The sequence below is a fragment of the Conger conger genome, chromosome 2 (assembly GCF_963514075.1).
Source record: "Conger conger chromosome 2, fConCon1.1, whole genome shotgun sequence".
Lineage (NCBI taxonomy): Eukaryota > Metazoa > Chordata > Actinopteri > Anguilliformes > Congridae > Conger > Conger conger.
In genome coordinates this window covers 53,283,282-53,397,572 of record NC_083761.1, presented here as the reverse complement: position 1 = coordinate 53,397,572, position 114,291 = coordinate 53,283,282, and the positions used below count along the sequence as shown (strand labels likewise).

The following is a 114,291-nucleotide window of genomic DNA, read 5'->3' as shown; positions in this document are numbered from 1 at the left end:
TTTGGTTGCAATTATTTCTGCAAAAGGTGATGCAACCCAGTTAAGTTTAAGGGGGCAATTTATTTTCCACAAGGGTTACATGGGTGTTCGAAAACTTTAAATCATTTCAACTTTGCTTCAAATAATTGAAATTATTTTGAAAATGTGTTTTGTTTTTAATCAGGTTCACTTTGTCTGATATTACAGTTTGTCTAAAGATCTGAAACCATTCAGTGTAACACATATGCAATAACAGAGGAAATCAGGAGGGGGCAAATACTTGTTATGGCACTGTATGTTGTATTGTGATTCCACCAGTGTGCCATAATACAAAGTATTGAGAAAATGGTCAAAACAAAAGAAAATGCCAACCCTCTGTATTGAATCAGCACTTCAGTTGATGGATAGTTTAAATTTGAAGGGTTACCATTAAAATTATCTCTGTAAAGTCATGTTGTATTTTCCTCAGTCTTCTTTGACTTTGTATCATTTTGTTTGTAAATGGTTGGCATTTATATAGTGCCTTTATCCAAAGCGCTGTACAATTGATGCTTTTCATTCACCCATTCATACACACACTCACACACACTCACACACCAACGGCAATTGGCTGCCATGCAAGGTACCGACCAGCTCGTCAGGAGCATTTGGGGGTTAGATGTCTTGCTCAGGGACACTTCGACACAGCCCAGGGGGGGGATTGAACCGGCAACCCTCCAACTGCCAGACGATTGCTCTTACTGCCTGAGCCATGTCCCTCACATGTCGTTTGTGAGAGATACAACATTCATGAGATGTTAAGTGTTGCTTATGCTACCAGTACATATTTCTGCTTATGTAATGCAAACTATAGGGCAGTGATCTCGGAGGTCATGGAGGGCCATGTGTATGCAGGTTTTAATTCCAACCAATTGATTCCAATTGGTCAATCAGACTGCATTTCACTGCATTAAAGCACAGAATATAAGATTGAAAAATATAATCTTATATAATCAAGATCTGAGGCTAGAATAAAAATCAGCATAAACATGGCCCTCCATGGCACTGAGTTTGAGACCACTGCTGTAGGGTTTAGTGTTGTGGACAATGCACTAATGACAATATATATTATTTTGTCATAGTTCTGTGGGTTGGGTTACATATAACAGTAAAAAGACAGCACATCATTAATATACTGAGCAAGCAAATAGAACTAGCACATTACACATGAAACCATCCTTAAAATGTAAAACAGTTTCATTCAAGATTCACGTCAACCTTTCCGAAAGCCACCGAGTTCAAATTCAACTGTTTCGGTAATTTCCGTAACTCCTCCCTGCAAATCTTTGTGGAGGTTGTCGGGGTAACCAGAAGCGACGCCGCTTCACAAGACTTGAAAGGAAAACATTGGTGGAGTTTTGTCCATCTCAGGCCACCTTTATGTTCTTTCTACTATCAACAGTTTAAAGACAGCACAGATAACAAATCTGTTTTCAGGTAAACGTGTTAAAAGTAGCCAGCTATTTAATTGTAAGTTGGTTTGGGACTGATCAGCGCGCAAAGCTAGCTAGCATGTTGGTCATTTACATTGATGCTGCTATATAACTGGAGCAGGCCTTGTTACAGCCCCGTAGGTTAACGTTAGCGATGCAGAAGGTTACAATTAGCTATATTGGCTAGCATTACGTATAATGTTAGCTTGATGCATGCTTGATTTATTTAAAACGATATGAAAACACGTAGTTAGCCATTTCTGACAGTGATTTAGAAAGCAGGAAAGTTAGTGAGAAATGTTTGAAAATTGTCTGAGATAACTTACTTTCTGGCAGTTATAGCTAGCTAACGTCACTTATCACAGGTGGCGAACGGTAGTAGCAGCAGGCTAACGCCAACTGTAAAAGCCAGATGGTTAACTTAGCTAGCTACTTTCCTTCCTAGCTAATCTCTCCTGTTTACTCATAATTATTGCTAGCTAACTAATTAAGTTACCAAAGTAACGTCGTAAACTCATTTTAGGTAGCTAGCCAGCTGGCCTATTTAACTTGGCTCGCTACTGGTTTGCTGGTTATCTTAACGTTACATTGGCTTATGATTTCTTTCTAGCTAACATTGTTTGCCTTTAGGCTGTAAATACGGTCGTCATTTGAAAGTAACATCGCGTTAACGGTACTATACATTTAGCCAGCTGTTGTCTTGGACACCTAGCTAGATAACTTAGGCTAATCAAGGCAAAATCACAGCTTCTTTCAAACTACGCGTGTGCTTTACACGAACAGTGAGCTGTTTTTCGGCTTCCAGAATTGTCGATTTTTAGTAGACATTTAAGTAATGAATCAATTTAGTCAGTTGTTCTGCTTTTGTAGATCGCCCCGCTGATCACTGGTCCAGCACGCAAGCTACATAGCCAAGTTAAAGTTGCGTGCTTGGTCAAGTTTAGCACACGAAAAAAACGTAATATTGTTGAATTATGTAAACACTGGATTATTATGAAAGCAATCAAAATGTAGATGCGAGATAATAGTATGAATAATTAACTCTGACGGGAAATTATATAGTTTATGAGATTTCATGCAGTAACACAATGAAAACGTAAACACTTAATTATTTTCCAAAGGCAATGTAATATTTTCTATTTAACCATGTAATGCTTAACATTTCAACCTGTCGGTCTTCACCAGAATAAGTTTCCCTGTTCAAATCCTGCACCGAAGTGATCCCTCATACACACTTGAAAGGGGCAGTGTCTGTGAAGACAAAAATAAACGTATATTTCATTTATTCAATATCAACAACCATATCATCATAACCTTCAATCTGAAAAAAAAAACAACAACAAACAAAAAACTAGATGTGTCATAATCTAGTCTCCTGTAAATTACATTTGAAATGTTCTAATTATGTAAACTAATTCTAATTTTCTAAATGACAAAATGTGAAATATCAAAATCATAGCTGAACTGTCTAGATGTATGAGAATTGAAGCAAGAATGAGGTCGTGAAATAAACGACAAATTAGGAGTGTGTGTTCGGTAAGATTATTATTAACCGCGGACTGTCTTCTTTTCAGCAGCGGGGACATGGCAGTGTACTTTGATCATAGAATCGAGGCTCCGGAGCCGAACGGTCCTCCGTGTCAAATTGCATGGCACTCCACACATCCTGTGTTAGCAGTGGCCTCAGCCAGTCCCACAGCTGGTGGCTGCGTTGATCTTTACCTCCAACAGGTGACTCACACTTAAAAAAAAAAAAACCTTTCAACTACGGATGGGAGCAGTGCGGGACATCATGAATTCCGTAGGGGGTGGAGCTATGACACACAGTATTCATCAGAATACTATGACTGCTTCAGTCCATAATTTGATGTAACATATCATATGATGGCTCAATCTGTACTGGGGTTCAGTAGGACTCACTCTCCCATCACTCCTTTTAGCTATCTTTCATATTCACTTATTTTGTCAAGTATTTTTACAGTAGTAGTTTTATTTGTGTTTATCTTTGTCTCCATTAGCAACCAAAGTGAGTGTCCCTTGAATAATAGATTACAGTAGCATGATGAATAATAAATAAAATGAAAGGAGTGATTGATTTCTCTCCCGCCGTAATGTTTTTGTTACTGTGCGCTCTCGCCCAGGGAGAGCATGTGGCCAGCTGTCACGTGGAGCGCTCCTTCCAGCCGACGGTGCTGCGCTGGCACCCCAGCCGGTCGATGCTGGCCGTCGGCTGGGAGACGGGGGAGGTGCTGCTGCTGACTCACCCCAGCGGAGAGCAGAGCGCTCTCCCGGCCACTCACAGTGAGCCCGTCACCCTGCTGGACTGGAGCAGCACCGGGAGCCGCCTCGTCACAGGAGACCAGGTGCGCTCTTCCACAGGCCCTACCACACTCTGCCTCAGGGCCCCAAGGGCTTCTGTTCCACAGGCCCTACCACACTCTGCCTCTTGCCCCAAGGGCTTCTGTTCCACAGGCCCTACCACACTCTGCCTCAGTGCCCCAAGGGCTTCTGTTCCACAGGCCCTACCACACTCTGCCTCCATGCCCCAAGGGCTTCTGTTCCACAGGCCCTACCACACTCTGCCTCCATGCCCCAAGGGCTTCTGTTCCACAGGCCCCTACCACACTCTGCCTCAGTGCCCCAAGGGCTTCTGTTCCACAGGCCCCTACCACACTCTGCCTCCGTGCTCCAAGGGCTTCTGTTCCACAGGCCCCTACCACACTCTGCCTCTTGCCCCAAGGGCTTCTGTTCCACAGGCCCTACCACACTCTGCCTCAGTGCCCCAAGAGCTTCTGTTCCACAGGCCCCTACCACACTCTGCCTCTTGCCCCAAGGGCTTCTGTTCCACAGGCCCTACCACACTCTGCCTCAGTGCCCCAAGGGCTTCTGTTCCACAGGCCCCTACCACACTCTGCCTCCGCACCCCAAGGGCTTTTTTATATACCTGTATATACATTTTTTAATTAAAAAAAAATGACATTGGTGCGGAGGTTATGAATTTAGGGTATCGATGAATGGATTCCAGATTATGTCAAAGTCAGTGGTTTGTTTTTTTAATTGAGGCAGGTAGTTTCCATTGATATCTATTTGATAAGTAGATTTTTCCAATATTGATTGTGTTCCTTGATTTCCAATTCATGAGGGTAGTTTTCTTGGTGATGATTAGGCCTATGGACAGTATTCTGCTGGATGTGTTGTTTAAGTTTATGTTGGATATGTCTCCAAGTAAGCAGAGAGGATGGGAGTTGGATGTGGCAGCCCAAAAGAAGGGAGAGGTTGTCTGTGATGTCCCGCCAGAATTGTTTAATTGGTGTGCAATCTCATGTGGCATGCATATAGCTGTCCGTGGTGTTTTGCGTGCAGTCTGGACAAATCTCAGAGCCTATAAAACCCATTTTAAACATCCTTTCCCCCGTGTAGTGTACTCTATGAATAATCTTATATTGAATGAGTTGCGTGTTTGTGTTGGTGGATATAGAGAAGATGTTTTTGCAGATTTGAGAAGTCAGCACCAGGAGTAATTTGTAGGTCTGGATATTGTTAAATCAGACATGGAAATTATCTTGTAGATTTGGGATAGTAGTTTTTTTCTAGATGTGATCTTGATCAGGTCTGATGTTAGTAGGAAAGTAAAAAAGAAAAGAAAAAGGGTCCCTCAGCAAGACACCTAACCCCCAAATGCATGGCAGCCAATTGCCGTTGGTGTGTGAATGTGTGCATGAATGGGTGAATGAGAAGCAGAAATTGTACAGCACAAATGCTTGTCCCTGGGGCCCTATACAGTAGGTACATAAAATTTTGCCCCGAGCCAGAAATCAAATTAATTTGACCTTTTTTGCTTGGAAAATGTACTCATGTGTACCCAAATAGATAATTACTGTACTTTGAGGGTACATTTGCGAAAATGTATTTCTGAGAGTGTCTTTGCTTGTTCATTTGTGCTGCTTCTGTGCGTTCATGAGGCCTGTGTTTGTAGATGGGTGTTCTGGCGCTGTGGAAACTGGATCCCCGCGGGAGGGTACAGGGCTCCTGCATCGTCAAACACGAGTACGGCAAAGCCTTAACCTACTCTGTGTTTCGACCCTTGCCCCCGGGAGAGTGAGTATCCCCCAGCGCTGCAGCCACGGGCAGCCATGTTTCTCCATGAATCATGCGCTTCAGTTCAGTCGGCCTTTCACACAGGAAGCACATGTGTGGCTTTGCACTTCCCACGGCTTTCCATGAGTTCAAAGAATGTTGCCGCTCAGTAGCGGGTTGGCGGTCTTTCATGTTTATTATTACGCAGAAAGGACCTCTAACAGAACGCTTCATAGCAAACCACTATTTTGCAATTAATTTTATGAAGACCTGCTTGGCATTGGTGATATCAGGATTCATCAAATATCAGTATTATGTTTTTAATGACAGGTAATGGTATTATTACAAGAATCTATGTAGCCTCCTGAATTTTTCTACTGGTAGACTACAGTATTTACCATCTCAGTTTCTGAGGGGTTAGTTAAAATATGGTACTTAGCGGTGTTGTACTTACACTCTACTCTACCTTTACTACGGTTCCGTTCTCCCCAATGAATACAAAGATAGGTAACAGTTCATAACTGTGCACTTGCCTTTTTTGTGTGAGAGGCATTGGATTAGATTACTTTACATTACATTTTATTTAGCAGATGCTTTATCCAAAGTCATGTACATATCAAGATCATTAGAACAAACTACAGAACAGGTGGCTAAAATAAGCTACAATTCACAAAGAATCAGTTGTACAGCCATGAACATTATTTCCACTACACATGGCAAATAGGCCAAGTCAGTAAGGAGTTAAGTAGCTAAAGTAGGTATAGTTACTACAGTGGTGTAGTTACTACAGTAGGTATAGTTACTACAGGTGTAGTTATTACAGTAGGTGTAGTTACTACAGGTGTAGTTATTACAGTAGGTGTAGTTACTACAGGTGTAGTTATTACAGTAGGTGTAGCTACTACAGTGGCATAGGTACTATAGTAGGCGTAGTTACTACAGTGGTGTAGTTACTACAGTAGGTGTAGTTACTACAGTGGCGTAGCTACTACAGTAGGCATAGTTACTACAGAGGTGTAACTGTTGTGTGTACAGGGACATGATCCAGCTGGCGCGGGCGGCGGTGAGCGGAGACGAGAGCGCTCTGGACATGTTCAACTGGAGGAAGACGGGGAAGGGGGCCTCGCTGAAGCTGGGCTCCCTGGAAGCACTGACTTTCTTTGTCAGCACTGCTGATGGTGAGACCACCTGTTCCCTTCTGTCCTGTTTTTAAATATCTGCAACAGAGCTGTTCATTAAGGTCACAAAAAGGCTAAATGTTTCTGGTCCTCTCTGGTGTGTTATGATGAGCTGTGTGGATGATTGGGTCTGTACAGGCTGGGTAAGATGTGTAAGTGAGATGTATGTGAGTGTACACTTGTTTTCCCTCTGTACAGACTGGGTAAGCTATGTATGTGAGTGTACACTTGTGTTCTCTCTGTACAGCCTGGGTAAACTCTGTGAGTGAGTGTATACTTGTGTTCTCTCTGTACAGACTGCGTAAGCTGTTTATGTGAGTGTACACTTGTGTTCTCTCTGTACAGACTGCGTAAGCTGTGTACTTGAGTGTACACTTGTGTTCTCTCTGTACAGACGTGGTAAGCTGTGTATGTGAGTGTACACTTGTGTTCTCTCTGTACAGACTGCGTAAGCTGTGTACTTGAGTGTACACTTGTGTTCTCTCTGTACAGACGTGGTAAGCTGTGTATGTGAGTGTACACTTGTGTTCCCTCTACAGACTGGGTAAATTCTGTGAGTGAGTGTACACTTGTGTTCCCTCAGTACAGCCTGGGTAAACTCTGTGAGTGAGTATATGCTTGTGTTCCCTCTGTACAGGATATGTACACTGTGTGGATGAGAAGGGCAAGAGCAGCCCTCTCCTGACTGTGGACGGCTCCGTGCAGAAGCTGCTGTTCCTGGAGAAACGTGATGTGCTGGCTGTGATCACAGAAACCCTGATGCTGTCGCAGTACCGCCTGGGGCCTGAGGGGGGAGCCCAGGAGCTCATAAAGGTACCGCTGTCATCATGACCCAGTCAGGGGTTTCTGTAATCACCACAGGACCTATTGACTAGGACCCGCAAGGTTATTCAACCCCAGTGTAGCCACGATAACATCCGCACAGCTGTTGGGCTCAGCTAAATAACATGTAATGTAAAAGACACGAGTTACTTCTGCAGGCTGAAAAGTGTCTCTGTTTTACATTACATTACATTACATTAATGACATTTGGCAGACGCTCTTATCCAGAGTGATGTACAGTTGATTAGACTAAGCAGGAGACAATCCTCCCCTGGAGCAATGCAGGGTTACGGGCCTTTGCTCAAGGCTACACCGGGGATCGAACCGCCGACCTTGCGGGTCCCAGTCATGCACCTTAACCACTACGCTACAGGCCACCTTTTTTGATAGGTGATTTTACTTCTGCTGTAAAACCTCCAGTGTTATCCGTGTGTGTGCAGTGGCGTGTGTGTTCTGTGTGTTACTGACAGGTGAAGCTGAGTGGGAAGAGCGGGCAGATGGCGAACATCGCCTGGGCAGATCACGGCCTGCTCATCACTGCCACAGGGGAACAGGTCATCAGGTAGGGAAGGGGAACATGGCAGCTCTAATGTTGGCAGGTTTTACGTAATTTGAAGTTACCCCTTAGTCATTTGAAGTTACCCCGTAGTCAAGCAGTGTTATTTTGCACTGTAACTGTCAGATATTGTTACAGAAACTGACTATTGTGTATGTGTTATTGTAGACTTTGAAAATGCAGTTAACCTCTCAAAATGTTAGTAATGTATGTCTTGTATATGAAATAATTTGGTAATTCGGTCTTTAAAAATCCAGTTAACCTCTCAAAATTTTACTAATGTGATTATACATGTATTTAAAAGACTGAATTGTGTAATTACTTATATGTAATTCACGTGACCGATGAAGAGGGGTTAGCTGATGTAATGTCACATAGCCTGATACAAGTGCTTTGTTTTGTAGACTATGGGACCTCGAGAGGGATGAAAACTACGCGCTGTCCCTGGATGAGGGCCTGGGCTTTGAAAAGGCAGAGACGCTCAACTGCGTGTCATACTGTGCAGCTAAAGGTAAACTACAGACAGTTTGCAGTCCGACCATTACAAAACTGACTAATTGTTTTGTTATGGTTGGACAGCACTTGAATTAAAGTAGATTTTTTGGTTTCTGATATATTTTTGGAGATTGAGAACTCTCCGGAATGTGTATTTTCCCATTGCCCTTTCCTCAGACATCATTGCAGCAGGAACAGGGAGGGGTCGCATTGCCATGTGGCAGAGGGTGTCTTCAGTGAGCCATGGAGAAGAGGTCCATGGCCAGTGGAAGCTACAAACACCGACTGAGTTTGAAGGGAACATCACCCAGCTGCAGGTATGGGCACATCTCACTGTGAGGCGTGTGTTGATGGGGGAATGGGAACCTTTTAATGCAGAGCTGTGCTAGTCACCCGGTTATCTGGGGCACTGTGCAGTACAGGGACCATCAACTCTGACCCTCGAATCCCAATATAGCCCTGGTTTTCTTTTCTCCCGGGTAATTGGTGCTTCTGTTTGGCCAGACTATTTTTACACCCGACTCCCAGGTGAAGGGAGGATGGAAAACCGGCAGTTCTCGGTCCTCTAGGACTGTGTCTCTGAGTTGCTATGTAATGGGGAGGGAACCGACCTGATAACCCAAAGGCTGCAGGTATCATTCCCAGCTTGGACACTATTGTTGTACCCTTGACAAAGGCCCATCCAAGATCTATAAGTATAACTATAATGATAATGATGTGAGCATCCACACTGATGAACAATAACGTTCTGTAAATAGTCTCTCGGCTATGTCATCTGCCATTTTGCACGTGACGGCCTGTTACTTTGGTAGGATTTGTCAGTGTTTTATCATTCATGCAGCTCATCACTCCAAAAGTCATCACAACAATATAGTTTGTCACTGTCGTTGTCAGAGTTGTGGTGTGGGCTCTGTCTTCCACTGGAGTTAAAACAAAATAAAATATTTATAAGTTATCGTTATTGCTATCTTTCTTGGTCTGGTTGATCCTTGAGTCCTGTAAATATAAGCAGCTCTGGAAAAGTCCGGTGATGTAATGTAACCTGGTTCTTCTTTCATTCTCTGCGAATGTTAAAACAGACTTCTCTTCACCTTTCCTTTTTTTAAAATGATGTCCACGGAAACCGGCCCATCTTCAGTGGGGCTCCAGCCTGAACCTGCTGGCGGCCAACGGGGTGAGCACCGTGCTGATCCTCTGCGAGCACGTTATGTCCGCCCACTTCAGCCAGCAGGTGGCGGCGGTGCAGCTTGCTCCCAGCCAGCTCAGTCTGTACAGCTTCAGCTCCGGGAGCCAGCTCAGCCTGCGCTCCGACACGCACGTCAAGGGCGTCTGCGTCGCCAAGGTACGGCCGCCAGACCCCGCTCGGCAATGGCTGTTAAAAAAACGCCAGCAACATTTTGGTCAGGCTTTGACCCGTCTCTCCTCCTTCTGTAGGACACAGTGGCCGTGTGGAACGGGAAACAGGTGACCGTTTACGAAATGTCGGGGACGACCCTGCACAGCACGGGTACGGCACAGCGGAGGGAGGGCCGTCGGTCATGGTCCGCCTGTAACGGACACGCAGATGAGAGGGCTTAGCTTTGCTCTGATCTTATTCTAATGTTACGCCTCTACACCTTCTGTATCGCACCGATCCTGACTGTCCTTTAGCCCGTTTCTCAACTCCAGTCCTCAGGGCCCACTTGTAAGAGGGTTTTTGTTGTAAGCAGGAACTCACCTGATTTAACTAATCAAGGGCATTTTTTTGGTTTGATTGGTTCAGTCATTAAATCAGGTGTGTGAGTTACTGGTTACAACAAAAACCGTCTGGCGAGTGGGTCCCGAAGACTGGAGTGGAGAAACTCTGCTGTAAGCAGTTACTGTGGAATTCCTTTTTTTGTTGTGTGTAATTCCCCATCTCTCTCCTGATTTGATTTGAATTCTCTCCTGATTGGAATGCAGGCTCTTTCCCCTGTGAATCCCAAGCCCTCGCCATGTACGAGGAGAATATCTACACTGTAGAGCCCAACAGGGTGCAGGTCCGCACCCTGCAGGTGAGTCTCCTCCCCCCTGTCCCTCTTTCCCACTGCTCTTCCTTACAAAACCTGCAACACAACATAACCTGTGAAAGATCATCAGGTTTCAAACATATCCTGCTAATAAAATGGTGAAATGGGTCTGTTATAGAGTTGGTCAACTGGCACACGAGATACACAACTTAAGAAATTCACTCTGTGTGTGTGTTTGAGAAGGTGTGTGTTTCAATGTGTTTGAAAAGGTGTGTGTGTGTTTGAATCTGTGTTTGAGAGAGTTTACTTAGGGGTAGGAATAGGCGAGCACTGCTGGGCTGAATGGCCTGTTCCCCATCACATTATGTTATGTTATGAATGTGTTTGTGAGGGTGTGTCTGGGTTTGAATGTGTGTTTGAGAGTGTGTGTCTGTGTGGGTGTGTACTTTTGACCCCTGTGCTTCTGTTGTCTCCTCCAGGGCACAGTTAAACAGCTCCTGGTGTTCTCTGAAGTGGAGGGGAACCCGGTTCTGTTGAATGTATGCGGCACCTTCCTGGCAGTGGGCACCGACACCGCACACTTCAAACTCTTTGACTTATCCCGCAGGTCCGTACCGGGAGCGTGCCCTTTGCTTTCATACTCTTTCCTGTATAGGCAGCAGCCAGTGTGTCCATCCCCAGATCCCACATCCCTTCATTCTGCTCCTTCTCTGTGCAGAGAGGCCAAGCCGCACTGCAGTGCTAAAAACCTGAGTGAGATAACCTCAAATGTGGGAGCTCTACTGTCAGTCAAGTGTAATGCCAACGGCAGTCACGTCAGCGTTCTCCTTGCTCAGGTGAATAAGGAACCCAGACACAGTAAAGCCTCCTCAGATGCCTCCCCTGAATCTGCTCTTAATTCTCCCCCTGGCTCCGTTTCCAGGTCAGTGGAAGGCCTGACCACAAGGTCTACTTCTATGATGTGGAGATGGACACAGTATCGCACTTTGACTTCTTCACCGGTCGACCGCCCAGTGGAGTATCGCAAACAGAAGACCCGGAGAGGTTAATTATTCATTGTTATTGTTCTGCACTCAGGTGACATAAACATACTTAAATTAAATCTACTCTCAGTACTTCCATTACACTACAACCTTTTGGAACTGAACCAGTATATATCAACTTTTTGATTAGGTATATTTTTTAATGCAAAACCTACACCTTTGTCTCTTATGAAAGCACATGGTTTTACCAGCAGCAGGCTGTGAGAAACGATAGTGAGAGTGTATCTTCTCTGCCGGGTGTCTGTTGCAGTGGCCAGTCCCAGAATGCCGAGCTGCGTGGCCGCTGCCCCGTCTCCCAGTTCTGGGACGAGAGCGAGCCGCGGCTGTTCGCCTGCGAGACGGTGCGGACGGCGGACCCGCGGTGCTCGTCCCTGCCTGACGGCCTGGGAGAGGTAGGAACGGCTCCTCCCTGTCTCACGCCTGCGCTTCACCCTTTACCCTCACGTACACTACCAGCCCCGTTAACTAAGACCTTTTAGCACACACACGGCTAATGAAAAAACCAATAACTGTAATGCTGGAAAGTTTGAAATGTTCATTCTCGTCAACCCATGTTCCGGAAGGTGTACATGGCTAAAGTAAGTATATATGAGATGGAAACTTTCACCATCATATTTTTCTGATTTAGAAGGAAGTGGTGCATTATCTCTTTAAGATATGAACGTTTTGACTAACTTGGTTCCTGAAAGCTAGAAAGTTTGAAATGTTCATTCAGGTCACATCTCAAGTTCCAAAAAGTGTACAAGGCTAAATGACTTGGACCCGGAAGGTTGGCGGTTCAAGCCCCGGTGTAGCCACGATAAGATCCGCTCAGCTAAATAACTATAATGTAATCTATAATTGAAGACAAATACCATGACCAGATCGTTGGTCATGTTAATGGTTTTACGTGTTCTCAAATGCCCTAAGTGCCTTTGGAGGGTCCGGAAAAGATTTGAGAAGTCATTGTGTCTACTCTGTGCTTTTATTATTCATAATTATTAGTTACACATTATTTAAAACCAATTTCATCCCATTTTTGTGCTATTTCTCCTGATTTGGAATGGCAAAATTGTATTTATATACTCCACCCGTCACTACAATGCCCTTTGTAAATTCAGGGTCTATGCATCCTCCTCTGCTTTTCACTGCAGTCCATTAGCTGATCTGCACAGTCATTGCAGTGGACGTCTGTGCCTGAGTCAGAGTCAGGGGAAGCAGCTGAGTGGCTTTGGTAATGAGGAGCCTGGCTGGATGATGTGAAGTCCCTGCAGACAGAAACCTTTCCTTGGTGGTTCTATAGCCCGTTATGTGCAACCTGCAGGGCTGCTGGAAGCAGTCAGTAGACTCTGCACTAGCAGACTTTCGTATGATAAGGTTCTAACTGACATTTTAGACCAAAAGTTAGTGTAATAAATGTTGTTTATAGGGCAGTAATATACAGTATGTGTGAAGTTTTACAAAATACAGTTTATCTGCTTGGAACCCATTCACTTTGGTATATTTGATGCTCAATATCTCGAAACCACTCAAAACGCAGATAGAATAATAATATCATTATAATTTGAAGGTCACGAGATTCAGTACCGTGCTAGGGCCACATCTCTGCCTTTGAAGATAATGGTGTGACCAGCCCAGCTTGTTTAACCAGAAGCTACTGCTACTCTAGCTACTGCTAGAGATAATTGAGGCACTTCCTCGATAATATAGGGGCTGGTTTGGTATTGGATGAAAATAGCTTGAAATGATCAGAATGGTATTGGCCTGATTGTCAAGATTATGGCCGATATGGTGATGTAACATCCATGCGCCTGACAGGTGAAGTGAAAATATTGTACTCAAAAAATAGTCTTTTATTTTTCATTTTATAATTGTATTTTTAATTAATTCTCAAAATGTTATACAAATGATTCTGTTATACAAATGTTATACAGAGCAGCTTTCTCGACGCATGCCAATGACTGCTTAATAATGAAGTCAGCATATTGAAATATTTTGTTATACAACTAAAATTAGTAGAATTTTTCCGTCAGAAACATTCAAAATCATTGATATCGGCCCCAGAGTTTCTACATTGCCCACCCCTACCAGAGATACTCTGTGGTGCTCCAATGCAGTGCGTGAAGGGAAGCCTGATTGGCCGAGCTGTGAGCCCTGCTGTGATGCGTGCCTGTGGCTCCTCCCCCTGCAGATGGAAGTGCTGGTGGTGTCCTTCTTCTGCACCCAGGAGCACGGGCTGCTGCTGCAGGACTCCTACCTGAAACCAGCTGGGGTGCAGGCCCTGCTGGCGCTCGACGTGCCTTTTTATTACTTCTCCTGTAAGGTAGGGTGAAGGGTGGCCATCTTCAGCCTTCTCTCTCCTGCACTGACCCCCTCCCTGGTCACAGGTCCCTGTGTCCTCTCCCGTACCACACTCATTAACACTGCCTCTGCCTGCCTGTTATTTTTTGGGTTTTGACAACTCCGAGGTGCTGTTTCCATTTCACTGCTTGTGTTGTCTTCACTATTTCACTGCTTGTGTTATTTTCTCCATTTCACCCCTCTGTCCTGGGCCTGTCTTTTGGGGTTCTGTGTTCTTGGGCGTTCCTCTCGCCAGCTGCGGTTTCGGAGGGGCTCTGTCTTCCGCCCGGTTGTGAGTATTTCCCTCCGCAGCCGGCACTGCTGCCCCTGCCCGCCCCTCCCTCTCAGCCCAAACCCCACACCACTGCTGCCCCTCTCAGCCCAAACCCCACACCACTGCTGCCCCTCTCAGCCCAAACCCCTCACCACTGCTGCCCCTCTCAGCCCAAACCCCACACCACTGCTGCCCCTCTCAGCCCAAACCCCACACCACTGCTGCCCCTCTCAGCCCAAACCCCACACCACTGCTGCCCCTCTCAGCCCAAACCCCACATCACTGCTGCTCTCTAGCGCTGCCTTCTCATCGCACACATTCTAGTACATGTGGAGTGTCAACTGAGGTTTACTACATTAGCATTTTCATTATGTTCCCAAAATATAAGCATATCTCACATTCCATCATGTTGCAGTTTGCCTAGGCTTCTATAGTTTGTAGTTTGTGAGAAATCTTCAAAGATACTGGAACATGGATAACAAAGAAGGAGAGAAGACTAAACTGATACTGCTCTGCCTCACACTGGGAAATGAGCAAAGCTGGTGACCGTATGACAGAAACCCCACACCAATCTGTTAGCTGTAGAATTATTGGTACTCTTGATAAAAATGAAGAAAAAAGGCTGCATAATATAAAGTAATACACAACACAGATAATAATCTACAGTATACAGTATGTTATGTTCAAACATAAAGGAAACCCACATACTTCATACCATATACTACGTATACTACCATATTCAATTAATTTACTTTAATGTTTCAATGTTTTTTATATTCAGTAATCTCATTTCTGAGATCCATGGGTGTCAACATTATTGGCACCCCAAACAATTAGTGGAAATAAAATTAAACAATTTAGTTAATCTCAGTCTACAGGACCTAAATTGTGGCATTCCATCACTTCCTGTTTCACTAGATTAAGTTCAAGCACAACAACGTAAAACGCACGCAGAATCCCTTCACCTGTCCCTGTCATCCATCACCATGGGAAAAGCCAAAGAACTGTCGGTTCAAAAGAGACAGATGGTAATTGACCATCACAAGTCTGGTAATGGGTACAAATGCGTCAACAGTTAAACATACCACTTAGCATTGTAAGGGCGATCATAAAAAAATGTAAGACATATGGAATGGTTGTAAACATGCCAGGAAGTGGACGTGAGTTCACATTGTCCCTCCGTATGGTGAGGAAGATGGTGAGGGAGGCCATATAAACTGCAAAGAGAATTGCAGAAATTGGTTGCATCTTGGGGTCACAAAGTCTCAGAAAGAACCACAAAATGGCACCTCCATACCAACACACCCTTTGGATGGGTGGCATGAAAAAGCCTTTACTGATAATAATAAACAAAACCAAGCATCTGGAGTTTGCCAAACGTCATCGGCCATATGCGTGGAAGAGAGTGCTATGGTTAGATGAGACCAAAACTGAACACACCATTAACATGTTTGGCACCTCATATGTTCGGTCAGATATGGAAAGAAGTGTTGGCGGTCTGTAGCATAGTGGCTAAGGTACTTGACATTATGCTGGTTCTAATCCCGGTGTAGCCACAATAGGATCCACACAGCCTTTGGGCCCTTGAGCAAGGCCCTTAACCCTACGTAGGGTTGCTCCAGGGGAGGATTGTCTCCTGCTTAGTCTAAAATCAATCTGGATAAGAGCATCTGCCAAATGCCATTAATGTAATGTAATGTAATGTAATGTTTTGCTGCCAGTGATCTAGGGGCACTATTTAAGATCAATGGCATAATTCAACGAAGTACCAGGAAGTTTTTGCAGAAAATCTGGTTCTCTCTGCTAGGAAGCTGAGACTTGGTTGTAAAGTGTATTTTACAACAGGACAATGATTCCAAACATACATCAAAATCCACACAGAAATGGTTAAGTGAAAACAACATCCATGTTCTGCAATGGCCATCTCAGTCTCCAGACTTAAATCCTATCAAAAACCTGTGGTCTGAACTGAAGAGGGCAGTCCGGAAGAAAGGTCCCTCCAAATGTGTTCTCTAACCTTATGACAAATGATAGGAAATTACTCTCAGCTGTCATTTTTGTCAGGGGTATTAAACCAGGGTGCCAATAATTGTGAAACATTAATTGGGGAAATAATGTTTTTATTTGAAAAGTGTAAGACTTTGGTGTGCTTTATTGGTTGTCATTAATAAAGCACACTACTTTATTCATGTTGGAAAATAAAGTTTATTTCAATAACGGTATTTGTTAGTTCAATAACGGTATTTGTGCATATTAATCAAGGGTGCGGATAATTCAGCCCACTGTATACTGGATGTGAACACCTGGCTATATCAGAAACCCCAGGCTAAACTCACATACAGTATGCTTGAATCCACAGCATAACTCAGCTCTGTATCTTTCCCACAATTATTCCTCTGTGGCATTGAAAACCATTTTGATGTGGTTTTGTTTAGTTTGAAATCCTTTTTTCTTTGGAAGCTTGTTTAGAGTAAGTATCCGACCGCAGGCCTCCAAACAATATGTTATCTGAGTGTTTTATCTTTTATTTTTCCTCTTCTCCCAGATCACTCATGTCTGAGAAGTTCTGTTAGAAACCAATCACAGAGAAATGTGAGAAATTCAAATACCAAGCCTTTCTCCCAAAGTCAGATCACCTTCCATGCAGTATATCATATTTTTATTCTTGAAGTACAGCAGATCATTGTATGAAAATGTGCTGTGCAAATGTGCATTATTATTTTCATTATTATTGTTATTAATAATAAGAATAATAACACAAATTATTATAGGACAATAAAACTACAATGTAGTATTGTTATAATAAGCATATAAAAGTGTAGTCAGTCAGACTGTTATCCTAATAGATTGGGTTGTGCTTGGATGATACATTTTAAGAAATGTGTTGTATTATTTGTCCCCTCTTTCCTGTGTCTGCTAGCCTGGAGAAGGAGAAGCGGAGGCGGAGGAGCCCCCTGGGTCAGCCCCGACCCCGGCCCCAGTCCCACAGTCCTCTGCTCCTCCCATGGTGTCTCGCCGGGCGTTCCGAGACTTCGTGGGCCTGGAGGAGTGTGACAAGCCCACTCGTGACGCCATGCTCAACTTCAGCTTCTACCTGACCATCGGCGACATGGACGAGGCCTTCAAGTCCATCAAGCTCATAAAGAGGTAATCACGGAAGCTCGGGCGGACAGGAAACAGCCGGTCGTATTTACTCTGTCAACGTAAGTGAGTTAATATCAGAACCAGCGGCTGAGAAGTAACCAAGTGTTGAGGTGCTTTTGATTGATTGTGGCCGGACCTGGGTCAAATACGTAATCGTTTTGGATTCAATTGCTTTTCTGTTCTCGATTGATCTTGCCTGGTGCAATTCAGCAAGCCAAGAGGACCAGAAGGCGGGGTTTTCACTTTTTGAAAGTATTTCATAGGTTCCAATAAACCAGACCATCTGAAGCATGTAAAGCATAGAGAAATATTTCAATCCAAAACAGTGACGTACGGTATTTGACACAGGGTCTGATTGTGGGAGAGTTAGACTGGATTCGGTGATACGGGGTGTTGGCTCAGTAACTCTGGGCTGAGCGGGTACAGATGGGACGTGGTTGGGACGTGTTGGGGGGGACGTGCCAGGCAGCACGCGTGCGGGGCATTGTTTGGCTGCGCTGTGCCTCGCTCGGAGCCGATTTCCAGGACAATCTGGGGAAGCGTTAAGTCCCTTCAATTGCAGTGTACACTTCAAAGTGGGAGCCGCATTTTTCCACAGAGTATTCATAGTGTGGCCTTGACACTCCGCGCACAGTCTCTGTGGGCTTTCTTTGTCAATGTGGCTACAGCACGTCTGTACACAGACGTACTTTGCTGTCGTTTCTTTTGATCATCTCTCATTTATGACTGTCAAACCAAAAATAGATGGAAGCAAAAATGTCCTAGATTCTAAAAAAAGGCCTCTTTGGACTCTCAAGATGTTGAAAATTATATTTAAACACATGCACGCACGTGGATACATGCACGCACACACACATGCTCACATGAAGACACACAGGCACATTAGAAGTATACTAGCTAATACCTTGGATATAAAATATATTTAACTGCATTGTTTCCCTAATTCACATACATGCTTAAATGCAGCACTGGCCTTTCTGAAGCATAACAGTAAGCATTTATTAAGACATGATTCATTGTTTTCAACTGGGGTCATAATCTTCAGCCGGTTTGTGACTTTTATAAAGAAGGCAGTCAGACAAAGGGCCTGCATAATTGCATAAATGTCATTATGTCTGCATATTTGAACAGAAGGACTAATCTTTACCATGTGTCATTAATGCCTTGGGGCTAAAGCATTGTCTTGTACTTGAGGAAAACACAGTTTTATTAAGTAAGATACGTAATACATCTCTGTATTGTAGCTGAAAGAAAATGGATGTTAGTCTCCATTTCATTCAGCACAGCAGGTCAGTGGGGGTCTGTTTGCCAGGACAAGAGCGAGTGTTGTCTCAAGCACAGTATTTTTTTCATTCGGACATTTGGGTGTTGAAAGCCAGTCAGAGAGTCCAAGTACAATACAGCTGTTAAAATACAGAAAGGAAGATGTAATTGTAGCATATGCAATAAGGAAGCTGCGACGCTTTCGTAATTATAAAGGCGGCTGTAATAAAGTTCCTCGCTGACAGCTATTTTTACCAGGGCAGACATCGGGAGGCATTGTACTGGGTTCCCGAAAGACCCTGCCTGCTGTCTGACACGGTCTCTTTGTGTGGCTCTGTTCCCAGGGAAACAGCCAGCAGACAACAAAAAGACAGATATGTTTAAGAGTTATCAGCCTGAGCCTGCAGCTGTGAGCTATGGAGCTGTGAGTCAGACGGTCTCTGCTATCTCATCACTACACTAGGAATGCAGTTCTGCGGCCAAAACATTGATTGACGGGGAAGTGGTAATTAGATTGACATAATAATTCTAACCGTACTGATGGTTTATTCCTCTACGTTGCTTGGCTGATCGTGAGTCAGTCAGAGTCAGAAGGAGAGGGATACCACCGTATAGAACCCTATACGCGTTACCTACACTAACAGTACGGTTCCACTGCAGCCATCAAATGTCAGCCATCGCCATTATCTGACAGCCTACTGGGTTTTGCTAGCTCACTTTACAGTGGATGTCAGCAGCTATGATGTTTTCATTCATTAGAGTAAGCCACGATGCTCTGGTTCAGTTGTAACCAGCTAATTTAGCTAGCAAGCCTGAGCGATATGACCACACCGGGGCTAACTAGCTAGCTAGCTGAATTACAGACTGCGATGACGTAGCCGACTTGAATAGCCGCCCACTTTATAATTTGTATGGCGTTAAATAAGAAAAAAGAAGCAGAACAACTACATTTATCATTAAAATGAATTCACTATATGGGAATGAACGTCAACTATCAACAAATGAACCTCTGCGATTCTCTAACTTTGACGCTGCCTATCGAACGCGATAGCTACAGTAGAGCTGCTGTCATTAATTGATGGTTTCGTTCCCTCAGCGTCTGATGGCTGACATTGATGGCTGCAGTGGAGCCGTGCCGCAACACAGCTGTGAAGTGCGCTGCTTCAGAGCTCTGTTGAAGAGTTCATTCACTCTGGCTGCAGTGGAGCCGTGCTGTAACACTGTAAACTCTGTGTGGAACCAGTTCATTCACTCTGGCTGCAGTGGAGCCGTGCTGTAACACTGTAAACTCTGTGTGGAAGAGTTCATTCACTCTGGCTGCAGTGGAGCCGTGCTGTAACACTGTAAACTCTGTGTGGAAGAGTTCATTCACTCTGGCTGCAGTGGAGCCGTGCTGTAACACTGTAAACTCTGTGTGGAAGAGTTCATTCACTCTGGCTGCAGTGGAGCCGTGCTGTAACACTGTAAACTCTGTGTGGAAGAGTTCATTCACTCTGGCTGCAGTGGAGCCGTGCTGTAACACTGTAAACTCTGTGTGGAAGAGTTCATTCACTCTGGCTGCAGTAGGGCCGTGCTGTAACACTGCAAACTCTGTGTGGAATGAGTTCATTCACTCTGGCCTCCGGTGGCATTTCCTTTCATTGATGCCGTCCTTGACTTGCGGAGGAGCCGGAGCTGAAGGTAACGAGGGGTTATCAGAAGTCTGAAATACAAACGACTTCGCTTATTACTTTTCCTCTACAATTGTTCCCAGGTCACATAATTATAGGCTGTTTCCTTATGCAAACAAACCCAAGCAGTATGTATTCCCTAGAAACTTAGAGGTAAATTGATAAATCCAAACAATATGTATTCCCTAGATGCGCGGACGTAAAATGACAAACCCAAACAATATGTATTCCTGAGAAACATAGAGGTAAAAGGACAAACCAAAACACAATGTACTCTCCAGAAACACAATAATGTTTACTGTGGCCAAAGCGGTTACCAGTAATTGGGTTCATGACTTCAGTAAGTTGTGTCCATGGTCAAGCAGACCCAATTACTAGTGGGGTGAACCTATACAAGGTCAGGTTGAGTTTGCTCTTAAATAAATGAAGGCAACTGAGGAAATGGCTCTGTTGAGTTACAGTTGAACAAACCTCAGTAAATGCTTAATTTCACCTGAGTTCCTGGTGTATCCTTGATTATTTCATTACATTGAATTGGATTTGTATGATATGTGATATAATTTATAGAGTTAATTCCATTATGGTGAGTAGAAACTAGTGGTATTACAGTAAGTTCTAGAGATGATCGTATCCCATATATAGCTGAATGTTCTTAACAGTACATCGACAGAGCACAGCTAATGCTAATTTCCCACATTTGGCCATGGCCAAATTTTCAGATGTTGAGACAGGTGTGCTGCTCAAAAATCACAAGAAACTGCACAAATGTGTTCATACAATCTATATTATCATTTTAATTTATTTTCTTTTGTCTGGCCGGAATGGGACTGTTCACAGCGAAGATTCGGCACCACCAGTAGTAATATGATATAATAGCAATTAATACAACCATACTGAATTAAATTAAGTACATGTACCACAAGCGAGCAGGTTATCTAAAGGAGTACATCCATACTAAAGTGAGTTCACCATCTTATTGTTGCTTTAGACCTTCCTCCTCTGCCTTTTCTTCCGTGAAGATCTCAGTCAATGTGACGATACACCTTGAGATATTCAGATACTGAGATATACACCTATAGTGGGCTTCTCAGAAAATTATACTTTTATCAGGTTTTAATTATAAATTGCCCACTTTTAAATATTGTGCAATAAAACATTGCAGGGAATTACCCCAATCTTTCATTAATGATAATTCTGGGATCTTAAATCTCAATTCTTTTCAATATAAAAAATAATATTAACACTGCAAGAAATATGTTAAAATAAGTGCACATAGAACAAAACATGTCAAGATCCAGCTTGATCTTTTTTTTCAGTAGAGCATTTAGGGGTGTTGGAAACGTTTGGCCTGGATAGTTCACACTTGACAAAGCTGTCAGACATGCCTGCAGTAAACCAACATAAACATTTTCTTTTAGATTTTACTTCGGCTGCATTTCAGAATTTTAAGAGTGAACTGATCGAAGTGAAGACAGATGGGCGCCAGTCCTCACTTCTCTAAACGTGAGCATAGACAGGCTTTGCTTTTCCGGTCTTTTGTACTTCCAGAGGAGATTTGAGTGACTGTCCATAATTGGGTTACTCTGGGTTTGGATGGTCCATTACCGCAACAGAATGTCCATTCCTCTGAGTTGTATGCGGCCATGAAACTGATCCCCCAAACCACACACACACACACACACAGATATTTAGGGAAGCACAGCAGCAATATGAGTTGGTTAAAGGAGAGAAAATGGCCCCTAATGTCTTCTACCCTCCCCCAGTATAGTGTCGTAGTGCTCTGTCAGACCCAGGGGAGGAAATGGCGGAGCTCAACAGGGCGACTCCACATAGTCGTTGTCGAGGCGCGGGTGAAACGGCGTCGTGAGTGAGCTGCTGATGACGATGACACGCGGGGCGAGGCAGTCATCGCGCCTGTGCAGAATGTTCCAGATCAGCATGGCAGCTGCCAGCGTGGCTAGCAAGCAGGCTGCAATGTTCACGTAGCAGGAGTAGGCCAGGTGCGTGTACGGTCCAATCCGGGAGAACGTCACCAGACCAATCACCAGCACGAAGCCTGCAAGGGAAATAAAGAGTGCTGAGTGGATGGCCAAGAGAGTGACTACAGGAGCTACAGTACGCTCATACTGAGGCCAACACAACTGTCACATTATTTAAATCATTTACCACAAATTTTATTCTCAAAGTTGTTCTGTGAGGAATTAATACACCCTAAATCCTGATGCTGTCATTTTTTATATATACACGCCGCCTACTTTCATTAATTGGTTATTTTACACAAGAAATCTATTTTTTGAATGAAAGCATTCAGTTAACATGGTCAGTTTGTATTATCTTCCCCAGTTATCTTATAATCTTCCCCAGTTTCCCTGACTCGTTTCCCTGCTCAATGGGATATTGTTCAGTGAAGAGGAACCGGCTCTTGATTTTCTTTTTTACCATTTACAATGAGAATCAGCAAGTGGAGAATGGGGTTTTCAGAAAATTGTCTGTTTTTAACTTTGCTTAATAACCAATTAACATTAAGAGGGCAATGGTGTGAATTAATTAGCAAGTCTGTGTTTTGTAATTCCAGAGGTAATAATGTGCTGCCAAGCCGGGCATTCATCTGTAAGTGGCTCTTGCTGTTAGGACACTATGCTACCTTTGAAGAGATTTTAAGTTCCCTTGCAGTCAAGTTGTGCTAAAAATGAGTCTGAGTGAAATAAATGCAGATTGTGGGAACAAGGCTGTCTTTGGCTTCAGCCATAACTTGCACTAAATCGGTCCTGTTTGTTTTATTTGAACATTTTATCCCGCTCTGTGGGGTGTTTCTACCCCCAAGGCTTCTGAGATAAGACAGAGTTTGGCATTGTGTTGGAGGGAACCTCCCAAGGAGAGCGCAGGTATATTTGTGGAGGGCCTGATGCTGAAAATTTGTCTTCAGAGACAGGAGGATCACTCACTGGCCCGACAGCAGGAAATGGGAGCACAGCTTCCTCCAGGGCCCGAAATAAACTCCCATTTATTTAACCAAATAGTTTCCCTTCACAGGCCCTTGGCCTGAACCTTCAGAGGGGAAGGTGCAGTGCATGTTATAAGCCTGAAAAAAACGCCTGCCTTTGCTGAGTAGAGGTGGACCAGCCGTCTGCCCACTGAATTAAAGGTGGAATTAGACTCATTTGAACTGATGTGTTTTATGCTTTGTTTCCCTATGTAGGTTTTTTAATCTTTTTTTGCCTCTTGGAATTGTATAATAATTTATGCCTACATTTTTTCCTACTTGTCATCGTCATGGTCTTGTTCCATCATTTCTATTTATATTTCTACCTTCCTTTTCTTAACTGTAATTAGTTCCTGCCAATAAAATAGCTTTACTGGGAACTGAGCATGTAACATTCCCCAGGTTCATATTTGAAGTTTAAACAATGGAATAAACAACGGAACCAGAAAAAGAGGACGTGAGTGGATGAGGATATGAATCAATTTGTTTCCTGAAATAGGGCAGAGTCGTTGGTGGGTGGGTTGTATCTAGGTAAGAGCCCGCTTGTCCGTGTCTGCCTCCTTTTCTAAGAAAGATAAAAAGCCCAGTCTGAACTGTTGGCTGCGCACAGACAATGAGCTATGTGGAAGACTTTATTTTGGCACGGTGGAATCTCCCTGGCTTGATTCGCTCTCTTTAAGTCTTTCCATCTTTCCTTCCTTCCTGTCCATACGCCCTTCTTTAAGGTGATGATCAGCCAGTGGAAGCTGCCAATCAGGCACTCCGGCCAAAGTCCTTTGCAGACAGTCTGAAACGATGTCCTCATTCTGTGTTTGCGCCCATAGCCCTTAGCCTAATGGGATTGGCACGATTCCTTGAATTCCTCTATTAATTACTCGAGCCCGAACTGTCGTAAACAGCTCGATGTTTTCTCTTTCTTCTCTCGCCGAGAAGCGGACGTTTTTTCGTGCGTATTGTTAATCTGGAGAATGCCCTTTCCCTGTTGAGATTTGAGGCACAATAGTCAAGGCCAGAGCCAGGACGGCTGCCAGCAGTGCCAGCCGAGTTTCCTCTCCGATGCGAGGCGGAATGTGCGCCGCGGCCGCTGGCAGTGTGCGAAAACATCCAGCAGGATCCCTGACCCCGGACCCCGTCGCTGATCCGTCCTGCCCCGCGAACAAGCGCCTTCCGCGAAATTTTGCCGGAGATGAAAGAATTTGAATTTGGCGACATGAGCATTTCGACTCGTTTTTCAAGTTTCCTCTCCCTTTCTTTCCTCAGGAGGAGCAGCTTTGCTGTGGGAAAAATTCTCTTACGTCAGTGATTCAGCTTTTGCCCAGGCGCTTGGAACGGCTGCACACAATTGACATTGTTTTCCCAGCAGCAATATGCGATTGCTGTGATTTTAGCACTTCAAAACAAAATGTGTATGACACCCAACCTGGATAAAAATAACTCCTTTCATTGCTGTGATCCATTCACGTTTCCACTGCTTGATTGAGGGCCATTGAATCCTTTTGCAGTATTGTAGTGTTCTTGGATGTTCCATGTAGATCATGGGCTTTCAAACCTTTCTGATCCAGGGAACCACCACCCAGGTTCAACAGCATCCAGGGGACAACCATCAAAAGTTCCAAGGGTTAAGTTAAGGCTTAAGTTAAAAAGGGTTAGAAATATTTATTTTATTTTTATAAAAACTGATTTATCTTTTTGAAATATTTTCCCAAATCTGTATATATTCATGACATCCAGTCTGACCAGTGACCTTCCACAGTACTTTCAGGGACCCCCTATTGAAAATCCATGATACAGTAGGTCTTTGCTGATAGAATGCTGGCATTAACAATCCAACAAGCTATCTGTGATAAAACGGATAGGCTAGCTATGCTTTACATCTTATGTATTATATATTTCTATCACATAGCTATGGCGAGGTTAGACTGTTATTGTGTTGCAGCTCTATAAGTTTTTGTGTTTATATGAGCATTAAGTAAATGGTGCCATTTAGATGGTGTGTGTTCAGGTAGCTAATTATTTCATAGTGGCAGTTTATATAGTAGCATCTATATTAGCGTATAATTATTGATCAGTATCGCTGTCTTTTTCTGTGGCATTTTATGAAATCAATAAACATGAAATTGCACTATCCAGTCAATGTAGATGGTATCGTTAGTTATGATGCTATGTTGCTATAGGTTATATTAATATTAAATATGCCTTTGTCTCATACAACAGATGTGGAAGGTAGGGCAGATCAGTGGTCCATGGAATGCTAATGCAAAATCTGCCTTTTACACCAAGTCACTTGCGTTCTGGTAAAATGACTGAAATATGTCATTCATAGTTTCATTATGACCGTCTTGTAACTGATGAAATAGGCTACCATTAATGTTTTGGTGTTCTGATCAAAACAAGTTTTTGCCACACAGGCTAATAATAAAACAAACCAAAGAGTGATTTGGCTTTTAATTTGCTCCTGTTGAGCAAGCTGAATAGAACATGATATCTTGTTTTCAACTTCTCATTCAAATTAAGTGCTTTCTTTTTGTTGTGGTTCAAGTCTGGGTCATTGCCCATTGTAGTCTTAAAAAAAGAAAAGAAAGAAAGACTTCCTAATATCTCTGTTTATAGAACGCTGTGTATTTTTTCCTGTGTTTTGGCTCCTGTGTAAAAAAGGCTGAATACTGCTTTAACACAACCACTGGCAGATGGTAGCTACATATGTTACATATGGTAGAGAATGACATGCTCTCTCAGTAGAACATTTATAAAATATATAGTAGCAGCATAGTTAAGTAGGTAATTGTCAAGAGATTAGGCATCTTAGGTTAAAAAGGTGGCATTGCTTGACAAGGTAGAACGTGTTTTGATGGTAGTATGGTAGGAATTTTGTTTAGGGTAAGTCTAGAGAAAGAGATATATCATGCATATTGACACATTAACAGAGTTCAGTTGAATTTATACATCTCTCGTCCACTTACAGTATAATGGGAGCACTATGGAATGCAGCAGGGTGGTTGTGGCATGCATGCACATATCAGAAGTTGTGAATGAAGGGTCGAAGGGAAATTGCATGCTGAAATATAAACTCAGGAAAGCGGTGAGCTGTAAATTTTTGATAAAATTTCAGTTTGCTTGGCGTTTCCCAGATGAGTTTCCCATCGAAGAGATTCTCAGTCATATTTAACAATAGTTTGGCTCGACTGAGACTATTTAATCGCTGAATTGGGTGTATCCCGTTTCAGGATTCCTGATAACTCCACGCCCGAGCAGTGCGTGCAGAGAGAACTCGCGTTTTATCTAATGTCGCGAAGGGACACTTTTTTTTTTCTCCTCCTGATGTGTTCTTGGACGATTTGTAAACAGGAGTATAAAAGACAAGCCTGCTTATCTGGGCAGCAGCAGTTCCCACCCCACAGTGATCTGTGAGCGGAGGTCTTTTCTAACACCCAGCGACACCCCCCCCCCAGTCCTTTCTCTCTGTCTCTCTCCTAGCCTCCCCACTCTTGGTTTGCATAACAGGTAGTAACAGACATTTCCTCGTCCTGAGCAGGGATATCCTGGCGCCCGGCAGTCGGCCCCCGCGCTCGGAGCAGCTCCGGCCCACCAGCCTGCACGCGGGCTAAAATTAGCCGGCCACTGCGCAGTGCCACAATGGCGCGGGCCCGGTCCCAAACAACAAGCCGAAACAAGGCCGCACGTCACGCTTCCTCGCCAGGGGCACTGGGACAGGCGCTGCCTCGGACGGACCCGCAACGCCGGCGGGGGCCACGTGGAGGAGGGCGGGTTATTGTGTTTCCCCCCGCAGGTCTGTTCCTGGTCCTCCTCTGCTTTTAGAACTCTCCAAGAAAAACTGGGTCCTTATCTCATCAGGGTCAGACAGGCTTGCTTTTAAAGTTATTTATTTATTTTTTTTTGCTTTTGCTTTCACCGCTTTCTTTTTATTGATTTTGTTCAAGGTAATTTGTCAGTGTTCTTCTCTCAGTGAAATCCTCAAAGGTCCATTTGGAGACTTAGTGGAGACTGAGGCTCCAAGAGCAGGATGCTGTGGTGCTGTATATTGATCGTTATTTACAGTAAAGTAGGCCGTTTTTTTTTACTTCCAGGCATAGTTGCAGTACAGTAGCCATGCAGTGAACATCTCTTTTCAAAGTATAGTTATGTATTTTTGTGGGACACCCAGGTATGGAGCATGCCTTGTCAAGGCTGAATTTGGCAAATGGCAATTACTATACTGGCAAAAAGTTATATTTGATTTATATAAAATTATCCTCCTCATTATGGCAGCATATTCCCAGAGCATTGCTACATAATTTCCTACAATCACTGTAGTTTCTATTTTTTTTTTAAATTTCTGCTAGGTTGTTGTCTTCTGTCCTGGCCAATATTGATGATAATTGTTTATTGATGATAAATGATAGCTGTTAGCTATCATTACCATTGTAGTAATTCAGCTTTCCATCTATTTGTATGGACCAGTTACTTGCCCTGAGTGTGTTTAAAAGTTTATAGCATTGAAAGGTTGTTTAATATTTATAACATCTGAGGAATGTTCAAAGCTCAGATTATATTAAGTAAGACTCTTTCATCATAAATGCTCTTCATGTTAACGTGGATACACATTTGAACCCAATGAAACGTGAAAAATGAACCCATTTCAGCATTAATCAATCAATGAACTTTAAATCCCTAGAGTACTCAAGCGTAACTACCATAACATCCCTAAAATCAACCTTATACCTTTTCAACTAATCAAAATGACTGCTATACTATAATTGTTTCATGTCCCTATTGAAACCCTACAAAATTTTTTGGTAAGATACTCTATGATAAGTATTCCCTTACAACCTGCACTGCATGTATCACGTGACTGAGATGCCTACGGCATGGCTGCAGTCTGAAGCTTTTTGGTGGGCACTTTAAACAGCCCTGGAGTGCACGGCTGCAGACCGGAGCGTTTTGGTGGGCACTTTAAACAGCCCTGGAGTGCACGGCTGCAGACCGGAGCGTTTTGGTGGGCACTTTAAACAGCCCTGGAGTGCACGGCTGCAGGCCGGAGCGGGGTCAGCCGTGTCAGATGAGGGGCGGAGACGGAGGCGCAGTCGCGCTCACTCACTGGCCAGCTGGAAGAGTGCGGCGATGGCCTCCTCCCACCACTGGGAATCCTGGGTAATGAAGGGCAGCTCCACCAGCCCCAGGAGGAAGATGAGCTGGCCAGCGGTCAGCGCCACTGTGGCCATCAGGTTACAGGCCCGCATCATGTCAAACTGCACTGGGGGCGGGAAAGAGCCGTCAGAGCAGAACCGTCACAGCAGCATTACGTTACATTACCATTACCCAGACCCATTCATTAGACTAAGGGACAGTCCCCACCTGGAGCAATGTGGGGCTGAGGAGCAACTTCAACCACCAACCGTCTGGATGCCAGTCATGCACCTTTGCCATTAGGCTACATGCTACTCACCCATGTCACTTGCATTTATAGTGCTTATGGTTGCACAGCTTTGAATTCAACTTTTTCATTTTTCATTGATCATCTCATTTGCGAATTAAGAGATTCCATTCCATTCCCCCATCCCTGGTAAATATTCTTTTTTTGATACTTGATATTGACTGTGCGAATAAAATGGCAACTGGCATCTGTACTGGGTTGAGGCATAAGGCATTACTTGGCTTTTTATAGATATGTATTTTTTAAATGGATCATGCATAATCTGTATCATGTATTTTCAAATATTCTCACTTGCCACAGATTCATGCGTGCAGTTGCGCTTGCATGTTTGCTAAGAAACTTCCACGAAACCATTCTCACTACGCAATCTTTGACTCATATTCTTAGTCTGGGTTTCTTCATAAACAGTGCATATGCTGAGCTACAGTATATGTTGCCCACTTCAGTAAAAGACAGAATGGGTCATCTTGGTCACCTGGAATGCTTTGCAGTCAATAACCAAAATCTTAAGAGCAGGAAGGGGACATTTCTTCTGTGAATTGGAAGAGTCAGCACCACTACAGCAGAGGTCTACAACCCTGGTCCTGGAGAGCCACAGGCTCTGCTGGTTTTCATTGTTCCTCAGCACTTAGCACTCAATTAGAGCTATTTATTACTCAGTCAACTCACTTCAACTGGTTATGTGAGTCTGGTTACGTTTGGTGCTGAATTGAGAGCAGTTTTCAGCTCTTCAGGACCAGGGCACTGCACTACAGTACCATGACAAGTCACAAACTCGCTTAACAAGTCTCAGTTAATATTTGCCTGAACTGTCTGAATACAAGAAGGTCTAATTAAAACAGACTTTTCGCCTCGTATATACTCGTCATTAGCCATAATATAAAAATATACCCTCAGCTGTACAAGTTAGTTGAGATGAAATATGGAGTATAAAAAGGTACGAAAGGATAAAAGGAAGGGGAGGAACAGTCGCCTCCTCTCCTGTCACTCACGCCTGACGGTGCTGCGGGACTCCTGGTACCCGGCGACCTCGGAGCCCCAGCTCAGAGCCTCGCAGTGCGGCCGCGTGGCCTGCCCGTGCTTGCCCGCCCCTCCTCCTCCTCCCTCCTCGCACATCCTCCAGAGCCCCACGCCGCGCCGCCGCCCGTCCTCCAGCGCCTGCAGCACCCAGCTGGGCGTGAAGGCCGCCACGTTGTTGAGCGCCAGGGACAGCAGGGCCACCGCCACGGCCGCCGTCACCAGGCGCTGCGCTGCCATGCGCCCCAGCGGCCCCCCGCCCCGAACCACGCCGCTCCTCGCCCCTACCCCCTCCTCCCCCTCCCCCCGCTCCTCCTCCTCCACCGCTGCCCGCGCTCGGCTGGAAGAACTGAAGCTCGCGTCTCGGCTCTCAGCTAGAGGACATCTCCGCTCATTCTCCGCCGGGGTCTCTGTATGGTGCCTTTTACCCTTCCTCTTCGGACTGGGGCGGGTTTATCCAGCAGGCAGACAGGTCCATTCCCGTGGCTCCGGATCCCTCTCCCTCTCCCTCTCCCTCCCTCTCGTCTCTCTGCTGGGCTGCTTTAAAGACAGACAGCAGGAGCCAGCGCTCTTCCTTCTTGTGTCTCTGTTCTTCTCACGCTCTGCTTGGGGGGGTTGGAGCTGGCTGTGCTTGCCAGAGGAGCTTCTGCACTGCGTTCCAAGTGCTCCGTCAGTACTTGGTCAGTACTCTGTCCATATGCTGTCAGTCTTTCCTCAGTACTCGATCAGTGCTCCCTCCATATGCTGTCAGTACTCGGTCAGTACTTGGTCAGTACTCCCCCATATGCTGTCAGTCTTTCCTCAGTACTCGATCAGTGCTCCCTCCATATGCTGTCAGTACTCGGTCAGTACTCCCCCATATGCTGTCAGTCTTCCCTCAGTATTCGGTCAGTACTCCCTCCAGATGCTGTCTGTCCTCCTCAGCCGATACTCCTTCAGTACTCTTGGTGCAGCTGAGTTCCAGGCTCTCTGTGAACGCAGAACAGTTGGGTGAAGGAATCCCTTTCTCTGCGTGCGTGTGGTTTGTGTGTGTTTGTGTGTGTGGAAGCTCTTAGGAGGAAAACGTTGAGGATGGCAAGTGTTTGGGAGAGTGTAAGGGCGTGCTCTCTCTCTCTCTCTCTCTCTCAACCTCTCTCTCTCTGTGACAAACACTCTGCTCCCGCTGTCAGCCAGCAACAGGATGCATTTCCTGAGAGGAAAAGTACCAGTGGGGTGGGGGGGGTGACAGATTTCGGATACCCCCCCCCCATGTCCCTCTCTGGGTGTGCAGTCCTTTAGTCCCTGTCCTATGCGGTACACGTATAAACGTACACAAGAACAGAGTAGAATTGGAGTCTGACTGCACTGCCTTCTGTGTGAGCTGCGGGTGCGTTGTCAGAGCCATGTTCCCCAGAACGTGACGATGGAGACGGGCCAGGGCTGCCCCACTCTGTGGCCTTTCTGCCCTTTCCCGCCAGTTACAGGGCCCCCGAAGATTTGGGGAATTTCCTGTTGCCTGACTTTCATAAACAGCCCACATTTATATCTGGTAGAGACGAGTGAGGGGGAGGGGGTGAATCAGATGAAGTGTAGATTGGATTGGAGACTGTGACGGTAGAGTTAGGGTGTGGGAGAACTCAGGCCTGCTCCCATGCCACCATCTCCTCCTTCCGCAGCTCTCTCTCCCCTGCTCCAGGTTCTCTGGCTCTTCCTAGCTCAGCCATTTGCCTCGACTTGACCACCCCCACAGATCCACCTTCCATTTCATCAAATCAAAATGTTGCACATTTCATTCAATACACAAAGTTCATTGTGCTGTACAATTACAAATAAAGTGAAATAAAATGGAGAGATATATTTAAAAAGTTCATTTTCAGGGTGGGTATGGTAAGTCCTGGAATGTCTCATGTGACATGTGCGCCCCTCCCTGGTCTCCTCCCCCTTGCAGCGAGGCGGTGTGGGAGAACATGGCACGGATGTGCGTGAAGAACCGGAGGCTGGACGTGGCGCGGGTCTGCCTGGGGAACATGGGCCACGCCCGGGGGGCCCGGGCCTTGCGGGAGGCTGAGGCAGAGCCTGAGCTGGAGGCCAGGGTGGCAGTGCTGGCCACACAGCTGGGCATGCTGGTGAGGCTCTCGCTCTGCACATGCTCACTGGAGCTTCAGGCCTGCTCACTTTCCCTCATATGTCCACTTTTACAGCGGCTGACTCGAAAGTCATTTCAGATGCCTTCAGAGTATTTTAATTGAGTGAATAATTTCATCAAATACGTAGATGTAAACATTTTATTCAAAAATAATACAGAAAAATAATGGAATTCCAGTCTATTTGTGTTGAGGATTTCTCGAAAACATATTAAATGCATGTTAAATGTAAGACAGGGTGAACAATTGTGGAGTACAAAGGCAAATAAATAAATGACGGGTTTTTTTTGGAGGGCACCGTATGTGCATTTAGCAGTTACATATGTGAACTCTCATTACCAGTATGCCTCTGAACATGTCCTCTTTTGCATTGACACCTTGCAGGAGGATGCAGAGAGACTGTACAAGAGCTGCCAGCGCTACGACCTCCTCAACAAGTTGTACCAGGCTGCCGGCCAGTGGCAGCGCGCCGTGGAGACCGCAGAGACCCATGACCGGGTCCACCTACGCACCACCTACTACAGCTACGCCAAGCACCTGGAGGCCATGGGCGACCGCAACATGGCCCTTGTGTAGTACGCACCCGACACCTTTCCCCCGCCGCTCTCTCCTCTGTCCACTTCTGCGCTCTTCAGGTGTTCACTCTCTCTCTCTCTCTCTCTCTCTCTCTCTCTCGCTTTGCCACGCAGCTACGAGAAGTCCGACACCTACAGGTTTGAGGTTCCCAGGATGCTCTTGGAGGACGTGCTGTCTCTGGAAATCTACGTCAACAAAATGAAGGACAAGTAGGTTCAGAGATGCGGAGATGAGAATCGCTGATTGGGTGTGGTGTAATCAGGTTTTGGAACAAGAGGAGCTTACTATATTTAAGCCAGACACCACAAGACCATGCTGTATTATGAATCCAGTCGCAACTTCAGGGGAGTTGTTTAAAAAAGGAAGCATGTTATAAAACGGTTACAACATATAGAAACAATTAACAGTATTTAATTAAATTTGTAATATTTTGTAAGTAATGGTTTGTGCATGGAGTGATAGTGTTCACACTGTAGAATGCAGTCTCAGCCAATCAGCAATTAGGTCTTATAAACTTACATGCTGAATTGATTTGTGTCTTCATTTTGACGAACAAAAGCTGCTCCCTCCGCATTGTTATTTTAATGGAAACCTACAACAATGGTTAAACCCTGAGTCATCCTACACTGAGAAGCTGGTAACATGCTATAGGCTGTAGTAGTGAGTGGACATCAGTTTAATAGTGTGATTAACTCCAGTGTAGTTTGGTGCCTCCTAGTTTTGTTACTTTTCAGTGTGCCCTGTGATAAAGTGCCCTTGTGTGATGCAGGAGCCTGTTTAAGTGGTGGGCTCAGTACCTGGAGAGCCAGTCAGACATGGAGTCGGCGCTGCGCTACTACGAGTACGCACAGGACTTCCTGTCCCTGGTGCGGGTGCACTGCTACCTGGGAAACATACAGAAGGTAATGTGTCCTTACAGCGTGTTATGGCCCCCTGCTGTCTGTGCTGCTCATTCTGGTATTACTTCACAGTGGGCGGAGCATAGGGCCGTTGGCCTGTGTCCAGTACTCCCAGAGACATTGCAATGTGCCTGTCTCCAGTCTGAGGGTGAACGCTCCTTGCCCACAGATACCTTTTGGCTTTTTGGTTTGTATTATACAACATTGCTTCACCATACTTTTCACACTGCCACTCATACTACTGAGACTTTCATGCCCCGCATTAACTTTAGGTTAACTAATAAATTTGTGTTATTAAATGCGTCAGTGTGCCTCCCTTTTTGTCACGGCCATTGAGCCGGGTTGTGACTAATCCTCTGGTGACGATGTGCTGAATATGAGAGTGAGGCGCGTTAACCGTGAACCGCGCTGCTTGCAGGCGGCGGAGATCGCCAACGAGACGGGGAACCGAGCCGCCTCATACCACCTGGCACGGCAGTACGAGAGCCAGGAGGAGATCAAGCAGTCGGTGCACTTCTACACACGAGCCCAGGCCTACAACAACGCCATTCGCCTCTGCAAGGTAGGGAAGCGGTCCCTCGCCGTGCACACTTGGTCTCTCCTGTGTGGTCACGAGGTGGGCGACTCTCCCGTGTGGTCACTAGGTGGGCGACTCTCCCGTGTGGTCACTAGGTGGGTGACTCTCCCGTGTGGTCACTAGGTGGGTGACTCTCCCGTGTGGTCACTAGGTGGGTGACTCTCCCGTGTGGTCACTAGGTGGGCGACTCTCCCGTGTGGTCACTAGGTGGGTGACTCTCCCGTGTGGTCACTAGGTGGGTGACTCTCCCGTGTGGTCACTAGGTGGGTGACTCTCCCGTGTGGTCACTAGGTGGGCGACTCTCCCGTGTGGTCACTAGGTGGGTGAATCACTGTGATTCATGAGCTGGCGTCAGCTACTACTCTTATTTGATGCACTTTTTTTTTTATGTTTTGAGGAAACATTAAATTACACTACATGTAATGGTCAGTTTGGCCTACTAAAGCAGTGTTTTCAGTGTAGTGATGTACACTGTGGTCTGGGATCGAGTTCCAGGGGACATGGAGGGGTGATGGAGGATGGTGGGGCAGGGGCACACCAAATATGGAGAATGTTGAAAATAGCGCATAAAAATAGGTTTAAGGAGAAAAGGTCTGTTTGATGACCTTAGCTGTTTGGCCTTAGTGCATTGCATTTGTGAATGGACTCTCAGGAGGGTGCTGTTTCCGCAGGAGAACGGCCTGGATGACCAGCTGATGAACCTGGCCCTGCTCAGCAACCCAGAGGACATGATGGAGGCCGCTTGCTACTATGAGGAAAAGGGCAATCACATGGACCGGGCTGTCATGCTTTACCACAAGGTACTGGGAGGACAGCCCTGTGTAATGAAACACCGACAAAGTGGTGCCTGATGATTTTATGTACTTGGTGCAGGAACAACGTTGTAATTTTTCTGGATGTTACTGCACTTGTTTTTTAGAATTTTCAAAATTTGTTCATCTGGTCTCAGTATTTTACATACAATCTGACAAATACATTTAATGTACTTAATTTTCGACTGGATCTGAAAAATGACTAAATGCATAAAACCTGGGATTTCATGTCTTTTTAATATTTGGAAGGTTTTTTAATACATTGAAAACCAAAACCCCAGATATTTCAGGCAGAATCTAAAGTGTATGTGCCAGAAATTTCTAAAGTTCCTGCCACAAGGTGTCCTCAGTTGACAACTTCTGGTGCTGTGCTTGCGCCAGAGCCATCTCAGCCCTAATAACATTTACTCCACAAACCTTTATCATGTAATGAAAATAGCAAATTGAAATATAGCTCCTAGCATTCACTAGAGTTGCTCTGGGGCATTTGTCACTCTGGTAGAGGAAGGAAAACCAAGCCAGTGCACAGGAATAGTGCACCTCATGAGAGTGGATGCTGGTGTTTGAGCCTTACTGACCGCATGCTGTTTGCCATGGGTAGGCGGGCCACTTCTCCAAGGCCCTGGAGCTGGCCTTCTCCACACAGCAGTTCGGAGCACTGCAGCTGATCGCCGAGGACCTGGATGAGAAATCCGACCCAGCCCTGCTCGCTCGCTGCTCCGACTTCTTCATCAAGCACTCCCAGTACCAGAAGGCAGTGGAAATGCTGGTGGCAGCCAAGAAGGTCTTAATCTTTGTCTGCTTTTGCCTTAGTGAAAGACAGGGTTTTACAGAAACCACATGCAGATACCCAATCCTGGTAAAATATTGCATACTCCACCGCCTGTTATCCGCTGTTTCTAGTATCCTCTTTACCTCTCATCCTGTTACTGTCTGCTTCTCTAAAAATCGAATGTGGGGTGGAGAACCTTGTACTAATTGTGAGGTGTGATTCTCTTCTTAGACTCCAAGCCAAAGGCAACAAACATAATATCATATAATGGAATTGTAAATGCCAAAACTCCCAAGCCGTTTTATGTAAATTAAAATCCTCTGACTGGGATTTGAATCACTTGACCGGCTTGCTGACCCTTTTTTCGTGACGCTCACTCGGGGTGTGGCTGTGTTCGCCTGCACCGTTCAGTACCATGAGGCCCTCCAGCTCTGCCTGGACCAGAGCCTGACCATCACCGAGGAGCTGGCGGAGAGCATGACGGTGTCGCGGGACTCCAAGGACCTGCCTGAGGAGGCCCGCAAAGAGCTGCTGGAGAAGATCGCCGACTGCTGCATGCGACAGGGAAACTACCACCTAGCCACCAAGAAGTACACACAGGCTGGCAACAAGCTCAAGGTGGGTCTCAATGCCTCCACAGCAGCCTTGTCCCAAGGCTGGCTTTAAACCTTCTTTTATATCCGAACTCTTTGATATCGCTGATCGCTGATCTTCTTTTTTGGGTTTTTCATATATTTTTCCTAAAGGACATTTAATATTTGTTCATACTTTTCCATTTCTTATGTTTGAATGTATAGGTATCCAAGTAAAACCATTGCTTTGTTTCATTCATGTCGCGGAAGTCTTTCAGAAACATTCCTCGCTGTGCTCTGCAGGCTATGCGGGCGCTGCTGAAGTCTGGAGACACGGAGAAGATTGTGTTTTTTGCAGGGGTTTCCCGCCAGAAAGAGATCTACATCATGGCTGCTAACTACCTGCAGTCCCTTGACTGGCGCAAGGACCCTGAGATCATGAAGAACATCATCGGTTTCTATACCAAAGGGAGAGCCCTTGACCTCCTTGCCGGCTTCTATGAGGCTTGCGCCCAGGTACAGCCAGCAGCTCCATTTTGTTTAATTTTCACAGTACCACAATACCAATGTACCAAAACTCATCGCCAGTTTACCAGTGATAGCCCATGAAATTATGCATCTACAGAACATAGGGACAAAATGAACAATAGATTCACAATTATTCACTTGTGTTCTGATAAACTTAACTATTTTTCCATAATATTCCTGCTCAAAATAATAAGACAATAAATGTACACTTAGTGAGTACTTTATTAGGTATTTATTCTTTAGACTTATTGGTCTTCTGCTGCTGTAGCCTATCCACTTAAGAGGTTTGACGCATTGTGTGTTCAGAGATGCTCTTCTGCGTACCACTGTTGTAATGTGTGGTTATTTGCGTTACTGTCACCTTCCTGTCAGCTTTGACCAGTCGGGCCCTTCCGCACTGACCTCTCTCATAAACAAAGCGTTTTTGCCTGTAGAACTGCTGCTCACTGGATTTTTTGGGGGGTTTTTTGCACCATGCTCTGCGAGACTGTTGTGCATGAAGATCAGCAGTTTCTGAGATTTTCAAGCCATCCTGTCTGGCACCAACAATCATTCTACAGTCAAACATGTACATTCTACATGTCTTCCGCATTCTGACATTTGGTCTGAAAAACATATAATATTCGCTGCCGCATGATTGCTAATTAAATATTTATTTTATTAAAACATTTGTAACAGAAGCAGGATGAAATAAGCTACAAATTATGTTTCATGGTTCTGATCAAAGCAATTTTTTGCCACACAGCCTAATAATATAAAAAAAAACCCAGGAGCGATTTCTGTTTTAATTTACTCATGTCGAGCAAGCTGGCTTGAGTGCCACATCTCATTTTTGACTTTTCATTCAAATTAAGCACTTTCTCTTTGAATTTTGCAACGCTGCCAACAGCCGGGTGAATATTATTATCAATAAACAACACAAATATCAGACATCATAAGATGATTGGCTAAAAGACAGGAGTAACTGCTTTGTTGTGGTTCAAGCCTGGGTCATTACCCTTTGTTTTAAAAAGAAGACCTTGGTGTGTCTGCATTTATAGAAAGCAGTGTAATTCTTTTCTGTATTTTGGCTCGCGACCACTGTTTCACCCTGATGTTTTGTGTTTTAACCCTTCAGTGTATGACCAGGAGTAACAGATTGAAACTTTCACACTGTTAAATCGGTCTCCTTTTTCTTATGCTGCTACAGGTGGAGATTGATGACTACCAGAACTATGAGAAGGCACTGGGGGCGATGACAGAGGCCTACAAGTGCCTGGCCAAAGCCAAAATGCGCAGTACAGAGGAGCAGGAGGGCAGGCTGGCTGACCTGCAGCACAGGATCACTCTGGTGAAGAGGTTCGTCCAGGCCCGCAGGTATGCACAGCTCTGCTACTACACAGCCGCCCTCCTGGGCCTTTGGTCATACACTTGTACTGGGTAAAAGTGCTCTGTGTGCTTGTGTGAGAGAGTGTTGTGAGTGTCTGAGTGTTTGTGTTAATGCGTCAGTGTGCATGTGTGTGTATATATATATATATATATATATATATCTTAGATAACATTTCTTCCATATTCTGACATTTGGTCTGAAAAACATCTGAACCTCTTGGCCACATCTGCATGCTTTTATGTATTTAGTTGCTGCCACATGTTTGGCTGATTAAATATTTGCATGAACAAGCTGGTACCTAATAAAGTGGTTACTGAGTGTATGTGTGTTATGTGTGTGTGTGTGTGTGTGTGTGTGTGTGTATATATATATAAGGGATAGCCTCTGTTCCAACAGGGTATATGAGGAGGACCCAGGGGAGGCTGTACGCTTGTGTGACACGCTGCTAGAAGAAGCAGATCTGGACCCTGCTGTCCGTATCGGAGACGCTTACGGCTTCCTGGTGGAGCACCACTGTCAACAGGGCAGCTACCAGGTGGTGAGTGTCTGTGACTGTGCGGCTCTGACTCTTTCAATACAACTGTGACGCAGACACAACGACTGACACAGTTACTACGACTGACGCAGTTACTACGGCTGACAGTCACTACGACTGACACAGTTACTACGACTGACGCAGTTACTACGACTGACGCAGTTACTACGACTGACACAGTTACTACGACTGACGCAGTTACTACGGCTGACAGTTACTATGACTGACGCAGTTACTACGACTGACGCAGTTACTACGGCTGACAGTCACTACGACTGACGCAGTTACTACGACTGACGCAGTTACTACGACTGATGCAGTTACTACGACTGACGCAGTTACTACGGCTGACAGTCACTACGACTGACGCAGTTACTACGACTGACGCAGTTACTACGACTGACAGTCACTACGACTGACTCAGTTACTACGACTGACAGTCACTATGACTGACACATTCACTACGACTGATGCAGTCACTACGACCAACACATTCACTACGACTGATGCAGTCACTACGACTGATGCAGTCACTATGATTGACACATTCACTACGACTGACACATTCAATACAACTTATGCAGTCACTACGACTGACGCAGTTACTACGACTGACACATTCACTACGACTGACAGTCACTACGACTGACACATTCACTATGGCTGACATTCACTACGACTGACACATTCACTACGACTGACAGTCACTACGGCTGACGCAGTTACTACGACTGACACATTCACTACGACTAATGCAGTTACTACGACTGACACATTCACTACGACTGATGCAGTTACTACGACTGACAGATTCACTACAACTGTGGCACATTCACTACGACTGACAGATTCACTACGACTGACAGTCACTAAGACTGACAGATTCACTACGACTGACACATTTAAAAACAGCAGTGGCACGCTGACGGCTCTGTCATTCCACTCCGCAGGCCCACCGTAAGCTGGAGGAGATGCTGAAGCGGCTGCCCTCCGTCAACGTGAGCTACTACGTGAGCCAGCGCAGCCTGGAGGCGCTGCAGCTAGCCGTGGGCGTGCCCCTGGGGGGGGTCCGGGGGGCGCCGCTGGGCCGCAGCACCCGCAGGGACAGCGGAGGGGAGGAGGACGAGGTGGAAGAGGAGGAAGTTCTAGAAGCCCATCAGGGGGACTGAGCCTCCTCACCCTCTCCTCTTCCTCCTCGCCCGGCCTGAGCTGGGGAAACCTCCACAGGGTAACTGGTACGTGCTGCACAGGGGCCCCTGCCTTACCAAGGTGCCATCTATGATGTGGAGGTCCTCTTTCTTCCAGACGTGTGAACGATCCCACAGCCACCCTTGGGATAGAGAGAGAGACAACGTGAGCACCACCACACAATGTGTGGAACAGGACCCAGAACAGTACACCGCTTGACTGGGAACATTATGCTCCCAGTCTATCAACAGAAATACACAGGAGCACCGAACGCCTGTTTTCTTCCAGCCAGCCTACCATTATCTTGCTTTAATATTCAGCTCTCTCTGAAGATATCTTCACTGTTCCCATGCCTTGTCTCAATCTCATGCCTCAGTCGTCTGCTAATGAGACTTGCTCTGGGTTTAGAACATCTAAATATTTATATTACTATGCATATACTATACCTATACTTTCCTTGTAGAAGATATTGCTTTGGATTTCTCAAATATAAATCACCCTTGTCCTTATGAAACTAAACAGACTGAAAAAGGGAAATAATTGACAACTTAATGATTTTCAACTTAAGATACATTTAAAGGGAAACTTCTGGAAATAATTATGAACTTAAAATACAGAGAATGCTAAAGTAATTTGGTTCCATTTTCACATTGCTTTCTTTTTTATTTTGTGTTTAAAAAGTTGGAGGCCTTTGTTTATTAAGTGAATGGCGATGCACTGTGGGATTGCTGGCTTTTGCTCAAAACTGTCCGTTTTTGAAGGGGCAGTCTCATTTTCCAGGGATGTCAGCAATCCAGGAGAACCAGCACTCCCATCATGCACTGCTCCCTTGAACTCACAAAGGTTGGAGACTTTTTGAAAATAAGTTTTAAAAAAATGTAAGTAAGCCATTTTAAAACAGGAGATCAAACCATGAATTCTTAATGCATGTTTTTTCCCTTTAAATTTTTGATGTCTGCCTGAGCATTTTTACCGTTCTCATACCAGTCTGCTGTTTGCCTTTCCAGAGTGGCTCTAATGAATGAATCCTTAATTAATCTTGCCCAGGTATTGATCTGTCTTTTTTGGGAGGCACTTGTATTGGAGGTGACTAAGTATAAGATATCAGGAGCCAAAGTTGCTCCCAAGCATGTACTGGGTCTTCTCCTTCTCCAAATGATCTCAGGGAATCTGCAAAGGTCTGTATGCCAAGGTCCTGCCCCTTCTGAAAATCATTGCTGATGCAGAAGACACCTTGATAGTTAATTCGCCACACCTGAACTATGTACACATGATTATAAAAAGTACATACAACGTAGATTCGTTCACATAAGAATTTCAAATTGTAATGTGTGCATAGTGTGTTCATACATCATTTTATACATGTGCAGCAATGTGTCTGCATTCTGGAAATGTAGATATTTTTAAAATACATTCTGTACAGTATTCAATTTTTTCAATAAAGTTTTTCTTCTGTTCCTTTGTAGATGTAAGAAAGTGTTAATGAGCTTATTTCATGTACATCTTTTAATAAAGATTTAGGAAAATGGATTTAGGCATGAGCTTCCAGGAGAGGAAATACACTAGTAGAATCTCCTGAAAATATAAGCAGTAACATTCTACTGTGCTGTGGGACCCAGCTATCACAGCCAGCCTGCTGATGTACAAAACTGAATTTAGTTAGCTTATAACATGGCAGCTAATTAATTGTCATTGAAAGCTGGCCAGCCACTTGATTTGATAATAGTTAGCCACCAAGACTAATCTATCTCTCACAAGCCCAGCTCACCACTGTAGTATCCAATCGTCTCTCCTCTTGCCTCCCCTCCTCCTATTGGATCATAGAGCATATGAGTTCAGTGTATTGGATGCATGCTTATCAGATACAACACAGAAATAAAAGGCCCATGCCCAGAAGAGGCCCGAGCTGTTTATAGAATAACAAATACAACTTAGACAAGCAGGGTATTTGGCAAAGGTGAACACAAACACAGGTTGCGAGTGCATCATAGTAATGACTGAGCATGTTTGTTTTCTATGATTTTCAAGGTGAAAATCCTGCATAGTATGCCTGTAAGGTTGCTTTACCCAGATGGATGGATGTTTAAGTTCTGTTTTTAAGATGATGCTTTACAAATAAATGTGGAAAAAACTTGCCAGTCAATAGAGAACAATTTACAATTGTTAGAATTGCTTCATGACAATAGGATCATTTCAACAGAATTGTATGTTTGTATGTAAAATAACATGGAAATTATAGTAAATTAATATAGTGCTGTTATGCCCAGCGCACTTTCTTTTTTGGAAGACCAGAAGACTGCAAGGTGGGTAGCTGAATAAAAGAGGTTGGAAGGGGACAAGACCATCCTTAAGCTTTCTTAAGTGTTTGTTCACAAAGGTGCAACAATTGAGGTTGACTGTGCCTGGAAACAGCTCCAAACTTGAGATTGAGTATAAACCGGTGTTACAGCAATTTTGACATTCTATGTTTATGACCTTTCTCCCCTCATTTTCCATTTGTAGAAAAGAGGGAAGATACTGTAAATTACAGGGTGATTGGTTTTCTTATGGCCTTTTTACCCCCAACCCCAATTGAAACATTGCACTGTAATGGCTTGTCTTACAGCCCTGTCAGTGAAGTGATAAAGGGCACAGAAGGGGCACTCTTCTTCCTAATTGTGCCAGTGTTTGTGGAGCACCACACATGCAAAAAAATTTGTAAGCATGCTCAGGGGACACCTTCAGACCACGGGGGTAGTTGAAGTGAGATTTCATGACCCTAGTTTTATGAAGGGCCACATTATAGTTGTTTTCTGGCATTGTCTATGGATTAGGATTGCGGGTCGTCAAATATACTGCTCATCTCTCAGCAGAATGCCAGAAAAATGTCCTGTAGTGACAGGGAGGGAATAATGCTTGATCAGTGTCACAAAAAAACAAGCCGTACAATTAAAAACAGTTGCCATAGTTGCTCAAACTGGTGACTCAGTGTACTCTTTAAAAAACCTGGAGCCCTCCCAAGTCAGACTTCCGGGTTTTGCCGTTATCTAGCTAACTCAGTAATCCTGCTTTGTTACACAGGCCCCTGGAAAGAAACAAGCTCTGTTGGTTTTTGTTTTCACAATAAATAAATAAAAAATCTACATCCAAATCAGATAACCTCATGAACTGAGTTAACGGTGTAATCAGCTGCTCTAATTGGTGCACAATAGCCTAATGAAAACCAGCAGAGGTGTGGTTGCAGCAGCATTTTTCAAACTCATATTGTAACATTGATTTACAGTAGGCTATTTCCTTATTTATTTGGAGGGGTTGTAAAATCACCAAGACACATTTTTTCCACATCTAAAGCGCAATAGCTCAACATTTATGAAGAGGAGGGTTATGAAGAAAACCCCAAAAAGACAATACCTTGCAATAAGATAATTTGCATGCATTTCACCAAAGCTATCCTAATGAAGCCAAAAACTTGAACAACACCAGCCTTCACCTCTGCTGAGGAGCTGCTGCAGCAAAATGCCAGCAAATGTGTCCCCAGGGTGGAGGGAGTATTAACAATGTGAAAGCCACTTGCGAATTATGTAAAATGTACCTGTGACTGCATAGAAACCTTCCTTAATGGTGCTGACCAAAAGCTAGAAACCTCAACAACTGGAGGGATTAAAAAAATGAGCTTGAATTATTGTACAGTTATACAAAGTTCGGGTACACAGTTTCGGGCCCTCAACTGTCTATTTCGTAACCCGAATTTCAGGACTTTAAACACAGGCAGAGGGTGAGTCTGTGTTTAAACGATAGGTAGGGATTTACAATGGTCTTGTAGCAATTTCTCAAGATGAACTCCAGATACTCTCATTTCACAGGAATTGCACGACAGAGAAATACAATATTGCGAAAACGAAACTTATGGTGCTCTGCGGTGTCCATTGGAACAAGCTGAATCAGGAAGAAACTCGTGACTGAACAATTCAAGAGACTCCTAACAACGCTTCTCTTTCGTTTACTGAAACGGTAAGATTGGACTAAATAAATGTAGTACCTTAAACCAGTGACGTTTTAAAGTACAGGACTTATTCTTTACACATGTGTGCTGTTTTTTCTGATTACAATAGGCTAGTAGTAGGAAGTTATTAATGGAGCCGTGACGATTTTTTACGAAGTCCTGTTGCATGTATAATAAGCACACGATAGAGGTAGTTTCGACATTGATATCGATGCTATCGAAGGTAAAACATTTTTTGCACGTTTACATTTGATATTACAGTAGATTAGTTAGCCTATATCGTTTACAGTTTTACACCGCGTGTTTAGCGGTTGCTGCACCCGTTCACTCTTTTTTATTACACTCTTTCTATTTGCTTTTTTTACATTACATTACGTGGCATTTAGCAGACGCTCTTATCCAGAGCGACGTACAACAAAGTGCAAAAAGCAATGTAAATAAAAGTACAAGTGTCTAGACTTCAGTATATAGTTACTTGGTAGGACATAACTAACTTAGTGTTCTCCATCAGAAATAATTTAGTTGCCACAATTGCTTTAATAGGTATGGCTCTTATTAATGATTATTAGTGATGGGGTGGCCTGTAGCGTAGTGGTTAAGGTAAATGACACGCAAGGTCGGTGGTTTTAATCCCGGTGTAGCCACAATAAGATCTGCACAGCCGTTGGGCCCTTGAGCAAGGCCCTTAACCCTGCATTGCCCCAGGGGAGGATTGTCTCCTACTGAGTCTAAACTGTACGTCGCTCTGGATAAGAGTGTCTGCCAAAATGCCAATAATGTAATGAATCTATTCTATATTATGCATGTTGAATGAACTTTTCTGCTAATTGGTTGTACTACTTAAATTATTGCACATCATATTGAGTACAATATTTTTGCATAGGAGACCAAAACAATGGCTGAAGGTAAAACCAACATCTCTGAGCAAATAGAAGAGGACTTCCTGCTGTGTAAGATCTGTTTTGAGGTGTACAGGACACCTCGTACCCTGTCCTGCCTTCACTCTTTCTGTGAGCCATGTTTGGAGCTGCTGCTGGACAAACAGGAGGGCACAGTGACCTGTCCAGAGTGCCGTGCAGTCAGTGACCTGCAGGGCTGTGTCCGTAACGCCAAAGCCAGCTTCTTCATTAACAGCCTCCTGGACCTTTTCCGCTCCAAGACCACCAAACAAACAGTCTGTTCACTGTGTCCGGCCTTGGGTAAGTCTGCAGTGCCTGCATCCTCTCGTTGTCTGGACTGTGCCGACTTCCTCTGTGCGTCCTGTGCCCAGGGCCACTGCCTCTCCAAGTTAACGCTGCAGCACACAGTGGTAAGTCTGGAGGACTACTTGGCTGGATGCTACGACGAGGAGGCCCGGAGTAAGCAGGAGCGCCACTGTCCGAACCACCAAGAGCCTCTGAGATTCTATTGTAACACCTGCTCCAGCACCATCTGCAGGGACTGCCGGATGCTGGAGCACTTCTCCCATGAGGTGCTGTCCCTGGCCCAGGCCACCACGGCCAGGAGACCCCAGCTAGAAAAGCTCATCAGCAGCCTGGATGGCAACATGGAAAGCCTGTCTCAACATCAGCAGGAGGTGGACTCCGCCATACAGAAGCTTAAGGACACAGAAGCTGGCTTTATGGACCAACTCTCAGGAAAAATTGCAGTTATAATGGAACAGCTTTTTGCTCAAAGGGATGCTGTTCGTAAGGACTTGTCCATCTTCATTGAACAGCAGGAGCAAAAATACCAGTCAATTAAAAAGGATCTCTGTGATCATATCAACTCAGCACAAAATACCAAAGACTTCTCCTCACAAGTCATGCAGAAGGGAAAGGATTATGAAATACTGGATCTGGAGGAGACCATTCAGAGGCAAATTGAGAGACTCCAGAAATTCAGCATCCCAGATATTGAGAGTAAAACACCTTTGCTGATGGTAAAAGGAGACATGTTCAGTGGAATGTTCCAGTTAACATTTGATACAACTATTGATTCACAGAAAAATCCAACTGTGTCAGACACCAGCATCGAACAAGAGCCCCAGACATTAGCTCTGAAAACTGCTGAGTCACACCCTCAAACATCCACCACCCTTCCAGCTCAACCACTCCAGGCCTCGCAGCTGACCCCACCTCCACTTGCAACTCCACTTGCATTTCCGCACATCAACATTCCAGCTTCTTTCATTTTCATCCGTACTTTTGACACCGATGATGACCAGAACCCAAATTATGAAAATATAACGGGCATTAGTCTGTGCCCAAGCCGGGACATAGTGATTGCAGATAACAGTAACTTCAGTATAAAGCGAATAATCCGAAATGGACAAATAAGGGAAGACATAAGCACTGAGGACAGAGGCTGGAATGATCTTCAGCCCTTCAGTGTTGCGGTGTGCGATGATTCCATTTTCTTTACGTCAGGGTCTAGGCTGTACAAGGTCCCAGATGACCAGTGTGATGATATAGTTCAGGTCTGCAACTTGCGAGGGTCCCACAAGGAGTACTCCATTGCTGCTTATGAGAATGAATACATCGCTGTGAGCGAAGGCACGTCCTGCTCTTTGTCTCTGTATGACCCTGACGGCGTGTTAGTGGACAGAGTTAATCCCGACTACAATGGAAAATTTGTTTTTTTGGCAGTGAACAGCTGTGAAGAGTTCATCCTCTGTGACACATCAAATAAGTGTGTTATTGTCCTGAACCGTGCAGGGGACATTGTGAACATATGCAATATTGTTGAATATTTTTCTTTTAACCCCAGGAGTGTCTGTGTGGACAAGTGGGATAATATTTATGTTATGGATGGGAAGAGGATCCTGTTGCTCTCTCCCAGAGGTGATTTTGTGCAGGAGCTGATGACATTCGATGGTCACTATACACCAAAGCTCATAGCTGCAGATGATCATGGACACCTCATAATGGTCAACAAGAAAGGAACTATCAGAATCTACAGAGCCCAACTGTAGCTCATCGTCTGCATTAAGACACAATTAGTCGATTGCTTTTTGTTGTAAAACTCAGACTATGGGTGACAGATGTACATTTTGTTATCACTGCACAGCACAAATGGTCAATAGGAATTATGCCAGCAGTGAGAATTCAGGTCAGTGTAGCTCTGTCCTCTAGCAGAGCATTGAAGTGGATCATCACCGTGAAGGAGAAGTTATCAGTGTTTAAACTACATACATTCCACTTTTTTGTTTCTATACACATTCCAATGTGTAATTACTTTGTTGAAATATTATTCCCATATTGTAATATTTTTCTTGTTTCTTTCATGTTTTGAAGGCATTTGTGTTTGTAGCAGTCCTGTTATATGGACAAAGATAAAAGGCTAACTTTCAGGAAATGGATAAATAACATACACTATATGCAGCATTTTTCAGTCCACCGACATTTACATTTTTATGGACCAATTCATATTTTAGTGTAACTGGTTTGTAACAAAGAAATTATTGCAATTCTGTGTTGGTGTATAAGTTTTCTGCATTTGTTTTTGTCAAAAATCTTTCAAAAATTAAGATGATTCATCTCTTTAGAAATTCATCTCTTTTGTAAATCATACATATTTTGGAAGCAGCTTGTTCAAATCAGTATTTGTAGAAAAAATAATGTTGTATACAGGCAGTTTTGCTCAATAAACTTGATTAATGTTATATTTCTATGACATGCTTGTGTATCCTGCATCATTATAATCTCTGATATCATATACTCTGCATTTTACATGAAAACTATACACTTGGCCAATTATATATTGTTCTAACCATGTACATATTCTTGTTCCTGTTGAATCAACTCTTAAGCAAAACATGTTTATCATACAGCAACAATCAGACACAAGCACATGTGATTGCTTAAAAGACATTCTTGTACATGGCCTGAGAATTTAGTGCAGTACTTTTCATCATAATGAAGATATTCCCCGCCCTTCAAAACAAAATTATGTTTCTATTTGTGTGCTGAGAAATGACTACACTAAAAGAACAGCTTTGGGGGAGATGCAAGTTCACTGCTCATTTGTGAACACTTAAACAATGTGAGTATGCAGCACTATAGATTGATCAGTTAGCTGCAGGTTTGTCTTTGAAGGTTGAATGAAGGGAAGTATTGTGGTTAATCTGATTAACATTTTATTACTGCCATTGTACATTTGCACACTATGACTATGGGATGTGGTTACAAGAGCTACCTTACACAGATGCAGTATAGAAGACTCACCGAGCTATCATCTGTGTCTGATTAACTTGAATTTCACTTCGTATCAAGTAGGATAAACTTTGTAAGTTTTTGACACTGAATATTTAATTATCTTCGATAAATATATAGACTTAAAAAATATTTTTTTATGAATGTAACAAAAGTTTTGCCATTTTACTAAATATTCTGCCTGCCACGGCTTCCCGTCGTGTTGGCTGGGAAACTCAAACAAAGCTTAGTTGCACGCAGTACCGACTCTCTTCGCACGAGTGTGCTGCTGTGACACTCGCTCTACTTTGCAAGTTGCAAATCGTATGCTCATAGCTTGCCACCAGAACGTTCAATAAAAAATCGAAAATTCGTGTCAAACTATATAAACTGAATTCCACTTTTGACCAGAACGCATATAGATGCATACTATTTAGAGTTCACAGACTTAACTAAGCACTTGAATATATCCGTGTTCGACAGCATTAGCTGAACTCTGAAAATAAGCCCAGCCCGCGTGCATTGGGATGGGCAGTCCTTAGCAACCGTTCATGATTTGTTTTTGGAAACACCATTGCATACACAGGCCAGTAGTCTCTGCACCCTGCATGCACAATACACGGGTTAACTAAACCCAGGCAATGGAATCCCGCGAAGATGGGTTTGTAAACCAACTTGAAGACAGGGTTCGGCTACTGACCGACGAAAATGTAAGTATGTTGGGTATATAAAGAAATAGTACAATGTCCATGTAAATAGCTATATGCTGATCCAGTAAAGTTAAATTCAACGCGAAATCTGCTTCCCAGCTACACAGATAGACTACACAGATAATTACGGCAGTATTTTGTCAATAAATAGGAAACATTAAAGCGGATGGAATAAACCCCAGACCTTGTGTACATCATCCAATTACCTCTGTAGGTACAGCTGCGGGACAAAAACGAGCGTCTCTTCAACAGACTGGGTGGCCTGCAGACTAAGCTGGGGCAGCTGGCCGGATCAAAGACCGACCTCTCTTCCAAACTGGTCATCAGTGAAGAGGAGAAACTGAAGGTGTGAAAAATGTAGAGGTGTACAGAACGACTTTAGCTAAAGAAAACCATTTTGTTGCTACATGCTCATGAATGGGTTTGTTCTTACTTTTTTCTCTATTCTATTTTAGATGGCAAAGGATCTGATTGATGCCCAGATACACACTAATAAGATGAGGGAGCAGTATGAAGCAGAAACATTTGAGCTGAAAAACAAGGTCACTCCAACACAAAGCCTACGGTACAATTATCACTGTCAAATGAAAGGGAGGCATCAGAAATTGAGATGCACGTGGTGGCTCATTATAAATTTGAACAAACTGATATATTGTAGAAGGTTATACAGATGGATGGAATTGTACAAAATGGTTCTGATGTCCTCTCTCGACACCTCAGATTCTGTCTCAGGAGAATCAACTCATGGAAATGGAGATGGAGCGGGACAGGCTGCAGAGAGACATCCAGCACACTAGGGGGCGCCTGCAAGTGGCTGATAAGAATTACAAAGAGCTGGCAGATGAGTACATCACTCTGAAGAGCAATCACTTGGTTCTGAGTGAGGCGCACGAGAAGGAGGTGTGCAGGAATGAGGAACTGAGTGCAGAGTTGCTGGGCCTGGCTAAGGCCCAGGATTCTCTCCTCAGGCAGCAGGAGACCCAGGCCCGCTCTCAGGCTCTGTACGGGGAGACTGCCCATGAGCTGGATAGGGTGCGGGCTCTCGTCAGCAGGATGTCCCAGCATAGGGTGCGGGTGAGTATAAGCTTCCTCATTGACATCATGCCGTAAGTGAACCTCAGCTGGTGAAATGGACAATTTATATCTGACAAGTGTCAAATTGGAAGTTGGAGATCAAGAACTGGGCCATCCTTTTAAGAGTGGGAAAGTGATTTATACACTTTGATATGTGTACGTTCAGCCGCATTTCACAGCATGCGTGGATACATATCTTTTTTTTTTGTGGCTTTGTCTCCCCAATTTGGTTATGAGACATTGTCATCCCAGCCAACTGAAAGCCTCCCTTGGTGACACTAGTGGTAATTGTGCATCACCTTGTGGGTCTTCCAGCCACAATCGGCACTGGAAACATTCGGTTTTGAGAGGCACATCCATGCTCTATAACAGTGTTAGCATGGGATGTGCTACCCAGGGGCCTTTGTCAATACACTTCTAAGTTCAGTTTCACCTTCTGTCTTAGCAGACTGAAGAGCTGGCTGCCTCAGAACAAGAACGGAAAGCCCTTGAGAGAAATGTGAGTTTCCCTTTCTAAAAACCCTCTCTGTGGGTTTAACACCAACTCTGGTCTTATTCTATCCATTCTAATGTACCTATCATGTCTGTGAATCTTCCATATTTTTCTGCAGAGTTACATCATTAGGAGGTTGTACGTACAGTGTATACTTTCATTGCTGATTATTTACATAACCAGTCTACTGTGTGGGCTTTCTCTTGCCAGATCCTTGGAAACCAGGATCAGATTAAAGAAGAGCTGGAGAGGATGAAGAGGAGCTACGAGGAACAACAGCACAGACTGGAGGGCAAAGTGTGAGTCTGACAGGGTTGGGTGGGCAGTGTACCAGACCTCCTAGCTGGGGAACAGCTAGTTGAAGGTGACATATGATGGTAATCTGGTCTCACAGGGTGGCAATGGGCAAGGAGCAACAGGAGAACAAGAGAGCCATCCGCAGCACCCAACACAAACTGGCAGAGCAGTCTGCAGTGAGTATATCTCTCGATGTGTCCTTTACATTAGCGTGGTAGTCCTACTCTACAATACAATCCAGGGCGGCACAGATGGTGCAGTGGGTAGCACTGCCACTTCACAGCAAGGAGGTCCTGGGTTCGAATCCCCGTCAGCCGGGGCCTCTCTGTGCGGAGTTTACATGTTCTCCCCGTGTTTGCGTGGGTTTCCTCCGGGTACTCTGGTTTCCTCCCACAGTCCAAAGACATGCAGGTTAGGCTGATTGGAGAGTCTAAATTGCCCGTAGGTATCAGTGTGTGAGTGAATGGTGTGTGTGCCCTGTGATGGACTGGCAACCTGTCCAGGGTGTATTCCTGCCTTTCGCCCAATGTATGCTGGGATAGGCTCCAACCCCCCTGCGACCCTGTTCAGGATAAGCGGGTTAGGATAATGAATGAATGAATACAATCCATTCTGTAGAATCGCAAAAACCAAGTGCGTATGTACTGTATGTGCTTGTGTGTGGATGTATACCTTTTGCGTGCATGTCAACACGTCAACACGCTTGCATGTTTGTTTGTGTTGCAGGCTCTGCTCAGCTCACAGAGCCAGCTGAAGGAGGTGGAGATGGAGAACTCCAGGCTGCAGATGCAGGTGAAGGAGCTGAACGAGGAATATCGTGCTCGACTGGTGCGCTACCTGCAGGACCTAGCAGTGAGTCCACGTCCTGTTCACCTTTTAGGCGCACAAGCCATATAAAAACCTCTCATCAACGCAGTAGAAGGGCTACACTGTTACATGCTTTGGCTATGCCAATGTGTAATCATAAATTAATCCTGGTCATGAATTTGGCTTCCATGGTTAGTGAAAAGCGATCGTCTGTGATGTTAGTATGTCTGCTCCGCTGTATGAAAACAAGCACTCCATTATACTGAAACTGGGCTGGATCTGGAATCCCTTATATGGGCTGAGAAATATCACACTTGTCACTGTGTTGACTGTTTTGAAAACTATAGTGAATTCAGCAGCATAATGGAGCCCTTGTTGCCGTGTCCTCTGTCTTTAGGAGTACGTGGACGGACTGAATGACGGACAGGGAGCCCCACGGCCCCCGGAGCGTGCACAGATGAAGAAGTTTGTGGACAGCATGCTGCAGGATGTGAGGGCCTCCTATCGATCCCGGGAGGAGCAGCTGTCCAGCGCTGCCCGTGCGTACAAAAAGAGACTGCAGAAGATTATCAAAACCCACGAGGCACTGCTCATTGCATACAGGTAGCATGCTCTTCAGGCCTGTCCACACCAAGAACGATGACTATAACGATAACTGTAAATATGTTGTTTTAAAAATCGTTTTAACTCAAGTGGATGGTGGAGTACACATTACAATGGCAGATGACATAGCCGAGAGGCTATTTACAGAACGTTATTGTTCATCAGTGTAGATGCTCACATCCTTATCATTATAGTTATGTTCATATTTCTTGATGTGGACAAGCCTTTACACCTTGCCATGAGAAGAGGAACTCAATGCTGTAGGACTGGAGTCGGTTCTGTGGGGTGGCCTGGTGTATATCTGGACTCCGCTCTGTTTTCCTCCCAGAATGCAGCGGGAGCAGATCCTGGCTCTGGGTGAGCGCGGGCTGGACCCAGGACCCCCGGAGTCTCACTTCAGCTTGACAGACGGTGAGCTGCAGGTGGAGCAGAGCAGGGAGCTGCAGAGGCTGAGGGAGGACAAGGCCAGGCTGGAGTGCCAGCTGAGCGATGCACTGGGGCAGGTAAGGCACAGTGCAGAGGAGAGGCCATTAATGGGCCAGGTCCCGGCTGGAAAAAAACCCCAGCTCAAGCTAGGTTTTGAAACAGCTGATAGGTGGTTGACCAGTTCAGACCAGCTCGCAGTGATCAGCTCAATCTATGTTTTTAAACGGCTATTTGACCAACTACCAGCTCAGACAAGCTACCAGCGCTAGCTAGTTGACCATCTTATATCCAGCTAGACCAGCTTGACCTGCTTTATTTTCAAGATGGCATAGCTGGATTTTACAGCGGGTGTTGCCTAGAGCATGTACTATAAGAGACAGAGGACATGCCAATTCTTTGAGTGGGCACAGTACAGGATAGAGGTACCCAGAGCACCAGTAAGGAAAAGGCCTGCCTACAGTTCATGACAGTTGAAGCCAGGGAACACACAGTAGAGCTTCTCAGTACAGATCTTTGTATGAAGCATCAAAGAGCAAGCCACTAAAAGGCAAATGCACTTATAGCCAGAGGTGGAGAGTCCAAGGGTCAGAAAGTAAAAGTCCTGCCACATGCTTCCTCCTCCCATGAACTCACTGATATCACTGGTTCAACCTCCTGGCTGACAAATTGTGGTAAGTAGAAATTCCAGGTGATTGGATCAAAATATTGGGGAACCTGTATTTTCCACTTCTGTAGATTTCCACCTCTGTAGTTGCATTTATGAAATAATAGAATCAACTTCTGCAATGGGGTGTAATGGCTGCCTGAAAACCAAATATAAAATGCATTACTGCCACCTACTGTACTGGAGTATGGAGACAAGACATTTTCCATTGTCATGTTTGCTAGTAATAGATAGGGTTGGATTAAAACCAGAAGTGTCTGCAATGGATAGTCATCAAATTAAAATGTTTTTCCTATTTTTATATATCAGGATTCACTTTAAATCCTGATATAATCTGACTTCAAAATAATAGAAAATTTTATCCTGAAGATTACTGTTAGTCAACATGAATAGGCGCAACTTCCTTTCACAGATGTTAAGAACAAAATTCCAATTTAGTTTACAAAATAAGAACGTAATCCCCACAAGCTCTGCCATATTTTAGAAATGCTTATTTTTACCCTGCTTGTGGTCTCCGTTCTGCTGATGTTGACATTAATTGGCATGACCCTTCTTTACAGCTGATTTAGCCAGAATGTCAGAGAAAATTCCCGTCAGCACCTACATGAACTTGAATACAAAAAATACAGTCTTCCATGATTCACTGGTCAATAAATGTGATGATTTTCCTGTGAGATTTTGTTGATAGGTGGCACGGATGGTGCAGTGGGTAGCACTGCCGCCTCACAGCAAGGAGGTCCTGGGTTCGAATCCCTGTCGGCTGGGGCCTCTCTGTGCGGAGTTTGCAAGTTCTCCCCGTGTTTGCGTGGGTTTCCTCCGGGTACTCCGGTTTCCTCCCACAGTCCAAAGACATGCAGGTTAGGCTGATTGGAGAGTCTAAATTGCCCATAGGTATGAGTGTGTGAGTGAATGGTGTGTGTGCCCTGCGATGGACTGGCAACCTGTCCAGGGTGTATTCCTGCCTTTCGCCCAATGTATGCTGGGATAGGCTCCAGCCCCCCTGCGACCCTATTCAGGATAAGCGGGTTAAGATAATGGATGGATGTATGGATTTTGTTGATCTAAAATAAATCTTTATCTCTTTCAGAAGAATGCCCGTTTTAACCCTGTTCAGAGTGTCAGCTTCCAGGAGTGAGTTCAGCAAACGCATTATTCTCTTTTTAGTTCATCGTGCAAATAAAGCTTTTTAGAAATGTACAAAATGCATTATCCACTTTTTTTCAGTGAAACATACATAATTATCTTCACAGGACAGGAAATTCTGGGAGAATCGCAGAAGATGCCTGGGTTGATATCAGGAAGCAGCTGAAGGAATTCACACATTCTACTCAGGTAAGTCCAACAGTAACTCAATGGCACGTACCATTACACTGGCAGATTGCAACAGATAAGGTTCTGGTAAACAATTTAAAGGATTAACATGGTGGTTGGTCACACCTTTGTAGGTTTTTAAATGCTATTTGAAGAAACATGATAAAAGTATTAAATATGTCCATTCTTTAGTTTTATAATAATAATAATTTAGCGAGAAAAAATTATTATTGGATAAGTCAGCTATTGGTAGTTGATAACCTAAGTTAGCTAGCTTGTGAAAATGTCTCCCAAGATGAGTGTGTATCATGGAGGTAGCTATGGTAACAAACAACAATGTGTGGAAAGTGGGGGCACAGTCTGTCAATCATAGCTAATTGACAGTTCTCATTACCACACCCAGACAGTTTGGGTGAACTTTTATTGTGGGAAATGTAGGCTTAGAAAATAATGTTTTAAAATAAATTTAAATTACTGAATAAAAAAAGTATGCACATTTGTTTTGTTGTTGCCTAAAGACAACTGGCAAGTGTCACATTCAACCACCATGTCAATCCTCCAAGGTGTCCTGTGAAAATCATGTAACAGCTCATATCCTTGTAAACAGGAGGACCAAGAAAGGGAGCGTGCCCAGCTGATCACCCGGGCCACAGTTGCTGAGGAACAGGTGTTAGAGCTCCAGGATTATGTGGATAAGCACCTTGGCAGGTATTTCGTGTTACACACATGCATAATGCTACTAGCAGAATGCATATGAACATGTTACTTCCTGAAGAAATTAAGCAACGGTCATGCAAAGCTTCTTGAACTGAAGCTCTGCTTGCTTCAGTTCAGAAGTAAAACTCCTCATTTGGTTCTGGATTAGGTGCTAGTGAATGAAAGACTCCACACTGTGTCTCATTCAGACCTGGGTAAAATACATTCAATTACGTTTCTACGCTTTACCGCGCTTGTCCAGTGTATTGGAATTGAAATACTCTCGAAAACTACAAACCTCACCATTCTGGTCCTCATGGTTGGCTTGGTTGGCTCAGGCAAGATCAATCAAGCACAGAAAATTAATTGAATCCAAAATGCTGATGTACTTCACCCAGGTCTGGTCTCAGTAGTGCAGGTTTTAGCGTCTCCCCTTTGCGACAGGTACAAGCAGGAGGTGATGCGTCTCCGCAGGCTGCTGGGCACGGAGGCGGGCCGGGCCCATAGCGCCCAGGCCCCTGAGCCCAGAGCTCTGCGCCGCCCAAAGAAGAACCCCAGCTATGAGATCTGAGCGGACCAGCCGTCCCTCACATGACCGGGCCTCCCCACCACCACCACTCTGGAGCGCTACTGGACCCTGCAGCACGTCGTTCACTCACTGAATTTCCTCTGTAAGGAACAGTGGAGAGTGATCGCATAGCCCAAAGTATTATGATTCCATGGTTTATTGCTAACAGCTATAGGAACTATATCCATATGTCTAAATCCCAATTCGATCAATTTAAAACTGTTTCCAACACAGGTACTGACAGACTTTTATATCTGGGTTTTACAGAATAAAAGTTAATGCGTTTACATTTGGGTGAAAATTTACTCTAATAATGAATTCACCATTAACAAGTTTTACATTTCTGAAAAGGTTTTCATATTGATCTAATACCAGAAAATATTATGTAGCCTATCATAGCATTAGAAAGCAGTTAACAGTTAATGTAATGTTTTTCCCCTCAACACGTATCATGAATGAATAAAAAAGTACACCATTTGTTCAGGAAACTTGCGCTTCTTTGATAATGATGGTGAAATCTAGGGTCGGAGGGTTAGAGCTGTTTTGGTGACACGCGAAGGACCAACAGCATATTCGGCCAGGTTTTGGCTGATCGTTGTATACTTTCTATATAGAAAATCTTTTATAAGTAAAAATGCAAATGTTCTGTGTATTCATCATCTTGTGTAAGTCATTTAGTGCATTCGAGCACATTATCCTTTAGATAATTGTAAACTGTCCCTCAAATCCAAATCCAGCCCTGGTTTTCCTTTATCTCAGGTACTTAGGGCTCCTGAATGGTCAGACTGTCTTTACACCTAACTCCCAGGTAAAGGAAGGGTGGAAAACCAGTGGTTTTTAGCCTTCAAGGACCATGAGTTTCTGATACCTGCTTTAGATGGTAAATTCATACTTGCTCTCAACAAAAGTACGTTTATAGCACTCTGAGGCCAGGTGATAGCCTACCACCAGTGCTCCATTAAGCAGGGGACATTTTCTTACTCCTATTTTTTCTGATTATTACCAAATATATAATGGCAGTATTGCCTGAAGTTTACAATTATGTGGTATATTTAGATGTTCCTAATGTGAAGATGTGTTGAGCAGCATGTGATATGTTCTGTGATGGTCCAATAGTGTTCTGGGTTGGCTGCAGAACTGATAAGGCCAGAACAAACATGAAACAGTTATTGTGTTCACAGACCTCCGGATGTCTCATTTCAGAGAACAGTACACACAGGAGGCCAAACAAGATTTTCAAAATGGCTGCTGTTATTTTTCTGTCTGACAGGGAACACATTTCAACACCAGGTGTCACTCATGCCTCAGGCTCTCTCAATGGAGAACCAAGAGAAGCGGCTTAGGAGAAAGAATGCTAAGAATTTGCAGGGCTTACATCGATTTCACATCAGCTCCCGGAAAGAAAATGCTTTGACAATGTAATGTTATCTGGTTGAAAATAATTTCACCGTGTCACATGATCTGGGCACATATTGAATGCATTCTGGCTCTGGATTAGACTTATGAAAGACAGTTATTAAGGTAACTGAAAAGAACTGTTGGTCTGGAGGAACTGTGCTGTGATCTTTGGGCATTGGGACCCAGAGCGTTAGATAGCATAAAAGGACTTCAGGCATCGATGGTGGACTCAATGAAACTGAAAGCTTTTTAAATCTTTTCATCAGCGCAACAAGGAATCTGCCCTGCAAGAGTTCCTCAGAAACGTGCAGTGCCAGAGCAAACAAGGGGCAATACAAAACACACTAACCAAACTGTGGCTGAGGCAGGCTCTCTTTAAACGGCCGGCTCTGGTATGAAGTGAGATCTAACCAAAAATGGGGAACATTTCTTTAAAATGAGCAAGAGTTTGGCACATGCTTTAAAAGTAGCAGCTGCTGTGTCAGGACTGGAAAAAGTGCTAGGAAAGAAAAAATAAGAAAAAAGTGAGTGTGACTGGATTTGCATGTTGTTCATCTCCCGTTAGAGAAGATGTGTTTGTGGGGGGTGGGGTCTACATTGGTAATTTGGATTTTCTCAGTAGCACATTGCCCCAGATCCCTTGGGAAAGTAGGGGGCAAGCCCGGGTAGGCTCTTGCCAATAATAGAGAGAATATACCCATGGCTGGTGTATGACATACTAAACACCAATGGAGGGAGGAGTCTACTGTTCACTTCCCTGAGCAGTAGTTTAGGGTAAGAGTGACATTTGACCTTTCGTAATGAAAAAGCCAGACAACAGCTGCATTTGCCCCCCCAAAATGGTGACTTTCATTGGAAGATGATAATCATACTCCTCTCTTTTTTTGGCTGTGAAATATAGAGGAAGGAAAACATTGGGTTTATATCTGGTATTGATACGTTCTTGTGTGTCGTTGGGAATGGGTATTGGATGACACAGTGACAACTTTGCACACCTGAAGGAAATGTCAAACCTTTGAAAGCCAGATTTCAATGTTTTTCTGCTACCTGGAAATTCAGTTCATTAAACAACCACTACATAATACAAATCTAGGTAAACACTGTTGTGTTTGGTTATAGCCAATGATTACCACCAAATTGACATCAACTATGGTAACGATTTGTTCAGCCATGTTACAGAATGTACATATATTTGGAGCAGTTTATTATCTATAATATAGTATAAGACACCACAGTAAACTGCATGCAAGTGCATGCATGGCAACATAAGCCGTTGAACGTGGGAAGTAGGTGCCACACATACAAAATAGCGCAGAATGACTGATGGGAAAAACCCTCAGATGAACTGCTTTTGTGAGGTGGGAAGCAGGGTGCACCACTTCTCCTGCTGGAAAGGAAGCTTCTCATATTGCCTCTGATGTACGCCTTTGAAAAGGGCTCTTTGTTTTAAGGGCCGTCGCTTAATTGATACAGTATTTACTTCGTGAAACCCAATTTGCATTCCCAAGAGAACCCGGGGGAAAGCCATTCGGAAGTATGCTGGGAATGCCCTGGGAATATGGTCCACGTGAAAGACGAATCAATGGGGGCTACAGGGGGCTGCGCGTTGCGTGTTTGTTCGTACATAAAGTAATCGGAACGGACAGGCCTTGTTAGGGAAGTGCAGTGAGAATGTGTTTGCAGGAAGGGAAGGCAGGCGGGTGAGAGGGAGTCTGAGAATGAGAGGGTGACAATAGAGAGAAAAGCAGAAAGGCTGAGAAAGAGAAAGTCAGAAAAATCAGCCAGTGGGAACTTGTGGTAAGTATGAATTTGATCTATGAAGAGATGAGAACAAATGCAGGGCTCTACAGTGCTCCCATTTTGGGAGCATTTGCTCCTGAAGATTTATGTATGCTCACTGGAAGAATTATGTTGGAGCCTCTATCACCTAACTGGGATACATCAGTGTGCTCCTAAATTTGTCAACTTGAAAAAAATGTTTTACTTCATTTGTAAAGGATAGAATGAATATCTTATAAATCTTATAATACCTTTGAAGTTATTTGCGTATGTGTGTGAACGAGAGAGAGAGTCTTATGAAGGGGGCCAGGGCTGATAGTGGATAGAATTGCGTCTATTCTTGTTGCAGATCAAAAACCTGGTAAAATGCTTTTCTAAAACACAATAGCTCCTTTAACCTAGAACTACATTTAAGAGGCTGTTGTTCTTAAAAGCACAAGAGGTTCGAAAAACGTGTGCACAGCCGTGTAATTATGAGTGTAACATTTATTGTTTGCCGCATTCAACACTACAATTACTTTATAAAGGTGTTTCCGTCATTCAAAAAACAGGTTCTAGCACATTATTCTGCGTCAGGCTGGAAATTCTGCAACTTTACCAATCCATCCATGGTGTTTGAGAAAGAGAATCATTGAAAGAGTTTGTGGACACCTGCTCTACTTTTGCTCTACGCAATTCTGAAATACAAACTTTGGCAATCCTTGTGTCACTTGTCAGTGCCTCTCAAAACACCTCTTGAATGTGAGCATTGGAGAGGCAGGGAGAGACAGAGCGGAGCAGCCACTTGAACAGGTCTGGGACAGAGAGAGGGGGACTGGGAGAGTGAGTTAGAGGGAGAGGGGGAGCCACTCTCTTTCCCACACTCTGGGCAGTTCCCACAGTGCGCTGCTTAATCCCTGTCTTAATTAGGGGAGCATTCCAGCCCACACGGACCCTGGACCGAGGAGTGCAGCTCCAAGCAGCAACAGGTGGAGCCAAGCCGGGCAGATTTGTGCAGACGGGCACAGACAGTGTGTAAGAGGGGAGGGACAGGCAGGCGGCGGTGGACGACTCTCCACACACACTCCCCCTTTTTCTCTCTTTGCAGCATTACACACAGTCAGCTGAGGGGTGCCTGGAACTGTGGAGCCCTTCCACAGCTGGGTTCGATTCCAAGTTGTATGCTTTGTTCCTGACGTTCCCTTCGCTTGCTTCAAGGGAGGAATTGGCAACATGGAAGGATGAAATATGGAGGCCACACCGAATGGGGCTCAGTTCCGAATTATGAAAGGGGAGGGAGCAATTGTATTTCCTTGCTCCCTCGTTACAAAACCATTTTGTTTTGTTCATCTCCCGATCCTCCCTGATAGTGCACCTGTTAAGTTTACTTGTTGCATGTCACAAATTTGGGAAATAAAGTGGTGACTCTGTAAAGTAGCAGTGTTGCGCTTTTTCCTTACTTTTTCAAACGTTTAACCTCAAAAAAAGCTGCACCTGCAAAAAAACTCTACCAAGGTGTGCAGGCCCTCTCTGGCTTTGTGGAACAAATTTGGGAAATACCTTGCTCGAGGGAAGAAAGCAAGGGAAGGGAAGGTGTTAAAGTTGAACCCAGCCCCGGATCACCCCCGTAATCACCCCATCTCCCACTTACTGGGATCTATGCTGCACTACATTGCTGGTCATTACAGTTTTACATATTGTCTGAGGGTTTTGGAATATGTTTAGGTTTATTTACTTATTGATTAATTAATCCATTGTTTATGAATTAATGGTACTCTTGATAAAGATATACAAAAATGTTGTAGAAAACAAATATCATAACTATACAGCTAGTTAAATCCACAAAATTGGAATTGATGAGAATCTTTAAATGTGAAGTGTTTGCTATGTTGTTTAGCAGTTTTTATGAAGCTAAACATCTAAACATGTATCAGTTGGGGTATACTTCACAAATAGGATTAAAATGGTAGCTAGCATGTTTGTTACTCATACATTGCATGATACATTGCCTCAATTGGTAATAAATAGATCATCACTCTTGAACTGTCAGTCTTCCTGTTTACCTTCTGGATTCTGGGCGGAGGATTCTGGAGGTATAAGGAAGTCATATCAATGACATTTAAACGTAAAAATAATCACTAGGTGTGAGGTCAATGCAGTATAATGTTTGAATTAAGTTTGAAATGGATTAACGTGGGGGATTGTTAATTTAGGTCAGAATCACTGTAGAATTTGTGCAAATTAGAACATGTTTATGGAACATTTCTGACCTCCACCTTTGTTTAATAAAAACTATGTGGCCATTTTTCCATTCAGTTCAGTTCAGCTCATTGTCCTGCACAAATCAGACAAGTTTCTGAAGCTCCTAAGGATGTATAGATTTTAAACCATTTTTAGCAGCAGAGCAAATAGAGATAGAGAGAAAACCAAAGAATAACAATAGGTTGCCCTACACCTTCAGCACTTACCCCCTTAATAATTCAGTCGGAGAAAACAGGAAGATTCAGGCAGTAACCTGAGGCGGGCCTGCAATAGAGAGAGGGAGGAGAAGGCTGGGACAGACTCCAGTCATTACAGGACTAAGGGCAGAGGTTAAAACAGCTGCCTACAGAAAGTGAGGGGCTAGAGGGGTCGCACACGCTCAGGGAAGTTTATGTCCATTGTTTCCCTCGCTGACATTTCCCCTGTGAGAACCTCAATCCTCCATTTTAATCTCCAGGCTCATACTGAGGTGGAAAGCCAGGTGTGTCTCCCCATTGCAGATTCTGGGAGCTGGGCCAGCAGTCCAGTCCATAACCTGAAATGCTATTTACAAGCTTTTGGCCGAGGACAAAACTTCAAGAAATACAGAATTCAGTTGAAAAATATTTCTGGGACTGTGAACTGGTATAAAATTGATAAAACTAAAGTGGAGCCTTTACTTTGTCAAGCTTATGTCACTAAAAATATGTGGCATAAAAAAAAAAAAGAAGAAGTTTTTACATTACCATGTACTTACCTCATTACTGTAGCATGTGGGCCACTCATATCCTGCAGTTCCCATAGGATGACTGGAGAGCATTTCGAGAGTGTGTGTGTCTGTGGGGGTGGGGGGGTTCAGTTCGGGGTGGAAGTGAAAGCCAGTACCAGGCTGTCCCTCGTCTGTCTGCAGCAGTGGGCCAACAGCAGGTGAAGTGCGGAAAACAACCCCTCAGCCTATCCAGTCTGCACACACTTACGTAGACGCACAGGGTCATTCCTCAAGGCCTTTTCTCTTAACCAGAAGGGCAGTAGTAGGGATGGCAAAAATGGTTGTATTTTAACATTAAATACACATGAATTTATTGCAGCTTTTCTATTAATACATAGCATTTCAACAGAATTAGATTTTTTTGGGTGGGGGGGGGGGGGGGGGGGAGTCATGTAGCATGCATGTAATACTTCTTATTGCCCTTTTCTTTTAGCACATCCCTCTTATATTGCACATTACTAAATCCTCTCTCCGCGTGTTTCATCTCTGCTCTGTTTCTAAACTAAACTATATGTTTTGCAGAAAGCAGTATCTAAACACATGAACACCTATTTACATGAGCTGAACTACCCAGCAACACCCTAAAAGGTACAAATCTGTACAAATCATGAAAATTCAACTGTAACAGCAGCAGCCAGTATCATGTCACTGTTCAATTTTGAGCATCTCGTTGAGTTGATGGCTGTGAAGGATTGGGAAATGTAGAAAACTGGAGCAAATCCCATGCAATTGTCACTGACCTAATGCAGTCACGTAAAAATAGATGAAGCCTGCAGTCTTACATGCAAATACAAAATCTGACATTTTTCTCATCAGGGCTTCATCAGTGTCAGACACTGACACCAAGAGTGCGGGCGTCCTCTTTTCCTATTTTTATGTGAAGGACTGGCGCAAATTCTGTTCATCAGCGAGGGTCCGGAGTCGATATCCCTGTTTCCCAGAGAAGACTGATCCGCACGTGCTCAGAAAGTGTGAGAATTCTCAGCCCTGGTTTCAGTTCTTTGTGGTTGTTTTTGATCCAGCCCCCGCAGGTTGCTCATGAATCAGGCAGCTTCACTGCCTCAGAGGGAGCAGCTGTTTGCAGCCGGACTAAGAGAGCGGGGGAGCCCAGGGCCACTCATTCATGCTGCCTCGTCTTTCATCGCCTTGTCGTTTTTGGCGGGAAAACTGGACCCGTTTCCTTCTTCATGTAAAGACCCCCCTACCATGAAACTCCTTTTCTTGCCTCTTTAAAGCCCTTTGTCGTCCCCTCCCCATGCCATGCCCGCCCCCCTGCCCCCTCCCAGCACACACACACACACACACGCTTACACACATACACACACAAGCCACCCGCACCATCACGCCACTCCGATTGATTCTCCACATTCTACAGAGGATTACAGCCATCTGCAGCCTCTTGAGGAACAAAAGTAGACCCTTGCGCTCACCCCGGCTCTTCAGAGGGATAACACGTCCACATAAATGCACTCTCGCCCGGCATCTGAGGCGCTGCTCTGACCTCTCCTGTCAGCTTCAAGGCCGACCCCCATTCATCAGGCAGCGGTGATCTGAGCTCCCCTCGGGCTGAGCCGGGCCTGAGGACGTGCCTCAGCCTTGATCCCAGATCAGTCAGAGCCCACGGCCGCACGCACCGGCTGTACCGCGGCCGAGATTACTGCAAACCTGAATAAGCCCTGCTGGGCTTTAACACATGTCTCTGGTCATTTCTGGAGCAATACCTGCGTGACTACGCCACATTTACACCAATAGGTCAGTTCCCACACTAAGCATAGGAATGCAGATAGTGGTGCATCTAGGCTTCCCTACATTTCTGCGTGATTCAGGGTAAGCTTAAGGAAAAATGGGAAGTTTGCTTGATTGTGAAAAGCTGCAATTCTTTCTTACCACTTGAGTTTACGTGTGTGTGTGTATGTGTGTGTGTGTGTGAAACAGAATATCCATTAGTCCATTAGTGTACCAATATTCCTTACTTCTTAAGTATCTGCTATGCACATAACACCAGACCTGGGTCAACTATATAATCCTTTTGAAATCTAATTCTTTTCTGTGCTTATTTGATCTTGCCGGGTGCAGTTGGGCCAACCAGGACTAGAAAGCAGGGTTAGCAGTTTTTGGGAGAATTTTATGGATTCCAATGCACCAGTCAAGCAAAGTACCAGTACCAGTCAAAAAAGAAAAAAGTATTTGAATCCAAACAATCACATCTTTGACCTAGGTCTGCATAATACAGAAGCATGATAAGCCCCCAACTCACACTTATAGTTGCACTCACAGAAAATAGGGTTCTTTAGCTCGTCTCCATAGGGGAGCCATTTTTGTTATTTATGGAACCCTCTATCATAGGTGTGAAGTGTGAATGTTCCTAGACAAAGAAACATTTTGCTTGACAAAGGACCCGTGAACTACATAGGGTATTTTTTCTGAGAGTGTAGTGTTATAACTATGTTGCTCTCCTTTTGCTTGCTTTGTATTACGTTTCATGTCTGTCTGCTTTATCCTGAGTTTATATGTATAGTCCATAGTCTATTCCTTCCTGTCAATCCACTTGTTTTCAAGGCACTTGGAGGGTAACCCCTTAAGTATTCCCCCTTTTCTTGACACAAGCTTAAAAATGACATACCCAAAATAAAATGGCTACTATTCTTGAACCCTTTTGACTACAGGCATAACCCTGGTCTCTTCTGAAAGGTAACAAGGTAACAAAGGTAACTTGCTTTCCAAGGGGCAGAATTACTCCCAATATCACTAAAACAAAGTTACAGAAGCTCAAACACAGTAGAAGCAGTAAAAGTGGAAAGATTTTCTGTTTTTGAGTGGATACAGATTATTGTAGCTGTGGCTGGTGCACTTAGAAACACAATGGAGCCAAGTCACAACACTGGACAAATCCCTATTCAGATTTGAGAAAAATATAACCAAAAATGAGCATTCTACATTGTTTTTCATTTGGAAATTATAGTATGGCTCTTATGAAGTCTAAAATACTGCCATTTACTTACTAAACTATACAGCGCTTTTTATCCTGAAAAATCCTTTTTTATCCTGTTCACACTTCCCCCTGCATGTCACCCTCCCATACCTCTCTGTCCCAAACTCCCACTCCTTGCAGCTATCCTCGGACAGCAACAGGTCGAGAAGATCATAAAAAATAAGTATAATAATCACAATAATAACATCTTGTATACTAATATATTAATTGAGTTTTTGTGAAATACCCAACCCCCAATGACAAGACAAACACATTCCATAATTTCACATGCTATTTATTATTCAAAAGCAGGCTGGCTCCTTATTTACAAGCATACTGAATAATACAATAATTTGAGAATGCGTTTAGATGCTTAGGCGGCACGGATGGTGCAGTGGGTAGCACTGCCGCCTCACAGCAAGGAGGTCCTGGGTTCGAATCCTCGCCGGCTGTGGCCTCTCTGTGCGGAGTTTGCATGTTCTCCCTGCGTAGGTTTCCTCCGGGTACTCCGGTTTCCTCCCACAGTCCAAAGACATGCAGGTTAGGCTGATTGGAGAGTCTAAATTGCCCATAGGTATGAGTGTGTAAGTGAATGGTGTGTGTGCCCTGCGATGGACTGGCTACCTGTCCAGGGTGTATTCCTGCCTTTCGCCCAATGTATGCTGGGATAGGCTCCAGCATGCCTGCGACCCTGTTCAGTATAAGCGGGTTAGGATAATGAATGAATTTTGATGCTCACCTATATAAAATGGGGGTCACGTCATTGAAAGTCGCCTCGCAAAATATTTTTTTTGCCGAAGCGCAAAGGGACTGCTACAGTTTTGTTACACAGGCACAATATGCTGTGTTGTTTTATGCAATCCTAACAAATTACACACCATTGGGAACACAATGTCATTAGCTAAAATCTTTTTTAGTCGTCACTTCAATAACATACCCGTAGTCGATTCTTTGATGAGATACAGAATTTTCTTACACAAGGTTTGGGGTAACATATTTTCTCTGCAACCACATTACAAATACTGGTCAGTTATGGTTGTACTTGGGCTCATCATGTTCGATAGAGCCTATACAAAGCATAGATGATAGAATTTCTATGTGCAAGTACTTTTGTAGAAGTATAATGGTGAAACGGACAGCAATGATCATGCCTCCAGAGAAATTTTAAGTAAACAATGGACATTCTATCAACGTTTCTCAGAGATAGCACATTTTTAGAATGAGAAACTATTATGCATTTGGTCCACTGGACACTTGTCCTGAAAAGGACACTGACATTAGCTTATTTCTTGTAGCATAAGCATGTCCCCCCACAGTTGTTTTACCACCCACATGATGCAAAATAAGGAACTGGTGTCGCTAAAGCATCTTAAAGTAGATGATACAGAGCGAACAGTGAAGGAACAGTTTTTCCGCTTTCAAACATTATATCCTGCTACTATGGTGATGGAAAATTGCACCCGGAAAAAAGGAATGAATGCAAAAAAAAAACCCTCAGTCCTCGGTTAATCATTGACCCTGCCAGTATTGAATGTCCACTCCTGATGCTGAACTACTTTATAAGTTGCTCTGAATAAGAGCTTCTGCTAAATACCAAATTGTAAATGGTAAGCTTACCCTTCATAACACTGCATTACCCTTTTCTGCACGTGTCAGGCTAGAGTTTTCAACAGTAGCTCTTCTCCTTTCATTCATCACTGTCCATGGAGAAGAGAAAAAACAGGGGCACTGGAAACATGTAGTTGTCGTCTTTATGTTGAAAAACAACAGCCTGGCCGCACGCCAGAGCGCGGGTGATTTGAGTTTTATTCGGCTGTTTTGAGCGCTATCATCATCTCGCAGCACAAACAGAGTCATGTGGAGCCTGCCCCTCCCTCTTCCTGCCCACACTCTGCCCCTGCTGCCGGGCCTTATCTTGTTTGTTCAAAGTGGCCGTCGGGCCCGGCGCGCCCGCCACAGGGCAGCCTCGCTGTCGACACACAGAGCACGGCGGCCATCGCGGGTCAGAGCAGTCAGACAGACACGAGGCAGCACACCTTGAAGAAAACACAGCGAGGAGCTCGCAAAGCCTCGTGCCGAAAGACACTATGAGAGAGAGAGAGAGAGAGAGAGAGGGAGGGAGGGGGGAGGGGAGGGAGAGAGGGAGGGGGGAGGAGAGGGAGAGAGAGCAAGAGAGAGTGAGACAGACCATTGAAGTAAAACGAGACAAAAACATAAACACGCTTTGGATGAAGAAGAAAGGGTCTGTTCTCTCTTTGGGGACTATCGTTCAGAAATGATCATGCGCAAAGTACTTTGAGGCAATTTGCTTTCATATGCATTCAAAGGGTATTTTGAGAGAATGAGCAACCCTTCTAACAAAAAAGAACGACAGTTTGAGCTACTGTTGCAATGCTACAGTAGTTCCCAAAATAATCAAATAAACCTGATATTAACATGTATGCCTTCCCAACAACATCATATCTCTGCCAAAGCTGTTCACTAATAGAAGAGTGGCTGATGGGGATACATTTTAATGGGCTGTTGTGAATGTCCAGGGAGTGTCCTGAAGAAGTCTGCCCAGCCTGCCCTCAATGCTCAGGGGCTGGGCTCCATCCACTTCCCCCCTGACTCCCACTGGGGCCTACGGAAGTCCGCACCCCTCCCAACAATCTCCACCTCCCTGTCTACCCCTTCCCCTCTGCTTCCTGTTTTTGACATCACCTCAACTGCATCGAGCTTCTGGTAATTCAACTTCTGCTCAGCTCTCGCTTGCTGCTCGGAATCATTAACAGTCTCCATGAACCGTGCATAAACATTCAAGCTATTCTCTCAAACAGCAGTCTGTTTCTTGAAAAGGGGGACCACATAAGCCTGATTTAATGGACAAATCTGGGCTAGACTTGGAGAGAGAATCTGGGGGATGGAGAAAACCGAGGCGCAGGAGAGGATCCAAGACAGTTTATTCAATCAGAAAGAGACAGCAGGACAAGTTTAATAGAGTGGGCATGACCAGGGAATTAAAACAGTTCTATGTGTGTTCACCCACTCTTTTCAGGCAGAAGGGGACTTTGCGGGGGAACTGGAGCAGACGGGAGACTAGCGGGGTCTTAACTCTCTGCTGGCCTCTCTCGCCGGCAGGGCCAGTCGCACTGGCAGGGCCCGTCCTGGGCCGAGGCCGTAAATTGCCGGGGCCATTGACACACCGCTGAAAAGGGAAGCCGGCTTACGGCCCAGCTTCCAGAGACTGCATGAGCTGGACGGAGTCCAGGAATGCTCAGAGTCCCTTTCTTTCTGTGCTTGTGTGTGAGTGTGCGTCCCCGCTTTATCCGTGAATGGCAGCCAGGCGGGCATGCCGGCAGACTGGGCGACTGTGTGACCGCTTTCCTCTGTTTAATAGCTGCAGCAGAGTCCCTTAATGGGAATTTATTGCTTCCTGATTCCTGAAAAGGAAAAAATGGCCGCACCGAACAACGGTCCCAACGGTAATTTTTTTCTCCTTTTTTCCCCCTCACACTGGCCTCCAGGGATCGCTTTTTTGGATGTGAGTCACACACTCAAACACACACACACTCAGCATCCTGAACACCGTGTTCTCGTCCTCGACCTTACTCTAAGCATTCACCAATACTTTTACTTTTACTTTTACCAAACAACAATGAGGAATTTTCCTGCTGTGTGGATATCAGGCCATGAAAACATTCTGTTGCAAGTCATTTTGATCCTAGAGAGATTTATCATTACTTCTGGGGTCTATGGTCAGTGGCATAGAAATGTTATATTCGTGATGGTATGCTCATTTGCATATTTGCAAACCACATATGGTGTATAAAAAATAATTATTTTACAAGGTTTATCATATTTAGCCATTTATTATGAAAGAAAGCAAGTCAAATTTGATTTATTCATAATTGTTAGTTGGTGCTTCTGGGAGCCACAGAGTATTTTATTTCTTCACCTAAACCAATATAAATAATATCAATTTATCTCTTTGGAGCAGGGATATTGTTTGAGATATTCCATATAATAAAATGGGGACAGGCCCTTTCTCGTGTGAACGACGATGGGATCAGTCCTATAGAATGGGGGAGGGAGAGTGAGGGTCAAGTTGTGGTTAAGGGGCCATGATGTTTTAATTACTCATGGGTAAAGAGTTAAGCCAAGCAACCAATGCTGGGTGAGAGATTTCATGACCTCATAAACATCATACCACAGAGCTGAGGCCCACGATGCAAGAGGATGCTAAGAGGACAATAAATCCACAACAGTTATGAGTTTTTTTCAACACATTTATAACACATATCACAGACAACCACCTCACAACATATATACACAACACATGTTTTGTTTTCTTTCTTATATACAGTATATTTACATTCACATTGAAATCAAGCCTTCCATTTAGCCAGACCTGTTAAGAGACTGGAGTGAAGAAAAATAAAATACTCTACATTTGCAAAGTAACACAAGAAAACTGGCAGTCTTCAGCTCTTTAAAAAAAAAAAATCTACAAAACACCTCCTTAATTTGGTATATCCCCCTCCCTTCATCAATTTAGTGCACATTAAAGACGTGAACAGACAGAAGTTGGCTCATGACAATTTAATTCTTCTTGTGCCAGCCCCCCTATTGTTCTGCTATTATATGGCATTGCTTGGGTTTGTTTTATGACTCAGTGGAACGCATGAAGTCAGACCGACCTTTGTCCTGATACACACTCATGGCCAGAGCAAAAGCATGGGCAACAGAGGTCATGATTCACACTGCTCTGCACATCACTGCCACAACAAGCAAACCACAACTCATGACAGCCTTTCTTCCCTCGATGTAGAGCTGGCAGCAGCTTTCAAATGGCTAACCACTTAAAATTAGAGGAAAACTCGGATGGACCACAGAACACAGAAAAATAAAAATAACACATTTCAGACCTTCCAACAGCAACAATTCAAAGTTCACACTGAACAATTCAAAGTTTGAACATGTTTTGAACAGTGGATATCCAAATGTAGCATTCCTATAAGCATGTACCCTTTCCTTGGACCACTGGTCTGGAGTTTCTGGTCTTTCGACCGTCTGAGAATCACTGCCCGTGTCTAATAGGCCAGTACCTTCTTTCTTTCTTTCACAGGAGCAGTGCGAACTCAAAGGCTTCTGATTTATACCCAACTGAACTCGAATCAGTGTCACATACTTTAAAAACTTGGTTCCTCTAGTCAAGACAAGTTTTGGTGGCATTCTTCAAAAGCATAATTGATGGCAGCAGATCTTCATAGACTTAATTTACAGTAAATTTTGATCACAAGACTTTTTAAATCTAGCTTCATTGATTTCTTTTTGACATGAGAATTAAGTTCACGGGTAAAAAAAAGATAGAATAATGGCAGGGCAAGGAAGTGCATGGTTATGGTCAACAAGAAACAAAATGAAAAAGTAATAACATTGATCAACCACATAAAAACATAAAAACACACAACAGACAGCTTTGCAGTAGTGAAACAATTTCATGGGAACATTTGGAGATTTTGAACTGGTATCAATAGTACTGACTGCTTGGTCTGGAGAGATATCATACTTTATGCACTTAAGAAAAAACAATAACACAAAGTTGTTTATACAGGGTGTTCATAATGCACAAAATTCCCTGTGTACAATTAAAACACAATCAAATAAAATAATAAAACAGCAGGGCAACTAGAGGGCCAGGCATAATACCGTTTGTCTTTTAACACTGCTCTGCCAGGCTTCACAAGCTCCCAAACTTACAGCGGTAGTTGGTGTCATCATTATATATTAAATTCTGAGTATACGTCTACGCTACATATAATCAAATTTTCTTTTGGTTTCCAGATTCTTCAGTGCGCACAGCATCCATCCTTCCTGCTGATTCCCTTTTCTTCAACAGTGCAAATCAAAAGAATTCACCCCCCCCCCCCCCCCCCCCCTCCCTCCCCAATATCTGAGTATAAATCATTGTCCTCTCAAATACAGAAATTAGATATTGGAGTACAAGGGGGTGAGAGTTGCTTACTTATGTGTCAGTTCTCAACCATTTCATAAAACAATGAAAGAACGATTTCCTGCAAACCTTCTTAGATGTTAAGATAGACCGTTTCAAAACAAATTTGCATGAAAAACTCAAGAATCTCATGAAACAATTAAAATGTTCTCTAACACGCCAGCCTCGCATCATGGAATGAGCTGGGCTTTGGTCGGTGGATAACATAGTGGACACCCACAGATATAAACAGTGCAGTACACATCCAAAGGTGATATAATAAACATACCAAAGTCGTCTATTTCCTGAGTACTTTGACCTGTTTGCCACAGAGCGTAACCTGTGGAAGATGTAGCTAGTTTACTGGGTGGTGAGCTTCAATGTTTTCTCTTCTCATTTCTCATTTTCTCTTATTATCCAAAAAGGTTCTAGAAATGTCTTGCCTGCCAGCCAAACTGCAGCTCTTCCTCCTGAACACGAGAGTATCTGTCAATACTCTGATGTCCATTACTGGAGGACAACCCAGCAAGTCAGAACTTCATAGCTCTTCACCTGAAATGGGTTTTTTTTTTTTATGTCTGGTTCTCAGAGGGGCTCAGCAGAAGGAGAATTTCTCGTTGGGAACATGTCGAAAGCGTCCATTTCTGTCCCTCCCCATTATCTTTCAGTGAGAAACATCAAAGGGCCCAATGGGGTGAGACACAGGAGACTTCCACCATGTGACCATGGACTTCCTCTCTTGCCAGACTGTGGCGACGCGGGCCACACTGGAGCGGTTCACACCCACGGTTCATTCTCACCCTGATCCCGGTTGGCGGACGCAAAAGGGCAGGGGTCAGTCAGACGCCAGCTCGCAGGGGATCTGTCTGGCTTCCTTGGCCAGACTGTAGACTCGCTGGAAGTCCTTGTACCGCGGTGCGCAGCCCAGCCACGCCTCTCCAAAGTGAACCCTGCCGGTGAAGAGGAAGCTTCCGGCGCCATTCCTGACGCCGCACTCCAGCAGGGTGCGGATCTCACCCGCCTTGGTCAGACGCCCCGCCCCCGAGAACAGGGCGTACTTCTGTCGGAACACCCGGGTTGAGCTGACTTTGATTACAGAAACATGCAGGTCCTCGTTTTCGGCCACAGAGCGAATGTTCCCCCGAACCACTGTAGATACAGAGGACAGTCAGGTTACAAACAAGCCCAGCAATGACAGATGACCAATTTATCTACCCTGCTGTAAAATCCAGCTATGCCAGCTTGACCTGCTTGAAAATTGAGCTGGTCAAGCTGGTCAACCAGCAGGGCCAAGCCAGTCTAGCCTGGTATGAGCTGGTCAACCAGCTACTATCAGTTTTAAAACCTAGAGCAGTTTCTTTCAGAAGGCTGTCTATCCATCATTTCATCATTTCAAAGCTGTGCACATTTAAAGCCTTACGTGTTTTCATTGTGTGGGGGAATGCCGTTTTAACTTTGATTTGAGAGGAGAGCAAAGTGAGAGCTGCGGACTATGGCTCTTGGTGTTAAAACCACAACCCGTTTTGGCGGTGGTGAAAAAACAACATGTTTCTCAGTATATCGCATAACACTAATACCGGCACTTGTGAAAAGAAACAAGGATATTGGAATGCATTTCTGTGCTGAGAAGATTTCAGTAGATTTAAGAAGCCAATACTCCAGGATATCCCCCCAGACCTTGCTGCCAAGGGCCCTCCACTCACTCTACGTCTGATTACATCTTAATTAAGGTGGCTGCGAGTAGTCCACTGCCGTGTCTAGAAGGGCTGGACCTCTGAAACGGTGTGGATAAAGTACTGCCGTTTCACCTCTGGCCCTCACATACATTAGCAGCTGGAGGATCAGTGAGATTAAGTGAGCGCTGTAGTCGCTTATTGAACTTAATCCTCCGTTTTCATCCCCTGGGATGTTGGCTAGACACTACAAAGCTTTGGACTACTCACTGGGTAATCACCCTGCATTTTTCATTTAATTACATTACAGTACATTACCTTATTAAATGCAAGAGAACCATACATATAATCAGTTTCCTTCTGGACTTTTAATACAAAGGCATCTAATTTAGATTTTTAAGATTAGATGTAGTTGAAAATATCCTGAGACCTAACCCGCCCTACCCCCCTAAACCCCACCCCCCCCACCCCAAACACACACACAAGCACACACAGAAATACAGTAAGTGGAGTGGGACCTCTCTTAAGCAAACGCTGGGGAGACCTTCATTGTTTTTTCCTTTTTAAATCATGTACTTGAGAGGATGTTCCAGGGCCCTGCCCAGTCCTGCTAGCAGTGAAACGCATTAGGATGTGTGTTCAGGAAGGTCCAGAAAACAACTTACCGAAGTCACTGGTGCAGACAGCCATCAGAATCTCAGTGTCATTGCAGGGTCTGCAGGCGCCTGGGGAGAGAGTCAACAAAGCGTCAGCCAGGGAAACAAAGCAGGCTCACTAATCATACTCTCTGAAGCAACAGCAGGAAAAACAAAAAACATCTCCACATCCAGAAAATGACCAAACAAACAGTTTCCTCACATTTCTTTCATTTCCAGCCACATTGGATTCAATTAAGGTGTGAAAGATACAACAAAAAAGGCAAAACACTGCAAAAGCAGATTGGTTCCAATATAAAACGACGTTTAGTCGGAGTGTGGGCAATGGACCCTGGTCACAGTCTAGGGTAGGGGTAGTGGTCCACCACCCAGAGAGAAAACAGCTGTTTTTATTTTATTTATGGTGGCGGTCTGCTGGTGGGCACTGGAGAGACGAGGGGAAGTCCAGATGCCCGCCTAAACGTGCGTTCTTCCAGGCCAGACGCTTTGAAGGGGTCGTAAAACACCTCCGTGGCCCGGCCATTGACGACGGCGTCAACGCTGCCCAATAAAGCCGACCGGACAGAGGCGTGAAATGGCCCAGCTAATCAAATGAGTGCCAAATATAGCTACCACATCCAAAAGGCACTTCCTCTGCTACCTAGACGACTGGGTCCACAGCTGTTTCACAATCTGGGCAGTTCAAAAGAAAATGTGCTTTTTTCCTCCCCCCTCAAAAGGGGGGTGAGATTCCTTCTTAAATTACATAGGATTCATGGTCAGTCACAAAAAAGGGGGCTGGTGAGGCACCAATGTTTAATTGAAGCTTTTGAAGCCACAGAAAGAGAGTGAAAAAAGCAAGTTGGTTCTTTTTTAGATGGCCTGCTTGCTGTTCCAAGGAGTCCCCCCCCCCGCCCCCCCGCCCGCCCGCATTACGGAATGGCCTTAACGCTGTCCTCTCCCCTCCCTGAACCCCCCTTCCCCCAGTCACTAATCAGACTGGGTGAATTCCTGGAGACAAGCATCCCTACAGAGGAAAAACAAAACAAAGGGGAGCATCCCAGCTGATGAAAGGGCTCGCTGTCGCCAGGGCAACTCGGCTAATCCCCGAACTCTCATGCGCCTGAATGAAAGGCCTGGCTCTGTACAAGGCCCCCCTCATACTGGGCCATTGTTCAGGGCCCCCCACCCCTCCACAGAAAGCCAGGGGAACGATCCTCAGGCCAGCAGGGAGACTTCAGTGGACCTTCTCTTGCCGAGGGGCCTCAGAGATAGAGGAAGGTTTCGCCAATAGAGTCCTGTAACAAACTTCACCAGCAGCAGAAGGGCTTGGGTGCAATACAGAGTCTAACATAACAGTGGATTTGGGTCCAAATTAATTTGTAATAAAGTAATGGTAATCAGCGATTTGCTGAAGCTGTGATCGGAAAATATACGTTTCCTGAGGCCTTAGCAAAATAGATCTTTTAGTTTTCTAAATGCATTTGCATGGTACCTGATTATTGCAAAAACCTTTTTTTATGAAGTTTATCAAATTATAAAAAAAAAAAAAAAGGCTGTCAGTGGGCTTGTCCATCTAAAGTGAGGGGCCCAGGCTAGGAATGATATCCCAACTGCGCCAGTGCTGGTTTTGGCTGACAGCCCCACAGGACAGTGGATAGTTGGCCGCAGCATTACCCAGGGAGGGAGTGTTACATTCGGCAGGGTAGGGACCTAACCGCCTCCTCACACAAGAGCTACTCCCTTCTGGTCAATAAGGGAATGCAGTCTGCCCGCACCAGCTACATGATTATCGCAGTCCCCAATGCACAATGACTGTGCAGTCCAGCTAGCTGCTTGCAGAGTGCAATGAAATGGCCGACGGCTACATGCTAACCCGCACTCTCTGGGTGGGACCGAGGACACTGCATCAGTGGATGGGGCATCCCAATTCAAAGGAAAGAGGAAACAGGGCTGGACACGATTAAAGGTTTGAAAGCCCTACTACACTACATGCTCACCTTCATTGTTCACAGGGTCGGAGTCCAAGGACAGGCGCGCGTTCCACACCCCTCTCAGCTCGTAGCGGAAGGCTGCGATGCGGCGGCTGATGTCCTGATGCGGGGTGGCCTGCAGGAAGAGCGCCACCTTCTCCCCGGGCTGCCGGCTGAAGCAGCGCACCCGGGGCGGCCTGGGGGAATCTGGCCGGTCACCCACCAGGAGCTCCAGGACGCCGTCTCGCTCCAGGTAGAGCTGGGCCCCGAGGAAGTTCTCAGCGGGTTTTACACAGGCGGTGACGTGGCCAGAGCCACCGGGCCCACCGGCCCCCGGGCCCACCGCTGTGGAGGGCAGACGAGGGGACAGAGTGAGCCGCAGCGCCCCCTTGGGGTACAGCCACTCCAGGGACCCCTCGGCGCAGTGCAGGGAGATTTGTTCCACACTGCCAGGCTGTTGAGACAGACCACTGAAAGGGAAAGAGACAGAGAGAACACTACATTAAAAACCACATCCCAGTCAGTGAACCTTCAACAGACCCAGCATCCACCCTGATAATTCAAAAACGATTTTCCCCTTTACAACCATGACAAATGCAAGAATGCTGTTGGTTTCCAAAACCAGAAATGTGTTTTATTTATTGGATATATAAATTATATGGATGTGTATATTTATATATTGGTAATTATATTTCAGATGTGGGTATGATTGTCACTTCCACATCAAGTAATAGCGCACAAAAAAAAAAAGTTTAAAAAAAGTATTTTCTCTAGTAAGTCGTGGTGCCATTTCAGTGTACGTCCAGGAATAGCAAGAGGCGCCGCCTGCTGACAACACAGCAGTAAACGCAGAGCTCTCATTTTGACAGTAGAAGGCTTCAGCATGGATGCAATTTCAAATCGTGTTCAGTTCAGATTTATATGCGGTCTGAGAGAGCACCATGTTATTTTACAGCATTACATTGAAACGCGTTATAACACAATGATACATCGGTTCTCATCGTGGTTAAAGCATTCAAATGTCTTATCGTTTCATCTACTCACTTCCCCAAGTGTTCTTTCAACTTTAAAGAGCTCTTTAAAGAGTCAGGCGAGAATTTCAGCACCCTGTTTGAGTGACCCCCTCTGAATTTAAGAGCACTTCTTTTTACGGCTCTACGCGCCTTTATAGTCACACCGCAGTGATAGAAAAACAACAAAGAGGGAAGCCGCAAAAACATACACCTGTGTTGAGGCGCAATAAATGGTTATGCAGTATCCTCCTAGTGATAGGCCATTGCAATGTGGCTATGATACATAACTGAAGTAAAAATGCTTGGAAAATATTAGACAACGGGTAAAATATATGTATAAAAACTAAAATGTCGAAACTTGCCGTTTTCGCAACAAAACACTTAAATTAGGCTAGCATCTTGATAAATTATGCAGTGAACAGAGATGTTTTAGATAATCTTTGCGACGAATGGCTGATATAACAACGTTCCATAAGCTACTCGAAATGGTGAAACACCGCTTTCCATTCCATTGCGGGTCTGCAGTGCAAAACTTATCCAACCTCTATTGCGCCGACTCATCGAAGCAAATCCGAGCAGCGGTGGCACTTGGAGTTTAAACGGCCCGAGTAACAACTGTGCAGAGCGATTAGTGTGATAAAGCACGCATAGCCTCCGATCAACCACAGACGCTATCGAATTAGCCTACGTGCAAACGTAAAATATTTGCCGACCACTGGGATGATAAAATGAGTGACACCTATGGCAACCGAACATCATTATAATCAAAATAAAAAATCACAATCATTACATTGGGTCCAGATAGTTTAACCCATCAATTATATAGGCCAACTTGTAGGTACTTGCCTCCCTTTCCAGCTGCACTGGTCTTCTGAATAGCTGGACAAAACTCCGTCACAAACTGTTAGCAGCGGGATCCACACCGTGTAAAGCCAGAAAAGCAGCATTTTCCTCTCTGGGAGTTACTCGGGCAATTCGGATTGCAGTAGAAGTGGTAGATAATATATTAATTATCGGCTATTTACAGAGCAGCCTAAATCTTCCTTAGTAAGTATCAATCAATTCGTAAAGCTCCATAGTTCGACATCGAACTCATCCTGCGTTTACAATCCACGAAACAGCGACGATATCTGCCCTGCAGTATTCGCATATCCTACGTCAGTGATCCATGACTGTTTCCTAACCAAATCCAGTGAATAGAAAAGACGCCCGAAGTTTTACTGTGTGGCAGGGAATCCGCTGTCCAATTGGAACGAAGAGGGGTGAAACTTTAAACCATTCACAAAGCAGACACGGGGTACCAGAGGTGTGGCTTGGACAAAACATTGACAAGGAAGATTGAAACAGACTAACCTCCACGTAGAAACACATCAAACCTGAAATAAATTCAAGTTTTTCTAATTAAATAAATAAATGTAAAAAAATAACAAATAAAAACAAGATGCCAAATTAAGTATTCAGTAGACACTCCCTCATTAATAGACAGGTTTAAAATTGAAGAAGGGGTTAATGTATTAGAGTTAGGCTATAATTTGTTTAAAATATTTAAATTGCGGTTATCAGTCGGTTACCAGCCTTCTAAATGTTATCTCTGACCGTTTAAACAAAAGAAACAATATAGATGACATCAGATTGGGCTGGCTGCAATGATCTATTTTATTAATGAGTTTAGGATCCACCCTAGGACACACATAATCAAGATAAGTTACACACACAGCTGGGTGCATCAGGGGAGCCTATATGCATGGCCAAAACAATTGTCTGAGTAAACAACAACACATTAAATAAGAACTATCAAAACTGAGGTGCACTATGCAATATCCCCACAGGTTTAGCTAAATTTAATGTTGATTTTAATTAATTTAGCATATTAACAAGGGTCAATGCAATATAGCAATATTAGTCTATTTAGACCATTTACTACAGTCCTTATAATATACAATAATCCTATAACTATGAGTAGGCATATATCATCATGCTTTAATCTCTGGACAGCCTACAACAATGGCAATATCTGATTTGCCTGCATTCAAATTATTTTAGCTAAATATAGCAATTTAACATATTAAAGCTACCCAGTAAGCTACTGTTACTGGGTATCTTTAAAGCAAATGCCAGCAACTTTTTTTGGGGAGGGATACACACGGTTTCCCAGTTTTGCGCGCTTTTAAAACTGATTACAAAGTCAAATAGCTTTGGGTATTCTGCTTTCTTTCAGGCACCAGATGTTTTACGTATTTCTATTGAGTCAAAAACTCCAAACCTGCCCGCCAAAAAGTTTGAATTAAAAGGCGCAAACTGGGGCGACCCCAGACGGGTTTTGTTGCAGGGGTGGACAACTATGTAAATTAAGCACTTCAGCGTGCGGGGAAACGTCATTATCTCCCGTCACACACAAAAAGGGACAGGATCACAATAAGAACGGTGACACTCGTGTGTGATTTACAGTTGGGAACCCAAGAAAATCCAATATATATCTGAAAATTTAGTTAAAGTAGAAACATCTTCCATGGTTTTGGAAATATTGTGCTTAATGCCAAATCTGATTGATATAATGATTAATGCAATATATTAAAAGAGAACATTAACGTATTAATCAGTCCGTCTTATCTATCACAGAAGGGAAGAAACACTGTAGCCTATAGCTAACAGAATCCTTGCATGGACTCTGAAACTGATGCTGCTGTAGCGCATCCATTATAAAGTTATCCTATCCTACGTTTGCTGCACCCAGGTAGCAGTAACAAAGTGTAATTTACAGGAAGTGATAATAATTGACAGACATTTTAAGCCGTTCCACATTAATATTCTCCAAATGTAATACTGTCTGCAGATGTTTGATAGATAGTTGATAACACAAACAAATAGAAAACGTCTTCTAGTTGTTTGTGCTATGAGGTGAAATAAGCTATGCTATTGGCCTATGTGTAACCTATATAATTGTGCATAAACATGGTATTTCTAAATTAAAATTATGAAATGTAAATTATACTCTTTAACGATCGTTTCCTTAGGCTACATTATCCATTTGGTAGTGCTAACAATGACAATGAAATCAAGTGAAAATAGCACATTTCACTACCTATAACTTAACTGAACATGCAGTGACATATATCCTAGCTGCAACAATATCCTTGATTATCTCCTGTCGCGCCCAATTATCGCGCCCAAAATAACAAAGCCGAGTAGTCAGCATTTTTTACGGAGCTACAAGTAGCAATGTTCACTCTAATTGGCCTCCTCGCTTTAACTTTTAAAAGGCAGAGAGGGCATTCAATCCCCCCGCCTCCCTCCGAAAAGGGAGGGGTTAGGACCAATCCTGGCATCGGCTATTGTCTTTGAGCATTGTGTGCAGCCCAATAACCTGAAGCCCCTCACAGAGTCTAAATCAAATATTTAAACATTCCCGCATAGCGCCCGCCAAAATCTAACACAATGCAATGGATCTCAGCGTCTATACGAAAAGAAATTCGCAATCCAAACAGCAGCCATATACTACATACAATGTAGCTTTCATTTAAAGGCTCAGTATATTTGCTAATAATCTGTTTTACGTTAAGTAAAATCGAAAGGTAATTGGACTACATTGCTACAGATTTAGATTATAGGCCGGCACCACACACAGTAGGCCCTAAATCTAATGGAAAACGTCAATGGAAATACATTCAATAGTATACATAAAGAGAATAAAAAAAGATTTTAATGTTATTTATTGAAAACGTTGTGTGGATAAAAGTGATGCATATCCATCAGTATGTAGATGCACTTGAAGAAATCATGTATTATATACTTAGTCTAGAGTGTAATATACTTACATGTATGTTAAGCTGTTTGCTGCATAAAAAAAGTTAAGAAAATGTCAATACCAATTAATGTGTTTACAACGAGCAAATCAAACTTGTATTTATGTATCAGTTAATGTTAAGAGCATATATTGATTTGGTCTATTTGGTCTTAATAATATTTTAATGGGCTCAAAAGTCTGTCTTTCAGAAAAAGGAGGGAAAAGACAGGCAGGATAACAAAGGCAGAGACTGCTGAAGGATGGAGAGCAAGTAGGGGGGAGGCAGATCCAGTGATCCTCCACCCCCTGCAGAAACCTGTGGCATCACCCCTGGCCGTAGACGAAATTGAGGGCACCTTCACTGGCACCTCTGCCCTTTGACACCCTCTCAGTCCCCCACTGAGTTTTCTTTAACTTTGTGGTATTAGAAGTCAATAAAATATTCTTTTGTGTAGGCACTGCCATCCATCTTCATGCAAAGTGACTTTGGGGTTGGGGTGTTAGGTTGCGTGCTGAGGCTGTCATTTGGGCTACGCTAACACACCGTGATGAAACGCTCGTCAGAAAAACCAAGGCCCTCTAGTCCAGTTATGACAAGGCTTCAAACCCCAACAAAGGCACACGTGCAAAAATCCAGCTGCTTCATTGTCTTCTTGAACTGGGGGGTTTGTACTGAACAGGGTGTTTCAAAGGCCAGGAATCTGAATGGGGTATGAGGCAGCTGGAAGTGCCAGATAAATTCGAATTTAATAATAACAACAATAATAATAAAAATGGATTGATAATAACCACCACTGGATTTACTGACATTAATCCGCAACCTATTCTCACAGAGAAACGAGTACGCATATCAAGAAAGTGTACATTAGTCATACCATTCTTGTAAGAGGCAAACATTGCAGGCCCACTATAAAGACTGTAATGATTAATGACTGACTGCAAGTGTCAAAGGTTTATAACTTACGAGGGGATTTCTGTTTCTATTGTATCATAACACCATAGCAAGCAGAAGTGTTGTGTGGGTTTGAGTTGAAGCGGTGGAATTTGGCGGTGTTGTGTCTGTAAGGCGGGAGGTGGGTTATGAAAGAGATGGAGATGGTGGGGCAAGAATGCGCCGTGGTGTGAGAGGATGGGGTTGGCCGTGCGGGGGCTGCTCCCCAGAGCCCAGCTGCTCCCCTCAGGAAATGAGAATGTACTGAGGAGGACTATTAAATTAAAGGACTGTGGGTGCTTCCTGGGTTGATGATATCACCCATCCATCTCTCCCAGTTCCTTTGAGGCTGGCTCTAAAAGGACAGTCCATCCTCTGTTAAACTGCATCATCGTTTTCCCGACACGTAGAGAATGAAATGCATTGCTACACCATGTCTGTACACTCGGTGCAGAAGCAGCACTCAGAATTGAGCATTCCTAGTATTTGAATTGATCTAGGCTAGAGCGCCAACATAATGGTGACAGCATAGCATTCCATGTCTGGTTCTGTGTCCCCAGCTTGTTCTCTGCCTCACACCATACTACTCTCTCTGAAGCATTTTGGACCATTGTATCATTCAGCTGTGACCTCTGACTCTGTGGCAATAATCTGATTACATTTATGGGGCAGATAACTGATGGAGAGGGTTAAACGGAAGTCTGGAATAGACAGGCGTGGAGTGGGGGGTGGGTCACTTTGACTCCGTAACGGAATCTTAAACACAGGTCCAGTGTTGACAACACTCATGGGGCTTTGGCCTCTTCCTCCCCCTTTTCTTCACCCATGATGGATGATGTCTGGACCCCAGGGCAGCAGGGATAGCTACTGCCCAGCCCATAGCAGAGGAGGACACGCCATTTCACTTCACTGAGCAACTGCTAAACGCGCTCCTCTCGAACAGACAGAGAGCACTAATAGCAATGTCTGGTGCTTTCCATCTTAATCCATGAAAGGATTCAGAGTCTACAATATTAAAAAGAGCCAGAATCAACACTTCCACAGAATAACCTTGTCTCTCCACCGTTACTTATGAATCACCTTTTGGCTAGTTGCCCTGTGAAATAGATCCCACTTGATTTACTCATGCTCTTTGGGATGCCTTGGTCCACAGAGGGTAGTGTGGGCTATAATTGTTTATGGATATGGTAACTGCAGTTCTCACCACCAGTATGACTGTGTTCATTAGACTGCTATTAATGACTCAGTTTTTCTTTCCAATGTGATTTCAGAGTATGCTGCAAGCCACTGGTGTCTAGAAAGGCTTTTAAGGGCTTTACTTCGGTGACCACGCCTCGGTGAACAAGAGCTACTGGAATTAGTGAAAGTTGAGAACGGTCCTTGATAAAAGCAGCCAGTTGTTCACTTTGTGAGAGGCCCATTGAGTAAACGGTTAAGGGGCAATGAAGGTGGGTGAAAACTCCTGTTATTAGAGCCTGGAAACTTCCAGTATTCCTGTTGGCTGGACAGGTTTCGGATTAAATTCTCTTTAAAGGGTTCACTTGCTAGTGTGAAACAGTGTATGTGTCCTTAAACCAACACTGTTTGGGTCCCTCTTAGCACTCTCACCGACAGCTTTGAGAATGAATTCCCCTCAAGTGTAGCCTTAGAGTTTCTAGAAGATTAGGGTTCAGTACCAGGACCATTTTGGTCAAGTGCCTGGTAAGAAGGTTTGCAAAAAAAAAAAAAAAAACTTTCCTGGAAGATTCAGCTGTAGTGAAAATATCTAGACATTATCAAGTGTTCTGCATAATCTAAAAATGACACAAACATGTTCTTAAAATAAATATGACAGTTTTTGTCCTTTGCATTAGCAGATCTGTAGTAATGTGGTGATAAGTATACCAGAGTGCCTGTCTAAATCAATGGCATGAACGGGACCACCAGGTTTATGGGGAAGTCTTCAGTTTACCAGTGTGACCCCAGCTGTGTTTGCAATCTGCTCTCCCCAGTGTTTACAAGGGAGGGCCCTGGAAACAGCAAACTCCCATTAGAACGTAATGACACATCCGAGAGAGCGCAATGAGAAAGAGAGTGTCGGTTTTCACACAGATCTCATAGGGGTTCAGATCGCAAATAAAGCACTTTCCACAGGATCCCTGTATTGGTGCTTCCCACACTCTGCTGCTTTCCAGAGTCTGAGAAAGAGTGTAGCGTATCACCTGGGTATTGTTGGGAAAAGGCCTGCTTCCCCGATCCCACCGACTCATCACAAACTGGTGCTTTTGTAAGACATGGTCCTGCTTCTGTCCCACCTCCCACACCCACATGGGCCTAGGAAGATCCTGTTTAAAAAATAAATGTATTATTTCCTAGACATATACCTGTGCCTGTTTCTATGTGTGAACAGTTGACGTAGAACTATAAATAAAGTACTATGTTTGCTATGAAATTTGAAGTATATAGGATGCACTTCAATATGAGATTTTTCTTTTAGTGTGATAAGGCATTCACACGATGCACTCAATTCTGTGTGGAATTTAACACCACCAAGCAGATCTAATGCTTAAAAAAAATGCTGTATTACAATGGATTATTAAGAGATTACCAAGGATAACGAGGAGAGACATGGTCAACGGTGTCACTAAAGGGATATGTACCGTAGATCTTGGAAACAAACAGGAGGTTACATCGGCTAAACTGGATTAGCAGAGGTGTGCGACGAAAAAGCACAGTGAGCCTCAGATCAGCGTGTGAGAGAGAAGCTGGCCTTATCACTGACAGGTGGAATGTTTGTAGTGGGAGAGGGACAGTTCGCTCCCCGCTGAACCTGATCGTCTGGAACCGTGACACAATGCAGACCCGACGGACCGGCTGGCACCCAAACACGCCGCGTGGGGTACTGTAGGGGGCCGTCCTCCTGTGCCCTGCGCTCGTGGAGCCGGGCTATGGGAAGGCTCCGGCGGGAGCGGGGTCTTAAGCGGCCTCTCACGAGAAACCAAAACACCCGTAAGGACGATAGCCTGGGAGCCGCGCCGCTGCCCCCTTTCCCGGCTCTGTAAACCGACACTGCGGTGCCGCCCCGCCCAGCGATACCCACATCCACACCGCCCCGCCGTGTGCTGACCCTCCATTCACACGCCGTCGACAGTGCTGCGGCCCAGAGAGACCGGGGGGAGGCTGGGAGCAGTTATTTAGGAGAACAACAGTATACTCAACAGATGGATGTGAGTGTATACAAGAGCTAAATGGTCACATTGATAAGGACTGAACCAACGTCTCAAATGTATCTATTTGCAAATGACGAAAGCTGCTGTGCTACTTTAACATCAAGTAATTACCATCAGTAAAATTCCTCCAGATTACTGACAATTTTAAAAGAAATCTAAATTTTTATTTAATTTGAGAATGTGTAAGAATACAGTGGGCTTGATAAATATTCACAGAAAGTGCTGTAAACTAAAAGATAATACAGTTATTGAAATGCGTTAAGTAGTGTGCTACTTAACGCAAATTATTAGAATTTGTAGAACCCCTGGTTTAATAACTTGTGCAAACACCCCTGCCAAAGATGACAGCCTTGATTCTTTTCCTATCATTTGTGATAAGGTTAGAGATCACATTTGGAGGGATTTTGTACCATTCCTCCATGCAGAACTTTTCAGAATCATTGATATACTTGGGATATGCCCCTCTTCAGTTCAGACCACAGGTATTTCATGGGACTTAAGTCTGGAGACTGAGATGGCCAGTGCAGAACTTCGTTGTTGTTTTTACTTAACCATTTCTGTGTGGATTTTCATGTATGTTTGGCTTCATTGTCCTGCTGAACAATCTACCTATGACCAAGATTCTTACCTTCCTAGCAGAGGCAACCAGATTTTCCTGCCAAGATTTCCTAGTATTTTATTGAATTAATTGTGCCATTGATCTTAAATAGTGCCCCTGGACAACTGCCCGCAAAACATACTGCCATATTTGACAGTAGGTATTTGGTGCTTTTCATTTTTTCTGCCAAACATATCAATGCTGTGTATGGCCAAACCGTTCAATTTTGGTCTCAACTGACCATAGCACTTTCTTCTTATTATTATTATTATTATTATTATTAATTCCAATGATGTTTGGCAAACTCAAGATGCTTGATTTTGTTTATTGTGCTCAGTAAGGGCTGTCTTTGTGCCACCATTCCAAACAGTTTGCTGGTAGGGTGGTGCCTTTTTTAGACTTGGTGGCCCCGAGACACAAACAATCTCTACAATTCTTAAACTGCGGTCCTTGAGTTACTTATTGCCTCCCTCACCATTTTCCTTACCAATCCGTGGGGATAATATGCAATTGCATTCTCATCCTGGCAAGTTTACAACCATTGCTCCTTTTTATTATTGCCCTTAAAATGTTAGGTGGCATGTTTAAGCGTTTATGTATTTTTTGGTACCCATTTCCCGATTTGTGGTGGTGAATTACCATCTGTGTCTTAAAAATTTCACTGTGTTTTATCTACAATAATTGTTAGGGTGCCAATAAGTTTGAGAAAAAATGTGATTACCAAATTAAAAAACAGAAACATGAGAGTGAATGTATTGAAATGAAAGTATATAGTTTTCCTGTATGTTTGAACATATCATTATCCATGTTCATTGTATGGATTTTTAATTTTATTTGATAAGATCAAGTTAGTATATCACCAGGAACTTTCCATTGTGTGGATGAAATTAGCAGTATATGATGAATACTGAGGGACCATTTACAAAATACAAAAAATGTGAAGAATATAAGAAAATCTGAATTTTATTAGAAATATTAGGGATAATATTGCACACAACATAACTGCAGCATATCTTTAGTCATTGATTTACTATCTAACATGTATGCCACATCATTGGTTCAGGTCTATTCTTTCTCACACATACCTAAAACTGCAATACTGACAAAAAATGTTTTGCTCTCTCCCAGGAAAGATAACGATCATCACATATATAATAAAGGGTGTTTACAAAGCAATGTCAACAGCACTAATGCAGGTATAGACAGCCCAGGCCCTTGCTGTGTGTTGACTTTTACATGCCGCACCACTGGGACCGTACACGAGAGAAGAGTATAGCTGAAACCAAACAAGCAGTAGTGTGCAAAGTGCCTCACTCATAGTTGTCATTCTCATTGATTTGCATGACTAAGCCTAGGACCAGCAGTGCAGGTACAATTAAGAAACATCAAAAGGATTAGAGTGGCATGCACAAAATACTTCGAAAATGAGCCTTGCCTAAAATGGAAGGTAGAGGAAACAGTGATTTTTGGTTTTGCTGTGTGAGGGTTCAGCAATAAACTAAAGCCCTTTAAAGAGCTTCTAATGCTCTGTACCTAAACCGAAAGACCCTCTTTGGGGATTTGGTTGTGCTGTGAATGCTGTCTTGTCTTCTTCAATTAGTACGGACCACTTCCCCTTTTGAAAATCCAAAAGGTGAATTGATTCCAGCTTAGCTGGAATTAGTTTGGTGGATTGGGGGCTTCTGCCTTTATAACCCCAGACCTATCCTGCTCCACATCTGGTGTAAGGCAATTAGATGAGAATTTCCCCACTGAGCCTGTGTGACTTTTATAGAGGACCTGAGTAAGGACCTCTCTTCTCTGGGCTCTGTGTGTTCAGACTGCTGTGACTAAACTATTTCACTTAATCAAGTCTTTGAAATACTACCAGCACTTCTACTGCTTCTTTGTCTTCTACTAATACTACTAGAGCTAGTATTACTCCTACTATTAATACTAGTACTGCTAGTATTACTCCTACTACTACTAATGCTACTACTATTACTACTACTACTAATAATAATGCTAATACTACTAATACAACTATTACTCGTCCTAATACTACAACTACTACTACTAATAATAATGATAATACTACTAATACAACTATTACTAGTCCTAATACTACAACTACTACTAATAATAATACTAACACTACTACTAATGCTACTACTATTACTACTACTGTCAATATTATTATTAAAAATAAATTAATTAATTACCCACATCCCAACCCCCCTCTCCCCCTCTCCCCCTCCCTGAGTTGAGCAGTGCCTTGTACTATGGACTGCCATCAGCATTGTAATAGTGGGGGTCATTCATGCCTGCATAAAACATGATTATTCTGTGATTATTCCACGCTCACTGACACCCCCCAACACACACACATGCACACACATTCTCTCAGAACAATGGCAGGCAGGCACAATAGACACATGCCGTTGACACACACCACCAACCACTGCCAATTCAAACTCCCCGATCTCTCCACATCCTCAGAGTGTTTTGGGCTTTTCCAAATAAATGAATGTTATTGAAGCAGAATTCAGTTCCACAGATGATGATTTCTTTAGTTATGAATTCAACAAAAGTAACAAATGCAGTTATGAAGGAACAAATGAAACCTGTGGCAGACTGAATTTCCAACATGAAGATGAAGCAGGAAAAGAGTGAGATAACATTTTATTTCAAAGCATGCCGTTAAATTTTTTTCAGATTGGAAACAAACAAAAAGTAAGGAGTTTTTTTGGCTCTCTATAGAACATGATAGCATAATCTTTTTGAGTAGCATTGAGTAGCATAATATTTTGAGTTAATATATTATACTTTTTCTAGATTAGAATATAGAGTTTTTACAGGATTTCCCTCTGAATCATCCAATGCCTCACCAAAGTTCAAAAGAACCCTACAGGTTCATTCTGAAAGCAAATACCCTGTAAAGTGAGTAATCGTTCCTACCCACTTTCATTGCCCAGGTCATCACTGCAAAGGAGAACCAAGTTCTCAGTTGACCTCCCTAGTTACATACACAGCAAGCATTTGTCATGCTATGGTCAATTATAGCTGTGTTTTTATATGTGTAAGTATACAAATTCCCTGTTATTCATTTTCGAGTATGCTGAAAAATGTCAATAAATTTCAAGCTCCGATAAGCCATACATGTTAAATGATAATTGAAAAGCAAAATCAGCAGATTCGTTTTTCAAAGAACAGCCCCAGGTGTCCTCTAAATAAACACATCATTGTTATTTAATGAGCCTCTCCAGGCCACAGTACATAGAAGCCCATTGAGTACCTGCAGACGTCTGTGCTTGTAAATGGCTTTTCTTTAAGAAAATATACATCTGTTGCCAGCCAGATTCATTTGTGCTCAGGAATACCCCCTTAGGGGACCGCCAATTCTTTCACCAGCCCCACCCCCGCTCACCTACACACCCACACACACACACACACACTCATACACACACACACCTGCAAACACAGCAGCTCTGTTCATTTGGCCACGGGTAAATCCTTATCATATAAATGGGGCCTCTGTCTGTGTCTGGTTGTTGACCTTTACAATTACTTAAGTTGGTAAAGTACACTCAGTGAGCACTTTATTAGGCATTTTTACCTAATAAATTTATTTTATTTGATAGACTTATTGGTCTTCTGCTGCTGTATCCTATGCACCTAGAGGTTTGATGCGTTGTGTGTCCGGTGATGCTCTTCTACATACCACTGCTGTAATGTGTGGTTATCTGTGTTACTGTCACCTTCCTGTCAGCTTTGACCAGTCTGGCCATTCTTTTCAGACCTCTCTCATTGACAAGGCATTTCTGCTCACAGAACTGCTTCTCACTGGATGTTTTGTTTGTTTTTCGTACCATTCTCTCCAACTCTAGAGACTGTTGTGTGTGGAAATCCAAGGAGATCAGCCGTTTCCACTCTGTCTGCCACCAACAATCATTCTATGGTCAAAGTCACTTAGATCACATTTATTCCCAATTCTGATGGCTGATGTGAACATTAACTGAAGTGCCTGACCTGTACCTGCATGATTGTATGCATTTCACTGCTGCTACACAATTGGCTGATTAGATAACCGCATTAATAAGTATGTGTTCCTAATAAAGTGAGTGTATTCCCTCTTAGTGTTTTGAAATGATAAAACTGCAGTTCCTTAGTATACTGTATTTTCCTTGGTTATGCAGTTATTGTGAAAACAGCTATGGGAAATCACAGTTTTCAGGGACATATTGTAATAAGAAACTGATCTAACATAGCTGCAATGCAGCCGATTGTTCTTCGGCATTGAGCTTTCATTCATTCTCATTTTCATTTGTTTTCGTCACAAACATATTGTATAAAGTTGTGCATTGTGTAAGCACCAACAACCACAGAAAAGAAGCACTAGCTTCAGTGTACTATTCAAACGAAAGGACAAAGCTTATCTGAATTTAAACGCTTGACACATAAGTGGCTAAACCCCAGTCTGAGCTGTGCAATGCCCCAGTTGCACGATGTCAAATTGAGCTCCTGCTGCCAGAAAAAGGATATTTAAAATTCAGCCTGGTTTCCCGAAAAACGATAAATATTTATCTCGCAGCTCCATCCAGCCATTTAGCTCTTTTTATTTTTTTTTGTTTGTGACCCCAAAGCGGCCGAACTTATCGAAAGGCAGGAGGCGGACAAAAAAAGCCCTGTCTTCTGGCTGGTGGACTCTTCAATGGAGTGACTCTCTAGAAGGAACTGTGCCCTTCTGGAGGTGCGGAAGGGAGGAGAAAAGAGGAGAAGTTGCTGCTTGAATAACTATAACGTTTCAGAGGCTGCGTTTGCCCAGATAACCGCACACACTCGCACAACAATCCTGACTTTGTGCTGCCGGGTCTATGCGCACATGCGTTCTCGAGGGCAGGGCAGCACAAACAGCGTGAAAGGAGGCAGGTCATGGAGGTCGAGGCATTTGTGATGTAAATGCGCGATGGCAGACTTAGGGAAATACAACATTAGACAAGATACCCAAGGGACCAGATACCGGCTTATGGAGAAAAAAAGGTTTTATAAGAGAAATGAGAATGGGCAAAGTGAGGAGGTCCATTCTTTCTGTGTGGCTCTTTATCCTCAAAGGAGTGACCCTCACTTAGACACAGAGAGGAGCGCAGGCCTTTCCCACTGCATGTGGATCTTTTCAATGATAATGTGAAAATACCTGTTATCCAGCATGAAAATGTGACTTTACTGAAAAGTACCAAAATACAACAATAGCAACCACAACATACACATGCACGCATGCCCACAAACACACACACATACACACATGCCCACACACACACATGCACACACACACACAAACATTCACATGCACGCATGCACACACACACACACAAACATTCACGTGCACGCATGCCCACACACACACATGCACACACACACAAACACACACAAGGACCCCCGCTACAAAATCTTCCTTCAGGCTGCTGTGGGTGCCAGCAAGCCATGCAATCAGATATCAGGCCTGAGGCACTGCAGTTAGGGAAATGAAAGCAAAGAGCCAGAACAGCTCAGACCGAACTCGGTAAAGAGGCACACAAAGATATGATTTAATGATTGTACGACTGAGGGGTTCTAAAAGAGCAGACCTCTGACCCCGGCTGTGACCCCTGGTGACCCCCTTGTCTCACGAGGCCGGCGTTTGTCAGGAGGCATTTGTCACACATTTCTGCTGATCAAATTACCGTCCACTCCTATACGGCATCATTCAACATCCAAACGCTTCATCCTCTGAGCTGCGTCACTCTTTGTGTATGATAATGTGGGTCTAAAAACCGAGACTGACATCGACAGCTTTTAGAGACCCAAATGCAGATAATTGAATTCATATTGTTAAAAAAAGGGCAACAAATGTAAATAAAGAAATGCACACTCACCGAGCACTTTATTAGGTATTTATTAGACTTATTTTTTGGACTGTAGCCTATCCACTTATAGTTATGATGCGTTGTGTGTTCAGAGATGCTCTTCTGGATACCACTGTTGTAATATGTGGTTATTTGCGTTACTGCCACTTTCCTGTCAGCTTTCACCAGTCTGGCCATTCTCCTCTGATTTCTCTCATTAACAAGGCATTTCTGTCTGCAGAACTGCTGCTCACTGGATTTTTTTTCGTTTTTTGCACCATTCTTTGCAAACTCCAGAGACTAGTGTGCGTGAAAATCCCAGGAGATCAGCAGATACTCAAACCACCCTGCCTGCTACCAACAATCATTCAACGGTCAAAGTCACTTAGATCAATTTTATTCTGATGGTTGATGTAAACATTAACTGACGCTTCTGACCCATATCTACATGATTGTATGCATTGCACTGCTGCCACACAATTGGCTGATTAGATACTCGCATGAATAAGTAAGTTAAAATGTTCCTAATAAAGTGCTCTGTGAGTATACATGTTCTATACATTTTCCACAAATCTATCTCACTCTTCACATTGAATTGATGGGTAGGAACATACACTAAAATGCTAAGCAGCGGTGAAACATTTATATTTGGAATCAGTGAGAGGAATACCCATGCGGAGCAGACACAGCCTGTGAATGGACAGCATTGTGTTCTTATTGACTCTGGGCCGCATTGGGAACTGCAGCACGTGAGGCAGAGATAATTAACTTCACAATCAGGGACTCCCAGCTTCTCCTATGTCCACCCGTCTCCTTCTGGAGCAAAGAAATACAAAATTATTGTTATTGTATCACCGTCATACGTGGATGCCGTAACTGAGCACATCAGAGTCCACTCTAGTAGTGGAAGATTTACCCTGACTCTTTCTTTCATGTTGCTAGATTGTGCATTCAGGTCCTGCACCTCTCTAAACTGACACCCCCATCACTGCATAACTGTGTCTAGTCAAACCTAGTCTGGGCTTGGGGTGGGGGGTGGGGGGGGGGGGGCGGTGGAATAAAATGCAGAGCGTGACATCACACTCACAAAGTCCCTGTTCAGGAGAGGTGAATGAGGGTTGGGGGGCGAAATTTCACCGAGAAGCTTTGGGTTCCCTCCAAATCTCTTGTCCTTTGTAAGCCGTCCCTCCGAATGCTAACACATGCATAGACTGGCAGACACCCCGCACCCCCCCTCCCAGAAAAAGCCCACTTTACATCTATCAGAGCTGTCGGAGAGTGGCGGTATCTGTGTCACTGTGGCATTAACCCCTGGCCTGTCGCACTGTAGTGTGCCACAGCCGAGCACACCGCGGGAGATAAACAAACACAGTCCACAATGCCCCAGGCACTGTGGCCGTGCATAGGGCAGGCAGGCTTCTCACAGCCAGATATGGTCTGTGTGATATCAATGTAATTAAGTCTGTGTGTTGTTTTGTTTCAAATGTAGTTAATCAATTTACTTTGAAAGCCCCCTCTTTTCAAAGTAATACTAGCTAAATACAAATAAATACATGGGACTAAAATCAATTTCCGCAGGGTAAAAGGAGTTTACAACATGAATATGATCTAATTTGTGTTATGACTGAAATAACATGACATTCTGTTTCCTGTGTTTTATAGTCTTTTCATTCCATTTCAATATGCACCGAGAAATGATAGAATTCCTCCTCACATATGTGCACGTATGCACGCATACACACACACAAACACACACACACACTCGTACACGCACGCACTCACTCATTCACATACCCCGCCTAAACTCTTGCCCAAACAAAGCACACAACCTTCTTAACCCTCCTATTATTTTAAGATTTTATGACCGCTTTCATGTTTGGGGTCTAATTGAGCCCAAAAGTTTAAATAAGCACACAATTATGGTAATACAAATATTTTCACACTTTGGTTTTTGACAAAATGACCCCAAACATAATAGGAGGGTTCAAACTAAAGAGGAAATAACAATCACATTTTCGGCATGACGTTATTGCTGCACATCAGAGCAAGATGACAGAGGACCTTTCACCCTCCGTACTGCTCTTAAAGGCGTTCATGTCTGGGAATAGGTTGTGAATACATTAAAACATTTAATTCATGAATTCTTATTCAGTTATTTTAAAAATACCCACCAAGAATCATCCAATATATTTTCTTGATACTGTTTGGAGGTTTCACATGGAGCGGAGCAGTTAAACCCCCTCACAGTATTAAGTATACATTCCTCCACTAGCTTTACTGCTCTATACTGTGTCACTCTCTGAAAAAGGCATACACTTCCCATTGCCAATGCCAACTCCAAATACAATTCTCTTCAGAAAAAGAGGGAGAGGAAGAAAAAAAATCAATCAGGAAGTGTCAGGTATTGAGCAATGCTAGCGAAGCTTAGGCAGGACTTCCTGTGTTGCCCGGGCGACTTGAATCCCAGCCAGTTCATGGGAGCCGGGCTCTGGGAGGCTGGCAGAGTGTGGGAGGATCTGCCCTACAGCTGTGGCCTTCTCCCTCAGTCTCATACGCGGCGGGAAGGGAGCGGGGGGCCAGAGGCTGGGCAATTGGGGGGGAACTGGGGGTGTTGGGCAAACACAGCTGGGCCCCAGAGTCTTGGTGGGTCCCTGTTGAACAAGTCTGAGATATTATCTCCATGTTTGTTCAGGGGATGGAGCCTAATCCTCCTACGCGTCCAACGCTGATCTGCGCACTGGCCCACCGCATTCTTTCATCTCTCCACGTCTTCTCCGTGATCTGTCTCTCTCTCTCTCTCGCTCTCTGAATCTCTGTCTCTCTCTCACCCTCTCTCTCTCTCTGACTTTGTCCCCCACCCTTCATATTTTCCCACAAGCCCAAGTGAAGATGACTTTCACAGAGTCTCTTGTAGTAGTAATACCGATGCTAATTGCGCCCACCCCCAAGTAGCCAAGTACCCCACAGCCTGCCTGAAGCTTTGGGTGTTCTCCTTTTTTCTGGTCGCATTGATGCTGGACTCCAAAGAACAGCCGAAACGTTCAAACTCGGAAAACAACAGCAGTATCTGAGCCTGTGACACATCTCTAAAGGGGATTATTAGGGGCTTATGTACACCTGCTGTAACCTTCAGGCCCTACTGGCCACAGTCAGGCTCTTGCAGTAACTCTCTTGCTGCGAGGAATCAATTTCCTCAGGACATTTTTGCAGTTTGAGGGATATTTTTATTGTTGTGCTGGTAGAACCGATAAGGTCGGCGTCAGAATATCAAGTGGTCCCATTCAGCCTAACGCATGTATTCAAACATAAAATCTCATTCTAGTCAGAATAATGCATACTAAATTAATATATATTAAACGATTATATCCAGCTTGACAGCATGTACAAGTGTACATGTGTAACACAATCCGTAGAAAAAACTGTGTATCTTTATATTTAATGCAAGTTTTCCTTAAACTTTCTTTTTTAAATCAATGTATTCTATTTTGGATTTTTCACAACATGTGTAAATATCAAATGGTAGTTGCATGGTTAAAAAATTGCAAATATTGCAATGGGTAAACAAGGTAAGAGACAGTAGCAATACAAATTGGTCAAAAATCTATTTACTATATTCATCTGTATGTTGCATTACCTGCAAACTGAGAGCAGCATGCTCACTAAACCATTAGCTTTAGCTGCAAATTTCCAAATTGGTCCCTCTGTATTCAGGTTTTTATTTCTACCCGTCTCTTGGGGCAAAAAACTGACAACGACGTTTTTGTTCTTTAACGATTGTTTTTTCCTCAACGTACTTGAACGCAGTGCAAGTACAAACAAACAAACAAACAAACAAACAAATAAACAAATAATAATAAATGGCAAATTCTTACTTATTTTCTGTTGGTGTCGATATGTCCTACATACTACTTTAATAAGGCATTAATTCCATTTTAATATTATACAATCTAAAAATGTGTAAGTTTCAGGTATCCGGGATTCAAGTGGCCCAAAGTTACCGAAATTCTGCTGTTATGCTGCCATCCTGTGGACATATAACATTACGACGATTTTACGCCAGTGCTTCAGTCCGTTTCTTTTTAAAGTATAAAAATAGCACGAGAAATACAATTATATGCCTACTCATAATTACTCCAAACGTTATTCCCTCCACGTCAAATAATTATAAAACACCTGCTTCTGACATGTACATGCTTTTTAAGATGAGCTTTTCCCAGCGTGTCTGAAAAAAGAAACGACGCATTTGCGTAATCGACCTACGCTAACCAACTCCCCCAACCCCCAACCCCCCCTTCACACACGCGCGCGCGCACACACACAAACACAAAGGTACATAGGTAGATTCAAACATATAGCGTTAAGCCTTCAAAATTTGAAATCAAAATGGAAAAATTACAGAAACGACTGAATTCACGTATCATAGGATATAATTATTGGCAAAAACTTTACGTGGAGACCTTACCTTACATTAATCAAATAGGCCCTTGTGCTTATCTTTATTGCACTCTTAGCACTTGAAATTGTATTTCCCTCTAGGGCAGGGGTCGGCAACCCTGGTCCTGGAGAGCCGCAAGGTGTGCTGGCTTTCGTCTCCACCTTAAAATAAACAAGCGATTCAGACCCAAGAACCAGGTGAGGTGAGTTAACTGTGTAATCAACAGCTTTCATTGATCAATTAATTCCAAGTAACAACGAAAGCCAGCACACCCTGCGGCTCTCCAGGACCAGGGTTGAGGACCCCTGCTCTAGGGTCTTTCAGTGCGCTTGTTCCTGGTGACGGGTATGCACTTTGCACTTTGTTGTAAGTCGCTCTTAATAAGACCGCCTGCCGAATGACAATAATGTAATGTACTTTGTGGAAATAATTTTTTAATGTTGTAAGGCCTGTTTAATAAGGTGCAGGCCTAAATATGTTTCCTGTTTTGAAGGTTTACTGAGGTATTTTCTGTACATACAACATGTTAAAATCTACCCAAACATATACAAAGATCAAACTAGCCTCAGAAACCACAAATAATCTCAGATGCACTGTGATTGCCCGTCTGCAGAAGAGTTTGCACTCTGCAAGGGAAAGATGACAAGAACAACAGATAGCCATCTTTGACTTCACTAGAAAGACCACAGATAACACTGAAAAAAATGTTCCAGTGGGTAAACCACTTCAAATGAACCTACAATTTTTATTTTGAGAAAACCTAAAAATATAGGTGTAACAAATTGATGTAAACATTTTAGGTTTATCCAAAGACGCATTTTGCCATTGTACTAAAGGAATCACCGTAGTTTCTGGTGGTGCCCTGCAGTCAGGGTGTGGGCTACAGGGTGGTCCCAGCACCGAGAGACCATCCACAGCCCACCCTGGACAGCCTGCCCAGGGCACTGACATTTGAGGACGTGGTGGACCCAGGGACAGGTGAACCCACTGCAGACATTTTTTGCTCAAGGACCAGCTTTACCTTTTGCATCCTCTGCCCCATGTTGTCATTACAGATATTGAAGAGCACTAAACGCTGTGCCAGTGTGCATTAGCGAATGGCGCTCACCCACGGCTGTGACAGCGTGACTGTGGCAGCCCTGCCTGACCTCCATAGCTCCGGGGACTGAGCAGCCACACGTCTGCACCTGAAACTCCAAGAGCTCTGCTGTGCATCCTCCTCCAAGCCCTTCTCCCAGGTCACTGCGTTTATATATGCACACACACACGCACACACACGTACACACACATGCATGCACACACACACAGACACACACACACGCACGCACGCACGCACACACACACACGCACGCACACGCGCACACACACAAACACACACACACACACAGACACACACACACGCACACACACACACGCACACATACACACACGCAAACACACACACGCACACATACACACACGCAAACACACACACGCACACATACACACATACACACACACGCACATACACACATACACACACATGCGTGCACACACACATACACACATGTGCGCACACAAACACATACACACACATGCATGCACACACACATACACACACACACGTGTGCACACACACATACAAACACACACATACACATACAGACACACGCACACACGCGCACACTCACATACGTACACACACACATACACACACACGCGCACACACACATACGTACACACACATACACACATATACACAAATACACACATACACACACATAAACATACATACACACACACATACACACACACCCTCACATGAAAATGAGAAAAACGGTGCTGAGATGAACCTTCCAATAAGACAATGACCGCAAATATACCTAAAAATCAGGAAACCTGTGGTCTGAATTGAAGAGAGCAGTCCATAAGTACAAACCTAACAAACATTTCAGGGATTTGTACCAAGTACTAATCACACTGGCACCAATAATCATGAAACCTAATTTGTAAATACATGTGGGAAGCAATAACAATATATCTCAGTGATGGTGCTATTTGTTTTCTACAGATTTATGAGCAATTCTATCAAGGATGCTAGCAATTCTAGACCTGACTGTACTTACATGGTTGACGGTAATTCTGTACCAAACTATACCCTCCAGAATTATTGGCACCTTTAATAGAAATGGAGAAAAAAGGATGCATATAATAAACGACATGGATAATAATCTATATCTTTTGTTCACTATATATTATGAAAACTATGTTGTTTGATTGAAAAACATTTACGCTCATGTTTCAATGTTTTTTATTTATTATTGGCACCCCTAACAATTATTGTAAATAAAAGAAAAGGTGAAATGGGCAATAAAATTTTACTTTAATTTAGTTAATCTCAGTCTAAAGGAACTATATTGTGTCATTCCATCACTTCCTGTTTCACTAGAATATAAAAAATGAGATAACAAGCATGCATAATCCCTTTAGCATTGTAAAATCCAAAGAACTGTAAATTCAGAAGGCATAGATGTCAATTCAGAAGTTGACCACATATGAAATGGTTGCAAACTTGCCATGAAGAAAGTCCAAGTGCATATTATCCCCACGAACGGTAAGGAAGATGGTCAGGGAGGCCATAAGTAACCCAAGGATCGCAGTGTCTTGGGGTCACCAAGTCAAAAAAGAAAACATTAAATGGCACCTCCATACCAGCAAACATTTGTAAGGGTGGCACGAAGACAGCACATTCTGAACACAATAAACAAAACCAAGCATCTTGAGATGCCAAATCTCATTGGAATTATGACTGGAAGAGAGTACTATGGTCAGATGAGAGATAGGTAGATAGTCCAGCAGGACAATGACTCCAAGCATACATGAAAATGCCACACTGAAATGCTCAAGTTAAACAACAACCATGTTCTGTAATGGCCATCTCAGTTTCCAGACTTAAATCCCATGTAAAACTTGTGGTTCCTGGAAGGTGAAACGTCCTTCCAAATGTGTTCTCTAACCTAATCACAACTTGTAGGAAAAGACTCAGAGCTGTCATCTTTGCCAGGAGTGTTTGCACAAGGTATTAAACCAGGGGTGCCAATAATTGAGAAACCTGTTTTTTGGGGAAATCATTTTTTTATTTAAAAACTGTAGGACTTTGGTTGATTAATAATGCACACTATTTTATGCATGCTGGAAAATAAAGCTTATGTCAATAATGGTATTATTTAGTTAGTTTACAGCACTTTTTGTGCATATTTTTCAAGGGTGCCAATAATTCTGGAGCCCAATGTATTTGGTGCTGGTCACTGAATTATATTGAATAAATTTGACCTTTAAATTGCTTTAAAAAATATTCAACATATGGGCACTTGAATGTTTTATATTCATATATTCATGAAATAGAGTGGCATTATCTACACAATATCACAATATTCTCTGTGACTAGGTAATGTACACTCACTCACTTTATGAGGAACACCTGTACACCTTCTTATTCATGCCAGTATCTAATAAGTCAATTGTATAGCAGCATCACAATGCATAAAATCATGCAGGTACGGGTCAGGAGCTTCAGTTAATGTTCACATCAACCATCTGAATGGGGAAAAAATTTGATCTGTGATGGTGGAATGATTGTTGGTGCCAGACAGGGTGGTTTGAGGATCTCAGAAACTGCTGATTTTCATGCATAACTGTTTCTGGAGTTTGCCGAGAATGGTGTGAAAAACAAAACAAAAAAACAAAACAAAAAATAACGCCTTGTTAATGAGAGAAGTCCATGGAGAATGGCCAGACTGGTCAAAGCTGACAGGAAGGTGGCAATAACACAAATAACCTCACATTACTACAGTGGTATGCAGAAGAGCATCTCTGAACACACAACGCATCAAACCTATAAGTGGATAAGTGGCAGCAGCAAAGATTAATAAGTCAAGAAAATGAGTCTACTAAATACCTAATAAAGTGTTCACTGACTGTATAATGTTCACAGTCACCTAATGTTTTTTCTTTGTAAGTTAGAAAGGCAGTTATGTTATTATTATTAGAAGTATGTTATTTAGTCTTACAACTAAAAGCTTGGTAGTGTACCAGCATACTCAGTTACTCTTAACTTTGTGGGGTTTTGGTTTCACACAAGCACATTTGAATTCATTTATGAATACTTCATTTATTTAAACAGTTTACAGATATAGAACACAGTCATCATTAATTTCTTGAAATAATCACTTTGAAAACTAAGAAGTGGTGACAGTAACTGTGGAAGTTGAAAAGACACAGTATATGTAAAACTGATTTCATTCATCTATGAAAACCCGAAAAAGCTACATTATGATTTGGAGACATAGTGTGTGCAAACTGAGCTTGATTTCAGAGTTGAGATATTTAATATCTGGTATGTACAGTACCTTTGTTCATCTCTTTTGAGATTTCAGTTTTCTGAGATTTATTTAATACAATGACCAGATAGATGTAATAAACGTGTGAACTTGTGATTTATTATAACACACGTGAATGTTTCATGAGTCTTAAGTGCTTCACATTTTCTTTACATATGCCAGTTCAATTAAATAATTCTGCAATGCAGTCTCTAAAATCCACAAAATTTCAAACTAGAGATCAGAATTGTGCTTTCACATAATTTTAATTACATTTTATACAACTCCTCTTGACTGATTGTCTGTCTGCAAAACCATTAGCTTTGGGGACCATTAAACTAGACATTTTATTGCCCATGGCAAGGCTGGAGGCTTTACAAATGTAATCATTTTGACAAAATAAAAGTAAATCAGTCTTCCTAGGATTGCTTTATGTACAAGACTACCTGTTTCTAGTGCAACAAACTTTCCTCTCTCATAGTTTTCATGATTTTTTACATCTAAGGTGCTTGGCTGAGACTTGGAAATGACAGTGGCTAGGAGTCATGGCAGCCAATGTTGAATTTTTGTCAGATTGGGGAGTTCTAGGAGTCAGTAGCAGTAAGTGGGCTGGGAGGGCACAGTGTCTCCCCTAACCGCCCTCTGGATGAAGGCCTCTTCAGGTTCTTAGCACCGGGGGTGAAGTCAGTGAAGACCAAGGGACGTCCATCGGGGCACAGAAGCACACTGGAGTCGGCCTCACACTTAGTGGTCCGGCTGGGCCACAGTACCTCCGGAGGAGTGGGGCGCAGACCCAGAGCACCAGGGGAAAGCACCTCAGCCTTCACCACGGCTCCCAGACCGGTCTCGGAGTGCCCTGCTCGGTTCATCTTTATCAGGATGTCCAGTGACTGTCTCCGTCTCTCCAAAGAGTCTGTTGTCCCTTCTGTCTCAGCGGCCTCTCCCTCCTCTTCCTCCTCTTCCTCCTCCTCTTCCTCTACTTCTTCATCCTCCTCAGTCTCTCCAATCACACCTCCCTTTGTAGCTTCCCCTATGCGCTGGTTGCATCCATCTCCCATCATTTCCAGGTCCTTCTTGAGAGACAGATCCAGGGGCCCTTCATTTTGGCGGGCTGTCTTCTCTAGGGCCTGGTGTATGTGGGAGAGCTCACTGCGGATCTTGCACAGGTGCTCCCAGAGGTGGTGCTGCCCCAGTATGTCCTGCTTCACGAGGTGAGATATCTTGTGCTCAGCGTCCTGGTACTCCTGCAGGGCCTTGGAGAGGTCTTTAAGCAGCACTGCTGCTGACTCTGAGTCCTGCTCCTCTACTGTCTTTCTCTCATCTTCATGGCAGCCAGCTCTTCCAGCCACTTTACCTGGCATTGGTGCAGGTGGCGTCTCACCGCCAACACTCTCTGGAGGACTCTTCATCACATCTGAGTACCACTCTTCCACAGACCGAGACTGTTGCCGGGCAGTCCGAAAACTACGGAAAGAGGAAATGAAAGAAAACAACAGCATTTAAAGGAGATTGCCTTTGAAGAATGTGACTGAACTCATTCCACTATGTACTGTCCTGCCAAAACTATTTCACAACATGTAAAAGAAGGAACAATACAACACATACCTGTTATGGTGGAGGAGCTTATTGGTTGCTACAGAGATAGGTGACGGTGTATGGATGTTCTTGAAAACATCCAGGGTATATCCTAGTTGTGCCTTCTTTTCTGATGGACCCTCGAGGGTCTCAAGTGGGACCCCTGTCCTCTTGCAAGCCAGTTCTCTGACTGAGGGCATATCTGGAGTAGGTTTGAGGCTCCAGCTATTCTTACCCTCCTTGCTTAAGGCCTGAAGCCTTTTCTCCACAGCTCTGTAACTGGCTTCGGGGGACATGGGGACATGCTGTTGAGATGCCCAGGCAGTAGAGGGAGCCATGGGACTGGGTCGAAGTGCAGGGACCTTCCAAAGGTTGATCTTGGGTGGGTAGTTAGGTGGGGACTTGGGGTCCATGTTAGCTGGAGGAGATAGGGAAGGTTTGGTCCCCTTGCTCGCATCCGCCTGGGCCGCGCCAAAGGCGTGTTCACAGAGGAGAGGGTAGTAGAAGCGTGGAGGCAGGAGGGCCCTGTCCGTGTGCGGGAGTGTGCTGGAGGCTGGGTGCATGAGTTGTGCAGCAGAAGCCAGGAAGGGGAGCTGGGTGAGCTGGGCATGAGTGGGGGCACTTCCAGGAACTGTGGGGTTGACGTAGGAGAAGAGACCCGGGCTCAATGGGTAACTCACACCCAGGACAGAGAGGTTAAGTCCAGTTGGGTCCTGGCAGTCAGAGAATGATGGAGGTGGAGGGTAACAGGGTATAGAGCCAGTGTTTGGAGGTATGGCTTCTGATTTAGCCTTCCTTTGGCTAGTGGCCAACAGACCCCACTGCTCAGAGAGAACACTGGGACCAGTCAGGCAGGTCTTGGAAAGTTTGTAGTGCTTCAACTTTGCCTCAACCTCGACTGAGCGACCTTTGAGGAGCTGGTCCTCCAGGGAAAAGACATCAGTGATCAGAAAATCAGTGTCTGGCTGCTTATATCTCTTTGCACTACCTCTGACAGGACTGTTAGTTTCATCACTCATCTCTTTGGTCGGTTGGCTTTCTTCTGCTCCCTCTCCACGACCTGAATCCCGATCTGCAAGTTCTTCTCCCTCTTCCAGATCCTCCCCTGAAAAGGTCACCTCTGGCTTCAGTTTTTTTGATTGGTCCTCCAGACCCGAAAAGGGCTCTGCCTCTTCCCGGTTCCCGCCTCGGAGGCGGGGCCCTTGCTGCAGCGGGCGGAGCTGCTCGGGGTGTAGGAGATTTCCTTTCTTGTACGGCCAATCAGACTCAATCAGCAAGGACAGGGAGTTCTTGCACAGGCTGTACTTCATATGGTTGTACAGGTGAGACTTCTCCATGCAGGTGAAGGGACACTGGAAGCATTTGTAGTTGTAGGGCTTCCCCCAGGGCCGTGGGATATAATGGGGCTTCTTGGGCTTGCGTTCTTTGTGTTTGTAGACAGAGCTGGTCTTGCAGGTGAGATCCTCTTTAGACATGGCTGGTGAAGTATCAGCAAGAGTGAGGCTGAGACTGGGAACTGTGAGAATGGTGTCTTCCTGTGAGCTCTGAGGCAATAGAGATCAGCACCAAGTGGGTTGATGCATTTGCAAGAATGGTAGGTGCACGGTGATTTCTGGTTTTTACTACTGATAGTGATCTAGATGAACTGAGCAGTGATGTGCTTCTCTGATTTGGCCTCTGAGATCTGAATTGTAGAAAGAGAGAGGAACCCCAAGGTTAAGATATTAAAGGAGTGCTCATATAAAAATGCCACCAGAGACAAATCAACAAAACAACAAACTAAACAATGCAGTGACATTGACTGAAGTTGAAAATTTAAAACTGAGACAACAAATGTAAATGAGGTCAGATACCAAATGTTTAAAAAACTGAAAAGAAAAGGTTGGAGAGTGACTAAACATGGCAACTTGCAAGTATGCACATTTATCTCCAAATGTGTATCTGTGTTTGTGACTGCAGTCTACATTCTCTGCATGAGCAGATTTGCCAGTAACCTATCTGCAGGCAGGCCTGCCCCTCTATATTCGCACTGTACCTGCCAGAACTCATTATTTCCAGTGCTATACCAGGCGCTAGCAGGGCTACGGCTGGGAGACTGAGCAGGCAGCCCTGGGGGGGCTCTGCACCTGTGCAGTGGGCCCTCCCTGTTCAGCCATGGTGGTATGAGGATCATGTTAGCGCAGAGTCCCTGGAGCCCGGCTCTGGGCACCGTGTGGCCAGGGTGCGTTGTCGAAGAGGTATGAAGGGGAACGTGGGGGGCGGGTCTCTGGAGGATGGTAGTTAATGAAAGCCTGGCACCACGCCTATGGGGCATCGTTAGTGCCGGGGCAGTAGGATCTGGGTCAGAGCTCAGTGCCATTACTTTACTCCGATTTCTTCAGAACTGACCGCATTCTTTGTCAGAATGCTGTTTACCAACTTAATTATATTTGCCATACTGATGCCCTTTCTCTGGAATGTCCGCTTAAATTTTCTGATCTGGATGCCTGTGAACCATATCGTACAGCCTGCCTTTTCAGGGCCTGCCTTTTTTTTGCCTGTCATAGCTGTAGTTTTCAAGTTTAACATATAAGGTCCCATTCTGAGAAAATATACAATTAATCTATTGGTCATTAAAACTGGCAGAAGGAAATAGTATATACTGTTCTTCATAAAGAATACTAAATCATCCACTAAGAAATAATTTTGAATATTGGCTACAGCCTTGTGTTTTGTGTACTGTGCAATATACATATTTACAGTAATTAACACAAGTGTTAATGTCTGCATGTAATAATTAGGTGTAACACATTTGACCTCCTACTATTGTATAATTCGTCCATGTTGCCTAAAGGTATAAGGAATAATTGAGCCGTGAGGATTGAATGTCAGGGCAGCGTTTGTCAAAAGTCTAAATGGTGCTTCATATACTCATTCGATTGTTTTTTCAAACATTACTCTGCACTTTACCATATTATGCTCAGTCACCATATACCAATAAATAAATGGCATTTTTAGCTATAGACAAACTGTTCAGATATCAATTATATTAATCACCACACAATGAAATTGCGACTATTATAATATTCATGAAATTATAATATTTCAGTTTTTGTTTTTATACTGCATATTGTCAAAAACGATAACACACCATGACTCTAAACTGTTCTCTCAACAGTTGGTAAACTGAAAAAAAGATTATATAAAACAGAAAGACTTTTTTGTCCTTCCTATTGTGTAATAACCCAACCCTACGGTTATCCTTCTGGGTAGAATCTAAGAGCACATAAAAGGACCTGCTGGGAGATTTCACTTTCTTTTTCCCCAGGTTATTCTGGGATGAAAGCCCGCAACAATATTGAGAGTTCATGATAAGGAATAACAACAATTTCAAGCCTTCTTTTATCTCTTACAACAGCCAGTGTGGTCTTTTTTCACTTTGTGGATTCTTCCCTAATTTGTTCTGTAAAGTTTCTGATACAACGCACAGCAGTGGTATCTGACTGTGAAACAAGATACTGATACAGCTACATTGCTAACCTATTTTTAAAGTGTAGCAAATATGTGATTAGAATGTTACTGCTGTTAACGCTGATAACAATCACTACTGGTAATTGGATGAGCACTGACTTAACACTAGTTAACGTTAGCCCATACTCTTAAACGGGCTGAACTCTGGAGCAGCGGTCTAGTGGGGGACGAGGCTTGCCGTGTCAGTCTAACGCAGAGTGGCAGGCCTGCAGCCTCACTGGTTCTGCAGGGCCTGACCTTTCTCCACTCTGCCCTGCAGCTCCCTGACCTGCACTCAGCCCTCAAATGGAGCAAAACAGCTGCTATTAGGACCCGATCAATAAAAATCATTTTTACAGTTGAATTTTCTCACTGCCGGACACTATTAGCGGCCGGCCGCCCCTCCCTCTCCACCCCGCTCAGTATCGCTCTTTCCCCCTCACTTGCTAATTTCAGAGCCTCAAGCCTTGTTTTAAGCTTTCAGAGCTTGTGTACGGACAACGCTGATCGGTCCTGGTTAAATATCAATCACTTCATTTAAAAAGGGTAGCCACTTTAAAAGCACTGGCAGAATATGTGCAATCGTGACCAACAAGCAACACATTCAATAGGGGTGAGAAAAAAGTGGTGTCTATATGGCAAATACATCTCACCACAGTCATGTGTCCTTGCCTTTCCAAATTCACAAAGTATAGTATTTAATGATAAAATCATGCGAATAAATCATAATTCACTAGCTTAACTGGATTTTTAAAGGGAATCTTTTTTTTTTTTTAGATGAGCCAGCTATATGATAAAAGAACATTCATCATTGCAGACCATTTCATCCATGGCCATTCATTTCCAGTTCCAAATTGATGTGTCCTAATGTAACATCTTTGTCAGTAAGGCCAATGCATTCCTTCAGCATTTCCTCTCATATTTAATGTTAGCATTTAAAAAATATTTTGTAAGGTTGAAATTACGATTTTAGTGTCCTGATGATATATAAATTTTACACACTATTTAGTATAATAGAACCATGCAGTAAATATACAGAAACTGTACTAGTTAGGTTATTATTATTATTATTATTATTATTATTATTATTATTATCATTATTATTAATGGTGATAATTAACGATTATTGGTGACAATAATCATAATCATAATAACTATGTATAATGCACTTCTCAAATTGTGCAAATACATAGAACATGAAACAGGACATCAATAAAAGGGAAATACCAGTGCAGTTCAATGAAAATGTCTGACTAAGGCGGTCATTAACAGAACTATATAGCAGTTTCTATATGTATTTAATTACTGATTCAGTATGGTATTCACTGTACCTCACATTGGGGTCAGCTGAAATCCAGCAGTCCAGGGCTATGTCAGTTCCATCGGTCACCTTTCCCTCTACGTTTGAGCTGAAAGAGAGGGAGACACAGCTATGAATGAGGTCTCCAATGTGAATTCTGACAATAAAATAAAGTAAAATAGCGTAAAGTAATAAAATAAAGCAAAGAGCATATTTCTAGATTAATCCACTGCTGATAGTTGCATAACTTCTGTTGCTCATGCTGTCTCACTGTCTTTTTAAAGCATTGAATCAACTGTGAAATTGTGTTGATTAATATCTTCAGAGAAATACCAACTGTAAAGAATTACTATAATTGAAGTTGAATCATTTATATCAATAAATCCAAGTAATCACAAACAATACACTCATGAATGGATAATTATGAACAATGCACTTATTCAGTCAATGTCTGTGTAAAAAAAAACTTGAGGATTTACTTTAGAGACACACCAAATGTATATAATATAATATAATATAATATAATATAATATAAATCATTGAGAATATAAGGCAAAGATTAGTTTTTATACAGACTTAGTAATAAAAAAATAAAAGCAATAGTGCAGCAATGCTTGAACAAGCATATCTGTAGAATCTTTATGTTGCCTCTACATGTATTATAAACAGAAATTATCAGAACACAGCTAAAACTTGTGTATCAATGTGTAGAAGCTATTTATTATCATTAATAGATAATTGACATGAGTTATACATGATTTCAATGTATGTATGTATGTATGTATGTATGTTTATGCATATATTATTATTATTATTATTATTATTATTATTATTATTATTATTATTATAATTATTATTATTTCTACTACTAGCAGAAAAATCACAGCAAATGATGACTCAACAAAAGTCATGTCATATAAACAAACAACAAATTCGACAAGAATAAAAACTGCTGCTTTGTATTTTGTAATATTTTTTTTGCTGGAATGTATCATCCAAAGTAATTACGTAGCCTTCTTAAACAACAAACGCAACTATCTTCACGTCATTTAACGAGCATTTCAATCCGGTGGAAATTAATCCATTTACAATAAGTCGCTGCAAATATACAATGCCAATCGATAAAAAAAGGCAAACTTAATAACAACCTCTCTGCCTAAACCATTTGAGCTAACATTCTCAGTCGTTGTTAGAAAAGAGAGTTCGTATAAGAACACTGTGCCGGCAAATAGGCTACTTTAAACAACATCCGTTAATCGTACCTGGTATGTGCCCAAGTGCGCCTGGCTGTCGGTCTGATGCGTGGAGGTGCTGAGCGGACAGCGCTTACCCCGCTCAAATGAGAGAGTGCCAGTGTTTGTGCGAGGTATATATTGACTCGGAGCTATGCCTTGGGGCTCTACAATACTGCTGCTCCATCTTCCCTATATGGAATTGTCACATGTGGTTTTTACCTCGCAGCTACGGTACAGTAACGACTTCCACACTTCTGGCTACTGTTGTCTTTCGTTTAAAGTGGGGTAGGTTGGAGCCATGTACGGTAAACTGTCTCGCGAAAAAAAAAGGCATTCTTAAGTTTATAGACATAATCTCAAGAGCAGAGGTCATTCCTCTCAGTTCCATATGACCCAACATTTTTTCTTAAAAAATCTCATTCTTGGACTAAAGACAATCCATGCACTGCAAAATTAACATCTTAGTAGGATAACTGGCACGACACACCATCAATTCGACGTCAGTGGTTCTGTATTGCGCCCACTGTGGTCAATTTCAGGCGGATACGTAGCGCTGGGTGGGAGAAAACACAGGCTGACCCGACAGTCCGGCCAGCAGTAAATTGTAAATTGAACTTGACAATGGATGCAGAAACCCGTCGTGTCATCTTTCAAATCCGCTGGGTCGGGGTCTCAAATTCTCAAATATTAATTGCATTTGATATGGTCACTCTACAGGCGGATAATTTGACACAAGTCGATTCATCACTCACGCGCAGAAGTGTGTGTTTGTGTGTGCGCGTGTCTGTGTTTGTGCAGTACGTCCGATGATTTTAAGGTACCTAAATTATCTAAATTACCTAAATGATCAACAAATTAACAATGAAAATAGAAATATGAGTGTATATAGATACATGTTAAAGGAATGTGTTTTTGTTTCTGCTTGCTTAATTCTCTTTCAATTAAAGCTTCTCTAAGGCCATGCATATTCACGTGCAGACATCGCTGCGAGAATACACTCCAGATACAATGCTCCATTTCGGCTTTTCTAAAAATGTACAGGATGTATAGTAACTGTAAATACACAGCTATGCATCAATTCACGTGTAAGTGAAGACATTCATGGATCAATTTACATTAAAAACAGGAGTTCTCTCTTGACGACTTCTGCAGTGGATTTGTACTCCTGTCAACTCAGTCATGCATATTCTACTGGATAGTTTAGCTCCTCTAATGATGGAACTTGCTAGGGTCTTGTTTTATTAGAAATTTCTACCTCAATGAATTACTTAAAAGGGTTGCATTTTTAATGATATTAGCTAAAGGTTCCATGTTTGATAATCTGGACTGCTTTGAGAGAAAATTGCCCTTGGGTTATGGAAAGGGAATTGTGCTTCTGATAGGCAATCAAACTCACACCTTTAAAACACACCTTTGCACTTTCTTTCTAAAAAAAGGGAAATATCTTAAATATCTTATATTCAGATCATTTAAATTGATTATGGAATATATGGAGAAAATTACCTTTCGCACTTGAAAGGGAGCCATTAACAGGAAAAACTAAGGTGCAAGTAAATAAAAGATGTATTGTCAATCTTCTCCACGGAAAAGCGCAGAAAATCTGTCAGTTTACTTGTCACAATGTTCCAGCTTATAGGGCAGGTGTAATGGAGAAGCTTGTGTGAGATCAGCAGAGAGAGAGAGCTGCATCCTGTTTTGTGTTGATTCCTGATCATTATGTGATTACATGAGAATACACATTCATCTAGCACAACATGTACTCACTCCCTGTGTCTCTCCCTTGATTCCTTGCGGTACGCCATGCAGCACAGCAATAGCTGATTAGTGGGCACCTCCACCAGGGCAAATGTGTCTAGTTATGCAGTAACCTACTGTGCATTCTGAAGAAGCTGTGGACATATCATTTATTATAATATGAGCCTGAAACCGCAAGACAAGGGAGCATGTACCAGAGCAATGACTCAGATGTAGCTTATCAGTGCGTAAGACAAATATAAGGTGCTTGCACTCAAACCGACAAAAAATAGACACAAGGAGGATGAGATATATATAATGAGAAGACATGGCTGATTTAAAACAATGCAGAGTATGGCTTATACCTTTGGTTTTTATGTTTATAGGCTGCTTATAATGCTTTGACTTACATACATTCATTTGCGCTATACAAAAAATGACACACACCCTAGAAAAGGATGTCTGCTGTCTCAATTTTTCTTGCAACAGTCACAAACAACTGGGGGAATATGAACAGCTATTAACACATACTGTATATACACACATATGGAAGGAAAACTTGTAGATGGGCAATCCTATAACAATAGCTATTATTGTAATATAATAAAATTTTCTTCATGATTTCATATCAGTAAGACATGAGCAGACCTTTCGTGGTTTATTTATTGAAGGGTCATGTGAACACTTGGGTCTTCATTTGCCAACATCACATACATGCTATTGTTATTCTAAGACTACCTTATCATATTGGAGATCAGACTGTTTCTCAGTTCCAGTCTTGGGCTGGGCAGAACTATACCTGCAGATAATGTAACCATGAGAAAAACCTCAGCCATTCAGATGTAAAGTAGCAGCTAGCGTGATGTCCCATTAGGTCCAGAATCCTGCATTCATATCACTACAGGAGAGGCAGGGCAGGTGTTCATCCCACTGTATGAAGTTCAGAGAGTTTATAATATTATTTTCCATTAAGATAATGCATGTTCCACAAAGCAGGTTTACTAAGTTAGCTGGATAACCCGGAGCAGCTCTTTTTACGGTGTTCCAGATTTGGGAGGTTCCAAATCCCAGAGAAACAGTTACTGAGAAGTCCAGATCCCAGGAGTTCTCAGTAACCGTTTTTGTTTATTTGTATCTTCCTGTCTGCCACCTTGCATCATGCTACACTGACTAACCAGGAGAGAATACAATCATTTCTGAAATGGGTAATGGACTGTTGTTGACCAAACAAAGTATGCCTGCGTGTGCATGTGTGTGTGTGCGTGTGAGTGTGCACGCATGTGTGTGAATGTGTGTACATGCATGTGTGTGTGTCTGTGTGTGTTTGTTGGGTAGGGCTTCGACTCCGCAGAGCCGTGTCTCACAACACGGAGCCGATCACAGGTGGAACGGGAAGAGAGATGTCGGCTTTCTGCTGGGCTTGGGATGACAAACTGTTACTGTGCCCGGGCCGCCTGGCACTGGAAGTGGCCCTGCAATCTCCCAGGGATGTGATTAGTGCAGCGGCACCGGGGCGGTGGATGGGTTACTGACATGAGCCGCGAGATCAGAACCGGGGGCACTGACTGATGCGTGTCTTATAAGATAGTTCACTGTCTATCTTTCTCTCTCTCCCTCTCTCCCTCTCTCTCTCTCTCTGTTCGCCTCTGGCTCGCTCTGGGTCGTCTTCAGGTTCTTCAATTCTTTCCTCTGGTCCAGTAGAAGGCGTCTGCAGGGCCCTTTGGGAAATGTCAGGGTCCGTGTGCTATCGGAGTCGGCCCTTCACAAGCGATCAGGCCTCCTGTCAGGCAGGGGAGAGGAGATGGAGAGTGACAGCGTGCTCCATAGGGCCTAACCATCTGTACTAAATGTGACAGCAGGGGGAGCGGGCCGTGGAGATGCCTGACAAATCAGGAGGAATAAGAAGAGCGGGAGTGAGACTGAGACGGGCGAGAGGGGGAGACGGACGCCCCGAAGCCGGGACGCCAGGGACGAGACGTCGGTTTCCATGCAAAGTTTGACGAGCGGGGAGGATAAGATGCGAGGGCGCATTCCCGAGACTCCCAGCGCTGTCGCGGACCCGCTCATGAATCCGCCCCCCGTACCTCTGCCCTGCCCTGCATCTGCTCTGCGTTTTAGTGTCGCACCGCCTGCCTAATGCCGGAGATCACCCATTCCTGTTTCACTCCTGCAACCAGCGCTCCTGTCCGTAAGAGTCTCTGCACTGCTCCAGCATCTGCTCTACTCGTTTTAGTGTTGCACCCGGCCAATGCTGGAGATCACCCACTTCCTGTTTCACTCCTGCAACCAGCGCTCCTCTCCGTGAGAATCTCCGCACTGCCCTGCCACTGAGCCTTACCATACCACATCTCATGATGTTGGCCCTCACTTTGTCTCCAGTAGAAACAAGCACTGCAGTTATAGGCCTTGTACACATCTGCTCTGCAGTGTTAATACTGGCCCCATTAACACTGGCATCCAGCTGAGGCACTTTTTCTTAATGCATTGATGTACCTTGCAGTCCAGATAGGATCAAACCCTAATGGTGTCAGTGCCAACTGAAAAGCACAAGTGGCCATAGTGTAGCCTAGGCGGAAGGGTCTCAGTCGGTGCCATGTTTTCCACTTTCCCGTCCTGGTGCCTGTGACCTGCCACTGCCTTTGACCTGCCTGTGACCTGCCTGCACTAGCTGCACAAGTTCCACCACTGTCTGGTGCAGTAGCTGCACAGTGCACCTGGTGCACTTATGTGATATGAAGCGAAATAAGCGTTTGTGCAAATACCACAAGAAAAAAAGAGAACGCACTGAATATTTATCATTTCTGTTGGCAGTCCTAGCTGTGCAAATTGCAGAGATGGAAAATTACTTTAAATTTTCCTCCTGTGTGCACATGTAAATAGTGTTGAAAATGGAAAATTGTTGAAAAACATTGGATAATAATGTTCATTTTGTATTTTAAACGCCTATAGGATATGGTATCTGCCATAACATGGGGGACAACAATGCAATTAATTCCTATTGGCTGAATTCCTATTGGCCAATTAAATGTTTGCATATGTAAGATCAGGTCCTGAAAAGGATCTGATTTACTAAGGTTTCAACAAGCATATTGCAACTGAACTATAATCTGATGAAAAAAGTTGGCTAAATATTTAGCTAGCAGGATATACAATTAATTAGCCAACAAACCACCACCTCCTGTATCTATTTAAGCTGCGGACCACATAATTACTGTATAGCTATCTTGCAAATAATTACACGGTGCAAGACGTCAATGTCAGCTATATGAATGTGCTAGGTACATGTAACTGGCACAGTGAGGTTTGCTAGTTAGATAGCCAGCCTGTCAGGATTCATCCCAGTAAATGAAGTTTAAAATTGCCAAAGGAAAAGTATTCAGAAGAGAAATAAAATTTTTTTCCTGACAGTCCATTGACATAAACAGCTTTTAAAAATTATTTTTGTATTACTCACACATCACATTTTATATATGGTACAATGATTTTCAAGAAGTAAATGTCGATGTGCCCATGCCAATCATTATGTTTTTTCTGAAATGGGAGCCATGGGAGTCACAGTGAGGGGATCGTGGAACTGACTACTCATTATCCCTGGGTGGAAGGGACCCTCAAAGGGCCTGGACTTAAACTTTTGAGATGGGAAGGGGGCCCACAGAGACTGCAGAAATTTGTGGAACACCCCTGCCAGTGACCATGGGAACCTTGTTGCATTCACGCCGAGGACAAGAATGCCAGAAATGTCCATTTCCTAGCTCACATGATTCTTTTGAGTCGACCAGCCTGCAATGCATGCAGACTGCATAAATAAATAAAGCCAACCTTGAGTCCAGACTATTCATACACCACAAGATCACTGTTAGAGCCATTGTTTGTGTGCTTGATAGCACGTTCCAAACATTTCAGATTTTAGATTTTAGATTTCAGAGTTTAGATTTGCACATTAGGTGCCACACTTTGTTGTTTGTCACCACAACTGAATGCAAACACTGTAGCAATTCAATCATCTTTGAGCCAGATAGCAGAACCGGAAAAGTCAACCATGATCAGTTTACCCAATAAAACATATCTGATTTCAGGAAAAACCTGGACATTTCAGTGATAGATCATTCTGAACAAAAAATTCAATGAGAAGATAGTCCATTCCTACATGTTCCTTAGATGGTGCAGAGTGCACAATGATTGGTGGAGAATGTTCTCCAGATGCGAGGAGAGGTGCCTTCTCATATGTAGAGTGCAAAAGGACAGGTTTTAAAATGGAGGTGAGATTATATAGGTTACAATGCAGTAGGAGTAGAGATCACAGTTAGTGTCACATGGATCATTGACCTATGCAAAGCAGAATTACTGTGTTCCCTAGATAACTGCACTGAGTAAAACCCAGACCCTTTACAAAGTTGGAACATGGACTGAAGTAAAAGGAGCTTTTCTGGGTTTTACTCAGCAATTATCCAGCTAATTTAGTAATCCTGCTTTGTGAAATACCACAATGGTAATGCTATACATGGCTCCACACCTTGCATCTTTGTTCAATACAATGGTTTCGCGTTTTCTCATAACAATGTAGAGCTACATATTGTAACCACATTATGAGATTTCCATTGCTATGAACAGCATGTTTTTATTTGACAGTGCACCCTTTTTCACCCGACACGAGCCAAAGTGAGCACCGACATGTTCACTCATGCTTGCTGAGAAGCAATTCTGGCTGAGTGAAATATGAATTTGTAATGTCTATGCAAGGGCAGGAGTGTGCACTGTGAGCAGAAGCGACACAACACACAACCTTTCCATTGTAAAATGGACACCCTTGGAATTTCATCTATTTTATCTACTGAAGAAAGATTAATTCACACTCATGAAAACTGTTTTGCTGAGATAGATTAATAGCTACTATCTTTTGTTTGTCTCATGAATCTACAACAAGTTCTTATCTTTGTAGTCATTTCTAGTACTTGGAACTGTACTTTCCTCTAGGGTTTTTCAGTGCACTTGTCCCTGGTTATGGTTATGCACTGTTGTACGTCACTCTGGATAAGAGCGTCTGCCAAATGCCTGTAATGAAATGTAATGTAATGTTAAATGTAATGCCGGTATGTTGGTATTGTTTAACAAAAATTACAGCAAAGGTAATTCATTTCATGTTCAAACAATATGTATTCCTTCTGAGGAAGGTGGTACTGTAGATTTAATTTACTATAATTGTTTTATTATGTGTCTGGTTCTAAAGGCATCAAATAATTTGAAGTCTTGGAGATATGGCGAGTTACATGCTATAATTGAATACCATTTAGTGCACCAAAGCATGATTAAACTGCCATTGAGTACATTATAGCAATCCATTCAGCAACATGGAAGCCTCACACTGGACAGAACAATGATGTAAATCTGATCCCCATAGGTTTGCAGGGGCCATGTTGCAGTATATGAGTGTGAGCGCTTCATAACATAACATAACATAACATAACATAACATAACATAACATAACATACATTATGCTTAGCTCGCCTAAAAGCTAAATAGTATCTAGCACCTTATCAAGCCTGGTCTTGAAAACCCTCAGAGTTTCTGCCTCCATGTCCTGGCAAGCTATTCCACTCATGGACCACTCGCTGTGTGAAAAAAGACTTTCTAATATATGTACGAAATTTCTCCTTTGCCAATTTCTATTTGTGCCCTCTCGTTCTGCTAACCAAACTCGCATCATTAAAACGCCTTCTTGGAACTTTGGTTCCTTGAGGAAAAAAAGAAAAGCAGTGTGTAAATATATGTCTGATCACAGGAGAACAGAAAGTAAGAGGCAGAGCAGCACTGAAGGCAAGCTTCCTTATGGAGAAACAGCTGGTGAGGCTGACAGGAGCACTCCATTTTTACAGGGAGAAAGGAGGCTGACGGCTGCTCCTCTGTTCCTCCTT

General features: G+C 43.6%; 6 protein-coding genes across 8 annotated transcripts; 3 read left to right on the top strand and 3 right to left on the bottom strand.

Moving 5' to 3' along the window:
* The first annotated feature begins 1,323 nt into the window (after positions 1 to 1,323).
* Positions 1,324 to 41,127, top strand: ift140 (intraflagellar transport 140 homolog (Chlamydomonas)). The gene is made up of 30 exons (XM_061231625.1): positions 1,324 to 1,455; positions 3,029 to 3,182; positions 3,593 to 3,814; positions 5,428 to 5,549; positions 6,564 to 6,706; positions 7,344 to 7,519; positions 7,999 to 8,090; positions 8,489 to 8,595; positions 8,757 to 8,896; positions 9,718 to 9,921; positions 10,014 to 10,086; positions 10,521 to 10,612; positions 11,047 to 11,174; positions 11,286 to 11,403; positions 11,490 to 11,611; positions 11,861 to 12,002; positions 13,781 to 13,912; positions 17,124 to 17,350; positions 31,639 to 31,816; positions 32,219 to 32,409; positions 32,524 to 32,619; positions 33,180 to 33,312; positions 33,728 to 33,871; positions 34,558 to 34,686; positions 35,300 to 35,482; positions 35,882 to 36,088; positions 36,346 to 36,558; positions 37,760 to 37,926; positions 38,336 to 38,477; positions 39,425 to 41,127. The coding sequence occupies exons 2-30, from the start codon at positions 3,036 to 3,038 to the stop codon at positions 39,641 to 39,643; spliced, it is 4,389 nt and encodes a 1,462-aa protein (XP_061087609.1). The 5' UTR covers positions 1,324 to 1,455; positions 3,029 to 3,035; the 3' UTR covers positions 39,644 to 41,127.
* On the bottom strand, positions 21,047 to 29,951 carry tmem204 (transmembrane protein 204). Its single transcript, XM_061232418.1, has 3 exons — positions 29,687 to 29,951; positions 28,359 to 28,514; positions 21,047 to 22,336 (listed from the first exon to the last, which is right to left on the bottom strand). The coding sequence occupies exons 1-3, from the start codon at positions 29,949 to 29,951 to the stop codon at positions 22,092 to 22,094; spliced, it is 666 nt and encodes a 221-aa protein (XP_061088402.1). The 3' UTR covers positions 21,047 to 22,091.
* A 2,405-nt stretch (positions 41,128 to 43,532) lies between the features above and the next one.
* Positions 43,533 to 47,298, top strand: LOC133122455 (E3 ubiquitin-protein ligase TRIM56-like). 2 transcript variants are annotated; one of them, XM_061232435.1, is made up of 2 exons: positions 43,533 to 43,652; positions 44,528 to 47,298. In XM_061232435.1, the coding sequence occupies exon 2, from the start codon at positions 44,540 to 44,542 to the stop codon at positions 46,595 to 46,597; it is 2,058 nt and encodes a 685-aa protein (XP_061088419.1). In that variant the 5' UTR covers positions 43,533 to 43,652; positions 44,528 to 44,539; the 3' UTR covers positions 46,598 to 47,298. The 2 variants fall into 2 exon arrangements, with proteins under 2 accessions (XP_061088419.1, XP_061088420.1); XM_061232436.1 differs by having other exon boundaries at positions 43,567 to 43,652; positions 44,531 to 47,298.
* A 1,095-nt stretch (positions 47,299 to 48,393) lies between these two features.
* On the top strand, positions 48,394 to 55,910 carry ccdc78 (coiled-coil domain containing 78). Of its 2 annotated transcripts, none has more exons than XM_061232923.1 (14): positions 48,394 to 48,526; positions 48,741 to 48,872; positions 48,982 to 49,068; positions 49,247 to 49,600; positions 50,049 to 50,099; positions 50,304 to 50,392; positions 50,488 to 50,566; positions 51,117 to 51,242; positions 51,595 to 51,800; positions 52,129 to 52,303; positions 53,978 to 54,021; positions 54,141 to 54,222; positions 54,809 to 54,909; positions 55,342 to 55,910. In XM_061232923.1, the coding sequence occupies exons 1-14, from the start codon at positions 48,458 to 48,460 to the stop codon at positions 55,466 to 55,468; spliced, it is 1,722 nt and encodes a 573-aa protein (XP_061088907.1). In that variant the 5' UTR covers positions 48,394 to 48,457; the 3' UTR covers positions 55,469 to 55,910. The 2 variants fall into 2 exon arrangements, with proteins under 2 accessions (XP_061088907.1, XP_061088906.1); XM_061232922.1 differs by having other exon boundaries at positions 50,046 to 50,099.
* Positions 55,911 to 70,536: 14,626 nt separating this feature from the next.
* metrn (meteorin, glial cell differentiation regulator) lies at positions 70,537 to 77,044 on the bottom strand. The gene is made up of 4 exons (XM_061231585.1): positions 76,717 to 77,044; positions 74,885 to 75,327; positions 72,915 to 72,974; positions 70,537 to 71,725 (listed from the first exon to the last, which is right to left on the bottom strand). Exons 1-4 carry the CDS (start codon positions 76,815 to 76,817, stop codon positions 71,412 to 71,414), a joined length of 918 nt encoding a protein of 305 aa, XP_061087569.1. The 5' UTR covers positions 76,818 to 77,044; the 3' UTR covers positions 70,537 to 71,411.
* Positions 77,045 to 99,630: 22,586 nt separating this feature from the next.
* prr35 (proline rich 35) lies at positions 99,631 to 102,096 on the bottom strand. Its single transcript, XM_061230463.1, has 2 exons — positions 100,652 to 102,096; positions 99,631 to 100,510 (listed from the first exon to the last, which is right to left on the bottom strand). Exons 1-2 carry the CDS (start codon positions 102,094 to 102,096, stop codon positions 99,631 to 99,633), a joined length of 2,325 nt encoding a protein of 774 aa, XP_061086447.1.
* Positions 102,097 to 114,291: the final 12,195 nt, after the last annotated feature.

Excerpts from the sequence above, each read along its gene's own strand:
- ift140 (XM_061231625.1), top strand. The coding sequence starts at position 3,036 with ATGGCAGTGTACTTTGATCATAGAATCGAGGCTCCGGAGCCGAACGGT. Across the intron at positions 6,707-7,343 it reads CTTTGTCAGCACTGCTGATG|GATATGTACACTGTGTGGAT; the intron begins GTGAGACCACCT and ends CCCTCTGTACAG. Across the intron at positions 11,404-11,489 it reads TCAGCGTTCTCCTTGCTCAG|GTCAGTGGAAGGCCTGACCA; the intron begins GTGAATAAGGAA and ends CTCCGTTTCCAG.
- tmem204 (XM_061232418.1), bottom strand. The coding sequence starts at position 29,951 with ATGGCAGCGCAGCGCCTGGTGACGGCGGCCGTGGCGGTGGCCCTGCTG. Across the intron at positions 28,515-29,686 it reads GTCCCGCAGCACCGTCAGGC|TGCAGTTTGACATGATGCGG; the intron begins GTGAGTGACAGG and ends TCCCGCCCCCAG. Across the intron at positions 22,337-28,358 it reads CGCACTCTTCCAGCTGGCCA|GCTTCGTGCTGGTGATTGGT; the intron begins GTGAGTGAGCGC and ends TTTCCCTTGCAG.
- LOC133122455 (XM_061232435.1), top strand. The coding sequence starts at position 44,540 with ATGGCTGAAGGTAAAACCAACATCTCTGAGCAAATAGAAGAGGACTTC.
- ccdc78 (XM_061232922.1), top strand. The coding sequence starts at position 48,458 with ATGGAATCCCGCGAAGATGGGTTTGTAAACCAACTTGAAGACAGGGTT. Across the intron at positions 51,243-51,594 it reads GCTACCTGCAGGACCTAGCA|GAGTACGTGGACGGACTGAA; the intron begins GTGAGTCCACGT and ends CTCTGTCTTTAG. Across the intron at positions 54,223-54,808 it reads AATTCACACATTCTACTCAG|GAGGACCAAGAAAGGGAGCG; the intron begins GTAAGTCCAACA and ends CCTTGTAAACAG.
- metrn (XM_061231585.1), bottom strand. The coding sequence starts at position 76,817 with ATGCTGCTTTTCTGGCTTTACACGGTGTGGATCCCGCTGCTAACAGTT. Across the intron at positions 72,975-74,884 it reads CGACCCTGTGAACAATGAAG|GCGCCTGCAGACCCTGCAAT; the intron begins GTGAGCATGTAG and ends CTCTCTCCCCAG. Across the intron at positions 71,726-72,914 it reads TGTCTGCACCAGTGACTTCG|TGGTTCGGGGGAACATTCGC; the intron begins GTAAGTTGTTTT and ends CTGTATCTACAG.
- prr35 (XM_061230463.1), bottom strand. The coding sequence starts at position 102,096 with ATGTCTAAAGAGGATCTCACCTGCAAGACCAGCTCTGTCTACAAACAC. Across the intron at positions 100,511-100,651 it reads AAGCTCCTCCACCATAACAG|TTTTCGGACTGCCCGGCAAC; the intron begins GTATGTGTTGTA and ends CTCTTTCCGTAG.